Below are 113,083 nucleotides of genomic sequence, written 5' to 3' on the forward strand. Positions count from 1 at the left end.
GAGCAAGAGTGATTTGGATCACATCTGGGTGGAAACTTTAAGAGCCAATGTATACTTGACCTTTTTCTCTTCCCCTGACATGATGGTCACAATGCTCCAGAGAGCAGCTACTCCATTAGCCGGATTCTTCACTTAGGATATGATGGCAAAGTGGATATGCAGCATGAGTGAGAAATAAACATACATGAAGCTCCACCTTCAACAGCTCCCAACTGCACTAAGAATGACATACAAACTCCTTACCATATGAACAGATTCCAATACAACCAGCTCCTATGTGCCTATCCAACCTCATCTTGGGCCTGTCCTTCCCATTCACTATATTCCACTCACATGGGCCTCCTTGCAATTTTTGGAACATGCCAAATTTTGGAACAGTATATGTCCTGCCAATTCGACTTCTCTTTCTACCCTTTCATGCAATGTTCTTTGTATGGTTCACTCCGCAACCTTTAGATCTCAGCTTAAATATTACCTCTTCAGAAATGTCTCCCTTACCACTTTATCAAAGGAGACCCCTCACTGGGATTCTCCATCCCAGCAATTTCCTGCACAGCTCACCACAGTCTGTAATTATTATTCATCTCTTAGATTGACTGTCTCTCCCACTAAGACTGTAAGTACTGTGAGGGGAGGAACTCACCACTATCTCCAGTACCTAGCACTGTACCCTCCACATAGCACCCTATATAAGGTAAGCATTTGATAAATATTTGTTCAATAAGTGAATGAATAAAACAAAGACTCAAAAAGTGGGACATCAGAAACTACTACAGACGTCATATCACATATCACATATCACAATACAGTGAGGGAACTAAGAATGACTATGATGCACCTAACACTATTAGGTACTTTACATATGTTATCTCTCTAGGTTCCCAATAATCCTGGGAAGTCGATATTAATATCATTATAAGTCAGGCAACTGAGGCTCAACCTACTCAAGTAGAAAAACCAATAACAGCAGCCGTTTTAATTACTAAATATTTCTCTATTATACATATAAATTGCACTTTTATGTGAATACATTTCTACTACAAGAACCGGTTTTTGGTTTGGTTTTTTCAGGCTCATCCTAAAGCCTATTTCAGGTATCACTTGTTATCAGGGATAAGTGAAGGCAGAATAATGTAGTAAATCCAAACTACATATAAATCAGATATTTTTGTGGAAACTTTTCTTAAAGTCATCTCAGAGTCAGAAGCTACTATGATTAGGAAGTAGGTCTGTGTTCTGAATGCATTTTATGGGACTTGAGATAAGTTTATATTGGCTTAATTTGCCATCTTGCCCCATCACCCAAAGCTCTTCTGCTTGATCACAGAAAAGCTAAAAGTTCTAAGGGGATCTGATCCACAGTCCTGATCAGCACAGGCTCCAACAAGCATCTAAAACTTAAATTGGCTTTTTGCCTCTGACCATCTTCGGGCGAAGTCACGTGTTAACAACAGAAAGGTGGAGCCTGAATAACTCCCCAACAGTGTTCTGGGCTCTGAACAGACTCACAGGATGATCAGAGCATCAGAAACCTCACAGACTTCCTACTTAAATCCCCTCTTTTAACAGCTGAGCAAGCAGGCCAAGGAGGCAGGTACTTAAGTGCCTGAGAGAAGCAAGAGTCCTGGCTCCTAGTCCAGTGCTCCGACAACCCAAGGCTCCCTCATGAAGAACTGCTGATGGTGTCTAAGTAACCAGGGGGCAGCATCTAGATGACACAGATTGGAAATCCCTCAGTGTTTCTCTCTCTTCATCTCCTTCACTTAGACAACCCTGAACAAAAAGGACAAACACAATAAAAACAAAGGAGATCAGGAGGAGCAATTTTAATTTTCTATTAAACATTCTTCCATTATTTTACCTCCTATCTTACTGAATTATAAGAAATAACATTAGTATTAGAAAAACTAGGAAGAAAGATAAATGTGGGTAATTATTCAACTAAACATATGAAAAGAAAAATTATAATAGGATTGAACTTTATAAACTTAAAATTAGATAATTTTTAAACTGTGCATATCAAAGCAAATTTTATTAAAATAATTTAACACTGATTTCTCAAGAAGGAAACTAATTTAAAAATATTTTTATTTTAAAAATAGGCCTGTGTTCAGCTATAAAATTCCCCTGCAAGCTCTGATATTTCTTTTATTTAGATCTGGGAAGAAAATACCATTCTGATGGCACAAAATGCAAAAATTTTAATTGTTTTAATCCCAGCACAGAATTTTAAAAACTATTAATGGAAAACAGATCAAGGTCATTAAGTGCACAACACTAATTTCTGGCCAGCTTCTGGTATTTTGTTTCTCTCCTAGTTCTCCCAAGGAAAACTTAAATTGAATCTTCAGCAGAATAATCCTCAAATATACTTCATAAGCAAAATGAGAGCTTTTGTTTACATGGTTTTTGGATTTTGCTGTTCCTAATTTTATTCTGGAACTCAATTTTACCCAAAACCATAATTACCATATTAACTTTGTAATGCACAGTTGTATGCAATTCAGCAAAGCAGTAGTATACCATCAGGCTCTATTCACCCAGAGCTTAGGAAAAACAGGACTGGTCACACCCACTTAAAAACAAATCTCATGCTATTTGCCAATGCTTGATTTCAGTCTAAGTTCTGACAGTGAAATACATGGATATATATCTGTAAGTCTCATCTTGATTTTCCAAGGTAGGCACAGGAAGTTCTTCACAGCTTAGCTTTGCCCGGCTGAAGCTGAAGATTCTGTAACTTCATAGCCAGACCCATGTTGCCAGCGATTTTCAATTTGCCTTGAAAGAAGGCCTGTGAGTAAGAAGAAAAGTTATTACTTAGTGTTATTTGCTTTGAAATTGCTGGTATTTCTAGACTAGCCAGCCCTGAGATCACTTATTTATCAGGTCTCATACTCTCTTCAAAACATGAAACTCAGCTTCCTGGAATAGATTTAAAACCAGATTCTTCAACAGGAAGGAACTATAAAAGCCATGCTTTATTTAACGCAGTCAAAAGGCACAGCTTTCCCAAGTATCTTCTCTTAGAAATTGAGTCCGTTTTTACCTGCCTTTTTCAAACACCAGGCTAGATGGGTTCACACTAGATTGGCTTTGTCTAGAGAATTACATGTGGATAAGGAATATGACCTGAAAATTTCAGAAGTCTGCTGAGAGGAAAAAGCACATGCTTAATACACTCAGAAACTCCTGGAATATGATATGGATGAAATGTCACCAATTTTTCCCCCCTTTTTGGTCTTCATGATAAAGGCCTTATCCCTACGGAGGGAGGCCGGCAGCCTGCTGAGACTGAGGAGCTTGTGTTAATCTTTGGCTCAATAAGAAGAATCAAACCAATCCGTAATGCAGAGCCACAATTTGTTCCATTTAACAACTGCTTGGGATTAGATCACATGATGCTTGCTGAATTTATCATGTAACAAAATCCCGGGAAAACTTGGGAGAAATTGCAAAATCGGGAACACAGCCTGATTTCCCTGCTATGATCTCAGTCTTTTCACTGGGTTCTTAAAATAGGGCTAGGCCAGTGGTCGTCAAACTCATTCGTCAACAGAGCCAAATATCAACAGTACAACGATTGAAATTTCTTTTGAGAGCCAAATTTTTTAAACTTAAATTTCTTCTAACACCACTTCTTCAAAATAGACTCGCCCAGGCCGTGGTATTTTGTGGAAGAGCCACACTCAAGGGGCCAAAGAGCCGCATGTGGCTCGCAAGCCACAGTTTGCCCACCACGGGGCTAGATGAAAAAAGTTCCTGGTAGTCTTAGCTTTTTAACAAGTACTTTAAGAAGGTAGGAGCTCTTCTGCCTCACCCAGGGGAATGCAGAGAGCCCTGCTTTTTCTACACCTTCTAGTAATGGTGAGTAATTTCTTCTTTCCCCCCTCCTCTGTCTGGACAAACTAAATATTTCCTTCCTATATGGCACTTAGCTTTCTGTCTGATGACTTAAAGGTCAGGTGTCTCAGAACACAATATATTTAACATATGTCCTTTAAAAATACGAACCAGTGGTACCTAGAAGAGAAACTCACCATCTTTCCCTTTTTGAAATTAAAAGAGAAAATTACTTTTTATTTGCTAGTTATTATAGAGAACACATGAATCTTCTCCCTTCAGGGAATCCAAACATAAGAATCATTTTAATCTGGCCCTAGGTGTTCTTCATACGTGCTTGCCGCTGGAGAGCACACTGCTCTGTTTCAACTGTAGCCAAACACTGAAACTGTAATTTCCACTGCAGCTAATGGTTTCCAGTCAAATCCCCTACGGAGCACAAGGGAAGGCCATTAGCACATTAATAGAAAGGCCTGTCGTTTTTTATCTTTAATTCCTTTGGGTGCTAACAGGTGCTCAAGAAAAACAAGCTGACACTTCACTCTCCAAAATGGGTAGTAAACAGATAAACGGAGTGAGCTCAGAGTTGCTGGTGTGTGAAGTCTGATCAGCCTGCCAAGGAAGTGCATGGAGTGAGTGCACAGTGGAATGAGGAGCAGTGGGTGGGAAGGAGGGTGACAGCCAGCTCCTATACTGGTGGCCTCTGTTCTGTCCAGATTTTTGGAGCAGGCTCAGTGGGTGGAAATGTCAGTGCCAATGGTGTCTATTCAGTTGAAACATCACAAATGTACGTCTCTCCTTTGTCGACGCATTAACTGAAACATGCTTAGTTGCTTAGAAAAAAAAACATTTTAAAAAGGAATACAAGCGGGAGTCAGATTTAGTTGTTTTATCCAATTTTTATAATTACGAGGGGACCATAGGAAGAAGACCTAAAACAAATCAGGCTGAGGCAACAACAAAAAAAGGTTACAATGGAAAGAAACCTCTGAGTTTCCTTTTTATTATCTACTAGAGGCCCAGTGCATGAAATTTGTGCACAGGGGTGGGTGGGGAAGGGTCCCCTCAGCCCAGCCTGCACCCTCTCCAATCTAGGACATCCCTCTCATAATCCTGGACCGCTGGTTCCTAACCGCTCACCTGCCTGCCTGCCTGATCACCCCTAATTGCCCCCCCTGCCAGCCTGATCACCCCTAACAGCCTCTGCCTACCAGCCTGATCGCCCCCAACTGCCCCCGCCCCCCACTGGCCTGGTTGCCCCCCAACTACCCCCCTGACAGCCTGGTCGCCCCACGCAGCCTGCTGTTCAGTTGTTTGGTTGCCCCTCACTGCCCCCACTGCTGGTCTGGTCGCCCCGCGCAGCCTGTTCGGTCATCTGTTCAGTTGCAATGGTCACTTAGGCTTTTATTTTATTTTATTTTATTTTAAATATATTTTATTGATTTTTCAGAGGGAGTAAGGGAGAGGGATAGAGAGCCAGAAACATCAATGAGAGAGAAACATCAATCAGCTGCCTCCTGCACACCCGCCACTGGGGATGTGCCCGCAACCAAGGCACATGCCCCTGACGGGAATCGAACCTGGGACCCTTCAGTCCACAGGCCGATGCTACATCCACTGAGCCAAACCAGTAAGGGCTAGGCTTTTATATAGATAGATGGCTAATGGAAAGCTCTGTGTACAATGCTCTATTCACCATTAGCAACTAAAGAATACAAGATGATCCTGGACGATTCGGGGGTCAGGGAAATCTATACAACACATAAAAGGTCAGGCTAAATTCTGGAGACAAGAAGATAAGATGGGGTTTGTTCCTTTAAGATAAGCACAATCTAATGGGGAAAGGAGGCACATTGACTCATATAACCCTAGCTGGTTTGGCTCAGTGGATAGAGCGTCAACCTGCAGAATGAAGGGACCCGGGTTTAATTCCAGTCAAGGGCACATGCCTGGGTTGTGGGCTCAATCCCCAGTAGGGGGCATGAAGGAGGCAGCTGATCAAAGAGTCTCTCTCATCATTGATGTTTCTATCTCTCTCTCCCTCTCCCTTCCTCTCTGAAATCAATAAAAATATATATTTTTCAAAAAACACCAAAAACCTCATATAATGTGGCAAGTGCTAAGCTAGCAGCCCAGGAAGTGGAACAGAAGAGGAACTGGCTACCCCAACAACTTGGAAGGAGGTCTTTGGAGATAATGTCTGAGCTTAATTTGAGAGACAAGGGAAGGACCGATTAGGCAAAGATACAAAATGTAAAAGGTCACTCCTTTGTTCACACCTCTTCCTCCTTCCACCTGGATTGCTCCTGTTCTCCATGTGTGCACCGCTCACTTCTGAACCCCGAGGACTCAGCTCACTTGTCACTTCCTGTGAGCCTTTCTCGGACAGACCAGGAAGTCAATCAAGGCTGCTCCTTCCCCCACCCTCCCTGACCACAAACCTGGCATGGCACCTCTGATGATATTTGGCTGCACTTACTCTTTTGCAGATCTGTCTTATACCAAACTGTGGATGCCCTGAGCATGGGTACTATTTCTTATTCATCTGGGCATTCCCAGCACACGGGACAGTGTCTGGCATGTAGTCTGTTCCACACGTTTGTCGTTTGTTAAGTGAACACTGAGTTTTGTGAGTGTGACCACTTTGCACTTCATGATATTGAAGCAAGAGATAAAGTGGAATGGGCTAAAAGACCCACCTACTGGAAGGATATAAGTGCCATTAGACTTACCGACTGAGGATTCATTTTACCCGTCATTAAAGCCAGCAAGTCCGAGTCAGCCATTGTGATTGTGCAGTCAGCCTTCTTATCTAAAACGGATATTTAGGAGAAGGGAAGAGAAAAAAGGAGGGTTCAATTTTATGTACACATTTTAGTCAAAAGGCCACTGACTGCAACAGAATCACATCCAGACCAGAGCAGTGTGGGGAAATGGGCACTTCGTGGCAGCCTGGTAAAATGTGGCATAAGTCACAAGCAACCTCAACATTTAACAAGAGAGAATTGACTAAGTAAACGATGGTATAGTGTAAACAATCATTTGTTCAAGAGGTATTCTAAAAGCATCTAAATATGCTAAGTTTTTTGTGAGGTTTTTTTTTTTTTTTTGAGGATTTTTAATGGATAGTGTACTGACATTCTCAAGAATACTAAATGCAGAAAATGGTTTTCTGCTAAAATATCGTTGATGGTTTCATCTCTTAGATTTTTCCTAGTTTCCTATAAACTAGTAAACATGTTAGAGTTTTTATTTGTAATAAATATTTTAAATGGAACCACACAATATTTACTCTTTTAGGTCTGGCTTCTTTCGCTCAGCATTGTAAAATTCATTAATATTGGGCCATAATTTGATAATATTTTGAATTCTAAATTATTTGTGCATATAGCAATAGTTCATTTTTACTATGTGAATGCACCAGAATTTACTTATTCATTCCATGGTTGATGTATCTTGGCAATGCTTCCATTTTGGGGCCTTACGAATTTCCAAAATAAATGAAATCAATCTACAGTGATAGAATGAGGGAGAGTGGCTCCTTTTGGGAGTGGGTTGTGATGGAAGGAGCTGTGAGGGAGGTTTCTGGATGCTGGCAACATTCTGCATCTTGATCTGGGACATACATTCATTTGTTAACATTTATCAAGTTGTATATTTCAGGTTGGACTTGGCCCATAGGCCACAGCTTTTCAACTCCCAAAGTAGATGATGGAATTACAGGAGAGTAATTTTTTCATTTTCTCTATCTTTTCTGATTTTTTTTATACTGAGTAAATATTACTTATATCATACAAAGTTTTAAAAATATTAATTTTAATATCATCAAGGTTTCATGAAAAAAGGCTCTAATATCTCTTTGGTAAATCAGCCAGGTCTACCTTAGACAAATGAGAGGTTTCAGGTACAAAAGGAAAAATTCCCCAAGAAATCAAACTTATCGGCAGTATTTTAGGCAATCAATATAACAATAGTACTCCTCCTCAAATTAAAGTTGGCCTCTCCTAGAAACCAAGTCACTTTCTGTCTCACAATTGTTTTATTTCTCTTCATTGCACTTATCTGAAACTACCTTATGTATTTTGATATGTGTTTTCTGTCTATACTTGTCCACTAGAATGAAACTTCGTGAGGGCAGAGCCCTTATCAGTTTGTTCACTGCTACAATTCTAGGCCCATGAAGAGTACTTAATACATAAAAGGCAATCAATAAATTTGTAGAATAAATAATTTAGAATTCAAATTACTATCAAATTATGGCCCCAAACTAATCATACAATCTATGCCTTAATAACAGAGATAGGGGTTGCTATATTCTAAATGTTTGTGGGGCACCCCCCACTCCAAAACTCCTATGGTAGGAATCCTAATGCCCGCTGCTATTAGCAGGCAGGGACTTTGGGGTTATGAGGGTGGAGCCCTAATGGGTGGGATTAGTACCTTATAAAGAAGACTTCAAAGAGACCCCAAACCCCCTTCACCATGTGAGCCCACAGCCAGAGGGCGCTGGTATGAACCGGGAAGAGGGCCCTCACCAAACATGACTAGGCACCTTGACCTTGTACTGCCAGCCTCCAGAACTGTGGGAAACAAATTTCTGTTGTTTATAAGCCACCCAGTCTGTGGGTATGTTAGTTATAGCAGCCTGAACAGATGAAGACAGGGATAAACTGTTAAATTATACCATGCCTATATTATTAAATAACTAAAATAAGATTGAAAATAAAAAGTTTTTATTATTTATCTTACAACTCAGAGATAGCCCCGAACAAGAATGAGATTCAATAGCCATTCCATCTCTGCCTCTACAAAAGTTTCCCTTATTACTGGGAAAAGGTATGAAGCCTTGAAAATGAAAGAATTGACAATCTTGAAAATCCAATTCTCTTGTAGCTATATAACATCAAAGAGAAGGGAGGGGAAAAGCTAGCAAACTGAGATAGTTGGACTTGATCCTATGGTAATATTCCAAGACAGGACTCTTAGTCAGTGAAAGGTGGCTTTAGGAAGTGAAGTCTGCTGCTGCTGCTATTGCTGCTGATGTAGTATCAGCATTTACTGAGCTCTTGCTATGCCAAGCATTTCATGTACATAACTCAGTTGATCATTACAACTCTATGAGGGTCAGAGAGGTCAAATGACTTGCTCAAGTTATAAGCAGCTGGGCTAGGTGTGAAAGCAGATTCCTGCAGCTGAAGCCCATATTCCTATCTCTTAGGCTTTATGGCTCCCTCTTGTTATTAGAAGGCTACAAACCCATTCACCAGCTCAGTTTTAATTGGGAACTTCATCAAATCATCAGCATCTGATGGATCCCATGCATTCTCAGTTCCCCACAGAGTCTTAGAGAAGTCTAATGAGTTCGATCAAAATTAATGTTTAATATCTGGGTTGGGAAGGAAGCAATGATTTACTGAGCACTTACTAAGCTACTGTGCTTTATGTACCTTATCTCATCTAATCCTCACAACAGTTCCATAAATAGAAATTATTCTTACCATTTTCTAGATGAGGCAATTGGACTCAGGTAAGATATACACCTAATAAATGACAGAGCCAAGGTTTGAACCCAGGTTTGGGTGTCTCTAAAGGCTACGCTCTTTCTACTGTACCTTGGGGATGGGAGAGGCTGAGGCTTTCTATATCATGTTCCCCACAAAAGGGAAGAACTGACAACTCAAGTAAGTGCTGAGAGGGCAGACTAAAGGAATGAAAGAATAATGTGTCATGTCAGATTAATCAAAGTTGGTTTCCTAAAGATATGCTATGTGAGTTGCTTCAAAGGAGAAGAGGAGCAGAATTCATGGGCACATAGGCAGGAAAATAAATTATGGAAAATGCACAAAGTCTAAAGTATAATCATTACCAAACTCTTAGAAAATAAGCAAGTGAAATACATTTAAGTAATTCTTTGTTAACGGTAAGTAAATCCCTCAACACTATGTGCATGCCAAACGTACTAGCAATTCTCTAAGATGCCAGTTCAAACTAGGACAGGTTATTAATGCTTTAACGTAGCTGATCTCTAACAAACGGGCACTTGTTGGCTGATGTAAAAGGAGCTGGCAATTTCCAGTGGTGGCTTTTACGGAGTAAGTCCATGTTTCAGCACCACTCCTGGCTGCCAACATTGTCAGTTTCAGCAGAAATTACCTTGCTCCAGGGTAAAATCCCTTTAGGTCTGGGATGGGTACCTAATGAAGGGAGAGCTCACTGCCAGAGTCCTTATGCAGGGAACAAGGTTTTCCTGAAATTATGCAATAGCTTTCCATAAGCATATTATTTCTCATGACAAACAAACACCAATAACAAAACAGAAAAAATTAAATCACCTTAACATCTGCCTGGGCATATCAGAATATAATCCTATAGTATCTATAACTCTTCAGTCATTAAAAAAAAAAAAAGCACTATTTCCCAAAAATTCTTTTTATTTCTAAAAGGTAGAATCTATATGAAGCAGCTCACAGAAGTCAAACATATAGTCATTTTTTGTCCACTCATTGTGAGAAAAAAGACTGCACATATAATTCAGGAACTTTTCACAACAATGCCATCCTTTCCACACCAGATGGATGGTCTTACTACTGCTCCGCTTTTCCTTCAGTTAATCTTTAGTTGACTCCTTATTTAACAGTACATATAGCATTGCTCTTAACATTTTCTACTGTCTCCAAGCTCTAAACTCTATTCCAGAAGCTCTGCCAACTTCCTATCTATTTCAAAATGCCCCCGAATATTTATCTACCCTCAGAGAAAGGAGGAGCCATCCCTCCTTGCTAAGGCTAACCTTCCTCCTACCTGCGCTCCTGCTGTCAGCCTGTCCTCCAGGAGCACCCTCAAAACTGTTCAGGAATGAACTCTACCATCTTTGAGAGGCCTCCTTCTCCTACACAGCTTCAGGGTCCCATCAACTTCACCCCAATATCCTTGGCAGTGGGCCTGTAACAGCATCCCGTTTTCTCACTGCCCACACTCAGGCGACCCTTTCTGCTCACAGACAGTGGCAACATGCATCCTCCTAGTTGGCTCTCTCTCCTCTGATTTCTCCCTTCCCAGTTCATCTAGTCTATTGCACTAGCTCGATCCTCTAAAACACAGCTCTGACTTTCACTTCTCTATTTTAAAAAAGCTTTTTCAGATTCCCAATTGCTTGATTATTCGTCAAATCACTTTCAAAGTTCAAAGCATGGTATTTTAAACCCTCCAAAAAGCTGGTTCTCATCCATCATATTTCTTATAATGGCTCTCTCCAACAAGAGAAACCTAACACACAATACAGCTACCACTTACTGAATGCTTACTAAGCATCATTTATTCATTCTGCTGTCCATTTTTAAATTATTTATTTTACTGAAGGTCTACCATGTGTCAGGTACTATTATAGGCAATTCAAATGGGGGGAGGATGAGCAGTAAGCAAGTCAATATAGTAAGTAAAATACTATATGGTATATCAGATTGTGACAAGAACCATCAAGGAAAATAAAGAATGGTAATAGGGGTGTGATTTTAAAAGTGTGGTTAGGGAAAGTCTTCCTGAGAAGGTGACATTTGGATAAAGATCCAAAGGAAATGAGGGAACATGCCATGAGGGCATCTGAGAGAAGACAATTCCAGGCAGAGGGGACAAAGTAGAAAGCCCCTGATGTGGGACCCCATGTTCAAGTGACAGCAAGGAGGCCAGTGTGACTGGAGCAAGTGAGGGTGAGTGTAGTAAGACAGAGAAAGCTGGGCCAGGTCATGTGGTGCCACTGCACGATTCTGAGCAGAGGAGGGTCACAATCTGACTTAAGTTTTTAAATGATCATTGAAGCTGGTGTGTGGAGAAGAAATCTGCAGGGACAAGGTTAGAAACAGGGAGACCAGGCAAAAAAGTGATGAAAGCTTAGGCCAAGGTGGCAGTGGTAGAGGAGGACAGAACTTGCTGATGGAGTAGACTGCGGAGTCTGAGAAAAAGAGGAGCCAATGATGGCCTCAAGGTTTTTGGACTGAGGAACGGGTAAGACAGAGCAATAATTTATCGAGATGGGGAAGACAGTACATAATTAAAAGGGAGTGGGAGGAAGATCAGGAGTTCATTTTTCTACATGTTGGTTTTGGGATACCTATTAAATATCCACAGTAAACTTGTCAATTAAGCAACTGGATACACACCTTGAAGTTCAGTGGCTGAGTCCATGCTGATGATATCTGGGAATCATCAGTGTAGAGATAGTTTTAAAAGAATGAGACTAAATGAGATCCCCAGTAGATAGAACTGAGCCTTGCAGCACTCCAATGTTTAGAAATTTGGAGATGAGGGGAAAACAGGAAGAGAGGCCAAGAAGGAGTAGCCAGTAGGTAAGAGGAGAGCCTGGAAGAAGGAGAGTATGATGAGGGCTGGGAATTTAGCAACATGGTGGTCACCAGTCACCTTGACAAGAATAACTGTGGGATAGTGATGAAGACAAAAGCTGACTAGAGTGGGTTCAAGAAAGACTGGGATGAAAGAAATGGAAAGCTATGGAATAAATGGTTGACAGTAAATAAAAAAAGAAAGACTGGGATGAGAGGAAGTGGAGATAGTGAGTATAGACAGGTTTTTCAAGCCACGTAGCCATACACTGGACCATGTACTTTACAGATTACTTAGGAGATATTCTCTTAATCCTCCCATCAAACCTGTGAGATAGGTACCACTTATTATTCCCAGGTACAGATCAGAAAACTGAGGCTCAAAGAAGTCAAATAATTTATTCCAAGTCAAAATCTGTGAGTGGCAAGACTAGACCCGAACCCAAGTTTGTCTAATTCCAAAGCCTAAGATTGGCGACTCTGTGACAGAGTTTCCCAATCTTTGGAAGGAGGCAGCTGTGATTCCCAAGGATTCACTAGTTTAACAAGGTCCTAACGCCAGCCCATTTTGGGGAACACCAAAGCAGACTTCCATTTTCCTTTGTGAACTTGACGTGTTCCCGTAAAGGAAGTCATTCCTGCACTGACCTGAGTTAGGAAGCACTGATCCCTTGCCATTCTTCACATCCACCACCCAGGTGGCTTCTTTACCCCCAGGGCCATCCTTCACCTTGAAGGCAAAAATACCGCCGATTTTCTTCACAAACTGTTCCCCTTCCTGGAAAGAAGAATAACATTAGGAGTTATATTAAGCTCATTTCTCTCTCTGGCTTTTCCCCCAGTCAAATTAAATGTTTAAATAGATACATGACGTGAGTAGCTGGGCCAGCAGGGGCAGTCCCCAAGCTCCCTTAAGATCTTTTACCCAGAAAAGTCTGAAAAGCAACCAGGCAACAACTCCCTCATCTGCCAAGCCTTTCATTAAAAATGGCTTTCTGGATACAACTGGTGAAAGGAAAAGGAGGAGGGGGGAGGCAGGGCAGGACAGCATTCTCTACTGAAACAGCCTTCACTTGTCTCAATAACTTCTGAAAGATTCACTCTGGCATCTCTATTAATGTATGAATCCTCTCTCTCTCTCTCTCTCTCTCTCTCTCTCTCTCTCTCTCTCTCTCTCTCTTTTGCAGTTAAATTCTTTTACATACATTTTTGTTTGTTTCCCACAATTAAAGATACATGGTTCTGAGATCAAAGTTGTTTTTTTTTTTTTCCTTTGGTCAACTCATTTTCTAAATTAGTATAAAGAATTATGCAAATAATATACCATCTTACTTTTAGATCATGAAGAACGAAGCTGAAAAAATAATCTCAGATACATATCTCTGTAGTTTGGTTCCAATCTCTCCCCTTCATCCCCACGCTATTTCGTCTTCCCATACTGCAATATTTACTGATTGAAACAATGATTGGCACCAGACGTTATTCTGGGCACCAAGAATATAGGAGTTAGAGGACTAAGTGATAATACACTATGGTGATTATGACAAGACATTGGGATAAAGGGAAACACAGGGGACCAGAGGGAAACACAGAGGAACAGCCATGCCAACTAGCAGGTGAAGGAATAACCACCTCACACACCTTAAAAATAAAATCATAAAATAATCATTTTATTACAATTATTTTTCTTCAGAGAGAAAACACATTTTATTGTGGAAAAATTAGAAAATATCAATAAGCAAAAAAGAAAATACAAATAATTTGTAATTTCATCACTCAGAGAAAATATTTTAGCATATGGGATCATATTATATGAAGTGTTTTATAATCCACTTTTCTATTTAATACCATTATCCCCATTACTATATCATTTAATATTCTTCTACATAACTTTAAATACCACATATAGTATTTAATTGTAGAAGTGTATTATATTTAACCAATACTCTATTGCTTGATGTTTAGATTAGTTCTAACTTCTGGCTCTTTTTTTTTTTTTTTTTAATATATTTTTATTGACTTCAGAGAGGAAGGGAGAGGGAGAGATAGATAGAAACATCAATGATGAGAGAGAATCATTGATTGGCTGCCTCCTGCACACCCCACACTGGGGATAGAGCCCGCAACCCAGGCATGTGCCCTTTGCCGGAATCGAACCCAGGATCCTTCAGTCCACAGGCTGATGCTCTACTCATTGAGCCAAACTGGCTAGGGCCTAACTTCTGGCTCTTATAACAATGCTGTGAGTAACATTTGTTTACCTAAATATTTTTACATAGCTTAAGTTGCAAGAATTAATCTTCGCTAATTAAGAACACTGCATCTGGAATCAGCATAGGTTTAAATTCCTGCTCTACCTCTCTCTCTCTCTCTCTCTCTCCCCCTCCCTCCCTCCCTCCCCCACCCCTTCTTCTTCTCTCTCCCTCTCTCTCTCTCTTTCACACACACACACACACACACACACACACACACACACACACACACAATCTGTGCCTTACCCACTCACATTTTCCTTGCCTCTCTCTTTCTCCCAAGTTCTCAGGGCCCCTCTTTTTGCCTCTGTAACTTGTTTCCTGAGCCCATTTCTTCTATAGCTCACTGCTTCTACCTCTGTGACTGTCAAAACTAACTTTCTCTTATAAATTTGAGTCTTGGCTCTGAATTCTTCTCTAAGCCAGAACTGCTGAACTGAGGTCCAATCGCCAGTAATAACTGGTGCTGTTTTCATTGCCAACAGTGAGGGGCACTAACTTCTCTTCCCTTAGATTGTCAAATTAAAAGATGACAACAGCCAACCAACAATAGCCATCTGGTGTGATGAATCAAAATTATACATGTGGCCCTAACCGGTTTGGCTTAGTGGATAGAGCATCAGCCTGCGGACTGAAAGGTCTCAGGTTCGATTCTGGTCAAGGGCGTGTACCTTGGTTTCGGGCACATCCCTGGTAGGGGGTGTGCAGGAGGCAGCTGATCGATGTTTCTCTCTCATCAATGTTTCTAACTCTCTATCCCTCTCCCTTCCTCTCTGTAAAAAATCAATAAAATATATATTTTTTAAAAAACAAACAAAATTATACATGTGTTTTGTGTGTTTTTTGTCAGATCAGCAAAAAATATAATATATATTTTGGTGTGCTGCAGAATTTTAGTAATTAGTTTATGTGCATCATGAGATGAGAAAGGTTGGAAATAGCTGCCCTAGGTGATGTTGATTTGCTCTATTTAAAATGCTACCCTTTCTACCCCCAAGCTTCTTTATGTGAGGTAATAAAAGTCCTTTTTGTGCCATTTCGAATTTGCAGCACTGAAAGTGTTCTAACTGATTCGCCTCCTTCCTATTCCTCAAACCCTCCAAGCTCTCTCATTTCAAAGTTGTTCCCACTGTCTGGGACACCTTTCCAGCAGATGTTTACATTGTTGTCTCCTTATCATTCAGGCCTCAGCTCAAATGTCACTTTTCCAGAGAGACATTCTATGAACTACCCAATCTAAGCCAATTTTCTAGTCACTTATAAAAAAAAAAAAAAATTCCTGCTCTACCACATACTTACATTACCCTGAGCAAGTTACTAAACCTCTCTGAATCTCAGTTTTAGATGTGAAATGAAGATAATTACAGTAGCGTTATATAACTCAGAGTTGTATGAAATTTAAATTTTGTAAATACCTATAAAGCACAGAGTAGCTGCTCAATAAATGTTAGCATTTTCTTTTTGTTATTTTCCTCTATGATCTGTCTGCTATTTCTGTGCCACTATTATGGCTTTATAATATACTTTACTCTTTAGCATAGTAAATCCCCATCACAATTACTCTCTTCCAAATATTCTTGGCTATTTTTGCATTTGTTTTGGACTTTTTCCTCCTCTTAGATATACATTTTAATCATTTAGTTAATTCTACCCTACCCCCACTCCTGCCCTGATAACACTGTTAAATTTAGATGGGATTACATAAAATATACAGATATGTTTAGGGGAGAAGTAGCATTTTTACAATATTAAGTCCTTCCATCCATGGTATATCTTCAAGTGTTCTTTGATGCCCCTTGGCAATATTTTGCCTTTTTCTTCCTCACATTGGCTTTTGTACATTTCTTGCCAGGTAGATTCTTAAGTATTTCATATTGCTCTTATTACTAATACTAGAAACCCGGTGCCCAAAATTTGTACACGGGGCGGGGGGCAGTACCTCAGCCCAGTCTGCAACTTCATTCTGGGACTCCTTGGGGGATGTCCGACTGCCTAAACTTGAACAATATGTAAAGACACACTTCATTCCATACTCTGGGGGCGGGGGGACATCCCTCTCATAATCTGGGACCGCTGGCTCCTAACCGCTCACCTATCTGCCTGCCTTGTCTCCCCTAACTGCCATCCCCTGCTGGCCTGGTCTCCCCTAACTGCCCTCCCTGGCCAGCCTGGTTGCCCCTAATTGCCTCTGCCTCAGCCCCCGCCACCGTGGCTTTTTCTGGAAGGATGTCCAAAAGATGTTTGGTCTAATTAGCATATTACCCTTTTATAAGTATAGATATTTTCCATTATATTTTATGACTGGGTTACAACAAATGTATAGAAAATATATTAATCTTTATTTATTTTGAAACTGGCTACTTTTTTAGTTCTCTTGTCATTTCTAATAGTTTTTATTTCCCACCTTCTTTATTTTATCCTTATATCCCTATAATAACTTACTTCTAAGATTCTTCCTTTTGGTATCATTTCATTCTTTTAACAAAGATTTAAGTGTTTACTATGTTCAGACACTGTGATAAATGCCTGAAGTACTCAAATAATTATTATCCCTGAGGAATTTACATAAGCTAACATCAGATGCTAACCTCTATTTCTATGCATGCAGAGAGCCTGATCTAAGTTATTCCTTCTTGTTGTGTTTTTTTTTGTTTTTTTGTTTTTTGGGGGGGGGGGGTTGTTTGTTTTTATAACAGCTTTATCAAGATACCATTTACATACCATAAAATTTACCCTTTTAAAGTATAATTCAGTGGTATTTTCATATTCAGAGTTGTACAACCAACACCACTATCTAATTTTAGAATGTTCTCATCACCTCAAAAAGAAACCCATACCCATTAGCATCACCCCTCCACGCTGATTCTTCCCTCCTGCGAGTCCTTGGCAACCACTAATCTACTTCTGCTCTGTGGATTTGCTTATTCAGGACATTCCACACAAATGGAATCATGCAGTATATGGTCGTTTGTGACTGGCTTCTTTCACTCAGCATTATGTTTCTAAGGTCCATCCAGGCTGAAACATGCAACAGTAATTCCTTCTTTCCTGTGGCTCAGTAATAACCCATTGTATGGATGCAGCACATTTTGTTTAGTGGTTCATCAGCTGATGGCTGTTTCTCCTGTGCTGCTATTACTATCAGCAATCTAGCTAAAAAGGAGAAGTAGTGTAAAAGTTCTTGTATGGACATAGGCTCTAATTTCTCGTAGGTATATATGTACTTAGAAGTGAAACTGCTGGCTCATAAGAAGATGTCTAACTTCTTTAGGAGCAACCACACTTTTTCTAAAGTGGCTGCACCATGTTACAAGCCTACTGGCAAAGAATGAAGGTTTCAACTTCTCCACATCCTCAGCAACATTTTTATCCGTCTTTTTTTATTTTAGCTATCCTCGTGGGTGTGTCAATCTTTTTCTTCTACATAGATAACACACTTGAACCTATCTAGACTCAACCATAGTTCTTAGGACTCCAAAGAAGCTATTCTAAAAATATTTAGTCTAGGCCTATTTATCTCAACAGTCATGGAGGCAGTTTTTACATGTGGTGTCCTGAAATCAACTACCAATACTTCCCTTATATCAGGAAACCAAAATGACTGTCCGAGTTTTTTTAAGTGAAAGAGAAATTCTCTTATTTTGGCCTCCCTTAAAAGGTCTCACTCAAATTATTTTAAGTTAACTTTGGGAAAAAATATTAACAATAATAATAATCTTTAGAGGGCTATAAAGTTTTTAAATGATTTATATACTTTTTTCTTTAATCTTCATAAAACCCTGTAAGTAGCTGGACAAGTACTAGTATTAGCTCATTGAGCAGGAAAAAAGAATTGAGTCTCATAAAGATTAAAAATCCTTCAGACTATTCTCTATCCAGCCGCCAAGTAATTCATCTAACAATCCATCTAATCCTTACACAATCCACCGAACACTTTCAAGTTTGGATTTTTTAAATCCCCCTCGCCCCCAGAGTATGGAATGAAGTGTGTCTTTACATATTGTTCAAGATTCTTCATAATCTGAAGGATATTCATCTATTATTTTCAGATACTTTTTAATGTCCCTCAGGCTTCATGTTCTAAGAATACTGATCATTTTAAATTCCAGGAACATAGGTATCCCCATGCCCTTGCTCATGCCTTTTCCTGGGTCACTCACCTCCTCCTGTTCTCCATTCCTACCCCAATCTCACCAATTCAAGTCTCAGCTCACATGCTCACTATTCTGGGAAGGCTTTCCTGTGTCTGCTGGATACTTTGATAGCCCTTTGCATATACACCAGGTCTCTTGCTAAAGCAGTTATTTTTTTCCTGTGAAATTTTTCCATGTCTCTCTTCCCACTAAACTCTATGTTCCCTCGGGGTCAGGTTAGTAAGTAGAACAACCAGAACTCAATCTTAGGTTGGTTTAACACCAAATTCAATGCTCTCTCCATTTGACTATACCATACTGCAAAGTAGACTACATCAATACTTCCAAACTTTATTTAGACTATGAAAGCCGTTTGTCACCATAAAGGAATTAAAAGAAAGTTCAAAGTCTTCCCACATTCCTTGAAATACTTTATCCCTCAAGGTTCTGTGGAGACAATCTAGAAGAGTGGCTCAATAGTGCTGGTGTGTTGGGCCATCCAAGAGTCAAGCTTTCTTTGGGGCCAGCGTCTCCTAAATGGCTATTTCTAGGTGCAACCAAGCCATCTGCTTGCACAATGCCTCCAGAATAGAGAGAGCTATGACAGACACCAACAAGTTAGAGCAGGATAACATCAGCAAACATTTAGAAATTCTACCTATACACTTGGAGAGAAATTCCTCCCACCTCCTTAAAACAGATGTAGATTAATTTTCAGAACCATCTGATCGTCTTACATCCTTTGGTCAATAAAACATTTCAACTGAAGAGGGAGGGAGAGAGTTAAAAGGGGAAAGCAAATACACACTTGTTGCAACACCGGAGACCATTAATACTAACAAAGTTCTAAGTGCTTCCTTGTAAAGAAAAGTACTTCTTTCCGAGTAGGTAAAGGGTCAAGGAGTAGGTCCTGTCGTAAACATAATCAGAACAAAAAATTAACAGAATTCAAAGAAGGGCAACTGGGTATTGCTAACAAAGACAAAAGTGGAAATAAAATATCTTGCCGGGTTTCCTTTGCTAAGGCAGAAAATGCATGAATTGACAAAAGATTCCAAGACTTTCTTTCACTTTCTAGCCTTGCAAACATTTAGGAAACTGACAATCGTGGGAAGGAGAAAAGAAACAAGGGGACAAGGTCCATGCAAGTGAAGTTATGGAAGGAAGAGAAAAGAATTAAAAAGGGAGCAAGAAGCACACATTTGCAAAGCTAAAAGAGGACGTGAAATAAAAACAGCCCTGCTTTGTTAATCCCAACAATGAAGTATCCAGTGGTTGACATCTAGCCATACCAGATACTCTCTAAACTAATTATTTTTATTTGGTATTTTTAAATAGAATAAAGTAAAAAAAAAAAAAAAAAAGAACAACTTGGCAGGAGCAACTATACTACGGGTTACTCTGTTAGTGGCATGAAAAAAAATTTTTCAAGCAGAGCCCTTTAGAGCCCAATTTTATTTTAGTGGACATTTGAAAGAAATTTTTAAAAATGAGATTTTTTTTTCCTGCTAGATTAGCAAAAAAATTTTTTAAAAAAACAGCCAACTTAGTACTGGAGAAGATCTGAAGAAAAAGAAAAGTCACTCTCATGAATTATTATTAAACTTGTAAATTAGTATCCTTTTTGTTGTATAATTTGGCAATAAGTGTCAAAATGCAAAACACACATATCCAACTACCTGCGATTTCCCCCTTTAATTATTTATGCTAAGGTAATCATGGCATTAAGTACTTAACGATGAGTGCAAAAGGAAATTTATTAAACCAATGTTTTACTTACAAAATTTAAATACAACCTGACATCCATCCTGGAGGCTGGTTAGATTATGGTACATACATTCAAACATGTACTATGTGGTCATTAAAACTGATGGTAAGCCCTAACCGGGTTGGCTCAGTGGATAGAGCATCGGCCTGTGGATTGAAAGGTCCCAAGTTCGATTCCGGTCAAGGGCATGTACCTTGGTTGTGGGCATGTTCCCAGTAGGTGTGTAGGAGGCAGCTAATCGATGTTTCTCTCTCATTTATGTTTCTAACTCTCTATCCCTCTCCTTTCCTCTCTGTAAAAATCAATAAATATATATTTTTTAAAAACTGATGGTAAGTCAGAGAAAGACAAGTACCATATGATTTCACTCATATGGTGGAATTTAATGAACAAACTGGACTAACAAAGAAAAGAGAGATAGACTCATAGACAGAGAGCAGGCAAGCAGCTCTGGTGGGCGGGTTTTTTGGGGGAGAGGATGGAGTATTGAGCCTGGACATGAACAACACTGTGGTGACTGTTGGGGAGGAAGGAAGGAGCATAGTTGAAGGTGGAAGAAGGAATAAATGGTGTTGGAAAAAAAAATAAAAATAATTTAAAAACTGATGGTAAAGATTTATATTTATGGCATAAAACATACTGTCAAGAGGAAACAGCAGGTTATAAAATAAAAGGTAATCTCACGCAGGTGTATTCCCACAAGATGGTGGTGGGACAAGTGGACCATTGCCTGCCTGCCCAGAACTGTCAGCACTGGCCCTCTCATCCTCAGAAAGGGTATTGAGCATTATGGAAATCCTAGAAATGCCGGGTGCTTTGTCAAGACACATTCGTCACATTAGCTGTTTCTCCCCCTCACACATACATACACAATGCAATCACCTTAGATGTTAAGAAGTCCTTTGTCCTATAATAAGAGAGTTATGAGATAAGCAAAATGTTTGTCATCCACACTGGCTTTAACATGAGTGAAATACATAGCTCAAATGTTTTGAATCATTTTCTTTATTTCAGCCCACTTTGATCAGCTTAGTAGAAATGCAATTGGAATTGTGTGACTCTGGCTGTAACTGTATCTTGCGAGCGTCCAACCATACGTCCGTCTGACCGTCCGACCTACCAGTACACATGACGTACACTGGCAATTTAAAAATAAACGTTGACTCGCACATGCACGATACATATAAAGCTCTCGCTGGCACCAATCGCACATGTGTGTTTCAATCTGTCATTGTCAATCGTGAATTTGGTTGACACTTCTATTATAGAGAAAGGGTGAATAGCAATCCTATATAATAAAAGCCTAATATGATAAGTGTCTGACCATTTGACCAGTCATTATGACGCACACTGACCACCAGGGGGCAGATGCTCTGACCGGAAGGTTAGCTTGCTGCTGGGGTCCGGCCAATCGGGACTGGGCAAGATGGGCCAGATACAGCATGGAGCCTTCCCCCAGTCCCTCCCCTGCACCGATCGTGCACTGGTGGGGTCCCTCAGCCTGGCCTGCGCCCTCTCACAATCCGGGACCCCTTGGGGATGTTGGAGAGCCGGTTTCAGCCCAATCCCTACAGGACAGACCGAGGGACCCCACCGGTGATTGCACCGGGCCTCTAGTATTAAAATATTTCTTCTAATTAATTTCCTTTCAATGTGCATGAATCTGTGCACCAGGCCACTAGTCAATAATAAAATCTCAAGTGCCTTTATGTTTGAAACAATTAAGTAAATATTTTATTTCGCCTGAAGAAAGTAACTTTCTTTTTGGAGAAAGAATTACAGTTAGGTTACCTTAGTATGATTATTATCTATCAAGAACTAATTATTATACATAAAAATAAATCTGCATATATAGTATAGTTTTAAAAACTCAACATGTATTGTATGATCCTAGTTATATAAAAACTGTATGTTCATATATACAAAGAGATGTCTGAAAGAATGCCAACCATTGTTAACATTTTAGTAAACTAAAATTAAAATTTTTATTTTTTTTTAAAAATCAGCATCATTTTTACAACAACAAAAAACAAATTTAAAACTACTTTGAAAAATTCAAGCATAAAAGATTTCTTTTTGAGAGTTTTGCTATTAGGTAGCTTTAAAGGTTCACTTTAAGTACTCTTTTGAATAGTTTTATGTAAAATATTTTAACCCAGAATAAAATTAAGCCAAAATAAATTATAATCCCTTTACATATAAACTCTATCCATAATTATTATCTTCCTGACAAAGAGAGGCTGGAGAAAGAGTTACGATCTTAATAGCAATTTACTACAGTTCTTTATGTAACTCAAATTGGGAGATTTATACATCTCTGAAATGCACTTTTACCAGAATTACAAGGAAACTGTAATAGATACTCAGATATCAAAAATACACTCAATACTTGACAATATGATATAAATTTTCAACTGTACCACTTCATGCAGCACCTGAAATCTATATGCACCTCCTCTAGCCTCTGGTTCCTCCTGGTAGTATTTTAGATAAATATTACTTACCTCTTCAAGCTTCTTCTCAATCTCCTTAAAGACAAGATTTGCTTTAAATCCTTCAACTGCAGCGCTGGTTGGAGCAGCTTCAATTTGATGAGTTCTAAAAGAATTGGGGAAAAGACTTATTTCAGTCCATGGAGTCATACAGGTACTAGGTTTTTCAACATTTATACAGTTTAATTTTCCAAAACCCTAAAAACAGAGATGTTATGACTCTTACCCAAATAAAATTGTTATTAAACCCATAAAACAAGTTTTACTCCCCATTTTTTTTTCCAACAAATATGAGTACTCACTAAGTGCTAGGCACTATCCTTGAAAATATGGTAAACCAAAGAACCTACCCTCATGAAGCTTATATGCTAGTCGGGGAGAGAGGCAATGAACAAGCAAAAAAATAAAGAATATAGTTACTATGAAGAAAATAAGGCAGGTTAAGGGGATATAGAGAAAGTATATTTATTTGTATTGGGTTTTCTATTTTATTTATTTTTATTTTTTAAAATATTTTATTGATTTTTCACAGAGAGGAAGGGAGAAGGATAGAGAGAAACATCAATTAGCTGCCTCCTGCACATACCCGCACTGGGGATGTACCCACAACCAAGGCACATGCCCCTGACCAGAATCAAACCCGGGACCCTTTAGTCCGCAGGCTGACGCTCTAGCCACTGAGCCAAACCGGCCAGGGCTGGGTTTTCTATTTTAGATAGTCTAGTCAGATAGGCCTCTCTGAGGAGGTGATACTTAAATTATGTCAATGATTTAGGTGGGGAAGCCAGTTCTACAAAGAATTTGAGGTAGAAACTAGCTTGGCAGTTAAAGGAACTATAAAACCAGTATGGCTGGAGCACAGCAGAGTAGAAGGATCTAGGGCACAGAAACATGCAGGGCAAGATAAGGTATTGAGGGGCTTTATAGGTCATGAGTAGGAGTCTGGGTTTTATTTCAACTATAATGAGAACTGTAGAGTATAAACTGGAAAGTAACATAATCCAATTTACATGTGTGTGTTTTTTTTTTAAATAAACCTGGCTGCCAGTTAGAAAATGGACTATAAGGGGCAAACGGGGAGGCAGGGAGACTGGTTAAAAGGCTACTGCAAAAGTCCAGGCAAGAGATGATGGTGATTGGAACATAAGGAGGTGTGGAATAAGGATGGACTTGAGGTTCACTGTTTACATGTGATTCAATATATGAATCTGTGGATGAAAAAAGGGATTCTATGAAAAATAACCTCATAGGGTGATCTGATCATAAATTCCTACTGGTTAGGTCATGGTGGGCATTCACGCCCCAGGCACATAACTTTTTAGTAAAAGTTTTATCTTTGTTATAGCACTCCGTCCATTGTTTCTGTGCACCTAGGTTAATAATTGCCTTGCTTTCTCCTACTATCATGTAATCTTCCTTATATTCCTTCCTTAATCTCAGTGCATAAAAGAAACTGTGAAACTGTCGTTCTCTGAAGCATTTGAGATCTTGCTTCCTGGCATATGTCACTAGTGTTGACTCAAACTCTTATAAAAATTCTCTACAGGTTTGGACATTTCCTACTTTGACAAATTAACAACCATCTGTCCGAGTATTGGTTGTTTGATACTTAAGGAACCATTATAGATAAATGGCCTCATGTGGCAGAAGGAACAGTCTTTATTGCCACAAAGGCCTTGTAGGTAACTAACTGTTTTTCTCTTGCTGCTTGTAAGATTCTCTATTTGTCTTTTGCCCTTGGCATTTTAATTATGATGTGTCTTGGTGTGGTCCTCTTTGGATTCCTCTTGTTTGGGGTTCTCTTGTGCTTCCTGGACTTGTAAGTCTATTTCTTTCACCAGGTGGGGGAAGTTTTCTGTCATTATTTCTTCAAATAGGTTTTCAATATCTTGCTCTCTCTCTTCTTCTGGCACCCCCATAATTTGGATGTTGGTACGATTGAAGTTGTCACAGAGGCTCCTTACACTATCTTCATATTTTTGGATTCTTTTTGCTTTTTGCTTTTCCGGTTGGGTGCTTTTTGCTTCTTCATATTTCAAAGCTTTGACTTGATTCTTGCGATCCTCTAGTCTGCTGTTGGATCTCTGTAAGTTATTCTTTTTTTCAGTCAGTGTATGCTTAATTTCTAGTTGGTCCTTTTTCATATCCTCGAGGGTCTCACTAAATTTATCGATGGTTTCTAGAAAATTCTTGAAAAGCCTTATAACTGTGGTTTTGAACTCTGTATCCAGTAGTTTGCTTTCCTCCATTTCTGTCATTTGTGACCTGTTTCTTTGTCTCTGTATTTTGGCTGCTTCCCTGAATTGACAGAGTGGCTTTGTGTGCTAGGTGACCTATAGGGCCCAGTGGCTCAGCCTCCCCAGTTACCTGAGGTGGACACTCTTGGTACACCCCTTAGTGGACTGTGTGCACAGTCTTGTTGTAGTTAAGCCTTGATTGTTGATGGTATCACTGAGAGGAATTGGCCTCCAGTCCAATTGGCTGTGAGAATTAGCTGTCCACAATGGGAGAACTTCTGTGCTGGAGACACCCTTATGGGGCAAGACTTGCTTCAGTGGGGCTTTGGTGCTCACTGAGTCTGCCCCCTGAGCGTGTCCCTTATGGATCTGAGGAGTTGTAATCTGGATGGTCCCACTCTGACCACTGGGTACACTGGCTCTTGGATCTCTAAGGAGGTGCTAATTTAGCCTCTGCCTGAGGCCACCCAGCAGGACTATGGAGAGATGTGCAGATTCCTCTTCTTTGTTTGGGATTTGGAGGTGCCCAGATGAGGCCCAGGTGTGAAGCAATGCAAGCTGCTGTGGGGCCTTGGGCCTTCTTTTGGATGTTCTGGGTCTCTCTGACCCAGCTGCAGTTTGTTAGGTAATTTTAGATTGCAAAGGGCCAGGCCACTCATATGCAAAGGCCTCTGCACACAGCTTGGGTGGCACGGGGTCTCAGGGTATCAACAGGGTGGAGCAAACAGCAATGGCTTCCTGTCAGCCCTGCCCTAAGAGGCCCAGGTCTCAGTGTCCCGAGGTAATCGCTGCAAGCACCTCTGAGAGAAAGCCGCCCTCGAGTTTCGCCTGATGCCAGACAGTCCAGTTTCTCCCCGTATGAGTCTGGGTCCCCAGAGTCTCGCCTGGAACTGGAGTTCAGAGCAGTCAGGAGCTTTTGTCTCCCTCCCGATTGAGAAAGGCAACTGAGTACTCAGTTGCCAGCCCTTACGCACGCATGCCTCCGTACCGCCACACTTTACTTCCGCACCTCCTGAGTCTCAGTGTGCTTTTCTCTTTCCTTCTAGTTGTAGAATTTCCACTCAGCCAGCCTTCCTGTGGTTCTGGATGAATTCTGTTTTGTCTTTTAGTTGTAGTTTTGAAGTGGTTGTGCATGGCAGCAAGTTCAGGTGTTTACCTATGCCGCCATATTGGTTTCTCCCAGCATTTCTTTCTCTTTCTTTCCCTTCCTTTCCTTTCCTTTCTTTCTCTCTCCTCTCCCATTCCTTTTCTTTTTCTCTCTCCCTACCCACCTGTTTCTTTTTGCCTTCCCCTTTCCTTCTTTCTATCATTTTATAAATATTTAATGAGTGCTTGCTACGTCGCAGACATTGTTCCAGGTACTAGGAGTATAACAGCAAACAGTCATGCCCAGTCCCTCTCCTCACTGAGTTTTTAATTCTTCAGTGGAGAAGAAAAGGAAGTAAACAGACAAAATAATTGAAGTGTTAGGAAGCAAACAAAAAGAGGAAGAACCTACTTTTAGGGCAATCAAGGAATGATATATTTGAGCAGATGGATTTAAGCTAAGACCCAATTAAAGGAAGTAAAGGAGTTAGCCATTCAAAGAAGAAACTGCCAAGTCCATGAGAAAATAGTTTTTGGCATGTTAAAAGAAAGTAAAACAGGACCAGTGTCACTAGAGCACAGTAAGTGGGGGGATAGTGACATGAAATTGGAGAAGTAGGCAGGGCCCAGATCATGCACAACAAAGTAGGAAATCTGGGAAGCCACGGAAATGATTAAACAGGGAAGTGAAATCGTTTAATTTGTGATTATTCTTACAACAGTATGCAGAATGAATTGGGGCGAAGAGTGTAAGAACAGAGGTGGGGAGCTGGTTAGGAGGCTGCTAGAGTAGTCCAAGTAAGAAGTGATGGTCTTGCCGAAACCGGTTTGGCTCAGAGGATAGAGCGTCAGTCTGCGGACTGAAAGGTCCCAGGTTCGATTCCAGTCAAGGGCATGTACCTTGGTTGCAGGCACATCCCCAGTGGGGGGTGTGCAGGAGGCAGCTGATCGATGTTTCTCTCTCATCGATGTTTCTAACTCTCTATCCCTCTCCCTTCCTCTCTGTAAAAAATCAATAAAATATTTTTTTTTTAAAAAGTGATGGTCTGGACTACAGTGGGGGCATTTGGCCAGCGGAGATGGAGAGAAGGAAGTGGATTCAAAATAAATTTTGGAGATAGAATCCAGTAGAATGAGGGAAACCTAAGTGGTGGGGGAAAGGGCAAGGATGATTCAGAATAGCAATGTCAGTTATTGATAAAAGGGAACATGCGGTGGGAGTAGAGGGGATCGAGTTCCATTTTAGGTGCATTAAGTATGAGATGTTTCTGAGACAAGGCAGTTGGACATGAGAGTCTGGTGCTCAGAGGAGAGAGGTCCAGGCTGGAGACAAAATGGAGATAATCATCAGCATAATGAACATATTTAAATCCATGGAAACTGATGAGCTCACCTTGAGAGAACAAGGGAGAAAGAAGAGAGCCCAGGACAACACCAGAGCGCCTTTAGTTAGAAGTCTGGGAGAGAAGGGAAGCAGAGCCAGTGAGGCAAGAAGAAAACCAGTAGAGCACGGTGTCACGCAAGCTGACGGGGCAGGAGGAATCTGGAGGGAGGAGTAAACTATGTCCAGCACCTGTGGATTTGGCAACGTGGAGAGTACAGATGACTTGGACAAGGGCAATTTTAAGTCAGTGGTGGAAGGTAGAAGTCAGATTAGAGTGAATTAAAGAGTGAATAGAAGAGGGGAAGAGACAGTGTGGCTCTTTTGAGACATGACTTTTAGGGGAACAATGAAATGGAGTGGTCTTTGGAGAGGAGTATAGTATCAAAAAAAGTTTGTTTTTGTTTTAAGATTAACATGCTGAGCATGTTAGCCTGATGATGGCAATGAACCAGGGGAAAGGAGTTACAAGAAGAGAAGTCTTGAGGTGACAGGGGAATGAGATATAGGAAAAGGAGGAGACTTAAGGGAAAGAGGATCAGGTGGGTGTGGTTCTCCATAGGGTTACAGATCTTGAGATGAGAGATGAGGAAATTTGGGTCTAATGGTTTAGGATTTCGCAACAAAGTAATCAGCTGAGAATGAGGATGAAAGAGTGGGTATGGGAAGTCTTAAGAGTTGAAAGCCAGCCTACCAGAGGAATCTTATTAAAGTCATGAACGAGGCATGGAACCTAAGCTCCTGCCATGCTGAAACGTGTGCAGTTCTCGGAGCACGGAATGCTACTTCCATGCCTTTGCCAGCGCTGCTCCCTATGTCTGGAATACTTCTGTCTTGGCAAACTCCTTTTCACCCTTCAAGACCTAAGCTGAGAAACTACTTTGCTGTGAATCCCTACTACATGTCAGCTTCTCAAGAGAAGATATCACATCTTTTTAAAAAATGTTTATATCCCCTGTTCTTGGTACACAATATTATTCAGTGAATAGTGACTAAATGAAACAGAAATTACACTAAATTCTCCTTTACCTAAATCCTAATTTTTTCCTGTTCCGTTTGGAGCAGAATTGTCTATGGTCACCATCTTCTCTGTCAAAAGTCTGAATGAGTGACCTAAAATCAAATGGCCATGACTAGTCCTCCACAGGCCAATTTCATTTCATTAATTCAACTCTTCAGCTTTTTAAAAATATATATACCATCCAGAACTGAAATATCATTGCTGACATGTACACATAAGGAACTGTTTGACATTGAAATTGGGTCTCAAAAGAACTGTTGGCCCAGAAAGAAACTCACTACAGACTGATTTATTTGCCTTTCAGCATAACCATTATTGCTTGTCTCATTTTCGGTTCTTATAAGTGTATTTCTAGTAGCACATGATCTCACTCATCTAGGGGAAATGATGAACAACACAGACTGATGAACAAGAATAGACCCAGAAACAAGGAGGCTTCGATCGGACTGTCGGGCCTCAGAGGGAGGGTAGGGGAGGGTGGGGATAAAGAGGAGAGATCAACCAAAGGACTTGTGTGCATGCATACGAGCCTAACCAGTGGTTAAGGACAATAGGGGGGTGGGAGCATGCATGGGGGGGGGGGGTGGTGTGGGATGGGAATGGGGGGATGAGGACAAATATGTGATACCTTAATCAATAAAGAAAATAATAATAATAAATATATATATACTAGAGGCCCGATGCACGAAATTCATGTAAGAGTAGGCCTTCCTTCCCCCAACTGCCAGCACTGGCTTCCCTCTGGCACCTGGGACCTGGGCTTCCCTCACATCCCCAGCTTCGTCTGGAAGGTCGTCCGGAAGGATGTCCAGTCTAATTAGCATATTACACTTTTATTATTATAGACTAGAGCAGCGTTCGCCAACCTTTTGGCCCTCACGGACCATCACTGGTCCGCGGACCACTGCTGGACTACAGGCCCGGTACATGAAAATTTGTGCACTCGGGGAGGGTCCCTCAGCCCAGCCTGTGCCTTCTCGCAGTCCGGGAGCCCTTGGGGGATGTCCACCTTCCAGCTTAGGCCCGCTCCCCAGGGGATTTTAATTATCATTGTACCTTCCTCTAGCTTGCCACTTCCTAATTGTACATGACAAAGTAATAATTGATATTAGTAGCACTTTTCAGTGTACAAAAATATCTTTTTGTGTGTGTGTAGATAGACAATAAAAGGTTTTATTGCCCGGCCAGCATGGCTCAGTGGTTGAGCATTGGCCTATGAACCAGGAGGTCACAGCTCGATTCCCAGTCAGGGCACATGCCAGGTTGCAGGCTCAATCCCCAGTGCAGGGCATGCAGGAGGCAGCCGATCAATGATTCTCTCTCATCATTGATGTTTCTATCTCTCTCTTCCTCGCCCTTCCTCTCTGAAATCAATACAAATATGTATTTAAAAAAAGGTTTTATTATTCAAAGGTTAATTGGATAAGTTGACTTGTTTATATCCATTCTTGTGAAATATGTTTTTTCTTTTTCTTTTTTTTAAAATATATTTTATTGATTTCTTACAGAGAGGAAGAGAGAGGGGTAGAGAGTTAGAAACATCAATGAGAGAGAAACATCGATCAGCTGCCTCCTGCACACCCCCCACTGGGGATGTGCCGCAACCAAGGTACATGCCCTTGACTGGAATCGAACCTGGGACCCTTGAGTCCGCAGGCCGACGCTCTATCCACTGAGCCACACCGGTTTTGGCTGAAATATGTTTTTTTTAAATACAACCAACTTCTTTGCAAATAGCAGGCAAACACCGCAACTATGATGACCTAGTTTTTGGTGGATAATGTACATGATTAGGCAGAAATAGGTAAGCTCACACTTGTAGATTAACTATTAAATTCTCAGTCAAAACTCCATTTGTGGCCCCTGCTTTTTGATTGATTTCTATTCCCACTTCGTCTTCTACCACCTTCTTGACTTCCTGACCGACTCCCCTGTCGACTCTGTCCACCTGACCAACCTCACTGGCCACTTGGCCAGCCACTCCTCTGTCTAGAATTAAAAGGTGTATTTCCATCATAATATTTTTCAATTTTGGATAACTTGGCAGGCACTGAGGTTATCCAGTCTGAATCATGCCACTCTGCCTGTAACCTTTCTGACTCAGTTGTGGGAACCTCAAAGCAAACACCCATATTTCCTTTTAGAAGGCACATTCTGGTGATTTGGGACAAAGCATTACTACTCAGCTTTTTGTTAAGTTCTTTCCAAGCACAGCTGACATCCTATATTTCTTCTGGGCTTTCCAGAGTCATGGTCACAAACCCCTTATCAGAGGTAATCAAAGATCGTGGTTCAAAACGCGAGGCACTGGAGATATGGACTAATGCTGCAGCCAATGCATCCACAGCTCCTTTCTCTTCTATCAGTCTTTGAGCTGATGGTCGGAAAAAGTCAACAACAGCATAAGAAACGGAAGCCAGAGACCTGATGGCATCCATGCTTTTAGATTTAACTAAATCCATTGTAGAAGGAACACCTACATGCTTAAAAGTCATTCCTATTTTTTGTTCCACGTATCTTAGTTGACCTCTTTCTCTTGGTTGATAAAAACATACGCAAATCCCTGTCTGACCAGCTCTACCTGTGCGTCCAGAGCGATGAATATAGGACTCAACATCCTGTGCAGGAGAATTCTGAATCACCAAGTCAACCTCAGGAATGTCTAAACCGTGGGCAGCCACACTGGTTGCCACCAAAACTTTAAAACTACCTTCTCTGAAGCCTTTTCGGGTAATTTCTCTTTGTAACTGTGCTATGTCCCCAGGTAAACACTGGACATTCTCCTCTAGTTCATTATCACTTGACTTACGAGGAGAACTATCTAAGGATGACACTCGCTCTGATTTCTTTTCATATTCATCAATATCTCCATTTGACAGATCTTTTCTTCTTGACTTATGAGACTCAGAAAATTCATTTGAAAGTCTGTTATATCCTTCTTCAGTGTTCCCATTTAGCTTCTCTTTCATTTTAGCTTTTTTGGGGGGGACTTGGGAGCATCCAGGTCATCTGCAACACCATTTTCTCTTGTTTCTGATTTCTCATCTGAGTCATAATGGTGCCTTGACTTTCTTCTATCACTCACTAGCAGCACAGTGAAAGGAAGAGGGGGCAGAGCGGTTGCTGGGCCAAAGCTATATCTAAAAAATATCCTGATTCTTTGTGGGGCAGAGTCCAGACAAGTTCCAACAGGTCACAGATATCTCTTTATCTTGTTTTGAAAAGCACATCAAGCTAATGATTAACCATCTTTTCAACCAGATTAGAAAAAGAGTTAATATATAAAATGTTTTATCAATATTTTTTGAAAATCCCTTATACCTTACATTTATTGATATGTGCCCTGAAACTGAATATAATAATTTAAGCAAACTCAGGAAAGAGATTACTTATATTACAGAAGGATACTCCTCACAATTTCATTCTATACAAAGTTCTTTTAGCAGTAACTAAATTCTGGTTGTCTTTTAATTTGGTTTATACACAAGTTTCCTGAAATAAATACAGTACATAAAATATTGGAAGGGACTTTGAAGATTATTTGGTGTATGAATTCCCTCTATGCTTCCTGAAAATTTTCATTCTAAGGCCTAGAATACAGGCACTGTTTCAACAATGTCAAAGATCAAAAGCACAGAATAGCCAACGAAACAGGAACTTTAAACTCATAGAAAGGTTAGAATCTAGATTACTACCACTTAAAACTCTCTTTAGATAAGTTGTTTTAACTCTGATCATGAATTTCCCCATCTGTAAATAAGATATAAAACTACCATTTGGGGCTTTTATGAGAATTAAACAAGTAAGTACATGTGAAGCACCTAACAAGGTGCTGGCACACACTAGGCTCTCAAAGAGTTAAAAGAACTATTACAACTGAGTAATAAAAAGACAACCCAATTTTAAAATGGCCAAGAGCCCTGGCCAGTGTTCTTAGTAGTTAGAGCATTGGCCCTCAGACCAAAGGGTCACAGGTTCAATTCCTGGTCAAGGGCATGTACCTGGGTTGCAGGTTCGATCTCCAGCCCCCAGTCTGGGCATGTGAGGGAGGCAGGGAACCAATCAATGTGAGATCTCTCATTTTGATGTTTCTCTCCCCCCACCTCCTCCACTCTCTCTAAAAATCAATGAAAAAAGTATCCTCAGGTGAGGAATAATCCTATCTAATAAAGAGGGAATATGTTAATTGACCCTCACGCCATCACAAAGACAGTGGCACCCACAGCCAATAAGGTGGGAATATGCTAATTTACTCTCCCGCCCTCAAAGATGGCGGCACCCACAGCCAATAAGGAAGGGATATGCTAATTGACTACCCCACCCTCAAAGATGGCAGTGCCCACAGCCAATAAGGAGGGAATACGCTAATTGACTGCCACACCCTCAAAGATGGCTGCACCCACAGCCACAAGATGGTGGTGCCCAGTCCCCTCAGCCCTTGCCCGCCCATCTGCCTCCGGAGTCCCCCAGTTCCCTCAGCCCCCCAGCCGCCCAGGGCAAGCCTGAGGCGCAGGCAAGCCTCGGATGGCAGCTCCCCAGCTGCGCAGGGCCACTTGAGGCTCAGGTAACCAGGGCCGGCCGAGGCTTGAGCTGCCAGCAGTGGCAGCAGCAGAGGTGTGATGGGGGCATCACCTTCCCCGGATCGCCGGGTTGCCTCCCGCCCCTGAGGGCTCCTGGACTGTGAGCGGGGGCAGGCCGGGCTGAGGGTCCCCCTCCTCCAGTGCATGAATTTTCATGCACCAGGCCTCTAGTAAAAAATAAAATGGCTGAGATCTGAATAGGTATTTCTCCAAAGACACACAAATATCCAGTAAACACATAAAAAGATGCTCAATATCAGTAGCCATTAGGAGAATGCAAATCAAAACCACAATGAAATACCACTTTGCACCCACTGAGAGCTAAAATAAAAAAGGTAGAGCAAGTCTACCAGCACCATTTTCCCAACAGCATTTGTTCACTTTGTGTTTCTATATCACATTTTGGTAATTCTTATAATATTTCAAACTTTTTCTTTACTATTATTATACTAGAGGCCCAGTGCATGAAATTCCTGCACAGGTAGGGTCCCTAGGCCTGGCTGGTGATCAGGGCCTTCCAGCTGCTGTCTGGGCCTTCCTTCATTCCGTGCCTCCCCCTGGTGGTCAGCACACGTCATAACAAGTAACCGAACTCCCAGTCTCCTGGTTGAACTCCTGAGGGGATGCTTTGTATATTAGCCTTTTACATATATAGATTTGTAATGTTGATTTGTTAGCAGTGACTTTGATGTTACTCTTGTACTTGTTTTGGGACACCATGAACTCCTATTGACCAGCCATAACCCCCTCTTCCTCTATTTGGACCTCTCTAGTCCTGGAGACACAACAAGATTGAAATTAGCCAATTAATAACCCTACAATGGCCTCTAAGTGTTCAAGTGAAAGGAAGAGTCACACATCTCTCACTTTAAACCAAAAGCTAGAAATGATTAAGCTTAGTGAGGAAGGCATGCTGAAAGCCAAGATGGGCCTCTTCAGCCATAAAGCCAACTTGTGAATGCAAAGAAAAAGTTCATGAAGGAAATTAAAAGTGCTACTTCAGTGAACACACGAATTATAAGAAAGCAAAATAGCCTCATTGCTGATATGGAAAAAGTTTTAATGGTCTGGATAGAAAATTAAACTAGCCACAACATTCCCTTAAGCCAAAGCCTAATCCAGATCCAGGCTCCAACTCTTCAACTCTATGAAGGCTGAGAGAAGTGAGGAAGCTGCAGAAGAAAACTTAGAAGTTAAAAGGTTAGGAGGAGGTATAAGAGGGTGTAAGGGGGATAAATGGCGATGGAAGGAGACTTGACTTGGAGTGGTGTACATAATACAATATACAGATGATGTATCATCAAATTGTACACCTAAAACCTATATAATTGTATTTAACCAATGTCACCCCCAATAAATTCAATTTAAAAAATTGAACAATGGAAGTTAGCAGGAGTTGGTTCATGAGGTTTAAGGAAAGAAGCTATCTCCATAATATAAAAGTACAAGGTGAAGCAGCAAGTGCTGATGTAGAAGCTGTAGCAAGTAATCCAGAAGGTGGCTACTTACTAAACAACAAATTTCAATGTAGACAAAACAGCCTTATATTGGAAAAAAATGCCATCTAGGGCTTTCATTAACTAGAGAGAAGTCAATGCCTGGTTTCAAAGGACAGGCTCACTCTCTTGTTAGGAACCAACGTAGCTGGATGACTCTGTTGAAGCCAATGCTCATTTATCATTCCGAAAATCTTAGGGCCCTTAAGAATTATGCTATAGCCCTAGCCGGTTTGGCTCAGTGGATAGAGCATCAGCCTGCGGACTGAAGTGTCTTGGGTTCGATTCCGGTCAAGGGCACATGCTCGGGTTACAGGCTCAATCACCAGTGTGGGGCATGCAGGAGGCAGCTGATCGAAGTTTCTTTCTCATCAATGTTTCTAACTCTCTGTAAAAATCAATAAAATATATTTAAAAGAATTAAGCTACATCTACTTTGATTGTCCTCTACAAAGCCTGGATGATAGCACATCTTTATACAACAAGGTTTACTGAATATTTTAAGCCTACTATTGAGACATACTGCGCAGATAAAAATTCCTTTCAAAATATTACTGCTATTTAACAATACACCTGGTCACCCAGGAGTTCTGATGGAAATGTACAGTAAAATTAATGTTTTCATGCCTTCTAACACATCCATTTTGTAACCCTTGGATAAAGAAGCAATTTAAACTTTCAAGTCTTATTATTTAAGAAATACATTATGTAAGCCTATATCTGCCATAGATAAGAGATTACTTTGATGGATCTGGGCAAAGGAAACAGAAAACCCTCTGGAAAGAATTCACCATTCTAGATGCCATCAAGAACATTCGTGATTCATGGAAACAGGTCAAAATATCTACATTAACAGGAGTTTGAAAGAAGCTGATTGGAACCTTTACAGATGACTTTGAAGGGTTCAAGACTTCAGTGGAAGAAGTAACAGCAGATGTGGTAGAAATAGCAAGAGACATAGAATTACAAATGGAGCCTGAAGCTTGTGATGGAATTACTGCAATCTCATGATAAAACTAATTGATGAGGAGTTGTTTCTTATGAATGAGCAAAGAAAGTGGTTTCTTGCGATGGAATCTACTCCTGTTAAAAATTCTGTAAAGACTGTTGAAATGCAAGAAAGGACTTAGAATATTTCATAAACTTACTTTATAAAGCAGTGGCAGGGTTTAGGAAAACTGACTCCAATTTTGAAAGTTCTACTGTGGGTAAAATGCTATCAAATAGCATCACATGCTACAGAGAAATAATTTGTAAGAGGAAAAGTCAATCTATGTGGCAAGCTTCATTTCTGTTTTATCCTATATAATAAAAGGCTAATATGAAAACCGACAGTCGCTATGACGCACACTGACCACCAGGGGGCAGACGCTCAATTCAGAAGCTGCCCCTGGTGGTCAGTGCACTCAGCCAGAAGCCGGGCACACCGCTGGCAAGCCCAGCAGCGGTGGCAGGAGCCTCTCCCACCTCCACGGCAGCACTAAGGATGTCCAACTGACGGCTTAGGCATGCTTCCTCCAGGGAGCATGCCTAAGCCATCAGTCGAACATCCCCCAAGGGCTTCCAGACTGCGAGAGGGTGCAGGCTGGGCTGAGGGACCCCCCCACCCAAGTGCACGAATTTCGTGCACTGGGCCTCTAGTTTTAATGATAATCATTTTATTGTAGAGGTCTGGAACTGAACCTGCAATATCTCTGAGGTATGCCTGAACTACATTTATTCCTATAACATGGATGGACCTCAAATACATTATGCTAAATGAAAGCAACAGTCACAAAAGGCCACACTTTTTATTATTTCATTTATATGAAATGTCCAGAATAGGCAAATCCATAGAGACAGAAAGTAGATTAGTGGTTGCCAGTGCCTGCAAGGACAGGGGCTAGGGAGTAACTGCTAATGGGTACATGGTTTCTTTCTGGGGTGATGAAAATGTTCTAAAATTGATTGTGGCGATGACTGCACAACTCTGATACACTAAAAACCACTGAATGTACACTTAAAATGGATGAATTGTGTGGCATATGAATTATGTCTCAATAAAGCTGTTAAAAATTTCAAGTGGTTGCTATTTTTCTTAGTGTTTAGGAAGAATATAGAACCCTACACTTTGATCATAGCTCCATCTCTAAATCTCACATTTTACCAGTAATCAGTTTGTTCTAATTACAGATGATTGGGCAATGCACATGAGGTCTAGAGAGTAAGGTTCATCTGCAATCAGCAACTCCCCTTGACCTCAGAGCAGGCATGCGGTCTCTTCACAAACAGAAATCCAACCCAAAGAGCCAAACTGTGGGTTTCAATGAGTTAGGTATGCTCCCCATTCTGAACTAAAAATTAAAGTTCACTTTTTTTTCAAACCCCTAGATAATATTTATAATTTAATAATACAATCATTTTCAACCTTTTGACCAGTGACAGAAACCAAATAGGAAAGAAGAAAGGAAAATGCACAGGGAGATCAGAAATCAATAGTTAATTGAGCAACTACAATGTGTATTTGTTAGTTTTCTGATCCCTGAATATTATCACTCCTTTCTAACCAAGGAAAGGTTAAGCTAACATGCCCAAAGCAGGCGGTGTGAAGGAAAGGTGGACAGGATGCTCTGTCCACTGATCAGCACTGCCTTTCTGATCATTCCAGTCAATAAAGTTGTAAAAGGATATTATAGACAGGTGACAATTAAGTAGTTTTTATATAATTTCTTCATTCTAACTGCTAACTAACTGGGGGGTGGGGGGATGGCTACATTACTATGGAGACAGATAGAAGATTTTTGCGCCGAAACCGGTTTGGCTCAGTGGATAGAGCGTCGGTCTGCGGACTGGAAGGTCCCGGGTTCGATTCCGGTCAAGGGCATGTACATTGGTTGCGGGCACATCCCCCGGTGGGGGGTGTGCAGGAGGCAGCTGGTCGATGTCTCTCTCTCATCGATGTTTCTGGCTCTCTATCCCTCTCCCTTCCTCTCTGTGAAAAATCAATAAAATATATTTAAAAAAAAAAAAAAAAAAAGATTTTTGCATGTACTCCTTAAATATCTCTTTTTAAATGAAACTAAAATTTGTGTGTGTGTGTGTGTGTGTGTGTCCACTGAGAAGGCCTAAAAACAAGTAATAAAAACAAGCACTCAGCTAGCAGCTACACTGTGGTTGCGAAATACCATTCTCCACTGAAAGAACCAGGGTTCCTTGGAGAAATGGCCGATCGTAGGGCTGGTGCATGGAAAGTACAGGATAAGCTTGGAATATCTTCTTGAGCTAGAAAATAAGTTCTAAAAGGAATCATGAGACAACATGAGTCAGCTAGAAGGTGCTACCACTGGTCAAAGCAGGACATTTCAAATAACAAAAGAAATTATAATAATGAATTATAACCCACTAAACAAAATAAGAATTCATGAGTTCACACTGATATGTTTATCAACAGATAAGCAGATAGAAATAGATAGGAATAAATTTTAAAATGGAGGAGAAGAGAAACTCTTCTTTACAGCAGAATGCCACTTAATAAATATAAAGAATGATGACATTAGAAAAAAGATCATCAAAGGATGCTATAATGAATGGGTAATAGGTAAAAGTTTGAGGAGGAATAGGATATTTATATAATCTCAAACATCTCAACACAAATTACTTAAAAACTACAAAAGAAAAACAGTCACTTTTCAGAGGAAAACATTGTAGATAGCACCTTCACCATGTGAACAAAGTTAAAAATCACTGATATAGGACAACCAACATCATGTGCCTCCAGACATGATATGCTAAGAAGGACACAACCTTAGTGGTATTCCTGCAAAAAAAAATGTATAACCTGAATCTAATTATGAAGAGATATCAGATAAATGCAAATTGAGGGACATTCTATTCTTAAAGAATGTACTTACAGCCTGGCCAGCATGGCTCAGTGGTTGAGCGTCAACCTATGAACCAGTAGGTCATGGTTCAACTCCAGTCAAGGGCACATGCCCGGGTTGTGGGCTCAATCCCCAGTAAGGGGTATGCAGGAGGCAGCCGATCTATGATTCCCTCTCATCACTGATGTTTCTCTCTCTCTCTCCCTTACTCTCTGAAATCAATTTTTAAAATATTTTTTAAAAAGAATTTATTTATAGTCTTCAAAAAAATCAAGGTTAATGTTATACTTTCAACAATAAAATTTTATTTTAAAAAAATCAAAGTCAAGAAATACAAAGAAAGAAAGGCTGAAAGATTACATCAGATTAAAGGAAACTAGAAAGACATGACAGATAAATGCATTCAGGATCCTGGAATGGATTCTGGCCAAGGAGGATAAAAAGAAAGCTTATAGTATCTTTTATAACGATATATTAGGGCAGTTGTCAAACTGTGAATATGTTCTTTGGATTACGTATAAATGTTAAATTTCCTGATTTTATTAACTATACTGTGGTTAAATAAGAGAATGTCCTTATACAGTTTTTAGAAATGCCCACTGAAATGTTTATAAAGGAGCATAATGTCTCCAACCTTCTTAAATATTTCAGAAAAATATGCATATATCTATAAATATATGTAGAAACAAAATGATAAAGCAAATGGGGCAAAATATAAACAACTGATGAATCTGAATACAAGGTATATGGGAGTTCCTTGTGTCATTCTTCCTGTATGAAGTTATGTAAAAAAAAAAGGGTTCTAGTTAAAATAGAAAGCTAGAGAATGAAAAAGCCAATCACCTATATTCACACCATTCCAACAAGTTTCCTATATTCATTTTTTTACATTGCTCTTCAAGTCCTTGTTTATGAGCACACACATACAGTTGTAATCATTTTGTGGGTACAATTTTTACTTCTAACTTTTAACTTCTTGTATCACTTAGGCTTTTTACCTGTTGAGTTAAACTTCCAAGCTAATTAGATAATTTTCCACACAAAAAACACACAGAGCAGTCCAAACATGCCTCAACCCAGGAATGAACAAACGTGGCACATCCATACAAATGGAAAACCACTCAGCAATAAAAGAAACAATTTACTTATACACACAGTAACATGGATGAATCTCAAGTGTAATATGTTAAGTGAAAGAAAGGCCTTTTGATCCTATTCCCATGATATTCTGGAAAGAGAAAACTATCTGGGCAGAAAACAGATCAGTTGTTACCAGGGGCTGGAGTGTAGGGAGAAAGATCAGCTATTAAGGTGAACAAGGAATTTTGGGGGGTGATGAAACTGTTCTATATCTTGATTATGGTGGAAGTTACATGACTGTATATGTTGGTCAAAATTTGCAGAACTGTGCACTAAAAAAGGGTGACTTATACTGTATGTAAATTATACCTTAATTTAAAAATGGAAAAATGTCAGGAACCAAGAGTCGGTCAAAGGATTAACTCTGACCTTCAGTAAGTTACTGTAACTAGGCCCACTTCCTCTTGCCTGAGGACAAAGCATTTCTTCTGTAGCCGCCCTTCAACCGCCACACCCTTTATCTATAGTTACGACTTTAGCCGATTATCTAGGTCAGCCCCCACCCCTCCTAGGCATCCACCCTTCTAGAAATCACATATAAGGAACGCTGTAAAAATAAAATTTTGAGGCTTGATCAGAAACCCCTTTGTCTTGCCTCCATTCTTTGCGTCCCTTGTCTGTTTCTCATTCTCTTAGGTGCGCCGCCTCGGTACCCCCGTTAGAAGACCCCGCAGGTCGGGGAAAGAAAAAAACAAAACAAAGTTGGATTTTTAAAGTAAGTTCCATTTAACAGATTATAGAATGCAAGTCTATCCTCTGTATCATGAAATCTCCCCATTTACATAAAACAAATAGAATATTATAATACAAAGTTGATATGCATATTCAAAATTGGTCTAAATTAAAGGGAAGAAAAGTTAATTGTAAGTTAAATGCAACTGATCACAGTTCTTAAATATGACCTCTCCTCTTCATTTTCACAGACCCTGTTGCAGCACTAAACATTTCTCTTTTTTTTTTTTCTTTTGTTAAACCTCACCCAAAGCTATTTTTTTCCATTGATTTTTAGAGAGACCGAAAAGGGGGGTGGGGAAAGAGAAAAAAAACAAAACACATTGATGTGAAAGGGACACACCGATTGGTTGCCTCCTGCACATGCCCAGACTGGGCTGGGAATCCAACCTGCAACCCAGGTATGTGCCCTTGACAGGGAATCAAGCCCTCAACCCCTTGGTGCGTGGGCTAACACTATAAACACTTAGACACACTGGCCAGAACAGCAGTAAACATTTATTATCCATACTACTATAATTGCCTCCTAAGGATCCCTGGCTTTTGGTCTCTACCATTCAACTCAAAATAATGCTGATTTATCTAAAGCATAATATAATCACATAAACTTTTGCTAAAACTTATATTCTGTAGGATAAGTTCCAAACTCCTGAGCATAGCATTTGAATTGTTTCAAAATCATGATCCAATCTACTGTTACCTATATACACTGATCTCTGCCCTCTACCCAAATACAAACAAAAGAATCTACTCTCCACCCTCACAGCACAGCCACTCACTAAACCTCCTTGTATTTTCAAATCTCTGTACAGGCCTGGAATGCCCTTCCTTTATCCTTTTTTTGGGCAATCCTAGTAATTCCAATTCAAATTTAGGTTTTCAACACAATGTCCTGGCTGGTGTGTGCAGTAGTTATAGAGTGTTGGCCAGAGCACTGGCCCTGGGCCCACACACTGAAGGGTCTTGGCATCAATTCCCGGTCAAGAGCATGTGTTTGGGATGCAGGTTCAATCCCCAGCCAGGTTGGGCATGTGCAGGAGGTAGCTAATTGATGTTTCTCTCTGGCTCCCTTCCTCTCTCTCTCTCTCTCTCTCTCTCTCTCTGGAAAAAAAAAAAATCAATGGAAAAATAGCCCTGGATAAGGAAAATTCGGGCAAGGATTAACAAAACAATAAAACAAAAAATTCCTTCCTCTGGGCTTCTACAACATTTTGAAAAAAAGTATGTGTGCCTTCTCTCCTCATCTCTCTGAGGAGCCTAAGCATGTAGCAGTTGCACTATCAACGTTAGCTAAATGAGAAACTAAGCAAATTAGATCATGTGTAATGGGTACCTTAAAATGACCTTGTTTAAAACCAAACTACAACCTCTTTTTAAAACTATATTTGGTCCTTAGCTGGTACTAGCTAAGTGGATAGAGTGTCGGCCTGTGTACTGAAGGGTCCAGGGTTAGATTCTGGTCAAGGGCATATGCCTGGGTTTCAGGTTCCATCTACAGTTGAGGGCATGGAAGAGGCAGCTGATCAATGATTCTCTCTCATCATTTATGTTTCTATCTCTCTCTCCCTCTTCCTTCCTCTCTGAAAACAATAAAAATATATATTTTTTTAAGAAAACTATATTTGCACCATCAGAATTAGAATTGTTTTTCCATCTTTGGCCTCTGGAGTGAGTTATGTTTTTATCACTAAAACTATCAATATCTTTAAGTATTTCAAACCAAATTTTTGTCATTAATATATATTTTTTCTTTTTTTCTTGTCATTAATATATTATCTAGATTCGTTTTTTGTGCTTCTGCCTTCCCAGAAATATTAACCGTGGTTACTGTGAACAATTCTATATCTCAACAAAATTCCATGTTTAAAATATAATTTATTGCCTCCAAATCATATCCTTATATTTTGAGCAAATTCAATAGCTACATTAATTATTCTGACGCTGGTAGTTCTTTATAGTTTGGCTTTCACTGAGGGTTTTCAACTCCAAATGTGAACTAGATGGAATTCCCGAGGACAGTGCAGAGCCAATGAATCAGATTTGGGAGGAAACTTAAAATGCAACTTAACATCTTTTTATTTGATTTGATTCAATAAACATTTAACCACCATGAGAGAAATCCTCAGAGAAGGTGGGGAGAAGTCAGTCACAGTTAGGCCTCAAGGACTTCATATAATAAAGGGGATAAAAACAAACTAGATATACTGCAACTAAACCAAAATTGGATAGGGGCCCAAGAGGTACAAAGTGCTGTGGATATTTAAAGGGAGATGGTACTCCTGAGATGGGCCTTAAAAAAAAGAACATTCACAACAGAAATGGTATTCCAGGCAGAGAAAGAAGAGTGAAAGGACAGAGAGGATATACTCAAGAGCTTGCAAAACATCAGGACATAAGGAATTCTGTTCATGGTGTTACATATCTTATAGAACCAAAGTGTGAATAAATAATTACCAAGATTAGTGTTGAAAGCCACGGCAGGACTAACAAGAATAAGTATGAAAACTAAAGACAAGGACATGTCACAATTTCATAATCAGATCACGGGTGGCCTTACCTGACCTCAGTGATGAGGTCAGAAACTGGGCTGTAAGATACTAGTATTTCAGCACGGAAAAACAAAGGTGGCTCAATATAAAAGGCTCATCATGAAAAAGAACTAAGGGAAGGAGAAAAACAGACTGTTTTAGAATTTCAGACCTGAACCTGCTTGCTCAAAGAGGGAAAGGAGTCAGTGGAAAGGCAAAGATGGAGGATTCAAAAGGGAGGGAGAGGGTATACTTAGTTTTTGCAACAAAGTTAGAGAAAGTTGTTGGAAAGAAAAGCATGAAAGAGGAAAGCTGGGCCTTGGAACGGAAGAGGGACCTTTTTCCTCCAGGAAAGAGCACTTCTCAGAGAGAAGAGCAAGTTAGTTGAGGGATCCTGAAAGGCTGGGGGGGGGGGGGGAGTGCTTAGAGACTTGAGGAGCACAGGCATCTGACAAGGACAGGAAGAAAATCAGCAAAAGTAAATAAAAAAGGATTCTAGCCGCAGTGAGGGCTTAGCTGGGTTAAGAAGTCAATTTGCAGAGGTCCACGCAGCATGTGTGATGACTTTCTCCAAACAACCTAGAAGCCGGGGAGGCTGTGGGGAGGAAGCACCCTGTGGGAAAGGAAACCAAAGAGTGCCTTGCCGAAATTAATTACTCCGGTTGGCACGGCTTCTAGCTCAGCACCCTCGTAGGACTATGCTGCCTCCTTTTTGAACACAACTTTCCTAGTCTGGTTAAGTTTAACGCTAATGGCCAGTTTTAAGGCTGTGCTTGAAAGCAATGTAATGAGGTACTTATTCTTTGAGTACTAAGACAATAAAATTAGGACTTTATACATGTGAACCGAAATTAGCTGTGAAAGGTCGGAAGGATTCATTGCCCGACAAAACCCAGAATGACACTTACCTGGCAGCTTCGGGAAAACCCATCCTGTAGATCGTGACAACCGCGGCTCCTCCTAAGCCTAAATTGTGCTGCAGAGCAACCTTTGCACCAGGAACTTGTCTTTTCCCGGCTTCCCCTCGCAGCTGCCAGCAGAGCTCCGCGCACTGAGCCAGACCTAGCGAGTCGAACACAGAGCGGTCAGATTCTGTTGCTTTAGAAAAGCTGCCCCAACGGCCAGCCTTCCTTAAGCCAGACCAGGGCTAACTAACGCTTAATTGTGACTTTTAATTGAAGCATTTAATTAAGCCGAGGCAGCGTTTATTTCAATAACTTCTCTTAAAAGCACTAATGGTTTTGCACCTATTTTTCTTAAGTAATCTCTCTGTTTGCACAATATGCAGGCTTAAGAAATTCTCGGCACTCTTTACATTTATCCAACTTGTTTTTCTGGCCAGGCTGAAAGAGAAAACAATGAATATAAAGTTCTCTGGCCCACCCAAAACGGCATAAAAATAATTTTACTAATTTTACCATTTTTATATATCAGAAGAAAATAATCTAGGATTTGGGGGTTCATTTTCCCTAAAAAATTTAGCTGGTATGGATAATTTTCCTATTATTTTCCCCAATTAGTTCACAACAAGAATAAATTGTTTTCCAAACCTATATAAAAGTATCGCAAGAATAGCTCTGGATCCACAAAAATAGTTTTGTCCCCTGGATAATAAAGTCAAAGATTTTTAGAGCTGAAAAGAACTTAATCATGCAAACACTGAGAAAAGATAAGATTAAGTAATTTGTGAATGGTCACAAAGCAGGCTAATTCCAGAGATGAGATTAGAACCCAAGTCTCCTGATTTATTGTTTATGTTTCCACCAGACCAGCCATTAGAAGATCCTGAGTTAAGAATTTTCTATCAGGATAGACTGGTTTTCTCCTCCTAGAGGCAGAGCTTCACAGGTCTGCTTACAATGTCTCTTCTTCCGCCCACACGCCCAGTCACAACTTCTGATTGCTGAGTCCCTGAGACAGTGTCCTATATAAACCCCAACCTCCTCAGGAAATTTAAATGCCACTTCTCATTTCCAAGCAGTGTCTGTATATCTACAGGACATGTATCTTAAACACTGTTTTAAAACAGGGAATGCCATACCCTGTAATACTTTTTCAATTGTGAACATTTTGAATATTAATCAGGAAATTCAAATGAATGATTTTACAAAATATATCCAAACTTCGAGGCACTCAGTTTTACTAGAAATCTGCCATATAAAAAGCTTAAACAGTTAATAAATATGTAAAATGGGGAAAAAAACATTCAAACTGGTCTTATTATACAAAATACTGCCAGTTTTCTTCACAAAAGAATATACATAGTTCACAAATATTTGAGAAAATATTCAATCTCATCTTGATCAAATCAAACAGAACGATACCATTTTAAACCAATCCAACTGGTAAGGATGTTTAGAAATGAGACTAATCATTTTGGGGATCCTGTGGGGAAAGTACTGATGAACATTCAAATAAGTACAGCCTTTTTGGAAAGCAATGTACAAAATTATTAAGAGCCTTTAAAATGCCTTGAAAATCATTCTATGGATATAATCAAGTTCAGGGATTCAGAACAGGCCACCCAAAGTGTGCCACGTAGGCATGTGAATTATTTTGAGCTGAAGGCAATCAAAACCCTATAGGCTCATGAGAAACATTTACCTTTCCCTTAAAGAATTTAAATTAGCCAAAACCAGTTTGGCTCAGTGGATAGACCATTGGCCTGCAGACAGAAGGGTCCTGCCCCGGCCAGCGGGGTCTTCTAACGGCGAGGCGGCGCACCCAAGAGAATGAGAGACAGACAAGGGACGCAAAGAATGGAGGCAAGACAAAGGGGTTTCTGATCAAGCCTCGAAATTTTATTTTTTACAGCGTTCCTTATATGTGGTTTCTAGAGGGGTGGATGCCTAGGAGGGGTGGGGGCTGACCTAGATAATCGGCTAAAGTAGTAAAGGGTAGATAAAGGGTGTGGCGGTTGAAGGGCGGCTACAGAAGGAATGCTTTGTCCTCAGGCAAGAGGAAGTGGGCCTAGTTTCAGTAACTTACTGAAGGTCAGAGTTAATCCTTTGACCAACTCTTGGCTCCTGACAGGGTCCCATATTCTATTCTGGTCAAGGGCATGTACCTTGGTTGTGGGCACATCCCCAGTAGGGGGTGTGCAGGAGGCAGCTGATTGATGTTTCTCTCTCATCGATGTTTCTAACGCTCTATCCCTCGCCCTTCCTCTCTCTAAAAAAATCAATAAAATATATTTTTTTAAAAAGAATTAAAATTAGAGGCCTTTCCCATAATAAGAGTTACCATGAGAAACAACTTTTCTTTTTAAGAGTATGTTTTTACTGATTTGAGAGAGATCTATCTATCGGCTGCCTTCTGCACACCCCCTACTTGGGATCGAGCTGGCAACCCGGGCCTGTGCCTTGTGACCTCCTGGTACATGGAAGGATGCTCAATCAACTGAGCCACACTGGCCAGGGCAGGAGAAGTAACTTTTTTTACCTTTCTATATGGCAGGGCAAACTACTAATTACCGAACATCTGTTCTTTTTATTGCCCTGAATGACTTTCCTCCTCTCTGAAGCCCCAAGGCACCTTACCTCATTCTTTAGCTCATGATGTCATATACACTTTATTTCCCCCTTTTTGTCTTTGAACCTTTCATATGTGTGGGTGTCTATGAGTCTCTCATGTATGGGGGGTTCCCATGCATACGAATGTAATTAAATGTGGTCATTTTCTCATGTTAATCTGTCTCATGTAGACTTATCTAGTAATTATTAGGCCAGCCGAAAGAACCTTGAGGGTAAAAGGAAGTTTTTCCTCACTCACATAAATATAGGCAAAGTTTAACAAACTACCTGTTCATCACATTGTTACAAGAGTAAAAAACTAGATAATCTGGAAATGAAATAACTGGGAAATGGTTGTATAAATTATGAGCTATATGACAAAGTACTATGTTTCTATTTAAAATGGTGTTTATAAAGTTTTTTTAACAATTTAAGAAAATGTTTATTATATCATCTTAGGAATGCAATGAACCAATTAGATATTCACCTACCCATCCATCCAACAAATTTATTGAATGTCTATTTTGTGCCAGATACTGCACAAGGCTCGGAAGATCCAGCAATAAACAGGATTGGCATGGTCATCTCCCTCATGAAGATGATAGTCTTGAGATGTAGAAATGCAGGCATTTATAATACGGTCTGATAATGCTGTGATAGGCATTAGCGCAGGTGCTACAAGCACACAGAGGAAGAATATCTCTCATAGCTTGGCAGGTCAGGGAATGAGGACCAGATGGATGGACATCTAAACTGAGGTCCTATGAATAAAGAAGAGCTAGCTAGGCAAAAAAGAAAGAATGCTTCATGAAGAGATTTGAGCATGTGCAAAGAAGGAACATGGCCTGCTGAAGGAATAGAAAGTTAAGTAAGTGAGACTAGAGAGTATTCAAGAAAGCCAATATGAGATTGAGAGGTAGGGGTCAGGGAGGGAAAGAGAGAGAATAATGGAGGGAAGAAGGGGCAGAGAAGGGTAGAGGGAGAAAGGGAAGGAGGGAAAAAGGAAGAGAATATGAATAACTATTAGAAGCATTTACAGATTTTGCAATAATTTCCATTGTTCCATACACCAATATTGTAGCTGTGATACACTGTGATAAATCTCTACTCATGATTTGCCTAACTCAGTGGTTGGTAAACCGTGGCTCGCGAGCCACATGCGGCTCTTTGGTCCCTGGAGTTTTCTAATGCCACTTCTTCAAAACAGACTCGCCCAGGCCGAAAACCGACTTCTGCGCATGGGCCACGAAGTTTCAAACGCACTGTACGTGCGCGCCCGCACATGGTATTTTGTGGAAGAGCCACACTCAAGGGGTGAAAGAGCCGCATGTAGCTCGCGAGCCGTGGTTTGCCAACCACTGGCCTAACTCAGTGGCAAAATAGAAAAGAGGAAATTTTTTTTTAAGGGAGGGAATTTATTTGCTTTTGACAAAAGATGACTGTCTGTGGGAAAACATACTGATTATTTGAGCTTTCTGGTTGTCTACCTTCAGAATAAACTAGTGTTTCTTGTATCTCTAAAACATGGATCTATGAAGGGTGGGAGACCAAAGTTGGCCTCAAAACTCCACTTGCTAAGAAGGCATGGCAGACAGTTAGTTATAAGAGCATAAACTACTTGAGCATATTTTTACACTTTTTTCCTTCCTTGGATAACTTCTGGCACTAAACTGAAAACCATAATTTTCCTCTGCTTGGAGAAAAATAAACTATCAAACATGAATATATTTATACATTGTGGATGGACATAAGAATAGGCATCCTGTCAAAGTAATATATTTAAACAGCAATGCCCTTCTCACAGTCTTTTATAAAGGGAAAAAATATTTTTTAACCTGATTACTTCATTTTACTACCATCTTGCTGCATAAATTTCCTCACAAGATGGCCAATCTTTTTATATAAAAACTAGAGGCCCGGTGCACAAAATACATGCATGGGTGCGGTCCCTAGGCCTGGCCAGCGATCGAAGCGTATCTGGTGTGGAAGGGCAGGTCCTAGCTGACCTCTGAGCCCTGGGCAGCACCTGGACCCCCAGGCCTCCGCGCACCCCCCTCTGCCTGAGTCACAGCACCCGAGTCCCCATGCAGAGATGCGGTGAGCACAGCCAGACGCTGCAGGCCAGGGTGCAGCATGGGCCTCTGGGCCGCCCAGCAGTGTCGCACGGAAGCTGAGTGGTCAGCATGCTCTCTCCCAGCCGGCCTCGCAGACTGGCTCCTGCATGAACCCACGGGGAGCCCAACCAGCCCCTGCGGTACCTGTGGCTGTGACCCGTACTGGCAGCTGTGGCCCGGCTCACCCAGAAGAGGCCAAGTGGGTGCAGGGTGGCCTCCTGGGGGGGCGGTCACCCGGCACCTGAGCCCGGGGAGGGGGCAGAGGGGGGCTCCCCCCGGCATGCGAGCCCTGGTGTCCCAGGGGAAGGTAGCAGGGGGAGTGAGAGCGAGCTTGGCGGACACCCTGCATTCTTACCGCACCTCCGTCCCTGTCACCACTGCCCCCAGGTAGCCAGCAAGAGATCACAGCCCCCCACTCGCAGGAGGTTGGTCACCACCATCCACCCCCAGTTCCCCGTCCCAGCCTGGGACCCCGCCCTGACCAGGCAATCAGGGCCTGCCAGCCACTGGTCGCCGTCTGTGGGGCGATAGGTCGGGGCCAAGTCCCCCCGCCCCCTCACCCGGATCCCTCAGTGCCTGGGAGCCAGGCAGCAACCCTGCCCGCTGCCACCACTGCTGGTCGCCGTCTGCATCTGCAGGGTGATCAGCGGGGCAATTGGGGCCCTGCTCACACCTGCCATGGCCTGGTGCCACCATCCCACCTTGGTCCTGCCTCGGTCCTGTTCTCATCGGGGCCCATCGGGGCCAGCAGCACCTCCACTGCCACCCGCTGCCAGCACCACGTTGCCAATGCCCACCATGTTCCACACCGCCCCCTGGTGGTCAGCACATGTCATAGCGAGCGGTCGAACTCCGGTCTAGGGGACAATTTGCATTTTAGGCTTTTATTATATAGGACTAGTGGCCAGGGGCATGAAATTCATGCATGTTAAAAGGGAATTAATTAGAGGAAATATTTTAATATAGCTATTTGCCCTTTCTCTATAATAGAAGTGTCAGAAGTGAAAGAAAATTAGTAAAATGTATATGAAAATCTCCCTCCTATCAGAGTCTGGGGCGTGCCATGGGACCCTGAGTCAAGTCCCCACCCACCCACGCATGCCTCGAAATCTGCAAAACCCAGACCTGGCCAGCCCCACCCCCATTGGGAGAGACCCAGACCCAGCTGGTCCCACCCCTATCAAGCCCAGCAGGGCGGAGGGTGCAGCCTGAGGTCCCTGTCAAACCCAGTGGGGCAGGGGGCATGGCCTGAGGTCTCCCAGCCTAGAGCTGGGGTGGGCGTGGCATGAGGTCCCCCATCAAGCCCCACCTGGCAAGGGGTGCAACCTGAGGTCGCCTGTCAAACCCAGCGGGGCAAGGGGCATGGCCTGAAGTCCCCCATCAAGCCCTGCTGGGCGGGGTCGCAGTCTGAGGTCCCCTATCAAGCCCCGCGGGGCACGGCCTGAGGTCCCTCGCCATGGCCAGGCCAGGCGCAATGCAGCTTCAGGTCCCTGCTGTTTGGTCATGACAGTTATGGAGTCCTGGCTAATTTGCATATTCCTCTATTATATAGATAGATTAGGATAATTAGCTTAGAACTCAGCTACATAGATACACAGTTTAGTTGCTATTGAAAATAAACCTTTCCAACGTCCATTAAGCACTCCATTAAGTACTAAAGATATAAAGAATTCACAGTGTAGCCCAAACCGGTTTGGCTCAGTAGATAGAGCATCGGCCTGCCTACTGAAGGGTCCCAGGTTCGATTCCGGTCCAGGACATGTACCTTGGTTGCAGACACACCCCCAGTAGAGGGTGTGCAGGAAGGCAGCTGATCGATGTTTCTCTCTCATCGATGTTTCTAACTCTATCCCTCTCCCTTCCTCTCTGTAAAAAATCAATAAAATATATTTTTAAAAATAAAGAAAGAAAGAATTCACAGAGTAATATAAAGTGCTAATACAGATAAGTAATAAATGCTATGGAAAATCACAGAATGGAAACACTACAAGGTCTGTTACCTGAAATATTTTCTTCCTCCTGCTACCCTGAAACCATAAGTTTTCCTATACTTTAAAGACAGCCAAATACAAAGAAGTCAATTCAGCTTTAGTTTCAAATTAGACATCTAAAGGCCTTAGCATGAGATTCTTCTTTTTTACAGCTGCATAGTATACCACAGCTTTTTACCCACTCATCTACTGATGGGTATCTTTGAGACAGCATGGCAGGACCTGGAGAGTATCATGCTAAACAAAATAAGTCAGCCAGAGAAACACAAGTATCACATGATCCCACTCATATGTGGAATCTAATGTACAAATAAACTGATGAACAAGACTGATCTAGAGACATAGAAGCATGGAACAGACTGATGAATCTGAGAGGGAAGGCGGGGGTAGGGGGGTCGGTGGGGAGAGATTAACAAAAGAATTTATATGCATATATGCATAACCCATGGACACAGATGATAGTGTGGTGAAGGCCTTGAGGGACTGTGAACAGCTGAAGGGTGGAGGGGGTCAATTGGGGGGGAAAAAGAGGACATCTATAATTCTTTCAACAATAAAGATAATTCAAAAAATAAAGGCCTTAGCATTATGTTCTATTTTGGGGGCCTGGCTTTTTTATTATTATTAAATATACTATTATTGATTTCAGAGAGGAAGAGAGAAGGAGAGAAAGACAGAAACATTAATGGTCAGAGAGAATCATTGATCGCCTGCCTCCTACACACCTCACACTGGGGATTGAGTCCATGCGCCCTGACCAAGAATCGAACTGTGACCTCCTGGTTCAATTGAACTGAGCCATGCTGGCTGGGAAGAGCCTGGCTTTTTGAAAAAGAAAAGGTTTGCTGAGTTTCAAGGGGCAAAATGCTTTAATGGACTCAGCATACAATGAAAAATGAGTATTTATGTAACAGCAGATTTTCCTTCCAAAAGTTATAAAATTATCAACCTAGAATGCTACCAAATGTAAAATACCATTTTAAAAAAGGTAATATAATGACATTTTCATAAATAAAAAGCTGAAAGAATTTGCCACCATACTGCAACATCCACACTAAGAAATGTTAAAGGAAGTTCTTTAGGCAGAAGAAAAATGATAGCAGATGGAAATATGAAATATGAAAAAAGGAATGAAGAACCCTGGGAGAGGTAGTAACTACATGGGTAAATACATACTTTTTTTCTTATTGTTTAAATGTTTTTAAAAGATTATTTTTTAAACAAAAATAATAATTCATTGTGGGGTTTACAACATATAGGGTGTGGCAAAAATAGGCTGACAGCCCAAGCCGGTTTGACTCAGTGGATAGAGGAGTGGATAGAAGGGTCCAGGATTCGATTCCGATCAGTGGCACATACCTGGTTGCAGGCTCACAGCCTTGGTAGGGGGCCTGCAGGAGGCAACCAATCAATATGTCTCTCCCACATCGGTGTTTCTGTCTCTCCCTCTACCTTCCACTCTCTCTAAAAATCAATGGAAAAATATCCTCAGGTGAGCAGTAAAAAAAAAAAAAAAAAAAAAGTAGGCTTACAGCTTTTTGTATGGAAAATAATAAGTAATAATAGAAGAATAAACTGTTTCACATACTCACAACTATAAACCTACTTTTCACCTGGCCGGTATGCAAAAGAAATATTCACAACTGTATTATAAGGCCTAGACAAGAGATGGAAGTATACTATTAGTGAAGTGGTATAATATCATTTGAAGATAGACTATAATAAAACATAGAAAAATGGAATCATAAGATAAATACAAAAGGTGTCTGGAAAAGGAAATAAACAGCTGGGACAAGAAAACACAAACAGTAAGATATTAAAATAAGAAACTAAATGAAATATGGGATATACAGGCACAATCATCCTTCTCTCTCTTTCTTTTTCTTGACAAGAGCAATAAAAGCCAGGACCTGCTCCTAGCTAGCTCTACCTGACAACAACTCTCTCTTGTGCTCCATCTCTCCTGGCACTGGAGAATGTTCATTAGAGCCTAATGATAAAATTTACCTCCCCTCACATCACAGTGGTAAAAATGCAAAATTCTAAGTAATAGGAATGTGGCCTGTAGGATACAATGATAGGTGACATAGATGCTTTGGTAAAAAGCTCTATTAGGGTTACTGACTTTTGGAGTCAGTATTGGATTTAGGTCTCATCATCCATTTTCCCAAAAAGTTGTTGTTAGTTTTGTTTTAGTTTTTTTGGTAACCTCTTGTAGAGTAGAAGACGAGCCAAGCCATGGTTTGAGTATGTGAGGTCCCCTGGCTAAAATTCCATTTACTCATGTTTCATTTTCATCCAAATTCTTAAAACCTAAGTTAAGATCCTTAAGAGCATTAAAATATGCAAACAAAAATCACATGATAGAATAATGTATGTACCATTAAAAGGTATGTGAATTCAGGAGGAGAAACAATCACATCCCACTGAGGGATCAAAGCATCTTAGAATTAGAAAGGATTTAAGTGTTCTTCAAATCCCGGGCACTAACAGATGGGCAAATCCCCTTACAACATTCCCATCAAGTTGTTACTTGTACTTCCCATGCACAGCCTCTGTGAAAGACATGCTCTCAGGAAGCAACCTATTCCACTTTTGAGAAACCATGTTAGTTTTTTCCAGTATCAACCAAAAATATTCCTTCCCAGGATTTCTTCCCAATGATCCTAATGCTTCCCACACTACACAAGTTTATTCCTTCTGCCCCACACAACCTTTCAGATGTTAAAGGATCATTAATTTATTCAACCACCCCCTTTACATGTGTAAAATCTTGTATTGGGCATTGTTCAGGGTACAGAGACAAATGAAATTTGGATCCTGCCTTCACAGGCTCTTAGTCAAATAGGAGAGATTTTTTTTAAGCCATAAATAATATATATACTACAAACATAAATGTCAAAAGAGAAATACAGAGAAAGTATAGCACGAGTTCAGAAAAGGGAAAGATTAATTCCATCTATGGAAGGGATCCAGAAATCAGGAAAAGCTTCATAACTGTTATCTGACACCTGAGATGGACCTTGAAAATGGGCTTTTCCACTGAGGAAAGGACACTGAAATAGAGTCCAGTGGATAAGTGTTTGGACTCCAGAAATACACTGCCCGATTTGAATCCTAGCTTTACCACTCTAGTTTGGTGACTTTGTGCAAGTTACTCTGCCTCTATTTTCCTTTTTTATAAAATCTAAAAATAGATAAGAGATTTATACATGAAAAATACTGAGAACAGTATCCAGCACTTGGCATTTTGTAAGTGTTTGCTGTTGTTATTATTATTGAGAAAATAGCAAAGACAGACTCTGTAAAGGTGAGAAGGCATTAAACCTGTCTTGGTAAAAGCAAACAGTCCAGTCCAGTTTAAACATGCTTCTTCTTTGTGCTTCCCCTCCCCCAAACCCAAGTAGGTACAAATGCTAGCACTGAACTCGGCACGCGATGGGTATTTAATAAATCTTCCACTGCCATTCCCCTTTCCCTTTTCCTTTCCTTCATAGTTCTGGTTTGTACTTTGCCTAAGGCAGTCATATTCTGCCTTGCATTATGATTATTTGTGTTATTACATTATCTGCCTCTTGTATGCTTCCTGAGGTTATCTTTCTCATTGCAAAATCTAAAAGGACTTCATATTTTCAAACTGACAGTGAACAAAAGAATATTCCATTCAAATGCTTGAATCTGTCTTCTATTATGGGTATTGCTATAGCAGCTAAGAAGCTTTTTTTTTTTTTTCATGCAGATCTGAACAAGTTAAAATCAGGAACTAATATACTAGATCTTTAATTTGAAAGCTAATTCTTCAAAACCGAGTTCTCCCAAAGTAGCAATATATTACAGTTACTAGTAAACTGATGCCATTTATAGAAGAGAACTTGACACTCTCACCATCCCATCTTAACTCATCATGTTTTGGAACACTCACTTGATTTTCTTAAAATCCTATTGCTGTTGGTTGTCCAAGTAACCAGGGGAAAATATTTAAACTACTCAGAGCTGTCATTCTGAAATATTTTTTTCCAGGAGTCTGAATTCTTTCTTGGGCTGTAGCTAATAACCATGTGTCAGATTCATTTGAAATATAACCAAGTCACAATATGTAGCAAGTAAACATTTACTCTTCAATAATTGCTCATCCTTATTTAGACTATCAATCATGTCATCAAGATTTATAAGTTTTTTTCCCCTAAAATACTACCACTAAACACTATCCCTCAAAAATGGATAATAAGAGAAAAATTTGACCAACAGTGCAGACTCAAATAAATATTGGATAGTGTTTTCAAAAGATAACTGAAAAAAGTGTGTCTCTCTTTAAGTATTTAAGAAATGGGTAAATGTTATCTTCCTGGGGTGTTTTAACTTATCTTGTTAGTACCCTGCGGGGGCGGAAACTGGATAACCTGCCAAGATTGGCAAATTATTTACATTTGATAAAAATAAAATCCAATGTTGACAAGATTATAGAAGAAGAAGCATTCTTATACTCTGTTGCCGGGAATATACACTGGTTTAATCTCTTTTGAAGAAAATTTTGGAATATCCACCTATTTTTTAAAATAATTTAAAAAATATGCCCTAACCAGTTTGGCTCAGTGGATAGAGCATCGGCCTGCGGACTGAAGGGTCCCAGGTTCGGTTCCGGTCAAGGGCATGTACCTTGGTTTCGGGCACATCCCCAGTGGGGAGTGTGCAGGAGGCAGCTGGTTGATGTTTCTCTCATCGTTGTTTCTAACTCTCTATCCCTCTCTCTTCCTCTCTGTAAAAAATCAATAAAATATATATTTTTTAAATAGTAATAATTTAAAAAATATGTTTGTTTATGTCAGAGAGGAAGGGAGCGGGAGAGAGATATAGAAACAGCAATGATGAAAGAAAATCACTAATTGGCTGCCTCCTGCACGCCACATTTTGGGGATCAAACCATGATCTCTGGGTCATAGGTTGACACTCCACCACTGAGCCACATGGTGGGGCTCCACCTATTTTTAAATACAAACTAACCTTTGACTATTTGGAATTTACCCTATGGGTAATACTTGCAAAAGTATGCAATGACACAAGGATGCTCACTGCAGCTTTCTTTGTAATGACAAATTTCACAGAATCTATATGTCTACCTATAAGTGAACTAGAGGCCCAGTGCATGAAAATTCATGCACTCAGGGTGAAGGGGGGTCCCTTAGCCCAGCCTGCACCCTCTGGCAGCCCGGGAGCAGGCCTAAGCCACAGTCGGACATCCTTAGCTCTGCTGAGGAGGCAGGAGAGGCTCCTGCCACCACTGCTGAGCTCGCATCCATCAGCCTGGCTTGTGGCTAGACAGAGCTCCCCCTGTGGGAGCGCACTGATCACCAGTGGGCAGCTCCTGCGTTGAGCATCTGCCCCCTTAGGGTCAATTTGCATATTACCCTTTTATTATATAGGATAACTAGGTAAATTTCTTACAATGAAAATACTACACAGGCATTAAAGAGATAAAGAATATTTATAAGCGATAATTAATAAGATTTTTAAGATGTAGTCGAAACTGGTTTGGCTCAGTGGATAGAGCGTCGGCCTGCGGACTGAAGTGTCCCAGGTTCAATTCCGGTCAAGGGCATGTACCTTGGTTGTGGGCACATCCCCAGTGGGGGGTGTGCAGGAGGCAGCTGATCTATGTTTCTAACTCTCTGTCCCTCTCCCTTCCTCTCTGTAAAAAAAATCAATAAAATATATTTTTTAAAAAAAAGATTTTTAAGATGTAAGTTAAGAAAGTAACCTACAATGTGATAAATATACTCATATACACACATAAATTCAGAAAGATTGTATAAACACACATATACATATGTATTTGTAATAAGCATAACAATTTTGGAAAAGTACAAAAGAAATATTTAAAGAGGTTGACTTTGAGGATTAGAACTAAGGTTAAGGAGGAAGAGAAAAACTTATTAAATGTTAAAACTTATTAAATGGAGCAATAATATTAAAAAACATATGATAACATTTTGGAGAATGATTTAGCAGATCCTTATAAAGTTAATCATACATCTACCCTATGACCCAGCAATTCCACTGAGTGATTGACCCAAGAGAAATACAAAAGGTATGTCCACAAATAGACTTGTACAAAAATGTTCACAGCAACCTTATCATGATAGCCTCAAATAGGAGTGCCTGGCTGGCGTAGCTCAGTGGTTGAACATCAACCTATGAACCAAGAGGTCATGGTTCGATTCCCAGTTAGGGCACATGCCCAGGTTGTAGGCGCAGGTTGTGGGCTTGATCCCCAGTACAGGGCAGCTGATCAATGATTCTCTCTCATCATTGATGTTTCTATCTCTCCTTTCCTCTTTGAAATCAATAAAAAATATTTTTTAAGTTATTTTCTATTTGGTGAAACATTGTTATACTTTCCTTTAGATCTTTATATATAGTTTCCTTTAGTTATTTGCACATAGTAAAATAACTAATTTAAATTCTTTTTTTTTAATTATTGAATTTATTAGGGTGACATTGGTTAATAAAATTATATAGGTTTCAGGTATACATCTTCTGTATTTAAAGTCTTTATCTAGTAAATCCAATGTTTGAGTTACTTCTGTTTCTATTGACTGCTTTTTTCCCCCCGTGTATGGGCTACACTTTCTTGTTTCTTTGTACATCCTATCGTTTTTTGTTGGAAATTGTATAATTTAAATAATATAATGTGTCAATTTTAGAAGTCAGATTCTCCCTTCTTTCCAGAGTTTGTTGTTATTTTTTATCTATTAACTTTTCTAGTATTCTTTGTCACAATCGGCCACTGGATTTTCTTCTTGGTTAGCTTAGTGGCCAGCTAATGGCTGGACAGAGACTTCCGTACATGCCTGGAACTAAGAAGTATCCCAGTCTTTGCAGAGGCTCTGTGTATTGTGTCAAAGCACTCACCCAGGCAGTTTACAACTCCACTTTAGCATTTACTTCCTGCTTATGCAGAGCCCCAAGTTTAGCCAGAGGTAAGCGCTTAGGACCTTCTATTCTCCTTCCTGAGCATACACAGTCTTGGGCATACATGCAGCCTTATATTATGTACTTGGTGTCCTAGATCAGGGATTTTCAACTGTTTTCATCTCATGGCACACATCAACTGATTACTAAAATTTTACTGCACACCAGAAAAAATAGGTATAATTTTGATTTATTTATACTGGGTGGCTATGTTGTGTTGAGGTTGTCATTTTTTAATTTGACAATCTAAGGCAAGCATGTCAAACTCGCGGCCTGTGGGCCGCATGCAGCCCACAACAAATATTTTTGCAGCCCAGCCAATATAACGGTATGTAAGAAACGTCTTAATAAAAATTTGGTAACTTAATTTTTACAAATCCTGTTATACATAATTATTAATAACTACAACGTTCGCTCATGACTGATTACTATAATCTTGTTGCATTCCTTTCCCTTACGTGCCTTGCGCACAGGTGCATCATTTCTCTCCACTAATACTACCAGCGAATATTTTAGCAGCCGATTGTCACATCATTAGTCTTGTACTGACTTGCTTGGTGTGTACAACAAGAAATATTTCGCTTTTGGAGAACAATAAAAATAGGTTTATTTGCGTTACGCTTATTAATTTGTGCAGTTATTCAGTGTCTGGTAAGTTAATGTTCAAGAAAAAATATTAATTTTATTAAAATGTTCTATTGTTTTATGTTAAAGATTACTCATTTATTTCAGCCCTTTGTATTCAGCATGTCTCTATCAAAATAAATCTACGTTTCTATGAAAATTGAAGCTTTTGTTTTTTTGCGGCCCACCTAAGCTTAAACCTTGTTTGCTTGGCCCATGTTAGCCTTTGCATTTGACAGGCTTGATCTAAGGGAAAAGAGGTCAGTGTGCTGGACTAAATAATCAGGTATTGCATGTTTTAAAAATTCTTGCAGCACACCAGTGTGCCTTGGCATACCAGTTGAAAATTGCTGTCCTAGAGTCCCAGGAATATGTCACACATTTCCAAAGCCTCCTAAAACACCTCATAGCTCAGATTCCCCCCAATTATTATTGGCACCTTGTTGCTGATTGTTCTTAACAAATGCCCTGGGAAAATACTGTTTGCACATGACAAGTTCTCAGTTAGGTTACATAAAAACAAGACTTTTGGCCGAAACCGGTTTGGCTCAGTGGATAGAGCATCAGCCTACGGACTGAAAGGTCCCAGGTTCGATTCCGGTCAGGGGCATGTACCTTGGTTGCAGGCACATCCCCAGTGAGGGGTGTGCAGGAGGCAGCTGATTGATGTTTCTAGTTCTCTACCTCTCTCCCTTCTCTCTGTAAAAAATCAATAAAATATATTTAAAAAAAAAAAAAAAAAGACTTTTGAATAGGGTTTACCAGGGAATGACAAGGCATATAATGACAATTTTCTGAGAATGGGGTTTTGAAAGAGTTCTAACTCCATTCTGACTCCTCCAGTGCCAACTAACCAATTTTCACCATGACCGCAGGCTGTTGGTTTTCAAGGCTACCATGGAGCTGGGGAAAGGAGGGTACAAGTCAAAATGCCACAAAGCTTGCTGTTCTTACAGAAATTAAATGATTTCTTTTGTTGTTGTTTTGATTTTTTTCTTCAGCTATTTGTTTTTAATAAATATTCTCCTATATTGTTGTAAGCCACTGGTTAATTTCCAACATTCTGAAAAAAGTTAATTTTGACAAATTTTGCCAGTGCTCTCGGTACTTTATAAAGGACAGTATTTTCCCACCCCCAATGACACCACTCTCATCCTCACTTTTAGATTTCTCTGAAAGATATTAAACTGCTTAAAGCAATAAAAATAATAATATGTTGTAGAGTTTATAATATATTTAGAAGTACAATAATAGCACAAAGGATAAGATGGGAGTAAATGCAAATATTCTGCTGTAAAAATCCCTTACATTTTATTTGAAGTATTACAACATTATTTGAAGATAGACTGTGATAAATTTAAAGATCATGTAAATTCTAGAGCAAACACTAAGGAATAAGAAATAATCCAATAAAAGAGAGAAAATGAAATACTGAAAATTATGCAATTAATAGAAAGATAGCATGAAAAAGACAAAGGCACCAAAGAACAGGCAAGACAGAAAACAAAAAGCAAGGTGGCACATTATATTGCAACTACCTGTGTGTAGATATCTTACTATCTCTCTCTTACTCTCCATCTATCTACGTACATCTACTAAATTATAAGCTCACTAAATGTGAGTGATAAACAGTAATAAACCAAAATTAACTGCTGTAATGAATACTAGTACACTATTAATTCTAACATATGTATTTTGTAATCTTGGAATTTATAAAATTTTGCTAAATTAACTAATTCATATGTAAGACAATATGGAAAAATGTAAAACTCACCTATCTATATAAAAATAAGTCCCAGAATTTGAGTACTAAGTTATTTTAGAAATTTCTTTGTATAATTCCTTCATTTTATAATTAAGGAAACTAAGAATCAAAGTGATTGAGTAACTAGTAATTAATTAAAAGAGTCACATGACCAGTCAGCAGTACAGCCATAATAAAATTCATATTTCATAAGTTCTAATTCAGTTCTCTCAAAAGAAAAAAATTTCCTTGCAACACCAACCACATATATAACGATATATAATTAGGGTGTTCATTTCAAATGATTCATATCTAGCAGGTCTATCCAGATCTCTATTTGGAAACATCTTGTTAATTAAGTTGTACACCTTTTGAAAATACTCAAACTTTAAAAAATACAAATTGTTAAATTTAGAATATCTACTAATTCAAATTCTCATCAATTAATCAAGATCACTGAAGTATCCTGTACTTAAAGAAAAATAAAAGATACTGTGGCTAAACAATCATTTAAAGCACTGGCTACCAAGTTTAGAGAATACATTCTTTCAAATCAATGACTAATCATTCACACCTACACCAAATGATAATAAAAAGTATGTGAACTCTCTGTGAAGCATTACCTGTAGCTCCTAGTGGGTGTCCCTTTGAAATCAATCCACCACTAGGATTTATGACCCACTTTCCTCCATAAGTATTATCTCCTCTATCAACCAGTTTTCCACCTTGTCCTATAGAAGGGAAAATATATTCACAAATGTTAAAAATAACATTAGAACAAATGATATGTTTTTTTAAACTTCCATAGAGCCAAGAATTTCTTACAGCAAACATTTCTTAACAGCTCAAACTAACATCAAATTGATATAAGCACACTTAAAATTTAGGTAATAAATATTGAGTAATAAAGACATATATTTTCAGAACATTTCCTATATGAAAAAAGCACCTATTAATTCCTAAGAGTTCTTGGCTTCCAAAATTGCTACAAGTATAATAGAAATTCAGAGAACCAAAAGAAAAGAACTGAAATTAATACAATACTATAACTAAATTATATCCACTTTAAAAATGTATAACTTTGCCAAACTATAGCCATTTCCCTACATTTTTAACTGTACTCTCATATACTATACAAATATTCTTAATAAACAGGAAAGAGGGAGGGAGAGGGACAGAAAAAAGAGCACTTTATGAAATAAAGGGAAATGGCTGAAAATACTGTTGAGCCATAAATGTAAACTTAAAAGAAAAAAATTACATTACATGCTTAACAACTTCAACATGACTATAAATTCCCATGACATCCTTCCAAATGGTAAAAGGTAAATAAAAAGCATGCATTGTATCAATTATTCCTCCAGATGATATTTCTGATAATGAGAGGTGAAATCTTGAGGTAATGAGGATAATGGTGGTTGTCAGAGGCAGCTAATAGCTTTTAAGCACTCTTTCTGTCAGGCCTTAATTCTAATTATTTCACATGTATTTGCATAATTTAATAATCAAATCTACAAGATACAATTAACATATAACATTATATTAGTTTCAAGTATACATCATAATGAGTCCATATTTGTCTATATTGTGAAATGACCACGATAAGTCTAGTTAACATCCATCCCCAAATGTAATTACAAAATTTACTTTTCTTATGATGCTAATTTTGAAAATCTATATTCTTAGCAACTTTCAAATATACAATACAGTATTATTAACTACTAGAGGCCCAGTGCATGAAATTTGTGCACTCAGGGTGGGGGGCCCCTCAGCCTGGACTGTGCCCTCTTGCAGTCCAGGAGCCCTCAGGGGATGTCCAGAAGCCGGCAGTCAATCATCCTTAGCGCTGCCATGGAGGCGGGGGAGGCTCCCGCCACTGCCGCTTCGCTTGCCAGCTGTCAGCCTAGCTTCTGGCTGAGCAGCGCTCCCCCTGTGGGAGCACAGGGGGCAGGTCCTGCATTGAGCATCTGCCCCCTGGTAGTCAGTGCGCGTCACAGTGACCGGTCATTTCGCCTTTCATTCAATTTGCATATTAGCCTCTTATTATATAGGATAGTCACTATGTAATGTAGTTGTACATTACATACCCCATGACTTATTTATTTTATAACTGGAAGCTTGTACATTTTTACTTACCTTCATTCATTTTGCCCAACTGCCCAACACCCCAACCCTCGCCTCTGGCAACCACCAATATGTTCTGTGTATATATGAGCTTGGTTTTTTGTTTTGTTTTGTTTTCAGGTTCCATAAACTGAGATCTCATGTAAATGAGATCATATGGTATTTGTCTTTCTCTGACTTATCTCACTTAGCATGATGCCCTCAAGGTTCATCCGGGTTGTTGCAAATGGCAAGATTTTCATTCTTTTTTTTTTTTTTTTTTTGTAGTTAAATAATATTCCATTAGGAAATTTTCCAAAGAAAAGCTAAATAAATGGAAATGCATACCATCTAATGGACTGGAAGATTCAACATTGTTAAGCTGACAATTGGCTCTAAATGGATCTAGAGATTTAAAGAAGTCCCAATGAAAATTCCAGCAAGTTTTTTTGTTGCTGCATTTTTATAGAAATTTACAAACTAATTCTAACATGTGCTTAGAGATGCATAGAACCTAAAATTACTAAAATTATTTTTGAAAAGAACAAAGTTGGCCCTGGCCAGTGTGGCTCAGTTGGTTAGAGCATCATCCCATACACCAATGGTCGGCAAACCGCGGCTCGCGAACCACATGCGGCTCTTTGGCCCCTTGAGTGTGGCTCTTCCACAAAATACCACAGCCTGGGCGAGTCTATTTTGAAGGAGTGGCATTAGAAGAAGTTTAAGTTTAAAAAAATTTGGCTCTCAAAATAAATTTCAATCGTTGTACTGTTGATATTTGGCTCTGTTGACTAATGAGTTTGCCGACCACTGCCATATACCAAAAGGTGGCAGGTTCAATTTCCAGTCAGGGAACATACTCGGGTTGCAGGTTTGATCCCTGCTTGGGGCACATGCGGAAGGCGACTAATCAGTGTTTCTCTCTCGCATCAATGTTTCTCTCTCTCTCTCTCCCTGTTTCTCTCTCTCTCTCTTTCTCTCTCTCTCTCTCTCTCTCTCTCTCTCTCTCTCTCTCTCTCTCTCTCTCTCTGTGTGTGTGTGTGTGTGTGTCTATATCTCTCTCTGTCTCTTCCTCTCTCTCTAAAATCAATAAAAAGCATATCTTCAGATGAGGAAATAAAGAAAGAAAGAAGTTTTTTAAAAAAGACTAAAGTTGGAGAACTTACCCTATTTGATTTCAAGACTTGCTATACACTATAGTACTATATAATTAATTACAGTCGCCAAAATAATTTGGTATTGGTAAAAAGATAAAAATGTAGATCAGCCCAGGCCAGTGTGGGTGAGTTGGCTGAGCATCGCCACCAGTTCAATTCCCAGTCGGGCACATGCCCAGGTTGTAGGTTCGATCCCCAGTCGGGGTACATATGGGAGGCAACTGATTGATGTTTCTCTCTCGCATCTCTCTGTCTCTCTCCCTTCCTCTCTCTCTAAGAAATCAATAAAAACATTTTTTTTTAAAAAGGATGTAGATCAATGGAACAGAAGAAAGAGTCCAAAAATGGACCCTCACATATATATGGGCAACTGACTTTGAACAAAGGTTCCAATGCAATTCAATGTGGAGAGAAAAGTCTTTCAGCAAGTAGTGCTGGATATGTGTATAAAATAAAAAAGATTTATATTGACTTTTATTTTACACCATATACATAAATTTACTCAAAGTGGATTATATGCTTAAATATAACATCTATATCTATAGAATTAGAAATAAAAACAGAAGAAAATCTTTATGACCTTGAGATAGGCAGAAGCTTCTTAGAGTACAAAAAAACATAAACCATTAAAAATATTGATAATTTGCATTTCATCAAAATTTTAGAAAGCTGTTTTTCAAGCAACACTATTAATAAAACAAAAAGACAAGCCACAGCCTAGGAGAAAATGTTTACAACATACACATATCAGACCAATGACTTTATCCAGAATTTATATATACATTCTTACAACTCTTAAAGAAGGCAAACAACCCAATAATTAAAGGGCAAAAGTTCTGAACAGACACTTCACACAAAAAATACATGTATGACCAATATGCACATGAAAAAATGCTAACATCATTAGTCATCAGTGATATGAAAATAAAACATACTACATATTCTTTAGAATGGCTAAACTTTTAAAAACTGACCCCATCAAGTATTGGTAAGGATGTAAAGCAACTAAAACTCTCATACACTGCTGGTAGTAATAGAAAATGGTACAACCACCTTAAACATGAAAAGAAAAAATCCTCCAGATCCCACAAACTAGTTTTTCCATTTTTCTTTCTGCAAATCTTCAAACACAATTTGAAATAGAGAAGTACAAGTGTAATTTTATATCCTTCCCTCCACTTAACAGAACATTAAAAATATCCCTGACTTACATAATACAAATTATCTGTATACCCTGTTATTTCAGTGTTGGTATTGTCCAAGACTACAGGTTCTAAAAGTCCAGTATCGAGGTAGCTTACATTCATTTTGCAGTGTGGCAGAGGCAACATGGAGGGGAAAGCAACTATGAATTCTTTTCTTTAATTGTGAAAATGAAAATTTATCAGAGAAACTAAGATAATATGCATCTCATGAAAGATAGTACCTTCTGGACAGAGTCCCAATGCTTCATAAGTAATGAGTTCGTTAGCAGAAAAGCAATCATGAAGTTCTATTACATCAATATCACTTGGTCTCAGGCCAGATTTCTCATAGCACTTTCTGGCAGCTTCTTTACTCATATCAAAGCCAACCTAAAACCAAAATCACATATAAATAAAGAAAAGGCATAAAAACTGGGACTTTTATATAAGGACTAAAGGCCTGGTGCACAGATTCGTGCACCGGTGGGGTCCCTTGGCTTGGCCTGAGGTGATCGGGCCGAAACTAGATCTCTGACATCCCCTGAGGGGTCCCGGATTGCAAGAGGGCGATTCTTGGGTGATGCACCCCAGAATCGGGCTCCCTCCTCTTTGGTTCCAGGTGCATCACCCAAGAACTACAGCTGCCAAGTCACCACAGCTGCCAAGTCACCACAGCTCGGCAGCTCCTGCATTGAGCATCTGCCCCCTGGTGGTCAGTGCATATGATGGCTACCAGTTATATCAGCTGTTATGGAATGGTCAGCTGGTGGAACGGTCAGCTGGTCGGCCAGTCGCTTAATCTTTTATAAATATAGATTATATGAGATTAATAGGCATAAACTTAACGGTTGATAATTGGCGACACATATTGAAATAACTATTGATTCTATTTTTTTTAATATATTTTATTGATTTTTTACAGAGAGGAAGGGAGAGGGACAGAGAGCTAGAAACATCGATGAGAGAGAAACATTGATCAGCTGCCTCCTGCACACCCCCTACTGGGGATGTGCCTGCAACCAAGGTACATGCCCTTGACCAGAATCGAACCTGGGACCCTTCAGTCCGCAGGCCAACGCTCTATCCACTGAGCCAAACCGGTTAGAGCTGATTCTATTTTTTACAGAGAGTTCAAATAAAAGTATATTCAGGAGGGAAAATATACATATTAAGTCTGGTGCTATAAAAGACAAAATTTCAAATCAAATAGATAAAATCAAATATATAAAAGGACTTATAATTCTATAGGACTTATCTTATGTTAAGTTATAAAACTATTAATTCACAATGTATAGTTGTGGTAAACAGGCTGAAGAGATTTATCAACAGATCATTATGATTCAGATACACTTAAAAATAATGAGAGAATTTTTATCTATATTATAAAAGGCCAGTGGCCATAACGCCATAACGCTGGAACAACCAAATGACCAGTCACCAGGAGGTGCATGGAGCACCTCTCGGTCCCTCCCCCATGGCCACAGGCTCCGATTGCAGCAAGGCGGGCAGCGGGGCAGGCGGGGCAGCCAATGCGCGAATGTGGAGGGCGAGTGGGTGGGGCTACGAGCGCAGCGCAACAAGCGGGCGGAACCACGCTATTTCACAAGCTGGGCCTCTAGTATGAAAATAAACAATCTTCACCCAGCTGACATGTCTCTGTGGTTGAGCGTTGACCTATGAACCAGGAATTCAGTTTGATTCCCAGTCAGGGAAGATGCCCAGGTTTCGGGCTCAATCCCCAGTGTGAGGCATGCAGGAGGTAGCCAATTAATGATTCTCTCTAATCATTGATGTTTTTCTCTCTCTCTCTCCCTCTCCCTTCCTCTCTGAAATCAATAAAAATATATGCTTAAAAAAAAGAAAGAAAATAAATAATATTCTTTTAGGGATTCAAAAACATTTTTTCAAAACCCATGCTCTTAACACCCTTTGATCTCAGATAATAACATGCAAACTGAACTTTTCTCCATAGAATAAAACTATGGCATAGCCCTAGCCAGTTTGGCTCAGTGGATAGAGCATTGGCTTGAGAACTGAAAGGTCCCGGGTTCGATTCTGGTCAAGGGCACATGCCCGGGGTTGTGGGCTCTATCCCCAGTGGGGGACTTGCAGGAGGCAGCCGATTCATGATTCTCTCTCATCGTGGATGTTTCTATCTCTCTCTCCCTCTTCCTTCCTCTCTGAAATCAATAAAAATATATTATATATAAAAAAAAAACTATGGCATAGTGGCAAATGTACTATAATAAGAAAACCTAAATATAAGTTTCACCTCTATCACACCCAGCACCTTAGCTTTGTGAACTTGGGCAAGTTATAGGAACATTTTCAAAATCTGAGCATTGTTGTAAAATTTTTAAATTGTAGTTTAGCATTTATGATTGTTTATATATGTATGTCTATGTGCCTTATTATATCTATATATATAAAAGGCTAATATGCAAAGTGTCCCCTTAGGAGTTCAACCGGGAGACCAGGTGTTTGATCGCTTGCTATGATGTGTGCTGACCACCAGGGGGCAGCACAGAATGAAGGAAGGTCCCAGCTGGCAGCTGGAAGGAAGGGCCTGGCTGGCAGCCTGAAGGAAGTCCCCAGCTGGCAGCCAGAAGGCCCCGATCGGCCCTGATCGCTGGCCAGGCCTAGGGACCCTACCCATGCACGAATTTCATGCACCAGGCCTCTAGTATATATCTATATATGTAAAAGCCTAATATGCAAAGTTCCACCTTGGGAGTTCGACCTAGCGGGAATTCCATCGCTCACTATGATGTGTGCTGACCACCAGGGGGCAGCACAGAACGAAGGAAGGCCCCGGCTAGCACCCAGTAGTTGGGGAAGGGAGGCCTCGGCCAGCAGCTGGCAGCTGCTAGGGACCCTACCTGTGCATGAATTTCATGCACTGGGCCTTTAGTATATATATATTCAAATATTCAACTAACTCTAGGTCTGCATTCTCATCTTTTTTACTTCCTCCATTTTGTATTTAACCTTCGATCAAGATTTTTGAAGTGTCACCCAACTGGTGTGGCTCAGTGGTTGAGCTCCAACCTATGAATCAGGAAGTCATGGTTCAATTTCTGGTAAGGGCACATGCCTGTATTGCAGGCTCGATCCCCAGTGTGGGGTGCGCAGGAGGCAGCCTATCAATGATTCTATCTCATCATTAATGTTTCTATCTCTCTCTCCCTCTCCCTTCCTCTCTAAAATCTATAAAAATATATTTAAAAATAATTTTTTTGAAGTGTCAATAAAGTTCCCTGAAAACATCTTTGTTTTCCCCTTGACTTTGTAAGATTGGAGTTCTAAGCATATTTAGCCAATTCAAAATAAAAATAAAAAGCACATCTAGTTAATTAAAAGTTATCATATAATGATGTATGACTCTATTCCAGGAAGTATATGTTCTCATCAGTTATTTTCCCCTAACACAGTGGTCGGCAAACTCATTAGTCAACAGAGCCAAATATCAACAGTACAATGATTGAAATTTCTTTTGCGAGCCAAATTTTTTAAACTTAAACTTCTTCTAACACCACTTCTTCAAAATAGACTCACCCAGGCTGTGGTATTTTGTGGAAGAGCCACACTCAAGGGCCAAAGAGCCGCAAGTGGCTCGCGAGCCGCAGTTTGCCGACCACAACCCTAACAGATTCTTAAGGATGGGTTATAATATTAGATATCCTAGACTGTTTTTCAAGCAAATTATATCCAGAGCCTATAGCAACCTTGAAATCCTTAAACAAAAATCCTTGATTAATTAATAAAACAGAACTTTAGATGTACCATTTTAATAACACTATTTTCTTCAAATGAGCTTGGCAAATCAGTCATCATCTCCTGTGCCAGAATCTCCACAGCTTTGGACTGAAGGCCGTACTTCTGTACAAATTCTTCACTCGCCAAAATTGCTGCTGCAGCACCATCGGAAGTGGGACTAAGAGGAGGTAAAAGTAATTATTTACACCTGGTCCACCTCAACCCTAAGATTTCAGACTAGGGGTTCTTTCTGGGACAAGAGGTGACTGAGTGTGCTTGATGGTCACTGGATGGTCTTCTTTGTGATATCTACAGTTAAATCTTATATATGCTTCCCTCCTGAGGGCTGAACCTCTATCAAGAACTTAAATGCTGTCAGTCACTGCTTAGTTGTCAGGAGCCAAGAGTAGGTCAAAGGATTAACTCTGACCTTCAGTAAGTTACTGAAACTAGGCCCACTTCCTCTTGCCTGAGGACAAAGCATTTCTTCTGTAGCCGCCCTTCAACTGCCACACCCTTTATCTATAGTTACGACTTTAGCCGATTATCTAGGTCAGCCCCCACCCCTCCTAGGCATCCACCCTTCTAGAAATCACATATAAGGAACGCTGTAAAAATAAAGTTTTGAGGCTTGATCAGAATCCCCTTTGTCTTGCCTCCATTCTTTGCGTCCCTTGTCTGTGTCTCATTCTCTTAGGTGCGCCGCCTCGGTACCCCCGTTAGAAGACCCCGCAGGTCGGGGAAACTTAGTCTCTGAGAATCTCTCTCAAAAAGTTTTTCGTGCAAAGAAGCCTGGACTTGCTTTTGTAGGTACATAAAGCATCTTCTGGTGACTTCTGAGAAGTATGCAAGGTCATTCCTATCCCAGTATAGTACAGATTCTGCCGTAGGACTAACTAGCTCCAACTCGCTATCTCCCAAACAACTCAGTCTTAGAATCCTTTCGAAAACTGGAAAAGGATGGAATAGAGGATACCAGAAAGTGCATGGTTTGGTTAAGACTCTTGAGATCTCCTCAAAATAGATCTTCCCTTTAGAGTAAGCTATGAAGGAAGGTGACAAATGATTGAGCCTTCTGCGCGTTCAGCTGGACTTTATACATGGGCAGACCCTCATATTGTAACAAAAGCTGGCCCTACTTGTTCACTTGCATCCCAGCCAGTATCTCCAGGGCGCAACCAGGTGATACCTTGGCACAGGCAGGGCCTATGCAGTACTAACTCAGTATTCTAGGAAATAAATATTGTCAAGCAATTTTTAAGATGTAACTGTTACCATTAGTAGAGCTATGATTTTTTTTCTTGGTTTATGCTTACTCTTAGCTACTATGGTAGAATAAAATTTCCTACAGTTGAAGCATACAGCAGGGAAAAATCTTGGGACTTCAGTGGCCTCCTAAGTCATATTTAAATGAATAAATACACTTAAAATAAAGTAGGTAGAAGTCATGAGATAAGAAAGTAAAATATATAATTTTCCAAGAGAAGAGACAGTCTTCTCCAAGCAGGAGAAGGAAGTAAGGGTACTCACTCCAGAGTGAGGACTACATTTGTTACCCTTGTAATTAGCTAGTTATTGATAATAGAGAGGAGTGAAAATAAGGCCAGACATTATAAGCATGTCCATTGGGGCAGCCTCACCAGGAAGCTGCAATTTCACATTCCCAGGGAACCACCAGTCCATTCCCTGCAGCTCATTGGGGGAAGGGACTGGGCAAAGGGGGAATGCACAGTAGAGTGGGGGTGGGGTGACATAGGAGAAAGATTAACACGGTGGTGCTCAGGTAGACATCTCAGAGGGTGTACTGCTTCTTGCATTGCCCTATAGTCCTAACAGTTAGGGAAAGTGCTTGCCTGTCAATCTTTCCTGGAACAAAGAAAACAACTAGAGGGAGTGGAGCCACTGCAAGCATGGGAAATCTAAGAAGGTTAAAATCCGCAAAGGAATTCTATCTCTTGCTCCCTTTGCTTTGCTCCTGCTTCCTTGCACTTCTCCATGTTCCGTCCATCACCATGTGGCCCCACACAAACCCCACACTCAGTGAACCGCAGCTGGGAACACAAGCTAAGCTGGCCTGATGCTAGACTGGACTGTGCAAATATGGAACAGAGGCTTCGGGCAGGGACTTTAATACTAGCCCTGCTGAAGACACAGCTGGACGTTTTCCTTGGCAGGACGCAGGGAGATGGGACCTTGGAAACTCAGGGATGTAATCCCACGCAAATAAATATCCCTCATTCTCCCACGTGACCCTCAGAAAATTCCTTTTCTTGTGACATTGCAAGAAGCCCACTTCCCCAGCAACAGGTGGGGACACAGAGAACACCCCACTGATAATGCATTGGTAGTTCTATAGAAAGAGATAGAGTAAAGATATATCCAGATACAGAGCCTAAGGTTTACCCGAGTGGGGAAGGGACAAGCAATAACTTCAATTAAATATTAAAATGTTTTTCTTACCAACATTGTAAGACAGTCAGAAAATCAAAAACTTTTCGAGAATTCATCACTTCATCTAAACTGTATTCCTTTTGGAACTGGGAATACCTAAATGCAAAACAAGTAGTTTTAGAATGTTAGGGAGCAATTATAATTTTTTTATTGAAGATGTTCTGGTCTAGAAGTTAAAGAGAAAATAATATGTAAGTATTCTTTTCACAACCAAAAGCTGGGCTTTTATAAACATTTTTCACCTTTAATAAACAAGTCGTTTGAATTGCATTTTTTAAAAATCCTAACTTCAAAATACCATATGCTGTACAACAAAAAATTTGACTAATTTTTGTCCTGGGTTACCCTCATGGAGCTTCTAAAACCTTTGGAATTTCCTGAGAGATAAAAGTGTCTTCGTTATGCTAATAAGGTGATTCTTGTGGTGGTGGCGGGGGGGGGGGGGGGGGGGGGGGGGGGGGGGGGGGGGGGCACAGGAGTCTGCTCACCAGAAAGAGAAAGACTAACCTTGTGAATACAGGGTTGGGACTTTTCAGCCAGTTTGACCCTAGGGAGAAGAGGGGGGCAGGAGTTTGAGTTCAATCATGTGGCCAATGATTCAATTGAGTATGCCTGCATTATGAAGCCCCAATAAAAACTATGGCCACTGAACTTGGTGGAGTTTCCTGGTTGGTGAGCACCAAGATATACTAGGATGGTGATATGCCCTCCATGGGAGAGAGGGCATGAAAGGTCTGCATTAAGAACCCTCCTAGACCTCACCCTATGTGCCTCTTTATCTGGCTGTTCCTGAGTTGTATCCTTTATTTTTTATTTTAAATATATTTTTATTGATTTCAGAGAGATAGTGGGAGAGAGAGAAAAAGAGAGAAACATCAATGATGAGAGAGAATCGCTGATCGGCTGCCTCCTGACACACCCCACACTGGGGATGGAGCCCGTAGCCTGGGTATGTCCCCTGACCAGGAATGGAACCATGACCTCCTGGTTCATAGGTCGACATTTAACCACTGGGCCATGCCGGCTGAGCATGAGTTGTATCCTTTATAATAATAGAGATGCTCCTAAACTAATTATGGCATCACATCCCAATAAACCCATTGTAAGTTGAAAATATCATACATCAAACATGCATTTAATCCACTGAACATAATAGTTTAGCCTAGCCAGTTTCTACTTAATGTGTATTACTTTCATACCACGGTAAAGTTAAAAAATCCTAAGTCGGAGTTGGGAACTATCTGTACTGTAATAATAAACACAGCATTTTCCTCATCTATACAATGAGAACAAAAAGGTCTACCTTATAGGGTCCTTGGGAAGATTAAATGAATATGTATATAAAAGTATCTAACACAGTGACACAGAGTTGGCATTATTATTTTATTGCCTGGTCATATTGCTTTTGTATAGATTCTAGTTATGTGGCACTAATTCAGTTGTCAGTGAGCCAGTTTTATTTAGCAACCATTAAGTACATGCTATGTGTCAGGTATTGTGTTAGGCACTAGAGGATTCAAAGATTAATGACCTGTGTAATACACATGATGTAATTTTACTTCAAATTATTTTTTAGGATATGAATAACCATATTATTTTGCCAGAGTAAGAGTTAATGACAGCAGCATAATTAAAATACATTATTAAAGTTGCATGTTATATAGCAGGATAACCCAGATTTTCACTGTATTTCATATATCTGAAATACTTACGGGTTATTAACTGAGTGTTTATGATTTTTCCATCCAATTTTTGCAAAGTGTTCAACTTTAGTTCCTGTAGAGAAAGCAAATATCTATTAGTGACTTAATGTTTTCCTACTACTTGTGAGCACATGTTACAATGGATACTCAGTGTCCTGCTAAATATTTCTATATTTTCCTTTGCACAGATATCAGGATTGAAGATGTCAACATTACTCCCTCAATAAATATTTCTTAATCATTAAACTTGGGTATATTTAATGAGTTGAATCAAATAATAGGCATGCAGGGGGGCAAAAATAGGTATACAGTTGTTCTTATGGAAAATAATACAATAATTAATAAATAATAATACAAGAATAAACTGTTTCGTGTACTCACAACTGTAAACCCATCCTGTATAATATGAAAATAATTCAAACTGGCCTATTCTATCTACTATAACTAGGGTCCAAGTTCAAAAACTAGAAAATATAGCCTGGGACCACACTGGTTTTAAGACACAAAAGCACTGCTAGCAATTTTTCAGGAAGTCTGCCAAAACATCCCAATGCCCCCAGATGAAGTGATTTTTACAGCTCACACTATGCTCCAGGGCTTGCTCTTCTTCTTTCCTATGATGAGACAGAAGGGTCTTTTGAGGAGTTACGTCCTAACAAGAAATGTGTATGTTTTTCAAATTCCTTAACAGAAAGTTTAAAGAATAGTGTCAAGAAAGCAAAAGCAGGCACATTAATGAGGTAAAATTTGTAAAATGAATTGAATTCTCCTCTGAAGCTAGAAAGACCATGGAAGAGAAAAAGTCAACTAACTGGAGCTAATAATATTATGTTAAAAATGTCACAGTAGCCAAGCCAGTGTGGCTCAGTGGTTGAGCACCGATCTATGAACCTGGAAGTCATGGTTCGATTCCCAGGCAGGGCACCTGCCCAGGTTTTAGGCTCAATCCTGGTATGGGGGGTGCAGGAGGCAGTCAATTGATGATTCTCTCTCATCATTGATGTTTCCATCTCTCTTTCCCTCTCCCTGAAATAAAAAAAACAAACAAACAAATTTTTTTAAATGTCACAGTAATATGGAAAGTCCTCAATTCTGTTTTATCTCTATCTTCTCTATCAAGGAGAATGATCTTCAGAGCAGAAATAACATAAATATAATTGAGCCAATCTTCTCTCAATTCTAATTTTTAAAAGGGAATAAGGAGGAACCAAGATGACGGCATAGTTAAACAACTAATCTGCTGCCTCACACAACAATTTAAAAAATACAACTAAAAGACAAAACGTCTACCACCCAGAACCACGGGAAAGTGGCTGAGTGGAAGATTTACAACTAAGAAGAGAAAGGAGCACAATCGCTGAAAAGCTGAGGTACGGAGGCACTCGAATCGGGCCGGCGGCGGGCGGCTGGGTGCGCGGCTTTTCTTCAACCCGCAGGGAGACAAGCTCCCAATCACTCTGAAATCCAGTTTCTGGGGACACTCGGGGGACCCAGGCACCTACGGGGAGAAGCTGGACTCTCGGCCATCGGGTCGGAAAGTGAGAGTGACTTTTTTGCAGTGGTGCGCCCAGCAATCATTGTTTACTGCGCTGGAGCGTGGGGCGCAGGGACTTGGAAACGTGGAAAGGCAGAGACGGCTGACGGCAGCCATCGCCGTTGGCCACGCCCCAGCCTAGTGACGCCCTGAGACCCCACCCAGCCCTGAGGCCCCGCCCTGAGGCCCCGCCCCGCACATTCTACAAACCCACCCAGGCTCCACACAGCGGCTTTTGCATATAAATGGCCTGTTCTGGAGCAGCTTAACCAACTGCAGCTCCAGTCAGACTGCTCCAAAACCGCCCAAGCAAAGGAGGAGAAAACTAGCCCTTGCTGTAGCTCCTGCTGGGGGACACACAGTACACAAGGGTACACCAAGAGTGTCCACCTCAAGTAACTGGGAGGCTGACCCGTTGAACCAATAGGACACCTAGTACACAAAACTACCCTACCAACTTAGGGAAGCAGAGAATATGAGAAGGCAAGGAAACAGATCACAAACCAAAGAAATGGAGGAGAACAAGCGACTGGACATAGAGTTCAAAACCACGGTTATAAGGTTTTTCAAGAATTTCATGGAAAAGGCCGATAAATTCAATGAGGACCAACTAGAAATTAAACATACACTGACTGAGATAAAAAATATTATACAGAGACCCAAAAGCAGACTAGAGGATTGCAAGAATCAACTCAAAGATTTGGAATACAAAGAGGCCAAGGACACTCTTCCAGAGAAGCATGAAGAGAAGAGAATTCAGAAAGTTGAAGATAGTGTAAGAAGCCTCTGGGACAACTTCAAGCGAACCAACATCAGAATTATGGGGGTACCAGAAGAAGAGAGAGAGCAAGATGCTGAAAACCTATTTGAAGAAATAATGAACGAAAACTTCCCCCACCTGATGAAAGAAATAGACTTACAAGTCCAGGAAGCACACAGAACCCCAAACAAAAGGAATCCAAAGAGGACCACACCAAGACACATCATAATTAAAATGCCAAGAGCAAAAGACAAAGAGAGAATCTTACAAGCAGCAAGAGAAAAACAGTTAGTTACCTACAAGGGAGCTCCCATACGATTATCAGCTAATTTCTCAACAGAAACCATGCAGGCCAGACGGGAGTGGCAAGAAATATTCAAAGTGATGAATAGCAGGAACCTACAACCAAGACTACTCTACCCAGCAAAGTTATCATTCAGAATTGAAGGGCAGATAAAGAGCTTCACAGATAAGAAAAAGCTAAAGGAGTTCATCACCACCAAACCAGCATTATATGAAATGCTGAAAGGTATTCTTTAAAAAGAGGAAAAAGAAGAAAGATAAAAATTATGAACAACAAATACATATCTATCAACAAGTGAATCTAAAAGTCAAGTGAATTAAAAATCTGAGGAACAGAATAAACTGGTGAACTTAATAGAATCAGAGGCATAGAATGGGAGTGGATTGATAATTCTCAGGGGAAAGGGGTGTCTATGTGGGGAGTATGGGAAGAGACTGGACAAAAATCATACACCTATGGATAAGGACAGCGGGGGGGGGAGGTAAGGGCAGATGGGGGGTGGGAACTGGGTGGTGGGGAGATATGTGGGGAAAAAGGAGAAACAATTGTAATCTGAACAATAAAGATTCATTAAAAAAAATAAATAAATAAAATAAAAGGGAATAAGGTAGATTCCATTCCACACTGGTGACTTCATACCAATAGAGTGGTGATCAGGAGGCAGCCACAAAGAACAAGCCACAGCATATTAATATCTTTTTATTGAACTGATGAGAAGATAAAAGGAAACATGGTATCTGGATATCAGCAAGACAATTAATTTTTAGGACATCTTTTGGGATAAGATAAGGAAATAGTGTAGTGTGGATTTGGGTTTTTTTCTTTTGTTTTTGAGGGGGCTTTCCTTTTTGGTGTTGCTAAAAATATAAGGGTTCTTCTGTCAAGTTTAGATAATACTGGCTTAAACAGAATTAAGTGGATTTCTTTACAGCAAGATATTAGGAGTCTTTACTATTGCTCCAAATTATGTATTAAGACTGCTCAACAGGGGGTTAAATATGAAGCAGTTCCCTGACTAACTGACTCACATTATGGAGCATTTTATGAGCTTAATATCCCATGGAACACACACTGGGAAATGACAGACATTGATTAATGACTATAATCCTGGAGAAAAATATCTAGTGCTAACTAACCACTAACCTGACGTGGTGAGTGCATAAATGAGCGCCTGGTGAGACACCAAGTTAAATAAGAGAAAGGCTTGGATGCTTTAATTCTCAGGAAAGCCAAGAGCTGCTCCAATTAATATTTCTACCAAAAACTGGATTAGAAAATTAAAAAGGCACTCTCACCAAACCTGAAGATGGGAGGGACCACTATAATGTTAGATCCAAATAGTCTTCAACAAAGGTCATCAATGGGATAAATCAGAATTTAACTAAACAACCAACTCTATTCTTGACCCCCAAAACAGAGGCCATCACTGACTATCCTGTTTGTTCCCCACTACCCACAAGTATATTACCTTGTTTTATTTTCTTCACAGGACTAGTCATTATCTGAAACTATCTTAGTGTTTTTCATGTATTATTGCCTCTCCCCTACTAGAAATTTAAGCAAAAACCTCAAATCTCATCTGTTTGTTTATTGCCTGAGGATGAATGCATTAATGTACCTAGTTCTTTTTTCCTCCTCAATGTCCATGGCGGTCTGATTTTGCACTTTCCTGCCACAAAAGAAATAGAGTATGTTTCCCTACCCCTTGATTGCAAGTTTGCCATGTGACTTGCTATAGTTAACAACTAACGTCTCAAAAGGACTTGCATGTTGCAGATTACGCTCGGGTGCTTCTGCTTCACCATGAAAAGAACATACGAGGGCTGGTCCTCCAGTCCCAGGTGGAGGAGGTGAGACATATGACCCAGTTAAATAACAGAGCCTGTCACTAGAACAGAGCCTGTAACCCACCTCCAGTCATATGATTAACCCAGACAAGAGGAGCTGGCTCCCAGCTAATCTACACACTTGTAAACTATATAATAAATAATTGTTGTTTAAATTCACTGAGTTTTGGGGTGGTTTATTACACAGCAAAATCTGACTGACATACTGCTATATTCTAGTGCCTAGAACAGTGCCTGAAATATGAGAGCTCAATAATGTTTTAAGTGAATTATTTAACTGAAAAAGAAATGGACAGGGAATAGCCAAAGGGGTAAGAAAAACCAGGAGAATGAGGTGTCACAGAAGCCAAGATAAGAGGTGTTTTTTTTAAGTGATCAAAGGGTTTAATGCTTCTGAGGTCTATTCAAAACAGGTTTGAAAAGTATTTACTGGATGTGGCAACATGGTGGTCAATGGTAGCCTTGAGAAAGGAGGGAAGCAAGATTGGAATAGACTTTCCAAATGGTAAGAAATCGGCACAAAAAAGAAAATTTCTATAGCCAAAGACTAGCAGTGCTTCTTTATCCAATCCTACCATTCCTCCTTGAAGATTTTTTTCCTTTTTGATTCCTTATTTTGGCTATCAAACTTGGCATATTTTTCCTACAAAGAATAGGAATACTGGTCTGATTGGCATAGCTCAGTGTTTGAGCATCTACCTATGAACCAGGAGGTCATAGTTCAATTCCCACTCGGGACATATGCCCGGTTGCATGCTCAATCCCCAGTGTGGGGCATGCAGGAGGCAGCTGATCAATGATTCTCTCATCATTGATATCTCTCTCTCTCTCTCTCTCTCTCTCCTTCTCTAAAATCAATTAAAAAATAAAATAAAAAAAGAATAGGAGTGCTGGACTTTCAAGCATGAAAATTTTCCTTCTTATCTCACAATACACAACAAGGCACTGGTTCAGAGTCATAGAGTGAAAAATAAAAATCCTATCTGTATTATCCCATGTTTTAACTGGCTAAGACAGGCCAATTATTGACCATCAGTCAAAAAATTAATATGCTTACCTACAAAATAAAAATCAAACATGAAAGTTAAATCTCATAAAATACTATGGAATGACAGATAATAATGTACTAAGTATTAATTTAACAGCCCTGGCTGGTTTGGCTCAGTGGATAGAGCATCGGCCTGCGGACTGAATGGTCCCAGGTTCGATTCCAGTCAAGGGCATGTACCTTGGTTGCAGGCACATCCCCAGTAGTGGGTGTGCAGGAGGCAGCTGATCATTGTTTCTCTCTCACCGATATTTCTAACTCTCTATCCCTCTCCCTTTCTCTCTGTAAAAAATCAATAAAATATATTTTTAAATAAATGAATAAAAACTGACAATAAAAACCTGTTACTAAGAATAAAATTTGTATTAGAAACAAAATTTCACTATATAAACCTATTACCAAGAGCAAGCTTTGAGTCTCATTATTATTTTCAAACTAATTTATAGTCCACAATTAAAGCAGATAAGATTTATATTAGTTTTCCTATTTCAATTTCTGATTTCAATTTCTAGGTACTTCCACTATGATGTCCTATATATAAATATGTTCTCTACTACTAAGTTCTATACAGACTATTTTTTCAACTTAATGCAAAAGCAATTTTATATGTTGTATATCCTGGCACACTCCACAGTTCCTTAGTAAACACCTGCTGTTTCTCATTACATCTATATAACATATATACAACATGTATACAACATGTATAGGACATGTACTAACCAATAAGCCGTAAAGTTTTTTTTAACATACCATATTTTTCCATGTGCTCTTTTCCAGCACCCCCAAACATCTGAGGAGCAAATGGTGCAGAAGATAATTCATACTTATTTATTAGGACCTCCATATGTTTATCAATTGGATTCGTCCTGTTTGCATACTAAGAGAGGAAAAAACAAAATTTAATAAGCACTTGACATGATAATGTCTCTTTCAACTATTATAGTGTTACTAAGACATTTGCTTATTCTAAGTGCAATGTAAACAAAAAATGGACAATGTGAATATCAGTCAGGAAATACTTTGAACAAAAACATGGCATGGAAAATAATCAAATGACCAAAGAGGTAAAATTCTTTCAAGAAACATTTATAAAGAATCTCAGCTTAATTGGTATGGCTCAGTGGTTGAGCATTGATTGACCTATGAATCAGGAGGCCCCGGGTTTGATTCCCGGTCAGGGCACATGCCTGGGTTGCGGCTCAATCCACAGTATAGGACATGCAGGAGGCAACCAATCAATTACTCTCTTTCATCACTGATGTTTCTATTTCTCTCTCTCCCCATTCCTCTCTAAAATCAATAAAAATATTTTTTTTAAAAAAAGAATCCCATATGTGCCACTCAAGGTGAATAAAACAGATAAAGTCCCTGCTCATCTGGCATTTACATTTGAGAGGGAGAGGGGTTGAAAGGTGATGAGGACAAAAGTAAATAATCCTATATAATAAAAATGTAATATGCAAATGGTCGTTACTCCATGAAGCCTAACAACCGACCGCGTAATGACCAGATCACGGATCAGCAGGAGAGTGGGGCAGCGAGCTACAGGAGGGGTCAGGGCAGCAAGCTATGAAGGGGATGTTGGGGGGAGCGGCAGAGGGAGCTACAGGAGGGCGGGGCAGCGGGCAGCGGGCAGAGAGCTACTGGAGGGCTGCAGTGAGCTACTGGTGAGCTACTGGCACACAGATTCGTGCGCAGGACTACTGGTCTATATATATATAAAACCCTAATATGCAAATAGACTGAATGGCGGAACAACCAAACAACTGGTCACTATGACATGTACTGACCAACAGGGGGCACGCACAGAATATGGCGGGTGTCAGCAGCAGGCGGCAGAGTGCGGAACATGGCAGGCATCGGCCACAGTGGGATGGTGGAGAAGGTGAGTGGGGGTGCCAGACAAAGCCCTGGCACCGGTCACTGTCATTGGGGCGAGCCTCTGGTGGCTACTGAAAATTCTTTGCTCCTGCGTGCCGTGGTCCACCCGGTATCCACTGCCAGCGCCAGAGCCACCTCTCACACCAGCTGCCAGCAGCCGGCAGCTGCCAGCCCCAATTGCCCCTCGGGGCTTCTCCACCTCCTCCTGCTCCTGGGGGACGATCGGGGCCGACAGCCGCCTCTCGCACCCGCTGCCACTGACGGCCCTGTTTGCACCCACTGCCGGTGCCGGCCCTGCTCACAACCGCAGCCGGCGCTGGAGCCGCCGCTGGAGCCGCCGCTTACACCTGCTGCCAGCGCCCAGTGCCGGTCCCAATCACCCCTGAGGGCTTCTCCATCTCTCCCTGCTCCTGAGGGGTGATCAGGGCATCAGCCACCACTCACACCCGCTGTTGGTGCTGGCCCCACTTGCACCTGCTGCTGGCACCAGCCCCAATTGCTCTGCGCCATCAGCAGATGCGAGTGGGGCCAGCGCCATCAGCATGTAGAAGCAGTGGCAGTGGAAGCGGGGCTGCCGGCAGACAGGGAATCGGGGACACGGAGGATGGGCTGAGACCCACCCTGTGCCCACTGCAGCCTCGCGGCCAACAGTTCCTTTCGTGCACTAGGTCCCTAGTAATGTAAATAATAATGCTATAAATAATAAATCTAAGACTCACTAAGACAGGTAAGGGCTCAAATAAAATAAAAAATGAAAAAGAAGTTACAACTAATACAACAGAAATACAAAAGACCATAAAAGACTATATGTCAAGCCAGCATGACTCAGTGGTTGAGCATCACAGTTTGATTCCCACTCAGGACACATGCCTGGGTTGCAGGATTGATCCCCAATGTGGGATGTGCAGGAGGCAGCCAATCAATGATTCTCTCTCATCATTGATGTTTCTGTCTTCCTCTCTCCCTCGCCCTTCCTCTCTAAAATCAATAAAAATCTATTTAAAAAATAATCATTTCTTTAAAAACGTATCTTTTGAATTTTTAATTATTTCACTTTCCAATAAGTTCTATTATTTTTCTTTTCAGGCCAGTAGTGTCTCTTTTTGAAATTTCCTATACCCTTAAGATATTTCCAAGCTTGTCTTTTATTTCTTTAAGCATAGTAAGCATGCCTAAATCTGAGTCCATAAATCCAGTTTATGAAGTCTTCAAACATCATTGTTTACAGTGCCTCATTCTCCTGGTTCTCACTGTGCCTCGTTCTCCTGGTTCTCAAGTATGGTGCCTTGTTTTTCTAATGCTTGGCTTTCTTTGACTGCATGTCCTTGAAAATTTACTTGAAGAGTTCTCTACACAGCAGCAGTTCTCAACCTGTGGGTCGCGACCCACAGATTGAGAACCACTAGAAGCGTCGCCTAAAACCATCGGAAAACACAGATATTTACATTACGATTCATAACAGTAGCAAAATTACAGTTATGAAGTAGCAACAAAAATAATTTTATGGTTGGGGGTCACCACAACATGAGGAACTGTATTAAAGGGTCGCAGCATTAAAAAGGTTGAGAACCACTGCTTTAAAGCAAAAGCACCTTCGAATGCTGATCTTTATTTTCTGGCATTGACCTGCAGTTCCTCTCTATTGTTAGCTCTTTGATGCTGTAGAATATTTTTTTAATTTTTTATTCAAATATTCTAGTTTATATTTTATTCAAGTATTCAGTAGGAGAATTGATTCAAATAACTTGGCTTACCAGAAACAGAGAAGTCCCACATATTATTATCTTCAATTAGTTGAATAAAATTAATTTTTGAATGAATAAATAAATGACTTTCAATTTAATTAGATAAGTCCATCTCAAATTCAATAATCTGACCTCTCTGAACATCAATTTCATCATTCACAAAATAAAGAGGTTGAACTAAATTATCTTGATCACACTTTACTGTTCTAAAATACCAGGATATATGTGTACATATACAATGCTACCTTTTAGCTTTTGGATTATATCCACTCATTTAACAACTGTGCCAAATTATGTTTTACTAGAGGCCCTGTGCACAAAATTCATGCACTCGGAGTTGGGGGAGTAGGTCCCCTCAGCCCAGAATGCGAGAGGGCACAGGCCAGGCCGAGAGACCCCACCAGTACACAATTGTGGCTGGGAAGGGACGTGGGAGGTTGGCCAGCTAAGGAGGGACCATGGGAGGGCACCAGAGCATGTCTGACCCATCTCGCTCAGTCCTGATCTGCCAGACCCCAGCAGCAAGCTAACCTACTGGTTGGAGCGTCTGCCCCCTGGTGGTCAATGCACATCATAGCTAGCGGTTGAGCAGCCTTCGTATGTCACTAGCATATTACACTTTGATTGGTTGAATGGACGACCTTATGACTGGACACTTAGCAAAAAGGCTTTTATTATATAGGATGTTGCTTATTTACAGGTGCTATTTATGGTAGTATGATGGGCAAAGCTTTTCTTATAGTGTCATAATAACTCCAAAATAATAGTAAATGAGACCCACTGTTACTGAAAGAGACCCCTTCTCCATCTTCTCAAACCCAAGAGCCAAGACACAATCTGCCACACCTGGAAAGAAAATGTAATTATTTTGAAATTTTTAATTTCCAGACATTCAACAAAATACATTAAATACTCCAATTTAAAAAAAATATGTCAATTTATATAAAATTTAAAAACATACTATAATCCTAGAAATTTTTTAATAAGTGAAAAATTAGGGAAAATTCTTAAATGCTACTAGGTAAGAGGGAAAAAATCAAGAAAGTGTTTCATTCTTTCTTTGATCTTCAATGTTAATAAGACTTGATTAATGTGAAATATGTTTCAGTGAACAATAAATATGAATAAGTAATTTTAAATTTTAAACCATTACATTAAATACATTTATTTTAAAAGGAATCCTGATCAAAATATCAACAGAATAATTTTTGGAGGGTGGGGCACTTAAAAAAAATGATGTTAAAGTTCAACAGAACAGCAAAACAAGACAGAATTGACAAAAGTTGTCTTTAAAAAAGAAAGAAGCTGAAGCCGGTTTGGCTCAGTGGATGGAGCGTCGGTCTGCGGACTGGGGGGTCCCAGGTTCGATTCCGGTCAGGGGCGTGTACATTAGTTGCGGGCACATCCCCAGTGCGGGGTGTGCAGGGGGCAGCTGGTCGATGTTTCTCTCTCATCGATGTTTCTAGCTCTCTATCCCTCTCCCTTCCTCTCTGTGGAAAATCAATAAAATATATTTAAAAAAAAAAAAAAAAAAGAAAGAAAGAAAAATAACAAGGCAGAGGGGACAGGGGATACTAGCATTGTCAAACAGTATGACATTGTAAAGCTCCAACAACTAAAATACTGAGTATGGAGCAATAGTCAACAATCAGTCAGAACAGAATAAAGGATCTAATAAAAGACCCTAGAATATTTGGAAATATAAAATATGATATATACCAAGAGAACTGAAAGTCACACAAAAAAACGTGTACACAAATGTTTATAGTAGCATTATTCATAATAGCCAAAAAGTGAAAACAGCTGATAAAATGGATAAACAAATTGTGGAACATCCATACAATGGAATCTTACTTGGACAAAAAATGGAATGAAGTACAAGTAACATTCCAAAGCATGGATGAACTATGAAAACATAATGCTAAGTGAAAGCCACAAAAGGTCATATATCATATGAATCCATTTATATAATGTTCAGACTAGGTAAATCCACAGAGACAGAAAGTAGATTAGTGGTTCTAAGGAGCTGCGGGGAGAGGGAACTGGGGAGTGACTGCTAATGGGTACAGGGTTTCTTTTTGGTGCAATGAAAATGTTCTAAAATTAGATAGTGGGGATAGTTGCATAAATCTGTGAATATATTAAAAAACACTGAATTGTATACTTTAACAGGGTTAAATCACATATCCCTTTATAATGTGTTATAAAGCCATCCCTCAGATGATCGAATGAAAACATGATGCAAGGGGATCAATAAACCCACATCTATTTCAGTGCAATAAACTAATAAGCACTACTCACCACCTTGAATCAGCTGCCGGGCCATAAACAAAGCAGTAGAACCAGTAGAACAGTTATTGTTAACATTGATTATAGGAATTCCAGTCAGCCCCAAACTGTGATAGATAGCCCTCTGCCCAGAGGTAGAGTCGCCTGTATAGAAAAAGAAATTAAAATTGTAATATATGCAGCATGGGAATTGTGGAGTTGCAACACAATATAATACCACATTATGATTTTTCAGTATTATTCCTTTGCCCACTATATTACATGGACAGAACAATAAATATACTATTAACATCTTACTCGGAAACAGTTTTAACATTAAGCACCCTCTATTCTGCAAATATAAAAAATTATCAAAATACAGAATGTAGAAAAAAAAACCACAAAAAATGTATGTGCAGTTCCTTTACATAATACAGTGATAGGAAAGTAGAGAAATGACCAAGTAATAGCCAAGCAATTCAATATGGCGAGGGCTACATAATTAAGGAAGTAATATTTCATTTATACTGTTAGATACAAATCTTTAAAACTGTACCAAATGAAGAAAAAGCCATGATTTCCTCTTCATAGAAAGGATCCACAACTTCAAAAAGTTTAAAACATCTTGAATGGTCTGGCTGGTGTGGCTCAGGGATTGAGTGTTGACCTATGAACCAGGAGGTTATGGTTCGATTTCTGGTCAGAACACATGCCCAGGTTGCAGGCTCAATCCCCAGTGTAGGGCATGCAGGAAGCAGCCGATCAATAATTCTCTCATTGACGTTTCTATCTCTCTCTCTCTCCCTCTCTCTTCCTCTCTGAAATCAACAAAAAATATAGAAAAATAAAATAAAAATAAAAGATCCTGAGTGCCTGGGAAATCCAGAAAAATAGTGACTCAAGTTGAATACACGTTTGACTACCTTTCCCAAGTAACATGGCCACCAATATGATGGGAACATCTGAAGGTACAGACCCTCCAGGAGTCTTCAAGGAAAACAGTAAGGTTCAGGACCTCTTTTTCAATAAATACACTGCATCTATTTGACCTAGTAAATTTCCCTTCAAGAATTATCTTGATATCTTAAAACCTCAAGGAAATGATCACATATATGCACAAATATTCATCTATAGTCTTGCTTATGATATAGCCTTTTATAATAACTAGAATTTAGAAATAATTTTTTTTTATTTTAGAGGGGGAGGGAGCGAGAGAAAGAAACTTTGATTTGTTGTTCCACTTATTTATGCATTCATTGGTTGCTTCTTGTATGCACCCTGACTAGGATAGAACCTAAAAACTTGGCACATTGGGAGGATGCTCTAACCAACTGAGCTACCAGGCCAGGGTAGAAATCATTTTAAATGGTCCAAGACAGGATATCATTACTACTACTAAATAAACTGTAGTAAATCCGCAAGACTGAAATATCACGCAATCATTGAAAATGCTAAAAAGAGACTGGAACATCCTAAATGTCCATTAAAAGGGGGTAGATTAAATAAATTTTGATATATCTATTCTATGAAATACTACATTATCATAAAAAAGACAAGGAAGCTCTATATGATATAATGTGGATAGTTACCAAGAACTACTAAACAAAAACAGGCAAGCTACAAAATAGTGTATGGCCCGGGCTGGCGTGGCTCAGTGGTTGAGCATCAACCTATGAATCAGGAGATCACAGTTCGATTCCAGTCAGGGGCACATGCCCGGGCTGCAGGCTTGATTCCCAGTGTGAGGCATGCAGGAGGCAGCCAATATCAATGATTCTCTCTTATCATTGATGTTTCTGTCTCTCCCTCTCCCTTCCTCTCTGAAATCAATTAAAAAATTATATTAAAAAATTAAATCAAAATTGTGTATGTATTATGCTACTGTGTGTGTAACAAAAGAAAGGGGAAAAAAGGAACTTACACACTCATGCACACTTGTTTGTATATGCATATATTACCTCTGGAAAGATACACTAGAATTTAGTGAAATGATTGTCTAATAAAAGGGAACCATGAGATAAGGAAACAGAAATAAGAGTGAGACTTTCCACTATATAACCCTCCACCATTTGTATTTTGGTACCATGTAAATATTTAACCTATTCCAGAAATGAAACCTTAAGTGCAAAATGTTAACAATGGTATAAAAAAAGACTTAATGACATGGAAAATACTGAATATAGTAAAATGAGAAAAGCAGGTTACCAAAAAGTATGTATACTAGGACCTTATTTTCTTTAAGAGAGAATGCATTCATATTCACATATCAAAAATTAATGGTAGCCAAAACCAGTTTGGCTCAGTGGATAGAGCGTCGGCCTGTGGACTCAAGGGTCCCAGGTTCGATTCCGGTCAAGGGCATGTACCTTGGTTGCGGGCACATCCCCAGTAGGGGGTGTGCAAGAGGCAGCTGATCGATGTTTCTCTCTCATCGATGTTTCTAACTCTCTATCCCTCTCTCTTCCTCTCTGTAAAAAATCAATAAAATATATTTTTAAAAAAATTAATGGTAGTAATTTCCAGATAATGGGATGACAAGTGACTTTTTATTTTATTAAATTTATTGAGGTGACATTGGTTAGTAAATTTATATAGGTTTCAAATATACAATTTTATAATATATCATCTGTATATTGTATTGTGTGTTGATTTTGTATCCTGCAATTTTACTGTATTTGTTGTTTCTAACAGTTTTTTTAGTGGAGTCTTTAGGGTTCTCTAAGAATCATGTCATCTGCAAAATGTGACAGTTTTACCTCTTCATTCCCAATTTGAATGCCTTTCATTTATTTCTCTTGCCTGATTGCTCTGGCTAGAACTTCTAGTCCTGTGCTGAGTGACAGTAGACGGGTGGGCATCCTTGTCTTGTTTCTGATCTTACAGAAAAAGCTTTCAGCTTTTCACCACTGAATATATTAGCTGAGGGTTTGTCATATATGGCCTTTATTATATTGAGGTATTTTCTTTCTACACCCATTTTATTTGAGTGTTTTAATCAAATGTGGATGTTGGATCTTGTCAAATGCTTTTTCTGCAACTATTGATATGATCATATTATTTTTATCCTTTATTTCATTACTGTGGTATATCACATTGATCAGTTTCTGTATGCTAAACCATCCTTGTGGCTCTGGAATGAACCCCACTTTACTGTGACATATTATCTTTTCAATGTGTTGTTGTATTTGATTTGCTAGTATTTTGTTTAGGATTTTTGCATCTGTATTTATCAGATATATTAGTCTGTAGTTTTCTTTTTGTGTGTGTGTGTTATCTTTGCCAGGTTTTGGTATCAAGGTAATGTAGGTTTCATAAAATTAGTTAGGAAGTATTGCCTCTTTTTCAATTTTTTGGAAGAGCTTGAGAAGGATACGTATCTTCTTTGAATATTTGGTAGAATTCACTACTAAAGCCATCTGGTCCTGGATTTTTACTTTTGGGGAGTTTTTTTAATGATTGTTTCCATTTTCTTACTGTTGATTGGTCTATTTAGATTCTCCAGTTCTTTGTGATTCAATCTAGAAAGGTTATATATTTCTAAGAACTTGTTTATTTCTTCTAGGTCATATAGTCTTACCATAGTATTATTTTTTTAACATATTTTATTGATTTGTTACAGAGAGGAAGGGAGAGGGATAGAGAGTTAGAAACATCGATGAGAGAGAAACATTGATCAGCTGCTTCCAGCACACCTCCTACTGGGGATGTGCCCACAACCAAGGTACATGCCCTTGACTGGAATTGAATCTGGGACCTTTCCGTCCACAGGCCGACGCTCTATCCACTGAGCCAAACCAGTTAGGGGTTACATAGTATTCTTGTATGATCCTTTGTATTTCTGTGGTATCCATCATAACTTTTCCTCTTTCATTTCTGTTTGAGTCTTTTTTCTTTTTTCCTTAGCGAATCTAGCCAGTTTGTCAATTCTGTTAATCTTTTCAAAGAACCAGGTCTTTCTTGCATTAATTTCTTTCTATTGTCTTTTCAGTCTCTATTTCATTTAATCCTGCTCTAGTTTTTTATTATTTCCTCCCTTCTGCTGACTTGGGATTCATTTGTTCTTCTTTTTCTAGTTCTTAAGATATAATGTTAGGTTGATTATTTGAGATTCTTCATGTTTCTTGAGATAGACCTGGAATGATATAAACTCTTATTACCACTTTTGCTGTATCCCAAGTTTTGATATGTCATGTTGTTATTCTTGTTTGCCTCTATGTATCTTTTAATCTCTCCTTTTATTTCTTCTTTGGCCCAGTCGTCCTTTCAGCAACATGTTGTTTAAAGTCCACATATTTGTGGTTTTTCCTACTTTCTTTTTTGCACTTAAGTTCCCATTTCAAAGCTTTGTGGCCAGAGAGTATATATGGTATGATTTCAATCTTCTTAAATTTGTTGAGCCTAGTTTTCTGTTCCAACATATGGTTTATCCTTGAGAATGTTCTATGTGCACTGGAGAATAATGTATAATCTGGTGTTCTAGGGGGAAAGGCTTTGTAAATGATGAATGTGTTCATTTGGTCTAATGTGTCATTTAAGGCCAATATTTCCTTATTGACTTCTCTGTTTGGATGATATATCCACAGTTGCCATTAGGATATATTTAGGTCCCCCACCATAATTGTTTTTGTCATTTCCTACCTTTAGTTCTGTTTAGTAGTTGCTTTATATATTTTGGTGCTCTCTGTTTGGGTGCACATATGTTGAGAAGTGTTATGTCTTCTTGATGTATTGTCCCCTTATTATTATAAAATGTCCATCTTTGTCTCTTGTTACCTTTTTATCTTGAATTCTATTTTGTCAGATATAAGTATGGCTACACCTGCTTTTCTCTTGGTGCCATTTGTTTGGAGTATCATTTTCCACCCTTTCACTCTGATTCTATATTTGTCCTTGCAGCATATGGTTGGGTTTTGTTTTTTGAACCTATCTGCTACTCTGTGCCTTTTTATTGGTGAGTTCAGTCCATTTACATTTAGGTTGAATATTGACGTGTGAGAATTTCCTATAGGCATTTTATTTTTTGTTTTCTGATAGCTCTCTGCCTGAATTGTTCCTTTTCCCTTATGTTTCTGGCTATTTTAGATTGGTGATATTCTATTACTTTTTTCCTTTGTTTCCCCTTTTTTATATTATATGTCTCAGTTCTAGCTTTTTGGTGTAGTTACTATTAGGATTATACAAAATAAAGTTTCAAATGTACAGTAGTCCTTTTTCTTCTGAATACATCTTATTTTCATTCCCCTTTGCAAATTATGTTCTTGTCACAAATTATCCCTTTTTATGCTGTGAGTTCATTTTCAAATTGCAATAGCTACTGTCTTCTCCTTTTTTGTTTTTTAACATATTTTTATTGATTTCAGAGAGGAAGGGAGAGGGAGAGAAAGATAGAAACATCAATGATTGAGAGAGAATCATTGATCAGCTGCCTCCTACACGCCCCCCACTGGGGATCAAGCCTGCAACCTGAGCATGTGCCCTTGACCAGAATCAAACCTGGGACCCTTCTGTCCGCAGGCCAATGCTCTATCCACTGAGCCAAACCAGCTAGGGCTTCTTCTCTTTTTAAAATGATTTTACCACCTTGAACCTTTATGTTAATTTAAATGTTTAACACCCTATTTTGCATAAGGGTTGCAATTTCCTGCTCTTATCTGTTATCTTACTCATAGTTTTGTATCCTTTTGTCTGTTTCACATAGATAACCTCTTTCAGTATTTCCTGTAATTCAGATCTTACTATAAATTCCCTCAGCTTCTGTATGTCTGGAACAGTCTTTATTTCTCCTTCATATTCAAAGGATAACTCTGCTGATCATTTCTCTCTTCCAATAGTTTGAACATTTGGTTTCATTCTCTTCTAGCTATAGGATTTCTGTAGAAAAATCTGATGGTATTCTAATAAGATTTCTTTTCATGATTACTGTCTGCTTTTCCCTGGTAGCCTTGATAATTCTTTCTTTATCATTAAGTTTTGACAATCTATATATATAAAAAGCCAGTGACCAGAACACCGTAATGACCGGAATGACCAATCGCTATGACACCCACTGCAGCCAATGAACCGGCTGATCAGAGGGTGGGGCCAGCTGGCCAACCTCCCGCGGCACCTCCCCCCAGCCAGCCCTGCCCCTGATTGCGCCCCCCACACACACACCAATCGGGGTTGGGGCTGGATAGCCAACCTCCCACAGCCCCTCCCCCAGCCGCTGACCCCCGATTGACCCCCTCACCCCATTTGGGGGCAGGGCTGGCCAACCCACCACCCACAGCCCCTCCCAATGGCTCCCCCTCCCCAATCGGGTGTGGGACCCACCAGCCAACCACCCGTGGCCCCTCCCCCCGAGCCAGCCCAGCCCTGATTGGGCCCTAATAGGGGCAGGCCAGCCGGCCAACCTCCCGCTGTCTCCTCCTTCCAACAGGCCTGGCCCTGATCCACCCTAATCAGGACCAGGCCGGCCGGACCCCACCCATGTACAAATTCATGCACTGGGCCTCTAGTTTTAATATAATGTGCCTTGGAGAAGGCCTTTTTTGGATTGAGATAATTAGGTGTTCTCTTTGATTTTTAGAGGATCCAACCCTTCCATAAGTTTGAGAAATTCTCAACTACCATGGATAACCAAGGTAACAAGGCAGCTCAGAAAGCAAATGAAAAATCTCCAGAAAATAAACTTAAAGACATGGACTCTCTGTTCCATTTCCCTCTCTTCTTCTAGTATACAAATTCTTTTTTTTTTTTTAATGTTTTTATTGATATTTTAGAGAGAGAGAAAGGGAATAGGGAGAAAGAAAAACATTGATGAGAGAGAAATTTCCATTAGTTGCCCCCTACATGCCCCCTACTGGGGATTGAGAGGCAACCCAGGCATGTGCCCTAACCGGGAATCGAACCAGCAACCTCTTGGTGCATGGATCAATGTTTGACCACAGAGCCACACCAACTGGGCTACACATTATTGCTCTTCCTGATGAAGTCAGATAGTTCTCGGAGAGTTCTTTCATTTATTTTTACTCTCAATTTTCTATCTTCTTTCATCTGCATCATTTCTAGATTTCTATCTTCAATACCATTAATTATTTCTTTCATCTGGTCAACTCTCTTTGCTAAGCTCACTAGTTCATTTTTCATATCTTTGGTTGAGTTCTTCAGCTCCAAAATTTCTATTTGGTTATTTTTAAAAGTTTTATTCTCTTTGGTAAAGTATTCCATTTATTCATTGATTTTATTTCTGAGTTCATTAAACTGTCTGTCTGAGTTTTCCATGTCTTTAAGTTTATTTTCTGGAGATTTTTCATTTGCTTTCTGAGCTGCCTTGTTACTTTGGTTATCTATGGTATTTGATGGATTATACCTCTGTCTAGGCATTTATGGTAATGAAATTGCTTTTTTAAAAATAGTAACAATTTTCTACCAGGCAGGCTAAGATGCCTTTCTTTTGTTTTCCAGTAGGTGGCGCTGGAGAACAGGTTTTTTTTTTTTTTTTTTTTTTACTTTCTCTTGCACTGCTCTGGCTTCTCTGGCTTCTCAGATCTCTGTGGGCCTGGTGGAAAATGCCCTACATTCATTCCCGGGAGAGGTGGGCATCTTCTCTGTACCAGGTTACCTCAGTCTCAGAACACCACCCCTGTGGGGAATTGTAATGCACAATGGGGTTCCGAGTCCATGAAATCCCAGCACTCCCCCCTGAAACCAGATGCTGCCAGTACTGCCCAGCTCTCCCAGGTACCCTGGCTGAGCTCAACTGCAATAGGGGCAAAGGGGTGGAGTGGCAAAGGCCAGCTTGTGCGTCTGTGGTTTTGTTCTCCCCGCCAGCAATGGCGACTGCCAGATCTCAGCTGCCATACCTCTATCTCCATCACCACCATCCCCCCATCCTCCCACCCCACCCCTCCATCACTGGAACCAGCTGCTCAGGGAGGAATGTGCTGCCTCTCCAATTCAACACTCACTTCCACACCTTCTTCTGTGGCCCACTGCTAGCTCCGAGAGCGTAAGGGGAGGCAGCCAGGTTCAGAGGCTTTGTTTTCTGCCTGATAATGACATCTGCTAAATCACAGCTGCCACACCTCTGTGTCTGTCCCTGCTCCAATCACCAGGTTCAGCCACAGCACATGCTGACCACTCAGGCAGGAATGTTGATTCTCCTCTCTGCTCTTCAGGGCTGCAGGGAGTGCACACTGCAACCTGATTCTTCTTTCCCAGACTGTATCTCTGGCCCCCAACTCTGCTCTTCCCCCTTCTCTCCTTCCCTGCTCACTCTGAGTGGCCCACATTCTGATGTTACAAGGCACAGATTTCTCAGATGTGTTTGTGTGTTGAGTTATAGTTGTTCAAGGGAAGAGACTACAGGGACCTCTCAGGCTGCCATGTTTCTGCCCTCACTTCGACAGTTGACTTTTTTCTTGTGCTTTTGTTTCACTTTTTTTTTCCTCTACAATTAGTATATGTCATTTTTTATTTATGTTTTTAATATATTTTTATTGATTTCAGAGAGAGGAAGGGAAAGGGAGAGAGAGATTGAAACATCAATGATGACAGAGAATCACTGATCGGCTGTCTCCTGCACGCCCCCTACTGGGAATCAAACCCGCAACCCAGGCATATGCCCTTGACTGGAATCGAACCTGGGACCTTTCAGTCTGCAGGCCAATGCTCTATGCACTGAGCCAAACCAGCTAGGGCAGTATATATCATTTTTTAATCAGAAAAGGTTTAATGAAAATTTTTTATCAAATAAAAAAACAATAAATGCAAATTTCAAGACAATAAGGAACAAAAATATATCTTCTGAACAGTAATTATCTTTATATGGTAGAACTATAGATAATTTTTTTCATTTTTAAAGATAAATTCCTTTTCATTTATCTATTTTGACAACATAATAATGGCAAAAAATACATGTTAAATTAAGCTGACACATAAGAGAAATCTAGGAATGATAGGTAAAACTCTGAATTCTGAGTTTTGAAAGTTAAAATTCATAAATGTCCTTGCATTATTTATGTGGTTGCTGCTAGATTTAGGTGAATAATTTTTATAATATATAGTTTACCACGTACCATAAACGTAGCCAATGCATGCCTGTTCCACGGCTGAGTAAGGAATCTGTGCATCAGCTAAAGCCTTCTGACCTATAAAAACAGAAGGGTTTCATCAAATAGTGCTTTAAGTATTTGCTTTAGGTGAGTAAAACTTAAGTTTAGGTTTTTCCCAGAGTAGTAAATTTATCTCCATATAGCCTATTTTAAATTCAAATGACAAATCCTTCACCAAATCATTTCAGATCTCTTCTTTCAGAAGTAATCATTTCTTCCTCTAAGCTACTGCATCACTTTTTCACACCTTCTTTTTAAAAAATATTTTTATTGCTTTCAGAGAGAAAATGAGAGGGAGAGAGTCATTGATCAGCTGCCTTCTGCACAACCCCCACTGGACTAACCCGGGAATCAGACCGGGAATTGAACTGTGACCTTCTGGTTCATAGGCCGGCACTTAACCAGCGAGCCACATTGACTGGGCTAACACCTACTATTTGATATTTAATACTTTCTGTCTTAACTATATACCTAACTATAAATATATTAAATCCCAAGCATCTTAAATCTCCTTAATGGCAAGGTACTTGTCTTACTCATATCTGTGGCTCCACTGCACATCTAGTGGGCAAAATTGGATAGAATGTCAATATTGGGGATAAAGATGGATGGAAATACTCAGGTGATCATCTTACAACGTCAGGATCGAGAGATGATCTTGTCTATGGAACAAGAAATGGAGCATTAAGGATGTTATTTAAAGTTACAGAAATGATCAGTGGATGAACTGAAAAAATACATAAAAGTAAACTGGGGAGAGCGGGAAGGCTGGGGAGTGTTGGAGAGGGGGGGAAGAGATCAACCGAAAGACTTGTATGCATGCATATAAGCACAACCAATGGACACAAGACACTGGGGGGGTGGGATGAGGGCATGTGACAGGGGCTAAGGGAGGCTGGGGGAAGGTCAACGGAGGAAAAAAAAGGAGATATATGTACTATTATTTGTAATACTTTAAACAATTAAAAAAAAAAGTAAACTGGGGAGGAGAGTGGAGGTTGAAGAGGTATAAGTTAAATCCTCATCTATCACAGTGAGAAGCAAACATATTGATAAGCGAAAAACTGAAATAAGTGTGGTAGAATAGACATTATAGATATAGAGATAACCACCAGGACAACTAGAGCCAAAACAGTTAAAAGAAATTGTCTCCTGAGGAGCAGGCCTGGGAATCATAAGCCATTGTGTGTGTGTGTGTGTGTGTGTGTTGAACATATGAATGTATTACTTTGAATTTTTTTAAACTAAGAGACACATATGAGGGCATGAGGGGAGGCAAGAGGGGTAATGGGGAAATAAGGACACATATGTAACACCGTAATCAATAAAGAAATTTAAAAAAAAACAACTAAGAGACACATAATTGATTATGGGATTGGCTTAGCAGACCAGTTATATTTTCCTGCTTAACATATGAGCAAAAAAAATAATAATTTTTTAGTTATAATAATGCTGGTGAGATTATATTAGGAAAGGCATTCCCATATGCTGCTAGTGAGACTAATAATGTAAACAGTCTGAAAAATAATTGGGCAAGAGTCTTAAAATGTTCATAATCACTGTTCCAATTAGTCTACTTCCAAGCTCTGACCTCAAAGGTACCTGGAGATGAGACCAAATTTTTTAAAATAAATTTATTTATTTCAGAAAGAAAGGGAGCAGGAGAGAGAGGTAAAAACATCAATGATGAAAGAGAATCATTGATCAGCTGCCTCCTGCACACACACACCCTGGGGATCGAGTCCACAACCCAGGCATGTGCCCTGACCAGTAATCGGAATCGAACCGTGACCTCCTGGTCAACGCTCAACCACTGAGCCAACATGGCCAGGGGAGACCAAATATTTATTTAGCAAGATGTTTACTATAATTCTAAAATATCAAAAAGTTGCAAACATAAATGTCCAACAAAAATCATAGCATAAATATATAATGATATATGAAAAAATTAATTTTTTCAAACAATTTTAAGTAACAAGAGAAATGCTCATGATAAAATAAGTTTAAAGATTCAGAATATAAAACTATGTAGCATATGATCCAGTAGGGAGCATGTAGGAGACAGCCAATCAGTGATTCTCATCATTGATGTTTCTATCTCTCTCTTACTCTCCCTTTCCCTCTAAAATCAGTAAGAATATATATTTTTTTAAAAGAATGTTACGGGTTTTTACCCCAAGGTAAACTAAATGTGATTGATGTGGTCTGAAGACACATATATCTCACCTAAGACTATGTCAGATATGTGAGTAGAGTCATCCTTCACACTTCTCATTTCCTTACAAACTTAGAACCAAGGGGTATTTTTTTTTTTAAGAGTGGAAGGGAAGAGGAGAGACAGAGAGAAACATCAATGTGAAAGAAACATCAATTAGTTACCTCCCCGACGTGCCCCAACTGGGACTGGGGATCAAACCTGCAACCCAAGTACGTGCCCTTGACCAGAATCCACGCTCTATCCACTGAGCCAAACTGACTAGAACTATGAACAAAGCTAGTTTTTAAAGTTTATTCTAGCCCTTGTAGGTGTGGCTCAGTTGGTTGAGTGTCATCCCATGCATCAAAAGGTCACTGGTTCAATTCCCGGTCAAGGCACATACCCAGGTTGTGGGTTTGGTCCCCAGTCAGGGTGCATACAGTGTAAGAGGCAACCCAATGAAGTTTCTCTCTCCTTCTCCCTCTCCATTCCTTGCTCTCTAAAATCAATAAAAACTTGTGTGTTTTTAAGTTTATTCTACATAGAAGTTCCTTTTTTTTTTTTTTCTTATTGATTTTAGAGAGGGAGGAAAGAAGAGAGAGAGAGGAATATTGAAGTGAGATAAATACATCGATGGGTTGCCTCCCGGGATCAAACACTCAATCTAGGTATGTGCCCTGACCAGGAATCGAACCCACAACCTTACAGTGCACAGGAAAATGCTCCAATGAACTGAGCCAAACTGGCCAGGGCAAAGTTCCTTTATTAAATGAAGTTTTCTTTTCCTGATTATGCTTACAAAAGAAGAGAGTTTTAAGCAGTAAACACAGTCAGTTAATCCCTACAGTTAGTTTCAAATTCCATAACTTCACCTCAACATTACCATTTTGTAATCAAAATATTATATTCACATATTACTAAAGTAACCACAAAATTTTTAACTAAATAAAAGAAATGGAACAAAAAATATATACAAAGAAATGTTTAAAGCATCTCCACTTCAGAGAAAGGCAGAAGCTATTTGGAGACATATGTCAAGAAAATAGCCTTAGCTGGTATTGCTCAGTGGATAGAGCACTGGCCTGTGTACCAAAAGGTCGTGGGTTTGATTCCCGGTCAAAGGCACGTACTTGGGTTTCAGGTTCAATCCCTAGCCCTGGTCAGGAGCACGTACAGGAGGCAACCAATTGGCATCTCTCTCACATAGATATTTCTCTCTCCCCTTTGTTTCCTCCCCCTCCCTCCTTCCTTTCCACTCTCTCTGAAAAGCAATGGGAAAAATATCCTCAGGTGAGGATTAACAAAAAAAAAAGTGAGAGAGAGAAAGAGAATATTTAATAACATTGCCCTGGCCAGTGTAGTTTGGTTGGTTGGAGCATCGTCTTGTACACCAAGAGGTGGTGGATTCAATTCCTGGTCAGGGCACGTACCCAGGTTGTGGGTTCGATCCCCAGGCAGGAGGTAACCAATCAATGTTTCTCTCTCTTCCTTCCTCTCTCTAAAATCAATTAAAAATTAAAATAAAATAAAAAGAGAATGTTTAGCAACATAAAAGATAAATATTAAATGAACAATGTCCACCCAGAGAATCAACATCAATTAATTAATCCTCATGAACCTTCCTTTTGGGGAGCAGAGATGCTCTGATTTCATGTATAGTAATATCTAAATACTGAGTTAAATGATAGAGCTGAAACAAAATCCCAATATATGGATTGTAGGCACTAGTGGATTATCTAATGAATAACCTCGGTAATTCTTTTTTTTTGAAATATATTTTATTGATTTTTTTACAGAGAGTAAGGAAGTTAGAAATATTGATCAGCTGCCTCTTGCACACCCCCTATTGGGGATGTGCCCGCAACCAAGGTACCTGCCCTTGACCAGAATCGAACCTGGGACCCTTCAATCCACATGCTGATGCTCTATCCACTGAGCCAAACTGGTTAGGGCCGCAGTCATTCTTTTTGGGTTGCATTGCAACGAGCTAGCAGGAACAGGATGGGTCTGGAGACTTCCCAGGAGGAGGACTTACCTAACAACTTCATGGGGCCAAGGAGCTACAAGTTTCCCTTGCTGGGAAGCTGGTGTTTTGCAGAAGTCCCAACAACTGACACCTAACTTAGACTGCATGGCTCTGACTCTAAACATTTCTTTCTACCATGAAAAGAAGCTACTGTGCTTGTCCTCCTTTTTTAAAGAGAGAACAACGAATTCAAATCGATAGTCCAGCTAGCAGCAGCCTAGCCCAAGCACATGCCTCTGAAGACTGCTTAGAGCAGCGGTCGCCAACCTTTTGGACCTCACGGGACACCAGTGGCCCACGGACCACTAGTTGGCAACTGCTGCTCCAAAGGTTTCCTTAAACCATCAGTTGCCAACCTTTCGGACCTCACGGACCACGGGTTGGTGACTGCTGGCTTAGAGAACATAGACCCACACACTATGGACCCTTCTCTCTCTGAGTTCCAGCTCACTCACCACTATGCATCCAAGTTCTTTGCTTAATACTAGAATAAACAATAACAAATTGCATCACCTCATTTAGTCACACAATAGCCTAGTGATAGAAAAAGAATTCTCTATGTTGGCTCAGTCAAGCAAAGAGAGGAAAGCCACCATACAGGTATTTAATACATTCTGAATGTGATTATCCCTTTTCTAGAAAAGGAAGACACTAATTTTGTTATATCTCCTAGAATTAAGTTATCCCTTTTAATGACTCTACCTTTCTCTCCCACAGAGCCCTTTGCTGTCCTAACCAACAGCTGGGTAGCACATACATCAACTGCCACTGTCTGCTCTGCTTATCAGCTAAGAATATCCGAGTTTTCCCCTTCCTCCTCCAGAAAGCCACTAGGCAACTGCTTGTATAGGTTTTTCTCCCTTGACCAGGCTTCCTTTTATGGCGGCAAGGCTAGTCCACAATCAAAACAGATCAGACAATAAACTATAATGCTCAAAGGTCTAAATGTTCTATATTACCTGCTTCTTTTGCCAAGTCAGGATAGTCTCTTGAATTCTCAAGTCCAGGCTTCATAAACTAGAAATATAGAAGGATATAACAAACAGAAGCAAGTTTAGATTTCTTCACAACAGAACATCACAGAAATGCATTCATTCAAATAAAAACAGAATGAACACCTAGCATTTCCTTGATTCTGAGAATAAATAATATACAATCCTTACCCTCAAGGAGATTCCAGCCTAATGAAAAACAGGAAATTACACTACAGTGTCATAAGTACAGAATGATTTGGGAGAGACAACTACCCAGCGTCAGAGGGAGGATTAGAAAGACTTCCCAGAAGAACTGACATTTAAATGTCTTTAAGGGTAACAGCCCAGTGAGAGAAAAGGAAATCCTAGAGCAAAGGCCTAGAAGTGAGAGAATGTGGCTCAATCCAAGTACTGCAAAAAAATTTTATATTGCAGAGGTTGAAGCACAAGATGGGAAGTGATAGGGATAGAAAAGTAACTTAGGACCAAATGATAACTACTAACATTTACTGGGAACTTACTGGGTTATGAATTGTGCTAAGCACTTTACATCTATTCACTCACTTGGTCCTCACAATAACACTAAGAGGTAGACTGTAGAGAGCGCCTGGGAAGGCACATGAGCATTTCTTTAATTATTGTCAGCTGAATTCAGTGGCATTGGCAAAGCCATGTCCTGGAAACACACTTTGCCAGAGGCAGGAGTGTTGTCAGCTTGATCTTCAGCCCAGGTGCCAGGGGGTGGGTTTTGTTATTTAAATCCAGCCAAGCACCAGGAACTAATATGACTCAGGCCCACCCAAGAATGCGCATAATCTCCTTTGTCTTGACTCTTAGTAAAACTTCCTGGGTTTTGCTGCATAAAATAAATACAATGTATTGGCTCTGGATCCCTGTCTCTCCATCAGAGGACAGTGATCCCAACTGGCCCCAGCTTTTTCCTTCCATCTTTGTGTCTGTCTCTTTCTTTCATTTTCTCAATCCCCAGCAGCCCCTACTCAGGAACCAGAATGCTCTCTAGCGGGCTGGACTGGAAAAGAGAGAAACATTCACATTTGGCGCCTGACCCAGGGACTTGAGTACAGGGGAACTCTCAAAAGTCAGGCGAGCCGAAATGGGTTTGGCTCAGTGGATAGAGCATCGGCCTGGGGACTGAAAGGTCCCAGGTTCGATTCCAGTCAAGGGCATGTACCTTGGTTGCGGGCACGTCCCCAGTGGGGGGTGTGCAGGAGGCAGCTGATCGATGTTTCTCTCTCATCGATGTTTCTAACTATCTCTCTCTCTTCCTCTCTGTTAAAAAATCAATAAAATATATTAAAAAGAAAAAAAAGTCAGGCAAGGGGGTCGCTCCGAGAAGTGCACCGCACAACAGATTAAAGAAGTAAGGTAAGGAGCGGATTGTTGTAAGTTGTATTAGCTGGGTATAAAACATGGGTAATTCAGGGTCTCAGGAAAGAAACCTCAACTCTCAAATGCTTAAAACTATGCTCAAAGCTTGAGGATGATCTGTTAAGCATAGTCAGATTCCTGATTTCTTAAGTTTTATTAATGGAACTTGCCCTTGGTTTCCTGAAGAGGGAACCATCAACTTTCAAACATGGGAAAAGGTCAGAAAGCAGTTGTGTGACCAATACACAGCAGAAGGTCTAGAGAAAACTCCTATTCCTACATTAATTCATGATTGCCCTGATCCAGCACAGGAGAGTTTAAGAATGTCTAAGCAGGGTGTAGCCACGGCTTTACCTACAGTGGAGGGGTGCGAATTTCTAAAAATACTACTTCCCCCCTCTGTGCCTCCTCCACCTCTGCCTGTCTCTCCTGTGACCACAGTTAAGAGCCCACCTGATAAATATTTACCTCATAATTATGAGCAGGAGCTAGAGTTTGAGGCAGAGCGGGACAAGCGTCACTGCATCACTGTGAGCAGGATGACTCAGATGATAAGAAAGGTTTTGCTCCTAGCTGCCCAGCCTTTACGGCTGGATATAGGCACTTGACCAGAAAGTGAAAGCGACTTCATATTTCATTTTGCTGGAGGCTCAAACTACTTGTACTCAGCTAAACCAAGTAGAAAGGATTAAAGGAATTTCTCAACAACTGCCAATAATTCTTTATCTTAAAAAAAATCTTTTTTTTCCCTAAACAAATAAAATAAAAATAAAAAAACAGTAGACGCCAGATCATTACTGAATTTTCCCCCAAAGCAAGAAGGTGAGGGAAGGGAGACAAGTGGTGATCCTGTGTGGACGCCCACTCCCCAAGAAAGCTATTTTAAAAGGTCTCATCTTCACCATGCTTTTTCTGGCTAGTGACTTAAAAGTTTTACAAAATTTAGAAATGTGTCTGGGATTTCTGTGCATGTGTAAAGAGAGAAGTAAGCTTAAAAAAGGTGTGCACAGCTGAAACCGGTTTGGCTCAGTGGATAGAGCGTCGGTCTGCAGACTGAAAGGTCCCAGGTTCGATTCCAGTCAAGGGCATGTACAATGGTTGCGGGCACATCCCCAGCAGGGGGTGTGCAGGAGGCAGCTGGTCGATGTTGCTCTCTCATCGATGTTTCTAGCTCTCTATCCCTCTCCCTTCCTCTCTGTAAAAAATCAATAAAATATATATATTTTTTAAAATGTGTGCACACTGTCCAATTTTGGATATTAGATAGTTTTGAATTAAACTTAATCTCTACGAATGCTACAGAATAAAACCCAAGACTGTTGTTTTTTTTCCTCAGAAAGATGGCGGATTTGACCCAGGAAAAAATATAGGCTAGGTTCTAGCAACAAGATTGATATTTCTGCAGAAACCGGTTTGGCTCAATCGATGTTTCTAACTCTCTATTCCTCTCCCTTCCTCTCTGTAAAAAATCAATAAAATATATTTTTAAAAACAGATTGATATTTCCATAATAAAAGGTAGTTTTCAAAATAATAAAGAACCACACTCCAAAGTTAACTTTAAGGCCGCCAAGAAAATCAGTAAATTGTCTCTGTTACAAAAATTTGCCGAAGAAAATGCCTTAAAATAATTATAATTGACTCTAGAATCTAAAAATTGTTGAAACATAAATAAATAATATATTAATTATAAAAACCTAAGTAGCCCAGGTGAAGTCTGGCTACGCCCTTTGTTAATTAAGAAGGCTAGCTTCCTAAGGCAATGTCTAAAGAAAAATGTGGCTCTTTTAAAATTTCCCACCGGGCAATAAGTAACCAGCAGGAAGAAAACAGCAATTTTGCATTTGAATAGCTACAAGTTTGCTTCTTGACTTCCCCCAGCAGAAAAAATTATGGTTGTTTTAAAGTCAAGCGGCTAGGCCAACCCTGTTTTGCCAGCCTCAAATGTGGTTTTCCAGAGCCGCTGGAAATTTAAAAATGTTAAGTTTACTAAGTCAAATGATAAAAATTTATATCTAAATATTTTGAAATGACATAATACTGAAATATTAATCTGAGTATGCCTCGTATGAAATCTAGAGGACAGAAATGAATCTATTAATTGATTATATCTTGTATTTTTGAAATTTATTCTTAAAAATATAAAGGTGTTACTAATCAAGAAATGCTAAATATTTGACTTGACAGCTCTAAAAGTTTAAGATTCACATTAAATTGGGAGAAATTATGTAGTTGTGGTAACTAAATGCCTAAAGTACAAAAATTTATTTTTGAGAAAATAATGTTTGTGTTTTTTCTGAAATAATTAGGAATTCAAAATATGTTACTTATTGGTCTAATTTAAAAAGGAGGATTAAATCTGTGATCCCAATCAATTTTTTAATACAAAAAACAGTTTAAATTTAATTGATATTCTTTAAGATAATTATAAAAAGTCCTAGAGGCCCGGTGCACGAAATTCGTGCACGGGGGTGCAGGGTGGGGGTGTCCCTCAGCCCTGTCTTGGCCTGCAGACGCCAGCATCCCTCACCCCGGCCTCTAGCCAGAGGTTCCTCCCCTCCTTCTGCACAGCCTCTGGGAAGATGCTTGTCCTGGGGCCTCCTCAGGGCCCTGGCCCACGACACCCTGCAGTTCGGGTACTTGAGGGCTTGGGCTTTCAGGTCTGGCTTCCTCACCTGGCATGGTGAGCATCAGCTGCCATGGGAGCCTTGCTTTAGGAGTCACCCCCTTGGACCATACTACTTGCGAGTGTGTGTGTGGGGGGGGTGGCCTTGGTAGCAGTGATTTGATGTCTGTAGCATGCCCGCTGACACCCACCCCAACAGCACCACACTGGTCCCGTCTGGACTGCTGGCAGGGGGCTTCCAGTCTGCGACTGGGGCTGATGGGCTGCGACTGGGGGCTGCAGGTGGAGGACCCCGGCACCCATAGGGCTGTCAGCATCAGGAACTGGAAAGATCCATTTTTCTGGTTCCTCCCCTGCCACGCAGATGCTGAGCTCCGGGCCCCAAAGGCCCGTTCACTCCCGCAGCACGGCCGGCGGGGGCGCATGCGCGCGGCACCAGGGGCCCTTTAATTCCCACCACACGGCCAGCCGGGGTGGGGGGTGCATGTGTGCAGCCCCGGAGGCCCGTTTACTCTCGCTGCACAGCCTGCAGGGCCACAGCACAGCCATGGTGCAGACGCTGAGCTCGTGCCGCCACTGGCGATGCAAGCTCAGTGTCCTGCTGGCCCCATTTGGTCCCTGCTCAGCAGCACGGCGGCTGATCACAAGTCCCCGCCCCCCCACTCCTCCCACCGGCCCAATCGGCTACCCCGGCCACCCCAAGTTCTGCCCCCCCCATGCCTCCCGGCCCAATCACGGGCATAGTGGAGGTACGGTCAATTTGCATATTACCATTTTATTATGTAGGATTATATAGATATACATATATATATATTTGATGGTCTTTCCAGGTTAAATTTCAAGGCTATAACTGAGGGATGATTTTTTGAAAACTCCAAGGGCCTGGAGTGATTCAAAGAATTTGTTCTCTCTTCTTAAAGGAAATTTTTTTTTTTTAATTAAGCCAATTTAATATACTTGAAATCACATGGAAAACTTTGTCAAATAAAAATAACTGACTGAAATATCATTGCTGTTATGTACACATTTGTTGGACATAGAAATTGGGACTCAAAAGAACTGTTGCCCAGAAAGAAACTCACTATAGACTGATTCATTTGCCTCCCAGCATAACCATTATTGCTTGTCTCATTTTTGGTTCTTATAAGTGAATTTCTAGTATCACATGAGCTCACTCATCTAGGGGAAATGATGAACAATATAGACTAATGAACAAGAACAGCATCGATCAGACTGTCACACCTCAGAGGGAAGGTAGGAGAGGGTGGGGATAAGGGAGATAGATCAAACAAAGGACTTGTGTGCTTGCATATGAGCCTAACCAGTGATCATGGACAACAGGGGAATGGGGGCATGCGTGGGGAGGGATTTGGGATGGGAATGGGGGGGATGAGGACAAATATGTGATACCTTAATCAATAAAGTAATTAAAAAAGAAATCAAAAAGCAAAGAGGAACATAACTTTTCATGAGCATTCACCATGTGCCAGGCTTTGTGCTGCTTGCTTTGAATCGTTATCTCATTTAATCCTCACAACAAACACAAGTGGTCATTATTACACCTATTTTACAGGTGGAAAAACTGATGTGTGCAGAAGTTACGTGGTTTACCTAAGCGCACACAGCAGCACAATGAGAACAACTTGTCTGGCACCAGACATCTGGCTCCAAAACCCAGGCTCTTTCCCTAATAGCACACTGGTTCCCACCACAGTTGAATAAATGACTGCCTTTGGTACAAGTACCAAAAAAAAAAAAAAAAAAAAAAAAAAGCACTGTGCTCTTTTCCAAGCTCTTACATTGATACCTTGTATATTACCTTTCAAGGAGGCCTTTGGAAAAAGTAAAATTGATGAAAAAAAATTAATAACTGTATTTTACTTATATACATATATTTTAAATGTTATGAAGTTTTTGGCCTCTAAGAAGGGCAAAATAAAGTAACAATATATTTTTTAAATACAGCCAAATTTTTCAGCAACGGAAATTTAAAAGACCAAAAGCACCTAGTCACCTGCATTTTAAATAGGTTGGAGATGAGGCAGCATTTGCGCCTTGTGAATCAGACATATAAGTTTACTAAATTTACTTGCTTTGCCTTTTTAATAAAGATACCTACTTTAATTACTTTATAAATTAGCTTTTTAAATTATAATCAAGGTTTCATTTATTTTTTTTAATATATTTTATTGATTTTTTACAGAGAGGAAGGGAGAGGGATAGAAAGCTAGAAACATCGATGAGAGAGAAACATCGACCAGCTGCCTCCTGTGCACCCGCTACCGGGGATGTGCCCGCAACCAAGGTACATGCCCTTGACTGGAATCGAACCTGGGACCTTTCAGTCCGCAGGCCGACGCTCTATCCACTGAGCCAAACCAGTTTTGGCTTAATCAAGGTTTCATTTAATTTCAGCTAAATAAAAAGCCAGTATTTTTATAAACAATTAAATTCTAATAAAGCCCTCTGAAAGTTACTGGGACTACCCATGATCCCGCTATATATGCAAATAAGCCTAAAGGGATAATCTTTAAAAGTATAATTCTAAGCTTAATAAAAAGGAGAAATTTAAAAACTTTGAAATCTCTTCTGCTAATATTTACAAGGTAAACTAAAGATGGTTGTTAAAATACTAAATCTGACAATAATTACAGTCACCATAAATAAAAAATCACTTGAAATATATGGCTTTGTGGCAATATTTGTTAAAATCTCAAAAAGCAACCATGTGGCCTAAAAATTACTCTGGAAGGAAATTAAAAAAAGAGGTTTCCTTCAAAGGTCTAACTGTAATTTAAAATCTATATGTTATGCCTTGAGAAGAAAAGTAAGTAATTTGAGTTTTTGCCTCCCTGACAAAGCTTATGTAAAGTTACTCAAAGACTAATAGCAGAAATTTAATTAATGTCATTTACTGTCCATAACCTAGGACAGTGGTTGGCAAACTCATTAGTCAACAGAGCCAAATATCAACAGTACAACGATTGAAATTTCTTTTGTGAGCCAAATTTTTTAAACTTAAACTTCTTCTAACACCACTTCTTCAAAATAGACTCGCCCAGGCCGTGGTATTTTGTGGAAGAGCCACACTCAAGGGCCAAAGAGCCGCATGTGGCTCGCGAGCCATGGTTTGCTGACCACTGACCCAGGACAAGTAAAGTTAAAAATAAACCTTATTTCAGATTGATTTAAATTGGCTGATTAAATTAAATGAATATTCATAAAAACACCAGCCTAGGTTCAGGGAATGGTATTAGCTGCCACATTAAAAGAGATGTTATACTTCAGGCATTAACCATTTTTTCCAGTTCTGGAAAGGCTGTATCTACTGCAGCAGGGGAGCAAAGGTCCTTCAAACCCCTTATATTTCAGCACAATGGGGAGAAATACAAGCTCTTATTTATGCCTTGACAGATTTTGCTACGGAGCCCATCAACCTATAGTGATAGTGTTTATGTGGTAAGTATGGCCAAAATTATTGAAACAGCTACTATAGGGCACACTAATTTGGAGGAACTCTTTCATTTATTTTTCAGCCTTCAAAAGGTTGTTTGAGAAGGACAATTTCCATGTTTTATTGACCATATTAGATCCCATTCTGGCCTTCCAGGTCCCTTGGCTGCAGGTAATGAGGAAGTAGATTGCCTTGTTGCCTCAGTAGAGGAGGTCACTCCATTTTTCCATGGCACAGGCCTCACATGCCCTGCATCATCAAAATGCCTCTGCCTTGCGCAAGGAACTCCATATTTCATATTTACCGAGAGCAGGCTTGCCAAGTGTCAAGCAATGCCCTCAGTGTGTTATCCACCTCCCTGTGCCAGCATTAGGGGTAAATCCTCAAGGACTTAAACCTAATCAAATCTGGCAAATGGATGTCACTCAATAGTGGAAAGAGCCAATCATACTCTTAAAATGCAATTACTAAAACAAAAGGGGGAGACGGATGTTATGTGTCACCTCAAAACAAACTCAGTTGTGCTCTTTATACTTCAAATTTTTTGAATTGCGATGCAGAGGGTCGTACAGCAGCCGAAAGGCATCAGGCCTCCTGTACAATAGCCTCTGCCGAGTTGGCCCGGTGGAAGGATGCACAAACCAGACAAGGGTTTTAGCAGATTCAATAATAATGTGGGGAAGAGGTTGTGTTTTGTATCTTTCAGGAAGGAGCAGTTCAGCCAATTTGGGTGCCAGAGCATTACATGCGTAACCACAATGGACCCAGAGAAGCTCCTTATCCCTTTGTTCAAAAGACTGAGAGTTGCCCCAATGACAGCAAAGCAGAAAAGGAAGATGATGAAGGCTACACAAGGGACTGAGGTGCTAACATGGGTTCATCTGAAGAAGTTGACGACTGAAGTCCAGCAGATAGTAGAAAAGCAAGAAGTGGAAGCTACTTCCTCAACCATGTTTCTGGCTATGCTAGCATTGGTTAGCTGCCAGTCTTCTGTAAAGTCTTGCGCAGCCAAGTCCGAGGACTCTGAATAAATATACACCAGCAGCAAAAGAAAGTTTCATTTAGTAGCTAAAAATGTTAACATATCTGTAGTTTTATTTCTCTCTTATTGATGTGTTGCATTGGCATTGTTTTGTTATTATTTTAATAGCCAGAGTTTTGCTCTTGACGTTCAAGTTTTAAAATGATAACATTTATGTAATTTGGTTTTTGCATTGGCATTGTTTGCAATTGTTTTAATATCAGAGCTTTGTTCTTGATGTTTAAGTTTTACTTTTATTATAGTACCTTAAAAACAAGAAGAGGGTGAGATGTAGATAGCACCAGGGAAGGCACATGGGCATTTCTTTAATTATTGTCAGCTGAATCCAGTGGCATTGGCAAAGCCACATCCTGGAAACATGCTTTGCCAGAGGCAGGAGTGTTGTCAGCTTGATCTTCAGCCCAGGTGCTAGGGGGTGGGTTTTGTTATTTAAATCCAGCCAAGCACCAGGAACTAATACGACTCAGGCCCACCCAAGAATGTACATAATCTCCTTTGTCTTGACTTTTAGTAAAAATTCCTGGGTTTTGCTGTATAAAATAAACACTGTATTGGCTCTGGGTCCTTGTCTCTCTATCAGAGGACAGTGGTCCCACCTGGCCCCAGCTTTTTCCTTCCATCTCTGTGTCTATCTCTTTATTTCATTTTCTCAATCCCCAGCAGCTCTCTAGCCATGCTGGACACAGAAAAGAGAGAAATAGTCACAGTAGATACTATTATTATCATCACCATTTTACCATTAAAAAAAACTAGAGCACAGAGACATTAAGCAACATTAAGGACACACAACTAATATGTAGTGGAGCTGAAACTTCAATAGTCTGGATGTAGAGTCAACCCACAAGGGACCTTATAGGTGTTTGGGTTTTATCCTGAAGACAACAGGTTTTTTATTTTACTTTATTTTTTAAAAATATTTTTTCATTGATTTCAGAGAGCAAGAGAGAAGGAGAATAAAATAGAAATATTGATGATGACAGAGATTTATTGATTGGCTCCTGCCTGCATACCCAACACTGGGGATGGAGCCTGCAACCCGGCATATGCCCTCACCAGGAACTGAACTGTGACCTCCTGGTGTATTGGTCGACACTCAACCTTTGAGCCATACCAGCCAGGCTACAGTAGATTTTTTCAAAGAGACTGGAATAAAATAATGAGATACAACTACACACCTGTTACAATGGCCAAAATCCAAACAGTGACAACATAAAATGCTGACATGAATGTGGAGCAATAAGAACTCTCACTCATTACTGGTGGGAATGCAAAATGGCACAGCCACTTTGGAAAATATTTTGGCAGTTTCTTACAAAAGTAAACGTTCTCTTACTACATAATCCAGCAATTGCACTCCTTGTTATTTACCCAAATGAGTTGAAACCTTATGTCCAAACAAAAACCTGCACATGGATGTTTATAGTAGCTTTATAATTGCCAAAACCTGGAAGCAAACAACTTAGTGGGTGAATGGATAAATAAACTGGAACATTCAGGCAGTGGCATATTATTCCATGCTAAAATGATATGAGCTGCCAACCCACAAAAAGACATGATGTAAATGAATATTACTAAGTAAAGAAGCTAATCTGAAAAGGCTACATACAGTGTGATTCCAACTATATGATATTCTGGAAAAGGCAAAACTATGGAGACAGTGGTTGTCAGGGGTTAAAGGGAGGGAGGGATCACCAGGCAGAGCACAGAGGATTTTTAGGGCAGTGAAACTATTCTGTATGATACTATAATGGACACATATTTGTCCACATTCATAGAATGTACAACACTAAGAGTGACCCTGATGTAAACTGAGAGACTTTGAGTGATAATGATGTGTCAATAGAGGTTTATCAGTTGTAACAAAGGTACCACTCTGGTGCAGATTACTGATAGTGGATGAGGCTGTGCATGTGTGGAACAGAGTATATGGGAACTCTGGGTACTTTTGGTTCAATTTTGCTGTGAACCTAAAACTGCTTTGAAAAATAAAGCCCTATTTTTTTAAAAAAGAAGGGAGACTGGGATGAGAAAACTTGAATTTTAGATCATTCTACATGCAATGTGGAAAATAATAAAGGGAGCAAGGCTGGAGGCAATGACACCAAGTGGCATGATTCTGAAATAGTCCAAGTGAGAGTTGACTAACATAGCAGCACAGAGGAGGAAAAGAAGTGGATAGCCTTAAGAAACACAAAGAAAGTAAAATCTACCAAACTTGTGACTGATTAGATAAAGTGGTTTGCTAGTCATTGTTTGTGATAAAGAAAGATGACTTTTAAAATTTTCTGACTGAAAACCACAATAAAATACATATTATAACACAACCCAGCATACACATACAGTTTGTCCTTGGTACCCATAGGGATTGGTTCTGGAACATCACACACACACACACACACACACACACACACACACACACACAGATACCAAAATCCACAGATGCTCAAGTCACATACATTAAATAGTATTGTATTTGCATATAACCTACACATATCCTCCTGTGTACTTTAAATCATCTCTAGATTATTTATAATACCTAATCTATATATATAAAAGCCTAAGCAACCAAACTACTGGTCACTCTGACACGCACTGACCACCATGCCTCCAGCCTTGCTCCCTTTATTATTTTCCATATTGCATGTAGAATGATCTCCCACAGCCAACCTCCCGCGGTCCCTCCCCCCAGCTGGCCAACCTCCCATGGTTCCTCCCCCCCCCCCCCCCCCGGCCTGGCTGGCCCCGATTAGGACTGGGCAAGACAACCCTGATTGGCCCGATCGCCAGCCAGTCTGAGGGACCCCACCTGTGCACGAATTTGTGCACCAGGCCTCTAGTACAATATAATGCTATTTAAACAGTTATTTGTTGTTTTGTTTAGGGAAAAATGGCAAGAAAAAAGTCTGTACATGCCCAGTACAGATACATGCTCTGCAACCATCACAGGCCTAACTACATAGTGCACATCAACTACAACAACATTTTTGGGAGAATACTTTTTATATATTTTATTGATTTTTTACAGAGAGGAAGGGAGAGGGATAGAGTTAGAAACATCGATAAGAGAGAAACATCGATCAGCTGCCTCCTGCACACTTCCTACTGGGGATGTGCCCGCAACCAAGGTACATGCCCTTGACTGGAATCAAACCTGGGACCCTTGAGTCCGCAGGCCGACGCCCTATCCACTGAGCCAAACCGGTTTCAGCTGTGCACACCTTTTTTATACCATGGAATACTATGCAGCAGTAAAAAAAAAAAAGAAGGATCTCTTTCCCTATGACATACCATGGCAGGACTTGAAGAATATTATGCTAAGCAAAATAAGCCAGTCAGAGAAAGTCGAATATCACATGATCTCCTTCATATGTGGAAGCTAATGAACAAAATAGATGCAGAGACAGAAGCATTGAACAGACTGTGGAATCTCAGAGGGAAGGCTGGGGAGGGTGGGTGAGTGGGAAGTGATCAACCAAAGACCTTGTATGCATATATGCATAACCCATGGTCACAGACAATAGGGTGGTAAAGCCTGTGGTAGGGGGTGGGGGTCGGGGTGTGGGCTAGAAGGGGTCAATGGGGGGGGGGGACATATTTAATACTTTCAACAATAAAGATTTAATTTTTTTAAAATGTCCCTGAGAAGGAATCCAACAGGGAGTACATCAGTCCCCTCTTATCCTTGGAGGATCTGCTCTGAGACCCCCTGTGGGTCTCTGAGACCACAAATAGTACCTAGCCCTAAAAATACTGCTTATTTCCCTATATATACATATCCATGATAAAGTTTAATTTATAAATTAGGCACAATAGCTCATAATAAAATAAAAATGATAACAATACACTGTAATAAAAGTTATGTGAATGTGCACTCCCGTGCTCTGTCTCTCACATAACCAAGATGGCTAAGTGCATGGCTGCTAAGTGACTAAAGTGGGTAGTGCAATTTAGAACTTAGGAACTGTTTATTTGGGGGGTTTCCAGGGGCTGACTGCAGCTAACGGAAACCGTGGATAAGGGGGGACTACTGTGTTCCTAGGAGTGCAGAGCAGGCGGCATTCACCATCCGCTTCCCTTTGGGGAGAGAGGTGGACCTTGCCTCCTCGGAAGGTCCACTCGGAGTCCAGGGAGACGCGGGCTGGAGATTATCTTGCTGTGTCCCTCACCAACTCCGTCGCGGGGATGAAACAGAATGAGGCAGAGGAAATGGGTGCATGAAAAACCGGAGACCCTGCAATCCCTCAGGCTCTCCATCATCACCCACGCCAACTGCCACTCGGATGCCCCGAGGGCCGATGTCCCCAGGCGGTGGGTTGGAGGACGGACCCACGGACCGTGTCAGGCCCTGACCCGCGCCCCGCGCCTCCCCGCCCCCCCGGGTCGGGTCTCCTCCGGGCTCCCCTGTCCTCACCGGGACAGAGCGGAGCCGGGAGCCCGCCTCCCGGACGGCCGCTCCGTTACCTTGGTCATCCCAACTCCCACCACGAACACCCGGCGCAGGGGCCGAGGCCGCGAGGAGGTGATAGTCATGGCTCCAATTAGGCGGTCCTGTCGGCGGACAGACACGGTGCAGCGCGGCGGGGTGCTGTCAGACGGCAGCGGCAGGGGAACCCCAGCTACTCAGGGTTTAAGTTCCAGGGGGGGGGCGGGAGGCTGAGAAGGGGGAAGAGGGGAGGGGTGACACTGGGCACCTGCGCCTGCGCGGAGGCTCGGCTGCGCGCGCAGCTTTGGGGGCGGGAGTGTTACTAGCAAACCCCACCCCTTCCTTTTTTTTTTTATTGTAGGTTTATTGAAGCCGGGTGGGGACAGTGAACTGCACGGATGAACCCGGAGAGTATTATGCTAAGCGAAATAAGCCAAATCAGAGGAAGACAAGTATCACAGGATCTCACACATATGTGGAATCTAATGAACAAAATGAACTGATGAACAAAATAGATCTAGAGACATAGAGGCATGGAACAGACTGATGCATTTCAGAGGGAAGGTCCAGGGATGGGGGGAGGCTGAGAGGGGGGATAGATTAACCAAAGAACTTATATGCATATATGCATAACCCATGGACACAGATGATAGTGTGGTGAAAGCCAGGTTGGGGTGGGGGGGCGTCAATGGGGAAATAAGGGGGGGCATCTGTAATAATTTCAACAATAAAGATAAATTTAAAAAATAAAGGTAGGGACAATGAAACAAGGAAGGGCTTAGAATAAGTAACAGGAGAGAACCTCGGTGGGACTGCTCTGGCTCACTGGAGTCAGAGAAAAGGGGGCCTTGGAGACAGGTTCAGGGGGTTAGCCCAGGTCCAGTTGCCGCTGGCAATTGTTCCCCTGGTTGCCAGTTTCATGGGAACCCTTAGAGTTTAGGAGATGCAGCCTGAGAGGGAGGGAAGAAAGGCTTGAGCTTGCCCTGGGAGAGAGAGAGCTGCTCTTTGTAGACAGATATGCTCCATGTTATCTCATTTTTAAAATGGCATTTCGTTTCATTCTGGCATTGTCTACATTCATGGACTTCACTGCCTCACCTCCCATATACACCTCAACTCATCTCAATTTTATGCCCAGTAATTGTATTGCAAAAATATTTTGTGCCCTGGCGGGGTAGATCAGTTGGTTAGAGCGTCAGCCTGACATGCCAAGGTTGCAGGTTAGATTCCTGGTCAGGGCACATACAAGAAACAACGAATGAATGCATAAATAAGTGGAACAACAGATTAATGTTTCTTGCTTGCTCCCTTTCTCTCTCTCTCTCTAAAATGAATTTTAAAAAATTAAAAAAATATATTTGTGAGTGTGAATCTCTAGTGTGGATGAAATCCCTAGTGGAGGCCACATATTAAAACTGACAAGCTCAGGGCAGGCCTGCATGGTGGGCCTTACAAACTCAAGAGACCTAAAGTAACCACATCGGATGGTCTGAACACAAAAACTCCTAACTAAAAGCGACTCAATAGACAAGCTGGCTCAATTAAGGTAAAGACTGACTTTTGTCAAGGAAGATACAGGCCTTTTTCCACCCAATCCCCTACCTACCTCCCCTCTGATAACCATCAGTTTGTTTTCTGTATCTATGAGTTTCTGTTTTATTTGTTTGTCTCTTTCTTTTTTTAGATTCCACATGTAATTGAAATCATATAATATTTGTCTTTCTGTCCAACCTATTTCACTTAGCACAATACCCTCTAAACCCATCCACGTTATCACAAATGGCACGATTTTTTTATAGCTGAGTAATATTTCATTGTATGTGTTTACCACATCTTCTTTATCCACTCATCTATGGATGGACACCTAGCTTGCTATTTCTTGGCTATTGTAAACAATGCTGCAATGAACATGGGGGTGTATATATCTTTTTGAATTATTGTTTTAGGTTGTTTTGGATAAATATCCAGAAGTGGAATCGCTGCGCCATTTTTAATTTTTTGAGGAAAACCCATGATGTTTTCCATAGTGGTGCACCAATTTACAATCCCACTAACCGTGCAGGAGGGCTCCCTTTCTCCACATCCTCGCCAACACTTGCCATTTGTTGTCTTTTTTATAATCTTTTTTATAATAGCCAATCTGACAAGTGTGAGGTGATATTTCATTGTGCTTTTGATTTGCATTTCCCCATGATTGGTGATGTCAAGCATCTTTTCATGTGTGTGTTGGCCATCTGTATATCCGCTCTGAAGAAATGTCTATTCATGACCTCTGTCT

The 113,083-nt window shown here is 40.4% G+C and overlaps 1 protein-coding gene across 3 annotated transcripts; it reads right to left on the reverse strand.

Annotated features, from left to right (window-relative positions):
• Positions 1-1,811: 1,811 nt before the first annotated feature.
• Positions 1,812-111,014, reverse strand: SCP2 (sterol carrier protein 2). 3 transcript variants are annotated; one of them, XM_054720882.1, is made up of 16 exons: positions 110,844-111,014; positions 97,858-97,915; positions 92,640-92,711; positions 83,614-83,745; positions 82,094-82,158; positions 78,437-78,563; positions 72,203-72,266; positions 70,500-70,586; positions 68,067-68,217; positions 64,526-64,673; positions 60,463-60,570; positions 43,794-43,947; positions 22,837-22,930; positions 12,828-12,957; positions 6,576-6,655; positions 1,812-2,794 (listed from the first exon to the last, which is right to left on the reverse strand). In XM_054720882.1, exons 1-16 carry the CDS (start codon positions 110,910-110,912, stop codon positions 2,699-2,701), a joined length of 1,635 nt encoding a protein of 544 aa, XP_054576857.1. In that variant the 5' UTR covers positions 110,913-111,014; the 3' UTR covers positions 1,812-2,698. The 3 variants fall into 3 exon arrangements, with proteins under 3 accessions (XP_054576857.1, XP_054576858.1, XP_054576859.1); XM_054720883.1 differs by lacking the exon at positions 12,828-12,957 and having other exon boundaries at positions 2,720-2,794; XM_054720884.1 differs by lacking the exons at positions 1,812-2,794; positions 6,576-6,655; positions 12,828-12,957; positions 22,837-22,930; positions 43,794-43,947 and adding an exon at positions 44,192-44,228.
• Between the last annotated feature and the right edge of the window lie 2,069 nt (positions 111,015-113,083).

Source organism: Eptesicus fuscus, chromosome 9 (genome assembly GCF_027574615.1).
Source record: "Eptesicus fuscus isolate TK198812 chromosome 9, DD_ASM_mEF_20220401, whole genome shotgun sequence".
Taxonomy (NCBI): domain Eukaryota; kingdom Metazoa; phylum Chordata; class Mammalia; order Chiroptera; family Vespertilionidae; genus Eptesicus; species Eptesicus fuscus.

Coding starts and splice junctions, on each gene's coding strand:
- SCP2 (XM_054720882.1), bottom strand. CDS start 110,912: ATGACTATCACCTCCTCGCGGCCTCGGCCCCTGCGCCGGGTGTTCGTG. Junction 70,587..72,202: donor AAACACTCAGTTAATAACCC/GTAAGTATTTCA, acceptor TTTTGCATTTAG/GTATTCCCAGTTCCAAAAGG. Junction 68,218..70,499: donor CTGACTGTCTTACAATGTTG/GTAAGAAAAACA, acceptor ACCTCCTCTTAG/TCCCACTTCCGATGGTGCTG.